The sequence below is a fragment of the Peromyscus leucopus genome, chromosome 3, assembly GCF_004664715.2.
Source record: "Peromyscus leucopus breed LL Stock chromosome 3, UCI_PerLeu_2.1, whole genome shotgun sequence".
Lineage (NCBI taxonomy): Eukaryota > Metazoa > Chordata > Mammalia > Rodentia > Cricetidae > Peromyscus > Peromyscus leucopus.
The window spans coordinates 106,189,668-106,331,324 of record NC_051065.1 but is presented as its reverse complement, the minus strand read 5'-3'; the positions used below and the strand labels follow the sequence as shown (position 1 = coordinate 106,331,324).

The 141,657-nt window shown below is 50.2% G+C and overlaps 4 protein-coding genes across 9 annotated transcripts in view; 1 reads left to right on the top strand and 3 right to left on the bottom strand.

The window, feature by feature from the left end:
• Positions 1-5,198, bottom strand: part of Klf15 (Kruppel like factor 15) — a 12,670-nt gene extending 7,472 nt beyond the window's left edge. The window contains exons 1-2 of one of the 4 annotated variants that reach the window (XM_028854541.2): positions 5,055-5,198; positions 320-1,423 (exon numbers count right to left, since the gene is read on the bottom strand). In XM_028854541.2, the coding sequence (XP_028710374.1) occupies positions 320-1,398 (1,079 nt within the window). In that variant the 5' untranslated portion in view covers positions 1,399-1,423; positions 5,055-5,198. Of the gene's footprint in view, positions 1-319; positions 1,424-2,400; positions 3,515-4,735; positions 4,998-5,054 lie in introns of those variants that run through there. The other 3 variants (XM_028854559.2, XM_028854534.2, XM_028854550.2) reach the window with 3 other exon arrangements.
• A 31,732-nt stretch (positions 5,199-36,930) lies between these two features.
• Positions 36,931-66,707, top strand: Cfap100 (cilia and flagella associated protein 100). The gene is made up of 17 exons (XM_028854520.2): positions 36,931-37,011; positions 37,825-37,930; positions 51,643-51,717; positions 53,111-53,211; positions 55,235-55,427; positions 56,269-56,336; positions 56,422-56,585; positions 56,832-56,912; positions 57,260-57,441; positions 57,761-57,799; positions 57,893-58,028; positions 59,826-59,874; positions 59,989-60,140; positions 62,278-62,413; positions 64,242-64,447; positions 64,999-65,092; positions 66,435-66,707. Exons 2-17 carry the CDS (start codon positions 37,879-37,881, stop codon positions 66,546-66,548), a joined length of 1,842 nt encoding a protein of 613 aa, XP_028710353.1. The 5' UTR covers positions 36,931-37,011; positions 37,825-37,878; the 3' UTR covers positions 66,549-66,707.
• A 234-nt stretch (positions 66,708-66,941) lies between these two features.
• On the bottom strand, positions 66,942-99,142 carry Zxdc (ZXD family zinc finger C). Of its 3 annotated transcripts, XM_028854502.2 has the most exons (11): positions 98,067-99,142; positions 95,897-96,049; positions 95,726-95,804; positions 94,704-94,834; positions 89,466-89,636; positions 86,140-86,828; positions 84,453-84,537; positions 71,510-71,679; positions 71,316-71,369; positions 69,592-69,693; positions 66,942-68,431 (listed from the first exon to the last, which is right to left on the bottom strand). In XM_028854502.2, the coding sequence occupies exons 1-11, from the start codon at positions 98,980-98,982 to the stop codon at positions 68,345-68,347; spliced, it is 2,637 nt and encodes an 878-aa protein (XP_028710335.1). In that variant the 5' UTR covers positions 98,983-99,142; the 3' UTR covers positions 66,942-68,344. The 3 variants fall into 3 exon arrangements, with proteins under 3 accessions (XP_028710335.1, XP_028710344.1, XP_037059806.1); XM_028854511.2 differs by lacking the exon at positions 71,316-71,369 and having other exon boundaries at positions 98,067-99,141; XM_037203911.1 differs by lacking the exons at positions 66,942-68,431; positions 69,592-69,693; positions 71,316-71,369; positions 84,453-84,537 and having other exon boundaries at positions 71,557-71,679.
• Positions 99,143-102,924: 3,782 nt separating this feature from the next.
• Positions 102,925-139,495, bottom strand: Uroc1 (urocanate hydratase 1). The gene is made up of 20 exons (XM_028854492.2): positions 139,281-139,495; positions 135,905-136,035; positions 134,835-134,928; positions 134,279-134,338; positions 133,865-133,993; positions 133,691-133,752; positions 128,548-128,614; positions 128,313-128,456; positions 127,168-127,256; positions 126,222-126,284; positions 125,772-125,951; positions 125,242-125,339; positions 124,620-124,692; positions 123,387-123,508; positions 121,198-121,268; positions 114,834-114,932; positions 110,369-110,468; positions 109,032-109,113; positions 106,531-106,630; positions 102,925-104,766 (listed from the first exon to the last, which is right to left on the bottom strand). Exons 1-20 carry the CDS (start codon positions 139,404-139,406, stop codon positions 104,626-104,628), a joined length of 2,031 nt encoding a protein of 676 aa, XP_028710325.1. The 5' UTR covers positions 139,407-139,495; the 3' UTR covers positions 102,925-104,625.
• Between the last annotated feature and the right edge of the window lie 2,162 nt (positions 139,496-141,657).

Sequence of the window (141,657 nt, the reverse complement as noted above, 5' to 3'; positions counted from 1 at the left end):
CTCAGCTGAGCTTCCTTCTGCTTCAGCCCAGCCCTTCATCTTCCATCCCAGCCTGAGACACCCCCACACAGCATAAGCCCAAGCGAGACTTACCTGGTCTTTAAAGACACCGGAGACCAGGTGGCTTCCGGCTTTAGTCACCACTGAGTGGGACAAGGAAGTCTCCAACAACTGGGTCAGCTCTGACTCTGCCCCTTGCCCATCCCTTGCTCCCTTCCTAATCCACCTTATCTAATGGAGAAAGGGGCCTCGGCAACACACCCAAGTGAGCAGAGATGCGCCTACTAGCTTGTTGCCCAGCCTGTCCATGGATACTGACCTCCAGCCGCAGCCTGGCCAGGTGCAGGCGAAGGGCTTCTCGCCTGTGTGCCTGCGCAGGTGGGCCTTGAGATGGCTGCTCTTGGTGTACATCTTGCTGCAGCCGGGGAAAGTGCATTTGTGCATTTTGAGAAGTTCTGCTGCTGGGTTCTTGGGGAACTTCTGGCCCACAAGGAGGCCAGCAGGGCCGGGCCCTAGGGATCCCGAACCAATAGGTTTGGCAGCGATGGGCACGGGTGCGATGCGCACAAACTTGGAGGGCAGGTTCAAGTTGGAGGATGGTACCACTTGAGGCAGGAGTGCAAAGGTCTGGCCCTGGATGTTGACCAGGAGCTGGGCGACCTTGACGCTCTCTGGGGCCTGCCCTGGGGAGGCTGGCCCCGCACCTGCCTCCTGTTTCACAGCAACAGGCTGGATCTGCAGCAGCACCGGCATGGGGCCATCACGTGCTGGCCCCTCACTAGCACTTTGGGCACCACCTCCGCTGGTGCCACCTGGTGGTGGGGTACAGCGCTCTCTCCCACCAGACTCTGGATGGAGGTGGCTCCGGTGCGGCCCGGCTGAGAGCTGGCCACACGCCTCCAGGTCCCTGCTGCAGCTCTCTGGAGCCTCCTTGACCTCAGCCTCCATGTTCTCTTCCAAGAATTCTTCAATCTCCTCCAGGGTAGGCTGGAAAGGCCTGGGGACGTCATCAGGGTCTCCCGACAGGAATTCAGGGAAGCAGAAATGTTCCCCCTTCACAGGCACAGAGGCTCTCCTCCATGACGCCCAGGTTACGGGGCCACTGCTATCTCCAACACCTCCACTGCCACCACCACTGCCCAGCGTGGCCTGGGACAGGAGGAAATCCAAGATGCTGTCCTGGGCCTCAGGGCCTGGACCTGCACTGTAGCAGGAACAGAAGGCTTGCGAGTCAGGGCTGGCGCAAGAGCAGGGACTGGAGACATCGCTGTCATCCTCAGAGATGGGAGAGGGCAACATGTGGTACGGCCGCCGGCTGGCCAGCCTGTCACCCAGGTACCCCACTGGGCATTTTGGTGACGAGAAGGTCTCGTCCACTGGAAGCAAGTGGTCCACCATGCTGGCTTGGCCGAGCCTGTGGTGGCTGCAAAGAGAACAAGGGGGGGGGGTCTGGTTAGAAGGACCGCATGCTCACCAGAGCCTTGCAGCCCTACCCTCAGCTGCCTGCCGAAGGCCTCCTGTGGCCCAATGTCCAGACCCTGCTTCCATCCCAAGGGAGAGTGGGGCCGGCGAGTGTGTTTTCAGAAATTGCATCACCCTGTTTGCAAAAGAGCCCTCTCCAGGCCCGTTGCACAACCCAGGGGCACTTCTGGTTTCAAACATTTTCCAGAATGATCCTGGAAAAGAATAAGACAAGGAATGCTCTTGTCTGTGAACAGCTGAGTCCCAGGAGGAGAGGAGGCCAGGGCAGGGAGGCCCTGCAAGTGGCAGGACCCTAAGCTCTGCTCCCTACCTGGAGTCAGGGGGGGGTGGGTGGGAAGGAAAACGGCCATTTGCACTCTGAGCCCATGCTCCTGGGGCTTCTGTAGGATTGCCAGATTAAGCAAATAAAAACACAGGCTGCTTGTTAGATGTTCACTTCAGATTTTCAAAAAACGAACTTCTGTGAATGCAAGCACAGTGTTCCCAGAACTGGATGGGACACACGTTTATCTGAGCTGCCTGAGCTTTAGCCTGGTGGTTATAGTTGTCGGGGGAAAAAAAGTCAAAGGCTATGAAGTGCCTGCCTGCCTGCCTTCATTGTGTTTGCCCACGAACTTCCAGTCTAGTTCCCAGACTGTCCAGAGCCCACTTTTCTCCTCCATGACCAAGAGAGGAAACACATATTTGAGCAGAGCACTCCCTCCATGGCGCCTAACACTTTCCCACCATGATGGACGAGGCCCAACCCTTGTTGGCCATGAGGCCACAGAAGGTCTGAGAGCCCAGCCCGTGGGTAACTTCCTGGGACCTCGCAACCTTTGGGCAGGATGAGGGGGTGACACTTGCCCTTGGCCAGTGTATGGGAACGGAGCCTCCTGTCCTGGCCCCGACCCCAGCTCTCCTGTCTGGGGCACTCACCGACTTGGGGAAGCTCAGCAGATGTCTGTGTCCCCTCTTGGCAGCACACTCTGCCCTGGCCCCAGCACTCAGCACCACACCAGGTACCCGAGAAGGGCGCACAGAGTGTGGGTAGGAAGGAGAGAGGAGAAAGCTGTGTCCTCTGAAGCAACACCCCATGCTAGGTCTGGTGTCCAAGGAGAGTCAACAGTATCTGGCTGTGATGGGGCCACCTCTCTGGACCTTTGTCCCCGCCCTGTGACCATGGCCGGCTGCGTGATTATCAAGACTAGCGAAGAATGCTCAGAGCCGTAGAGTACAGAGTCTCTGTACCCACATCCTGTCCATCTGTCTCCAGGTCCACGCCACATCCCGGCACCTGGTACTGCCCAGCTGCCAGGAGGCCAGAGTCATTTTGCTCTCCCGTGCCTCAGTTTCCCCAATTGTTCTATGCCTCAGTGCCCTCTAAGTTTCTCTCTTGCTCCAGGGAATAGAGGCAAGATCTGAGCCCAAGAGCAGTCTTACCAGGAGGCCATCTGGGTTTAAACATGAAGCTGAGGATTTAAAACTGGGAGTGTGCTTTAAAAACACACTCTTTACTAAAGCAGGTGCTGGGAAGAATAAAGTGACAGACGATGTGAAGGGCAAAGGAGCTGGGCACACACCTTGTCTGCAGCTGTCAGCTGCGTGACCTCAGGCACAACTTCTCGGTGCACATCTGGGTGTCGCCAGTGTGACCTGGCGCCTAGGCCGCGCACACACCCAAAGAGCTCATGTGTACTGAGCACTTCTTAGGGTTTGAATAGTCAAGCAAATGTACATGGTGTCCCAGGACCTAGAATAGGACCACCTAAAATCTCCTGAAATGAAACTACAACACTGAGCCCTCACACTGTTTTCAAGTGTGATGGTGGTCTCCAGGCTAGAAACCAAGGTCTGCTATAAAAATAAACAGTGGTGCTGGGTAGGCATAGTGGCTGATGCTTGTAATCTCAGCACCCGGGAGACAGCCAGGGGATCATGAGTTCAAGGGCAGCTCCATGAGATCCCACTGGAACATGGAAGGGAGGCAAGAAAGAGAGAACAGGTACAAATGGATGCTGGCAAAATGGAACTACACGGAAGAATCCCACCCCCCATTAAAATGTGTCCAGGGCCCAGAGCACCCGAACCCTCCCCGCCCACACGCTGCAACTACTCAGGCCTGGCCCACATGCTGCAACTACTCAGGCCTGGCTCACCTGCACTAACAGAGCCCGGACCTCTTTGGAAGTCCTGACTCTCCTAGCATTCCAGGTGAGGAGCTCATTATTTAGATCTCAACTCAGAAGTCACTTTCCCTTGGGCAAATCACCCAGGATGATATTCTTCACAGCAGGCACCACTGTGAGACCTGTCTATGCTTTGCGTCCTCACCAGAATACAAGCAGTTCTGACTTCAGTACAGGTCTAGATCTAGAGTCAAAACCAGCCCATGTCTTTGCTGAATGTTTCCAAAATCCAGGAGTGGAGTGGCCCCAGCCAGTCAACGGGATCTTAAAACAGAACTGAGCAACCACGGGACACTGAGGCACGGAGGACCCAGGGCTGAAAGCCTGAGTGCCAGCGCTCAAGCCGGTCCTGAAAAACAGCAGCACGTGGCGCAGCCAGAGGCGCAGGCTGCGTGCAGGGGGAGGGGGCACCCGGTTCTGGGCACGGTCCCTGGCCGGCCGCTGGACTCCGCCCCCTCTCTTAGCCGGCCAGGCCTGCTGTTTATCCTCCCGGGGACACAGCGGCTGTAGGAACAACATGTAATTGATAACAAGCCGAGAGCCGGCCAAGGGCTAGCCATTGGGTCAGCGTGCAAATCACGGGGGTGGCGAATGGGGGCTGCTCTTCAAAATAAGAGTCCCCTCCCTGAGCAGTCCGAAGGCCCCAAAGTTTCGGCCATTCTCGCACCTGTAGTGTGGTGGGGGCTCCTCACGGTCGGGGGGGAAACATCTGAAGGACTCAAACATTTGGGATTTCACCTTCACATACCGTGGGAGAAAACAGCCCCTGTACCCTGCTGGCGAGAGGGTTTCCAAGAGGGGTGGCCTGCCCTGCTCCGCAGCTGCTACCCTCAGCCATCTCACGGGTAATGTTTGGTCAAAGGGGCCTGGGGACTCTGCGTGGGGAATCGGAGCATAAGCGCAGGAACGCTGCGGGTGCGCGCAAATGGGTGTGAGTTTGTGTCGTGTGATTGCGTGTGCGGGGCGCAGTGCAGCCGTGCGGGTGTCCGCCAGGTGCCCGCGCGTGGGTGCCCACCCGTGGGCGTGAAGTACGCGGGGAAGGAGGTGGGCCAGATTCCTATGCACGGTTTCGGAGAGCACCTTACCTTCCGCCCAGTGCCCCCTCCGCGTCCCCTCTTAGGCCACTGCTGCTATGACCGACAGTAACCTCTCCACCCCTTGCTCGCCAGGCCCCGCCAGGCGCCGCCATATGGGAGCGCAGGTCCAGAAGTGCCATGGACGCGCGTGGGCTCCACGGGCAGGAGTTGCGCACATGGGGTTCGCCCTCCGCGGGCCCCGCGCTCTCACACGGGGGTTCCCGCATTCCTCGGGCCCCTGCGCGCCACTCGAACAGCGCGCGCCAGGGGACGGCCCCGATCTCCCGGGCGGACCCAAGGGGCCACGGTACCCCCGAGCGTCTCCCACCTGGACTCGGCGTCGCCTGGCGCGGCCTCGCGCGTGCGGCCTGGCTCCGTATGCGGCCGCGCGTTCAGCGCTCCTGGCCGCAGCCCGCGCTCCCTGCGGCCGAGCTGGGCGCTCGCCGCTCGCCGCTCGCCGCGCTCTCCGACCGCTCACGTGACGCCGCGGGCGCCGCGAAGGCTCGCAGGAGGCTCGGCCTCGGGCGCGCGCCCCATTGGCTAGCGCCGCGCGTCACGCGCCCCGCCCCGCCCCCGGCCGCGCCCTCCCGCTGCCCACGCGCTCCCGGGCCTCTGCGTGGACTCGCACTCCGTCCTCCGGTGCGCACGTGAGACGGGCCTAAGGACCCACGGAAAGCCCGCACAATCCTGAAATGCAGTCCACGTGGGGGCTCCGTCGTCCCCGCAGCCCCCTCCGCAGCCCGATCAAGGCCGGATCTAGCAGGGACCGTGTCTAAAGGGACCATTTGTAAAAATATATCTGGTCTTTTCTCCAGCGGTCATGGTTACTCACAGGAATGCGCGCTCGCTGCGCTGCCCCTCGGCTTCTGCGACTGACTGTCCGCGGAGGCTTGTGATAGTGAAAGCGCCTCCCCAAAGACTGCAGGGTGCTCCCGATCTGCAGAAGGAGCCCCAGACTTCAATCGCAAGCCATCCTGGGCTGCTTTTGCACCGGCTTAATGAGGAAAGTGAAGCCCTAGAAAACACGTGAGCGAGGGTGCTGGGTACCCTGCTGTGCCCTTTAACCCACACTATGCCTGGCTCCCCAGCCAGTGTGAAGAAACCCGCTGAAAGAGAGCATAAGCCTCCCTAGCCACACAGATAGGTGATCAGGCAAAGCTAGGTGTGTCTGCCCAGGGGGCTTCCTTACAGACACCTAGGACATTTGGACAGGCCTTCTTCGTGGCACTTCTTACCTGGCACTGGTAGGTGGCTAGCCGTTCCCTCTGCTTCTCCCAGCCGCCTGTCCGTGCTGGAGCCAGAATTTGTAGCTAGCGGGTCTGGGCCCCCTTAATGAAGGATCTGGGGCCCTCCAGATCAGTGCCCAGGACCCACCAGTTCAACTGAGTCTTAGCCAGAGCACTTGAGGGAGCCTGTACTCGTCACAAGACAGTCATCAACTTTCTGATCTTAGACTAGGTACTCCCTGTGGCTGGGGCATTCCGCAGCCAGGGCTAGCAAGCAAAGCAGGTGGAGTTGGCTAGTCTGTAAAGTTGATTGATCCCATCTTGTCAGCACAGGGCAGGGTCAGGCTGGGCCAGCACACTTCTCCGCAGCACTGCCTACGCTGGGCTCTGCATTCCTCACACTCTCTGCCCAATGTCTCGCACCCCCTAGGGAGAAGTGCAGTCAAAGGTCAGAAGCTCGACAGCAAAGGTGTAGCTGAGCAGCCTTGGCCCCAGAGAAGATGCCCCAGCTGTCCAGAAACCCATGACCAGCCTAGGGCATCCTGCCCAACTCCGAGTCAGATTAGGTCCCTTTGCTTCAGAACCTTCCGGAGGATCCCAATGCACTCCCAGGAAGTATGTATAACCCAAACTGTCTCGGTCTTCTTCAGTCTCTTTTGGGTCCCTTTCATTCCATCCCTGACCCCTTCTTGCTCATGTTACTCCCATCACATGGCCTCCAACTTAGCAGGCACAATTTCAGGACCTTTGCATACGCTGTTCCCTCTGCACTCAGCCTGGGTGTGCTCTTACACCAACACCCAACGCGGCTCGCTCCTTCAGGTTTTACTGAAGTGATACCTTCAAGGAGAGACTGCTTTTGCCCTGCCTCTCCTTCCCCCTGTTTTCCTATCCAGTTAAATGGTCCTGGATACTTACTATCTTCTAATTTATTAAAAATTTCATTTTTTTTTTCTGTGTGCTCTTGTCTCCTGCAGAGAATGTAAGCTGCAGAGACAGAGATTTCTATGTATTCAGAACCAGAGTTTGCATCCCCAGCACCATATAAAAGCCTGTGATTTCAGGACACAGGGAGCCGAGGCTGCGGGATTAGAATTGGTGAACTCCAGGTTCAGCGAGAGACCCTGCCTTGATGAATAAAGTGGAGAGAGCTGGAGAAAGACATCAAATGTCAGCTTCAGGCCTCTGTGTGCACACATACATATGTGATTTGTACCCCCTGCAACACATATACTCATATGAGAGAGAGAGAGAGAGAGAGAGAGAGAGAGAGAGAGAGAGAGAGAGAGAGAAAATAAATTAAAGGTTTCGGGGACTTACCCTAAACTGGGAATAATTGGTTTTTGGGGAAATCAGAACAATTTTCTTGTAAGATACAAAAAAAGACAAAAACAAAAACAAAACAAAACCTTGCACAGAACCTTCCAGAGTTTCCAGAGTGTGCCCTCCTGTCTGCTGTGCTCCCTACCCGCTTCCTTCCACAGCGGGGCCTGGCAATCCATTCATCTTCAGACAGCAGTCAAGTCCCATGCCAGCTTTAGCTCCCACCCGAGTCTAGATGTCTCTCCATGTGCATCACAGTGCATGGCCGGGGTCAGAGTCGGAACGCAAGGCATCCCTGTTGTTTGAGGGAAGAGAATGCAGGGATCCTGACCACCCAAAGGCCTCTGTGAGCTGCTGTACACTCTTCCCACCACCTAGACAGAAAAACTCCCCAACTACAGCAGGAAGGACTTATTGACTTATTATTTTCAGAGTTGGAGCCTGACACCAGGGCCTCAGGCTTGCTAGACAAGCTCTCCCTGCTTGAAGGAAAAGAACCAGGCAGTAGGAACTCTTCACGGGAGACCTGGGTAGGGCAGAGTTCTCACAGCAGCAGAAACATCCCATGTGCCCTCCATTCAAAGAAATGCCTCATAGAAAAGGCCAGAGGGGGTGCCAAGCTGGTAGTCTCTAGGAGTCTGTTAAACTTTGAGAACAATCTTTTGGCATTGGAATGACTTATATTTTTGCAAATTTGCAGGGTTTTGAGTTTTTGTTTGAAACAAGATATTGCTATGAATCCCAGGCTGGTCTTGGTAACCTCCTAGCTCAACCTCATTTTTAAAAGCTTAATTTAAAAAAAAAAAAAAAACATTATATATATTATGTGTGGTTTTTTTTGTTTTTGTTTTTTTGTTTTTTTGTTTTTTTGTTTGTTTTTTTTTGAGACAGGGCTTCTCTATGTATCTTTGGAGCCTTTCATGGAACTCACTCTGTAGGCCAGGCTGGCCTCGAACTCACAGAGATCCGCCTGGCTCTGCCTCCCTAGTGCTGGGATTAAAGGTGTGCGCCACCACTGCCCGGCTTGATTTACTTATATTTTGTGTGTATGATTGTTCTGTATGTGCACCAGAAGAGCGTGCCAGAGGCCTGGAACTGAAGTTGCAGATGGTTGTGAATCACCACATGGATGCTGGGAATCAAACCCAGGTCCTCTGCAAGCACAACCTAAGCTTTTAAACTCTGAACCATTTCTCTGGCATCATGTATTTTAATTTTAAATATCCCTTTAATAGAAAAACTTACATTGCCTTTTAAAAGAAATAAAATGGGTATAAAGTATGTTACTTGAGTATCATATGGCTTTGCCTGTAAAACTGCCTGGTATTGGGTCCTTTTTGGGGATGTTGATATTTTTCTTATCAGATTTCACATATTTTATCAAGGTATATTTGATTTTAGATCCTTTTTTTAAATTCCCACTTTAGAATTGCTACACTTTCCTCCCCTTAGTAGTTACTGTTGAATCTGGGGCATCATGCATTCAAGGTAAGTGCTCTACTACTGAGCCCCAGACTCAGAGGTATATCCTTTTAATAAGAAAACAGAAGTCTTTCTCCATGCCAGGGGCATATTCTTGTTTTATTTCCTTGTTTCCTGAGATATCTCCATGATTAGATCTCTCCTGTTCAGACCTCTACTCAAATGTCACTTTAGCCCATGACTTTCTTGGTCACCTGGTCTGAAACGGTGTCTGCGCTGCTCTCTGGCCTTGGTTCATCTTATTTCATAGTTCTGGTTTTCTGGTTTTTTGTTTTGTTTTGTTTTTTTACTTATACGTTATTGCCTATCTCTCCCACAAGCCCGGTGGTGGTGCACGCCTTTAATCCCAGCACTTGGGAGGCAGAGGCAGGCAGATCTCTGTGAGTTTGAGGCTAACCTGGTCTACAGAGTGAGTTCCAGGACAGGCTCCAAAGCTACTCAGAAAAACCCTGTCTCAAAAAACAAAAATAAAAACAAAAAAGATCATGAATTTGAACTAGAGATAAAGTTCTTGCCTAACTTGTAGGGCCTGGGTTTGATCTCCCAGCACACACATGCACAAATAATAAAATGAAGGACATATATCTTGGATTGACATTCTCCTGGTTAGCTTAACTTCAAATTCTCTCCCATGCGCATGTCCCCAGATCCAGCTGCACCCCAGGACCTGCAGCCCTCCCTCCCTTCCTCCAGCTGTTGACCACGGGGCACCCATCCTGCTGGCTTCTCAGCTGGCTTCTTCCTGCAGAGGCAGACCTCTGGAGCAATGTAGGTGGGCTCAGCAAGAGTCCCATGGGGTGCTGGCCAGGGCTTGCCTTGCGTGGGATGCCTGCTTCTCAGGCAGCTCACTCCGTCACAGCATGAAGAGGCATGAAGCTGCAAGTCTGGGGCAAGGTGTCACAGAGCAGGCGTCCCAAGACCTTCTTCCTTGGCTTGGAGACATAGCCCTCTTCCCGCCCAGTTCCTACATGACCTTCCCTGTGCTTGTCTATGTCTTGGTCTCTCCTAAGGATTTCACCCCAGTGGCTTTGTTTTGATTTAATTCCATCTTTAAAAGCCTTGCCTCCAGAACACAGGCTTTCTGAAGGTCTGGAGGTTAGCGCAATGACGTAAGCATTGGGAGAGACATCATTCAGCTCATGGTCCCTGGGTACCTTGAGTGAACAGCTCTCCTCGAGCAGCCTTGAGCCATTTTCAGTAACCCCAGTCCAGTAACCCAAGGGAGGATTAGGCCACATTGCACACTGCCTGCCCCAGCCCCCACATGGCCCACATGGGTCAGCAGCCCAAGGGTCCTTATGGCTGGGAGTTTTTAGCCTACAGCTACAAAACAAGCCCCTGCCTGAGTTACCCTGGTGTTCAAGGCTCTGTGCAGTTGCATCCTGGCCAATAGACCTCTTGCCCCACCTCAAGGAGGGAGCTAATATGGAGAGTGAAACAAGGGTCTGGGGAGTCTGTTCCTGAGACTTGGATGTGTGCTTCCAGGCAAGTTACATCCCTTCCATTCCTCCATTCCTGTCTGAAAATGAGGATGCCCCCGAGGTGTCCGGACCATGGAGGAAACTCATTCAGATCTCCTGTGCAGAGGGCTAAGGGGAATTGTCCATCAGAGCCTCTGGAGAGCCACCTATGGCTCCCACACCATCTCTCCTGGCTTCCCATCTGGGAACAGAGCCTGGGTGCTGCCCGGCTGTCCCCAGTGGGTGCAGGAATCCCACACAGCTGAAGGAGCTGCAGGGCCGGGGCTCCCTGCCCGGTACTGTCCAGGCCACGCTGCAGACAGAGGCCTCCTGTCTACCAGCCCTGCATCCTGGCTGGCTCTGTTCTGCTACAGTTCCTTGACACTGAGTCTCCCAGACATCGTACCTGTAAAGCCCCACAAGTCCTTCTCCCGGGGCATCTGCTTCTCTGAAGACAGAACTGATCCAGGGAGCCACTCTGTGGCTTGCTTAGGGATTAAGTGAATTACACACCAAACCTTAGAAAAGAAGTTTTTGAGTTGGGGCCACAGCTCCTTCCTGTAAGCCAGTCTCAGAGACTACAACTAGCCTGTGTATAGATGTCTGATAAACAGTAGGTGTCTGAGGCCATAGGCCACTCATCTGCACCCACCTGCTGACATCACTTTGTACTTGATACATGCCTGATTACCACCTAGTAAATAAAAGTAAAATATATACTAAAAAAGAAGATTACAACTAAGTTAATGAATCTACTTCTATAGGCAACTAGACCAATTTATTGTAAAGATTTATTTTTATTTTACATGCATGGGTGTTTTGCTTGCATGTATGTCTGTGCACCAGGTGCATGCAGTGCCCACGAGGCTGGACGTAGACATCCAATCCCCTGGAACTGGAGTTACAGATGGTTGTGAACATCCATGTGGGTGCTGGGAACTGAACCCAAAACCTCTGCAAAACTTCTTAAGGGTCTGGGGTGTGCGCCACTTCTGCTGACCACAGGCCCTTTGCATCTCTACTTCCTTTTCCCGGTTACCTCTACATTCCTTAGGTCAGAGTTCACATTTCCCCCACCTCCTTTATAGCCAGTACTTCTTTTTCTAAGCATTTCTCTGGGTTTGTAACGATCCATTAATTAGCGTGTTCCTTAATTAATCCTTGTCTCCCATAGTGGGCATTGCCAATCCAGCTTGTTCTCCTTTTCTCAGAACTTCTAGTTCTCAACAGAAGGACCCCCAAAGAAAGACTGGGTCTCCCTGTACCCCCATAGCGGGCAGAGGGCCCTGCAGAAGTGAGGGCAGGAGCTCTGGGTTAGCCTCTTCATGCTTCTTCGGAGGTAGGGACAAGGAGAACTCTCTGGCCATAGTCTGGGGAGGGGAGGCTGGGGTAGAAGACTCTAGACAGCTCCCCACAATGCATCTGCTTCAGCAGGCGGGCTCTCAGGAGAATGACAGAGACACTAACATGTTTAAGCTAACTTTGCTTTGAGTGTTTCAAATGGCTAATGGCTACCAGTAGTCTCTGACGCTTAAGGATTTGACTTCGGGTTCTTGGCTTGGGATGGCTTGAGTGTGGCACCTAACAGAGCTTTGACTTTGGACCTTTCCCCAGGCTACTGAACTGTAGACTGGTGTTCCCTTGGTATTGGGCAGCAGCAGTGACCACAGCTCCCAATCCACTGCTTGCCAGAGGCTGTGAGTGCAGCGGGGTAGGTTGTAGGGGTTGTGTACAGGGTGATTTATGCAAGGTGCTGTGTGCAGGGTGCTATGTGCAGGTTGATTTATGCAATGTGCTGTGTGCAGGCTGCTATGTGCAGGGTGATTCATGCAAGGTGCTGTGTGCAGGCTGCTATGTGCAGGGTGATTCATGCAAGGTGCTGTATGCAGGCTGCTATGTGCAGGGTACAGGAACTGTGTATAGGGTACTCAGGTGCAGATGCTGCAGGGTGTTGTGTAGAGTGTTGTGTGCAGGGTACTGGATACAGGCGCTGCGTATAGGGTGCCGCGCAATGCTGCTGAGTGAGGCTGCTTTCTGTATTAGGTGTATTCCATGCATTTTCGACTTTGGTGAGTTTGTCAGGGCGGGATCCTGTTGTGGCCGAGGAGGGTCGGCACATGAGTGGCCAAGCCTGTTTCCCAGTCATCGCACAGGAAGCCTCGTGGGGTGGGCCGCACATTGCAGAGCAGCAGTGCAATGAAGTGCCCTGCAGTAGTGAAAAACTTCTTTATCTTCCCCTCTGGAGAGGGTAGACGATGGAGCTGTGTGGGCAGGGGCAGGCAGGAGGCAGGAGGCAGGAAACACACCCGCAGGCCATCGACAGAGCCTCCGAGTTGTTCCTGAGGAGCTTGTATGATTTCCCAGCTGATATAGTCGGTCACTTTCCCGAGCGCTCATCGTATGCCAGGCACAGGCCCAAGAGCCAACACAGGTGTGTCCTATATGCCAGCTTGGTCCCAATGCTTGACGAATTCTGCCTCGCTTCTCCCACTCAGCATCCCTAGGAGGTTGGTGCTGTCCCACAGGCACGGGCGTAAGAGTCCACAGGAGGAGCTGGCACCACCAGGACGGAGTGAATTCCTGTCTGGGTCAAGTGTGATGGCGCCGTGAAAACTCAGCCCAAAGCCTGAATGGCAGGGTCTGCCTGAGGACTGGTACGGCAATGCCATGTAGGTGACAGGAGAAGATTCTTGAACCCAGACCTGCTTGACCTACTGGGAAGGAGCTGAAGGGTCAGAAGTGAAGATGGATCCAAATGCCACCTCCAGGCCCCAGCCTGCCCGCCCAGCCACATAGCATGGGCCTCACCTGGTGACAGTGAAGTGAGATTTGACATATGTCTGTCAGACCAAGCTCAGGCTGAACTTCCCACCCATCTCGTCTAGGCCACCGGTTCTGTGAGCCCAGCAGAGCCGAACTGCTACCATCTTCACCAAATCAGTCATGCTGGCTTGCAACAGATCACCACAGCTGGACTTGCTGACTGTTGATGCTGCCTCACAGAAGGAGAGTGGGGAGGGTCATGGGACCCTTGCCGGAGTAGCCAGCCACACCTCCCGGCTAGTTATATGCAATTCTGCCCTAATTGGTAAGTGGCCTGGGGAGGGGCTGGAGTATATATAGGTGGGGAAGGGTGGGGGTCGGGCCTCCGTCTACATCGTCCCTGGGGAATCATCATCCCTGATAGCTGCAGACCTTTAAAATTAGATACACCCAAGAGACACCTTTCAGGTGTGGCTGCTTTCAGGTCACCCTCGCTCTGCCGTGACCCCTCAGCCATACTCTGTAAGGAAGCCAAAGGTCATCGGTTCCCCAGAGTGAACTCTGGTCCCACCACTCCTCCGTTTGTTGCAGGGACCTTAAGAGGTACAGTAGATGTTTCCGTCTCCGGGGAAAGAATTTTAGCAACAGCAGTTCACTAGGAACTGAGGGGTGGCCTGGTGTGGTCGAGGTGGGGGGCCCTGGAGATCTGGAGATGGCAGCTCCCCGCCCCCCAGCCCTACACTAGCCGCCTCTCAGATCCTAGGGGGGCCTCCAGTGCTGGCCCAGGAGAGGAGGGACAGGGGGTGCAGGCTGCTTCTTGCTCAGGGAGATTTTAACCTCATTCCTGGTTGAAGAAACACAAAGCCAGAAATGCATCTTCTAAGGAACTCTTTTAAACTTGCAACACTGGAACCGGGTTAAACTGGCGTCTCCACAACCCACTCATGCTGTGAACGTAGCTGCCACAGGTCTACACTCAGGAACCAACTTGAAGAAGTGACCAGGTGTTCTGTCAGATTTCCAGCAAACATGTTTTTTTTCTGCCATTTGAGAAATATTAGAAGCTCATCAAAAAACAAAAAACAAAACAAATAACAAAACCCTGATCATTGACCATGGCCCATCTGGACAGCAGAATATTGCTTGTCACCTCAAACTGATTTTTTTTGTCTTGTTTTAAAGCACTGGGGATGGAATTCAGGGCTTCATCTCCAATCTTATGTGTCAACTTAATTTAAAATTTAAAAAGACGATTTTATGAAGCTTACAGTGGGGAAAAAAAAATGTGATCCTGGCCTGGGTGCTCATGCCTGTGATCTCAATAAGTAGGAGGCTGAGGCAGGAGGATTGCTATGAGCTCAAGGCCAGCCAGGGCTACTAACAAGATCTTGTCTCAAAAGAGAAAGAGAGAGGGGAGCAGGGAGAAAGAAGAGAAAGAAAAACCGTGACATAAAACTCTACATAGTCTAAAGAAAAAAAAAAGACAGAAAAAAATGAGAGGTTCAGCAACTTGAGCACCAGTGATGTTAACCAATACTCACACTGAGAACTCAGAGCGTGAGGCATCTCTCTAGCACATCCACTCACATTTCTGGATCCTCCTACAATGGACATGTAGTACTTAAAAATATAATCAAAATAAAACGGTTTTACTTTTTTTAAAAAAATTGTATAACAGTATGTTATTTTAAAATTGTCTTTTTTTTTATGAATGTAAAAGTAATATTGCCCTGCCTGGTGCCGCACACCTGAAATCATGTCGTCCAGAGGCTGATCAGTGAGAGGTCAGCCTGGGCTTTGTCAAAAAATGTACATGCAGGCAAAGCACCCATACATCAAAAATAAAAGTAAATCTTGACATAAATACTAGTCTAGTTCCTATGGAAGTAGATTCATTAACTTAGTTGTAGACCTATCTTTAAGTAGATGTTTTATTTTTATTTGCCATGTGATAATTATTCATTTATCAAGTGCAAGGTGATGTCAGCAGGTCTGTGCAGATGAGTGACATATGACCTTAGACACCTACTGTTTCTTTGGGCTGGGAGCATTCAAAATCCTCACCATTAGTAATTTGAAATGTGCAATGAACTACTGGAAGTTAAAAGTGGTTCCTTAAGTCCAATTTAGAAAATGCAATTTTACTATCACATATTCAATTGTAATAAAAAGCAGGCCTGGAGGCGTGGGCTTGTCGTCCCAACAGTGCAGAGGCTGAGGCCTGGGCTACAGAGTGAGTTCCGTGTCACCTTAGGTAACTTCGTGGGACCCTGTCTCAAAATGAAAAATACAGGAAGAGCTGAGGCCGGTACTGAATGTCAGGGCTGCTGCCCTACATGCGTGAACCCGTGTCCAGTGCCCAGCACAGCAAAGGCAACATCAATTGCAATAAATATGTTTCTGTAAGTTTATCTTACTTTGGGATAGGGGTGTACCAGGGATGGAATCCAGGGCTGCCTCACCTTAAGCATAAGTTCTGAGCTTCACCCTAGCGCCTTCCTGATCCTCTCTACTTCTTTCCTCTCATGGTGTAGCCAAGGATGACCTTGGGTGACCTCTACCACCTCAGTGCTGGGATTACAGGTGTGAACCATCATGCCCAGTTTATACAGTGCTGGGATGGAACCCAAGGCTTTCCACATAGTACGCTGGCAAACACTCTCAATCACATTCCCAGCCTCAATCCTATTTCTTAAAGGGGAATTTAAAGAACAGGATGGTGAACATTTGTGTCCCGATTATTCTCTGGGATTTCCAGTCCTGTGGGTCCCTGCCCCGGTGGGCTCCCAGGCCTCCTTCCTTGAGTCCATGTCAACTCTCAGGGTCATCACTTGATAAAAAGTGACAGCTGATTGCCAATCTGACAAGTGAAAACATGTCAATGTGTTACTCTGCAATCCTGTAATTGCTGGATGCTCACTTGCCCTTGACTAACATCGTGGGTCCCTAGAGAGCGGCTGTGTGCACCCCCTTGCAGATCTGGTATCCAAACCTTTCTCTTACCAAAGGGTAAGGGGTACAAATTAGTTGCTTGGGAAAGATACTTAAACCCAGTCTTATCTGTGTCCAACAAGCTTTTGAAATAGCAGAGTTTGTTTACATTTCTAAAGCTAAATACAGCCATGGATTCTGCCTTTGGCATCTGCTTAGGAAAAAAATCCCTCTGCATTAAGGTCCTGTGTGTGTTTGGTCTCATTGTCCTCCCTCAAGGTACCGGCCTCCCTCACTCCCCAGAGATGAGGTGATGAAACCTCTTCCGAGTAGTTGGAATTTTATCCCACCTCAGGCCAAAGTCAGGATCTCACCTGTACAGACTGGACATGCCTGTCTTGCCTGGCTTCCCCTCTGATATTGCCTTAGCATGTGTGGGACCTCTAGGTAGTTCCCACCCGCATGAAGGGAGGGGCCCTCTGCTGACCACACAGCCTGAGCCAGAGGCACTGAGGACTCAGTGTCCCAGGCCAGCATGAGATTGTGTGTGTGTGTGTGTGTGTGTGTGTGTGTGTGTGTGTGTGTGTGTTCAGTTCTCCACAGTCAGGGCAGTGAGCACCGGCCTCCCCAGAGAGAGGCTTTTCTCTCATGCTCTCAGGCTATTCCACATGCTACAGAGCAGGTGTGTCTCTTCCCAGGTCTCAGACAAGGGACTGGGAGGCTAAAGAGCACAGAGGAGCAGGGACATGTGCGGGGACACAGCCCAGACTGCAGACAGGGACAAGCGCCTCTGCTTCCAGGACAGACTTGTCACCCGGGGATGCCCAGCTGTAGCTGTCAGGTTGAAGGAGTTGTATCAGGCCTTGCAAGGTGATGGCGAAGACTGTTGAGGTTGGGAACAGGAATCAGCAACCAGAGAGGGGTACTTGGGTCGGCACCCCACTGATCAGTCTTTGGGCATGGGGGTTGGGGTGTTTCATAGAGACAAGTGGAGGAGACAGGCTTGATAGAACCACATGTAAAGGCCCTGCCCCAAAGCCTGGAAAGAGGACAGCCTAGCAGGCCAGCACAGCTCTCAAGTCCTGCCATATGCTTAGCCCTGTCTGTCAGGATGAGCATGGCTGGAAAATAGACAGGCAGACAGATTAGGACAGAACGTGACCGGTGTTTCCTAGAACGGACCTTGTGAAGAGCTCTAAAAGATGCAAGCGCCCAGCCAGGTGGAGGGTCCAGCAAGGAGTCCTGGCTAGGAGCCGAGGCTGCGCAAAGGTCCTTAGGCAAGGCTGGCTCAAAGGACGAAGCCTCCGCCAGTGTGGGCGGAGCCTGAGGAGGACACCAGGGAGCAGCAGCGGCTCACTGTGGCACCAGAGGACCCTGCCAGCGCTCCAGCTGCCAGGATGGTGACACACGAGCTGGCCTCCAGAGCAGGAATGGTTGTATGAGACTCAGAGTCACTCAGTCAGTCATGAGTGGGTACATAAGAAAAGCCCATCTCCTCTGCCCATACTGCTAAGGCTACCACAGGGGCTGTTCCCTAGAGATGCTGGGCCTAAAAGTATTTACCGTTGCCAGGTGGTGGTCTTCAGAGTGAATTTCAGGTCAGCCAAGGCTACACAGAGAAACCCTGTCTCAAAAAACACAAACTAAGCCAGGTGGTGGTGACACATGCCTTTAATCCCAGCACTAGGGAGGCAGAGGTAGGTGGGTCTCCGTGAGTTCGAGGCCAGCCTGGTCTATAGAGCGAGTTCTAGGACAGGCTCCAAAGCTACACAGAGAAACCCTGCCTCAAAAAACTAAACCAAACCAAACCAAACCAAACCCACAAACAAACAAACAAATTTACTGTTATTATTAAGGGGGAGGGTGCACAAGCATGCTATGATGCACAGGTGCAGGTGATGCACAGGTGCAGGTGATGCACAGGTGGAGGTGATGCACAGGTGGAGGTGATGCAGAGGTGGAGGCGATACAGAGGTGGAGGTGATGCACAGGTGCAGGTGATGCACAGGTGCAGGTGATGCACAGGTGGAGGTCAGAGGTCAGATAACTTTATGCAGCCAGCCCTCTACTTCCATCTTTACATGGATTCCAGGAATCAAACACAGATTTCCAGACCTGCATAGGCTGACCAATCTCCCCGGACCCCACGTGTATCCATTTTAAGACCCAGTGACTGTGACATGTCTTGCTTGTCCCCATTAGTGAGGCTCTCCTGCTTGGGTATTCAGGCCATTCCTGGGCAGCCCCCTTGTGGGAGGATCCACACCTACCTCACCAGTGCCTCCTGTTGGTGATGCTGCAAAGAGGCAGTGAGTGCCCCCTCTGAGAAGACCACACAGCAAGATTTGGATGCATCTGGCAGGAGTGGAGAGAGCGGAGACCAGGTCAGAGGGTTCCTACCTGTAATCCTAGAACTCAGGAGGCTGCAGCTGCAGGGTCTCTGTGAGTTGAAGGCCAGCTTTGTCTGCAGTATGGAACATGGAACCCTGTCTCCATTGATTCATGAGTCTTGATGTGAGGGTCCCTGAGACAGAAGTGGGTTAAACGGTTCCTGACCCTTCTGCCTGAGTAGTATCAGAATGTACTGGGTCCCCGCCAGCTCCCATTCCGCTCACAGTCCTGGTGATCACTGGCAGTCCTGGCACAGGACAGGGCTGGCCCCCACTCTTCAAGTGGTCACTAACTGCAAGCCTCCTTGGCCAACCTCAGCTATCTTCTATAGAACCCAGATGTCTGCAACCACCTGGAAATGGTCCTCACCGGGTCTCCGACTGACTTGGGCTCCCTTCCACGCCTCTGGCTGATTCAAGGTATTTCTTACACAGCCTTGGGCATTTTGCCACTTTAGAGAGATCAGAAGTATCTGGAGTCTTGAGCACCAAGAGATCTAAAGAAAGTGAGGTCTGTGACATGCAGTATCTTTGCTGGGGCATGTGTCTGCACCCCAACCCCCAAGCCCAAAGACTGATCAGCAAGTGTCTGGGGTGAGACTCCACCTCACCCCACTGTCTGTCAAATGTGGTCCTGTTTCAGGTACTCAACCCTACCCCCAAAGATGCTTTTAGGGGGCAGGGCATCTGCAGCACTGGGTGATGGCATAGGGTGCTCCCAATTCAGCCTGTGCCATGCCACAGGCTGTAGGGGCATCTGTACCATCAGGGAATGTAGCAGGCAACCATGTCTACCCTTGAGAGAGTTACACAAGAAGGTAAGAAGCAGGGTTACCTCCATGCATCTCAGACAGCCAGGGACACGTGATGTCAGGAGGGATGGAAGAGACAAGAGACAGTACTGGGGAACCGGGATAGGGGTGTGACGTGGACAATGACTCCAAACATGTTCACAGGAGAAGACTTGTCCGGAAGGTGGCAGAAGTCTTGAAGGAGCGGTTGAGAGGAGGCAATAGTCAGAGCAAAAGTTCTGGGGCACTGAGTCTGGTATGATTAAGAAGTAGAGGGTAGGCTAGTGTGGCCTCGAGTAGCCCAAGGTCAGCCAGAACAGAGCATGCTGAACCTTGTAGGCTCCCGGGAGGATGTGACTCAAGGTGCGCAGAGACTTCTGGGTAATGACGTGGTACAGCCTAGGTCTCCTGAAAATCTCTCAAGCTGACTCACCAGGAGAAGAACTTGGAAGAGGTGGGTAGATCCAGAAGGCCAGTGGCAGGGGTGTCTGTCATGTGCTAAGGACATTTGAGGGAGGGCATCCTCAAGGTGGCTCCTCACCAGCGTCCTTAGCAGGATCATTGCTCATTCCAGTGACTCTGCTCCAAGTGCTTAAGGAGCATCAACTCAAATTGCCAGGTAAAGAACTGTTCTCATCGATTGAAGAGATAGCACAGAAAGGTTAATTAACTCACCCTAGGCCACACAGGTAGAAGACTAGAGTCAAGATTTGAACCCATGTTGTTGGACACCAGAGCCCAGGCTCTTAAAAAGGAAAGTCATAATGCCTGCTCTATAAGAAACTATAAATAAAACAGAACCCGGGGCCTCTATCAGGAAGGTGAGCTGCCAGAGGTGAGTAGAGGTTTGTCTGACTATGGGCCGCCCCATAGCTCCCCCAGGGAAGAACGAGTTCAGGTGGGCCAGAGAAGCCCCGCTCCCATCTTCGCCTCATCTTCTGGGAATGTGGGGGAGGGAGGGTAGCTGTCCACACAGCACTGTCCAGTGGAACACTGGCTTGGGGGAACCTGGAGGAAGAAGCAAGGCTGCTCTGGAAATGGACCGGTCACTGGCAGGAGAGGTCAGTGGAGAGGGGAAGAATGTCCCTGGAGAACGGACATGGAGCCGTATTACAGGTCCCTAAGACACTGGGCATTTGGGACGTAGGGCAATTTAGGAACGTGTCTCCATTCACACGGACTCTGCGCAGAGATTGGTTACCGTGGAGAATTAACATTCGGCCTCTCTGGGCCCCAGTCTCTTCACTGGTGGAGTAGAGAAGAAAAACCCTGGCCCTCCGAGAAGGCATCCCGATCAAGGTCGTGGGACTGAGACCCGACAAGCTCTGAGCTAGGACGAAAACCTGCCGTGGTGGGTAATGTTGACAGGTCCACGGCTTGGACCATTGCAGCCGCGTCTGGACCCACAGGACCCTTCCACGGTAAAGTGAACTCCTGTTCCCCTGCGAGGAACCAGCACGCCTGGAGGAGCAAGAGCCCCACAGTGACTGACGGAGGGGGGGGGGGGCACGCTCCTTTGCCTGCCCTGTGAAAACCCACCAATCTCTCACCATTCCTTCGTCTAGGTCAGAGAAGTCCCTGCTGACTGGAGGCCCCTGCTCCCGCAGGAGGACTCTGTCTCCCAGGCTCGCCTGACCATTCATTGAAAACGAGCCCCAGCCCACCCCTCCCCCTCTAGGCAGCAGCTTCTCTGCAGGCCCCAGTCTCTCCGGCCTGGCCTGCTGCCCACTAGCGCGCTGCCACGCTGTCCCCTGGGCCTCCCTCCGTGAGAAAGTTCCTCTGGGAGGATTTGGCATCTTTTGTTCCCGGCTGCACTTGCTGTCGTGAGCTGAGTGCTCAAGCAGTCTTTCCCAGTGGTGACCAAGGCTAAGCCAGCCTGCTCAGTCTGGGACCCGCGGGGTCATGGTAGAGCAGGGTCTGCCTGGGAGACAGGCAGGCTGCAGCTCTGCCCTTGGAGACTAGGATGTCCCTCACCTCCTCTGCCCCGCCCCCCCAGTTGACTGTGCGCTGCCCAGTGACAAGTGTTTTGCTGAGGTCACCAGGCTGCCTGTGTCCTGGAGTCTGGAGTCCCCTATTGAATTGTGAGCCCTGACCACGAGATCCCAGGCTCTTGGCTCCCGGGTGAGCTCCGAAAACATTTGCGAAGCCCTTGCTTTGCTCCTGGCTCTGGAGGAAAGCAGTTCCTTGCCCGCAACCTCTGGGGCGGACCAATTCCACACGGGCACGGGTCAGGTGTGAGCAGGCCAGAGCACAAAGGTATTTCAGGCCACTGCTGTCACATCCTCGTCACCCTCATTTCACTAGCCATGTCCTCCTTCTTCAGCCAAGCTTCCCAGGGCTGTAAACCCACCAGAGTGCCCACTTTTCCGACAACCAGACAGCAAGCTGAGGGCTAGCTAAGTGTCCAGATGTCAGGACACTTGGAGAGGTGGGGGCTACTCATCCTTTGCTATATTTTATCAGCTGCTTATAGAGGTAGGCAAGAGCTCTACCACGGGGCTGCACTCCCAGCCTGAGATTATAGAAGCATTGACGTTACATAGGAATACACTGATTTCTTTAGGCGCCGGCGCGATCTAGCCACAGGTGTTCGCCCTGGGTCTACTTAGAAGCTGGTGTGAAGAGGGGCATCCCAAGCATGATCACTGCTTCACAAACATCCTGGAGCTTAGCAACTGTAACAGTGGCAACATCTACTGTGTTCTCAACTCTTCTGCTTGGTTAGGGTCTGTGTGAGGGGGAGCACATGACATCATCAGGGGTAATATGAAGGTTAGGCGCCGGAGTTACCTGAGAGACTGCTCATTCACCTATCTGGGAATTCACGCTGATTCCCAGTGAGCTGAGATCTCAGCTGGGGCACCCATACATAGGTCCTCTAGACAGTCAGACCTCCCCACTTCCTAGAGGCTGTTTTTCCAAGCACCCCAAGAGAGCACTGGGAAGAAGCTGTGTCAACTTTTATGGTCCAGCCTTGAGAATTAGGCCATATCCTGTTTATTGATCCAGGCAGCCTGGAAACCCACCCAGGATCAAGGGGCCAGAAACAAATAGTCTCTGCATCCTGACACAGAGCAGCAAGAGCCCAGGAAAGAATATGAGGCTGGACATACTGCTTTGGCTATTTTATTCTTTTACATTTATTTGTACACACACACACACACACACACACACACACACACACACACACACACACGTGAAGGCAAGACACTGACCTAGATATCTTCCTCAATCACTCTCCTAATAATATAATTATTATCATCATTATTATATAATTATATAATATTTATAATTATATTATAATTATAATAAAATTTAATATTTATATAATTTAATGATACAATAGATAATATAATTTATATAATTACATATTATATAAAATTATTATGGTCATTATTATTATTGTTGTTGTTGTTGTTTTTCTAGACAGGGTTTCTCTGTGTAACAGCTCTGGCTGCTATGGAACTCACTTTGTAGATCAAGCTGGCCTCGAACTCAGAGAGATCTGCCTGCCTCTGCCTCACCAGTGCTGGGGTTAAGGACATGTGCCACCACTGCTGGGCTCAACTTAGTTTTTCGAGACAGAGTTTCTCACTGAACCTGGAGCTCAACAGTTCAGCTATGCTGGCTGGCTGGCAAACTCCAAGGATCCACCTATCTTCACCTCCCCAGTGCCTGGCTTTTTATGTGGGTTCTGGAGACTCAAACCCAGGGTTTCACACTGGTACAGCAAGAACTTTAAAAATCCAAGCCATCTCTGCCCCTGATGGCAGACTTTTAAAATAATGATTGTGTGGCAATTAGTTATCTAGATAGAGAAGACAGAAAATTAAATTCCTACCTTGATTCGTGGAAAACTGCTTTCCAGGTGGGATAAGACAAAAACATGAAGGATGCATCTGCAAAGGTTCAGGGTAATGAAGGTACCTGACACAGAACGGATATCCACAAGGCATGGACTGCAGATAACCAGGGACAGGCAGAGGCAGGCGTGCAGGAAGGACACCCAGTGACATGTCACAGAAGAAAACTGAAAGCCATTCAGCACTTGAGAAGATATCAGTCCTCACTGTCCATGGTGGCAAGCGAGTTAAAGCCACACTGAAGCCATGGTGTCGGGGATGGCACACCGCGGCATCAGAGGCACAAGGGAGGCAGAGGCAGGAGGAGCAGGGTCTCAAGGCCACCCTCAGCTACATAATGAATTCCAGGCCAGCCTGGGCTCCACGAGACCCTGTCTCAAAACCACTCATACCAAAGTTTCATTCTACTTTAGTCTAGCTTGGTGGGCTGTGGTGGGTAGCCATTCCAGCTTTGATCTGGAAGTTCCAACCCCCACTGAGGCTTCAGTAACTGTCACGCCTACAAGGCGGGGCCAAGAGAGGACCCTGAAGACGGGAGATCTGGATGTGTGAGCTCTCTTGGTTCCTGGATGCTGGAGGTAGACCGAGCAGAGTTCTCCAGAGAACATCGCCAGACTGCGCCACACCTTTCCCAGACCCCGTTACCTATCCCTTCACTTGTAAATTACCTCACAAAATAAACCTCCCTTTTAACTACATGGAGTGGCCTTAATAATTTCACCAATAGTGGGCCAATGGGTTTATTGGGCTTATTTACAAGAGCGTGGGTGACCACCTCAAACAACTACATCATGGAAGAGTCCCGTTCCAGCCTTGGTGAGGATTTCCCGACCACTGCCTGCTAGGAGTCCCCTCATCAGTTAACCTTCCACCTCCATGCACGCAGTCCACCCAGAGGCCCAGATGCTGTGACTTGAACATCAGATGAAATGTGGCCACCTCTTCACTACTGCTCTTTACAGGGCAAGTCAGCCGGCCCCGTCCTGAGGGCCACTTGCCAATGGTCACAGCTGCTCCGAAGATGCTAATTGCTGTCATGCTTAGAGGACTGTGTTCCAAAGCATCAAGGAAATGCCTCAGAGGGACCTTAATTCGCCTGCTGGGGAGCGTAGTTGGCACAACAGATTGGGAAAGCAGCGTGACATAATCTAGAGACACGAACTCACGGACGTGCCACAAGCAACAGCTGTGGCAGTGAGCATGTGCAAGCAGCGGTTATCCGTGCATAGAGACCTGTGCTGCTCGTGAAAGGGAAAGTGGAGCAGAATAAATGTTCCCAGGGGTGAAATGGATGAATACCCTGTGCTGGCTTCCTACAGTCCCCCGGCAGCAGTGAAGCCACACAAGCCACATGCTCCCGCTGTGGCTGTGATTCACAATGCCCATCAAACAAAGTGGCCCCAGAACTAAACAAGGTACTGTTGAGGAATACTCAGCACCCTTGCGGCTGTGTCCTGGTGGGATGGATGGATGCAGGGCTCTTATTCTTCTGGGGAGTTCAGATGGAACCCAGGGCCCTGCTCTCATACCATGAGAGTGCTCTGCCACGGAGGCACACCCTAGCTGAAGCTAAGACATGAGAATTATTCTGAATCTCAACTGAGGTACTTGTTCTGTAAATAACAATAAAACAATAATAACATCAATTAATAAAATAATGACAACAACAACAATAATTATTATTATTATTATTGCTGGTACTGGAGAGGTGGTCCGGTGGGTGGAAGTATTGGCCATACCAGAGTGAGGACCTTAATTATGTTCAGTACCCATAGTGTAAGCTGGTGTGTGGCTGCTTGCACCTGTAATCTCCATTGGTGAAATTATTAAGGCCACTCCACGTAGTTAAAAGGGAGGTTTATTTAGTGACGTAACTTACAAATGAAGGGATAGGTAGGTTGCAGGGTCTGGGAAAGACGTAGCGCAGTCCGGAGGTGTTCTCTGGGGAACTCTGCTTGGTCTACCTCCAGCATCCAGGGTCCAGGAACCAATGGAGGCGGTGCATCTGGATCTCGGGTCTTCAGGCTCCTCACTTGGCCCCGCCTTGTAGGTGTGACAGTTACCGAAGCCTCAATGGGGATTGGAACTTCCAGATCAAAGCTGGAATGGTTACCCACTACAAAGCCCTACACTGGAGACAGGACTGTCACTGGGGCTTATTAGCCACCAGCCCAGCTTCAGGTTCAGTGGAAGACCCTGAATCAAGGCAGTGAATGAGAGAAAAGGACACCCTATGTGCCTCTGTCCTCGAGTGCACAGGCACACACATGTGCACACGCGCCACACACAAATCCCTATCCTTTCAAATGTATGTGTGTATATTTATATAGTCTATAGAACTGTATATTTCATAATAAAACTGGAAGAAAAACCTGAAGGAAGAAAAAAAAAAAACGTGGCAAGGGGAGTGTTTAACCTCAAGAGAAGCAAAAGGAAATTTCTCCAAGGACATTCCAGAAGGCTCCATGGCTGGTGAGGCGGTCAAGGCTGCACTCTACACCCTGTGTGGACGGTGCTGCGAGGCTGATGAGTAGAAACAGGGCTGACCAGAAGAGCTTTCCCCTTGTGTCCTGAGGCAGGAGCTAAACCAGATAAACCCAGGAACCAAAGGGTAAGCACCCTCCTTTGAAAAATAATGAAATATCTACTTCCCCTTTCTAGGGTGATCCACGTGTGTCCCTCTTAGGGTCCTCCTTGTTACCTAGTTTCTCTGGGGTTGTGGATTGTAGCCTGGTTATTCTTTGCTTTATATCTAATATCCACTTATGAGTGAGCACATATCATGTTTGTCTCTCTGGGTCTGGGTCACCTCACTCAGGATTTTTTTCTAGCTTCATCCATTTGCCTGCAAATTTCATGATGTCATTGTTTTTTACAGTTCAGTATTACTACATTGTGTAAGTGTACCACATTTTCTTTATCCAATCTTTGCTTGAGGGACATCTATGTTGTTTCTAGTTTCTGGCTATTGTGAATAATGCTGCTATGAACATAATTGAGCATGTGTCCTTGTGGTATGATTGAGCATCTTCTGGGTATATGCCCAAGAGTGGTATTGCTAGTTCTTGAGATAGATTGATTCTTAATTTTCTGAGAAGTCGCCATACTGATTCCCAAAGTGACTGTACAAGTTGGCACTCCCACCAGCAGTGGAGGAGTGTTCCCCTTATTTCACATTCTTTGCAACATAAGCTGTCATCAGTGGTTTTTATCTTAGCCATTCTGACAGGTGCAAGATCTCCTGGGTAAGCTGGGGTAAAGTTAGGGAAATTCCCAGGAATCCACAAGAATGACCCCAGGTTAGATTACTAGCAACAGCAAAGAGGGTGCCCAAACTGGTCTTCCCCTATAATCAGATTGGAGACTAATTGTCACCATAGAACCCTCATCCAGTATCTGATGGAAGCAGATGCAGAGATCCACAGCTAAGCACTGGGCTGAGCTCCTGGAGTCCAGTTGAAGAGAGGGAGGAGGGATATGAGAGCAAGGAGTGGGTCAAGATCATGATGGGGAAAACCATGGAGACAGCTGACCCGAGCTAGTGGGAGCTCATGGACTCTGGACTGACAGCTGGGGAACCTGCATGGGACCGAACTAAGCCCTCTGAATGGGGGTGACAGTTGTGTGGCTTGGGCAGTTTGTGGGGCCCCTGGCAGTGGGACTAGGATTTATCCTTGGTGCATGAACTGGCTTTTGGAGCCCATTCCCTATGGTGGAATACTTTGCTCAGCTTTGATTGGGGGGGGGGGGTGGGGATTGATCCTGTCTCAATTTGGTAAGCCAGACTTTGTTGACTCCTCAAGGGAGGCCTTATCCTCTCTGGGGGTGGGGGAGGAAGTGGGAGGGGGAGCAGGAGAAGGGGAAGGAGGGAGAACTGTGGTTGGTATGTAAAATGAAAAAAGTATTTAATTAAAAGAGACGGGGGGGGGGAGGCAGGGAGGGAGGGAGAAGGAGAGAGAAAGAGAGAAGCTGAAACAGGAGGATAGCTGTGAGTTTGAGGGCCAACCTGAACTCCAGGGATGTGGAATGGAATGTGTTCGAGGCTACAGGAGACTAAGCTCGGTGACCAAGGTCAGAACAGCACCTCACAGGAAGATGGCGGTGACGAAATCACCTGTGGGATCAAGTCTCCCCTCTGCTCAGGAGTGGGTTCTTAGAGGCTCTGGAGCAGAAATGGCAGCTGGTGAACATGGGTGGCCGGCAACTTGTACGACAATCACTTCTGTTCCACTGGGGCTTTTTATATTGTCATCCAAAACCCAGCCCTCACCTCATAGGAAGCAGATAGTTTATTCTAGAGCAAAACATGAGCGGCCATGGCCCAGGAATCCAGACTCATCAGGTTCCCCAAGTACCCGACCCCAGTGCAGTAAGAGTCACATTTATAGCAACAGCACAAAGGGAGTTGTAAGCCAAGGCACTGTTCAAATACTTTGGTAGTAGAAACATTAGGCGGGTGAGTTAGAGCAAAGGACTGCTCTAGGATGCAGATGTTGTCTGGAGACATTCTTGGCTTTTGGTCATTGGAAGCTAGCATGGTTTGTTAATATATCCAAAACGATTTAATATGGTACTCACAAGGAGGCTAGGTTAGACAGGAAATGGGCAAGGAATGACTTAAGGGGCCCAAAGACAGCCCAAAATAACTTGGCTCTGGACATCTCCACATCTATGCAATTCTAACCAGCCAGTCAGCCTTGTCGGATCTCTGAGGTGTGATGTTTTCCACCTGGAAATCTAGAGAAGTCTGGCCGTAAATGTGAGCCTGAATGGGATCTAGAATAAACTGGGGTCTGATGATGGCCAGGTGTGACTGGGCTGGGGTGACACTGGCTTCTGAGTTTAGAATTCCCTGAGAGTTTGGGATCAAGCAGGGTAGAAGAGGGTGTTTGGATGAGGGATGGGGTGGGGGAGGAGGGTTGGTGGGGGATGGGTGAGAGTAGCTCTGAGGCTCTCGACCTTGCCACACCTCTGCAGATTTCCACAGCTAACCAAAGAAGGTGCAGTCTGGACACTGTGGCCTGTGAACTTTGCTGCTGGCCCCACCTGTCCTCCTTCCCCCAGGGACGCCAGCGTGAGCCGAGCAAGGTCAATGCATGTTTGCATGGTCTCCCCTGACGTGGGTCTCCAGCTCCAGTCTCCGCAACTTGTTTACAAGTCTGCGTCACTGGGAACCTTTCACCTGGTGGGTACAAAAGGTTCCTTTTTTTGTAAATCCCTTTTGGGCAGGGAGTTTCATTCACGGGGCCCAGGACTCTAGCTAGCACAGGGCGACACCTGGTGGTGAGTTTAGACATTGCTCCATCTGTGGCTCTATTCCAAAGCCATCATTCTGCACACCAGCGTGCATGCCACACCTACCCACACAAGATAAATCCATCCACAGAGCCACTTACCCACCTTTCCATACTCCACTCACCCATCCACACACCATCCACCCACCTACTAGTGTGGATCTCTCTTCACACCCACCCATCCATTCATCCCTCCACCTGGATTTTCCTCTTTCATGTAAATATATATCTCCCTAGGGACTACCAGGGTGAGCAAGAAAAGGTGATAAGAAGGGTGCTTCATCCAAAGCCACATGTACACAGCCAGACATAGTGGTATACGGCTTCAATTCTAGACTGAGGCAGGAGGATTACAAGATTATGGGTTTGATCTACCCAAGAAGTTCCAGACCAGCCTGGGCTACATAGTAAAACTCTATCTGAAAATAATCAGAGAGAAAAATATTCAGCAATCCTCAGGAGCTTTGGCCATCTTGACAGAGTCCATCAGCCTGCAGCGTCCATGTCCTGGGTCCTATACCAAGACACACGTGGTTACCTGGTGGCTTCTGTCCTCATGAGACTCATCACAGAGGCCCTGGTGGAGGGTGACCACTGCTTTGGGGTTACGCTGAGGACATATTAACATGGACTTTGGAGTGAGGGATGGCCAGGCTGAGCCACCAACGTCTTAGGCTGGGAAGGAGCAGGGGACATGGTGTAGAAAGACAAAACTGAGCCTGGGGGACCTGACCCTCGGGATGCTGGTGAGGGGACCTGACCCTCAGGATGCTGGTGAGGGGACCTGACCCTCAGGATGCTGTGATGAGGGGACCTGACCCTCAGGATGCTGGTGAGGGGACCTGACCCTCAGGATGCTGTGATGAGGGGACCTGACCCTCGGGATGCTGGTGAGGGGACCTGACCCTCGGGATGCTGGTGAGGGGACCTGACCCTCGGGATGCTGGTGAGGGGACCTGACCCTCGGGATGCTGGTGAGGGGACCTGACCCTCGGGATGCTGTGATGAGGGGACCTGACCCTCAGGATGCTGGTGAGGGGACCTGACCCTCGGGATGCTGGTGAGGGGACCTGACCCTCGGGATGCTGGTGAGGGGCTGGGCACCCAAGTTCATGGTGAGAAGGAAGTGGGAGGTTTGATCAGCTGCACCGTGTCTGCTACACAGCAGACACAGAGTCTGTGAGCCCGGGGACAGGGTTCTTGTTCAAGGCTCACCCTAAGAGCAGCCCAGAGGAGCACAGCACAGGCTCTGCCTTGGGCAATGAAGGAACCACCCTGCACATGTACATACACCGGAACAGTATTTCTGCATGGTGGGATCATAGCCATTATCTCCCTCTAGTTGTATTTTCTTACAATGAAGCTGTAGAAATGCATTCTTCTGTCATAAAATAAGCAAGTAGCAGCAGTTCCTCAGTGACTCATTGCCTTGTGCTGTAGTGGCTGAGGCAGTCTCGAGGGTCTGGGTTGCCTGCCCTCAGCCCCTCCATACTCGGAGCCTACCAAGTATGAGGCTTTATCCAGCCCCCGAGTCCAGGCTCAGTTTTGTCTTTCTACACCATGTCCAGTCTGGACAGGCTGGAAATTTTATCATTATTTTTAGCTAAGGAAATGTGCTGGAAAGTGGTCTGCTGTGGTCCCCACCGTGTGAGGTGACATTTCCCTCTTATCAGAGTCATTGCTAGCAGAGACAGTTCTTAAATCAAAATGTTCAGGCACCCTCAGTGATGAGCCTGGTTGAGATTATGCCACCCTGCGCTGTGGAGGAGCCGTCAGGCACAGGGCCTGCCACCAATCTCCCACCCTTCTTCCTCTCATCAGATCCCCCATCTCGCCTTCCTCCTCCCTCTCCTCCTTCCTACACGTCCTCCCTTCTCTTCCTGAGTTAGTCTCATCTCCTTCCCCCACAGAGCACAGTCCATCCTCAAGCAGTCTCACCTCTGTTCAAGGCCACCACGTAACCTCCTTGATTCTCTGCCTCTGAAGTAGTCACTGGTTTGGCTTAGAGAACCCAGTCTGGTCCAGAGCTCAGGGAAGAACATATGACCCAGGTCCACCTCTGCCAGCAACACTCATAAGGCAGCAAAATGGTGCGTGCCATGGCCAAGACTGTTGAGATAGTGGTCACCATTCATCTCCTCCCCCATTGTTCCCCGCCCCGGGGGACCCCAAGACCACCCTCTGAGGTCTTCCCAGTGTCTCTCACTGTGTGCCTCAGCATCTGCAGACACAGTTTGCCTTTTTTTTCACATGCAAAGCCCTCGATGCCATGTGAGGTGCACTCTCTCTGTCTGGGAGTTGTGCAAGTCACCACCATCTATTTCCAGAACATTTTCATCACTCTAGAAATGATCCTATCTGCATTAACAAATAGAATATAATAAACACCATCCTTCCATGTTCAGGCATCATGGAGGGGTCAGCTCAGGGGGACTCCAGGCTCAGCCCCCACACGGCTGAGCTCTAGAGCCAGGGAGTCCACTACACTCCTCACCTCTGCACACTTCCACCAGTTCCCCTATGGCAGCAAGTCCAGCCAGGCACCATGCCTTCCCTGCCCCCAGCCCACCTGTCCTTCCAAATGAGTACCAAGCGCCCCTTTCCCTCCCACTTCATCTAAGTCACTAGTGTTTCCTGCTCAGCAGTGGCCATTGCTGTCCACCCTCTTCTCCACGCGTGTCCTGCCTTCTCCTCCAATCTTCCTGAAGCTGAAGGTGAAGTTGTATCTGACAGCGACCTTGTCAGCCTATGCTCTGTGGAGAGTGGGGAAAGCCCACCCTCTGGTTGCCTCTGGACTGCATCCACTGTGACCTGGTCAGCACCTGCCTCTCCATCGCCACTGCCCTCAGCACATGCTCCCCATTTTAGTTAGGGTTTCTGTTGCTGTGAAGAGACACCATGACCGTGGCCACTCTTTTTTTTTTTTTTTTTTTTTTTTCTTTCGCTTTTAAGACAGGGTTTCCTTGTGTAACAGTTCTGGCTGTTCTAGAACTTGCTCTGTAGACCAGGCTGGCCTTGAAAATACTGAGATCCACCTGCCTCTGCCTCCCAAGTGCTGGGATTAAAGGCGTATGCCAACAGTACCTGGTCAACCATAGTCATTCTTAAAGAAAACTTTTAACTGGGGTTGGCTTTCAGGTTCAGAGGTTTAGTCTATTACGATCATGGTGGGAAGCCTGGCTTGGGCTTCTGCTGTGGGATGTCTTTCTGTATGCTGTGAATATGTGTTGCTCCCATTGGCTAATAAATAAAGCTGCTTTGGCCTATGGCAAGGCAGCTTAGAGGCAGGCAGGAAATCCAAGCAGTGACAGAGGGAGAAGGGCAGAGTCAGGAGAGACGCTGAGAGCTGCCCAGGGAAGCAAGATGTAATGCAACACAGGCAAAGCCACGGAACCCATGGCGATACATAGATTAATAGGAATGGGTTGAATTAAGTTGAAAGAGCTAGCCAATATAAGCTGGGCCAAAGGCCAAACAGTTTGTAATTAATATTAAGTCTCTGAGTAATTATTTTTTAAGTGGCCATGGGACCGTGGCTGGTAGAGATTCGTCTGGACTGCTGAGCAAGGCAGGACCAGAGAAAATTGTCTACAAGCTTCTGAAACTCCAAGGCCACTCTCAGAGACCCACTTCCTTCCACAAGGCCACACCTACTCCCACAAGGCCACACCTCCTGATAGTACCACCCCTTGTGAGCCTATATGCTGACCATTTTCATTCAAACCACTTCCTTCCCCAACATCCAGCCAGCCCTCCCCAGGCATGTGTGTTCCTTGGACTTGGGCTTGCTCTTTTCTGCTCCTCATCCTCCTCAACTTCCCCATCTGCCTGTTTAGAGTCCATTTATCCTTAAACTGGCCACAATGATGCTACCCCAGCTACCCCATCCTGGAGCCCAAAGCCAGCAGAATCTCACTCTAGGTTCAGAGACCCACTTAGAGGTTGTAATTCCCATGAGCACAGCAGCTCTGTTGCTTGGGATGTGGATGGCAAAACTCAGCCTGTTTGTTTCCCAGAGTCTGATCGAACGATCTGTCTGAGCGGGCAGGAGAGCAACTCCATTAGTCAGTTTGCTTGGCATGGAAAGCAAGCAGGGTATGCATCCGAGGGCCATCCCAGCACTGGGGTCGGGACACGTGCTGGACGTGAGGTGGGGTGGCGTGGCCTCAGGTTCTTTCAGGCCCTGCACAGTTTTCCTCTGTGTGAGGCCTTCAGTCGAGCGCAGACGGCTCGGACAGTAGTCATGCCTCCCACGTGCAGCCCCAGTTTGCCACAAAGCACAGCCTTATCCCAAAGCATACAACCTCTGAGCAGGAAGAAACTCCACACGAGCTTTCTGGGACTTGACATTTGACCTTTGGGAGGTGGCACTCTGGTCCTGAAGTTGGGAAGTCCCGAGAATATTCTATTCTGTTCCATTAAGCTTCCAGACATCCAGGAGGTAGGCTGAGAAGAACAGCATATCTGGGTGCCAGAGTCACCGGGGTGCACAGGTCAGGCTGGAGAGGCTGACCACCATAGGCGGGGCAGGGGAGGAACGCTGTCTGAGCGATGAACAAGCTCATCTTCAACTGGAAGTCCCAAGGCTTTCCCCAACCCAGCTGCAAAGCCTGCCTCTCTTCGGCTTGGGGAAGAGACACAGGGCTCTCACTAACAAGCTGGGCTAGAGTCCCAGTCTGCCCCCTATCAGCTGTGTAGCCTTGGGCAAATGACTTCATGTCTCTGATTCTTAGCTTCCTCATTGAAATAACTGCGGCTAAGCTGGGATGCTCCACAGGTCAGGTCAGTCTATGCAGCAGGCTTTCACAGGGACCTCTTTTTTTTTTTTTTTTTTTTTGGTTTCTCGAGACAGAGTTTCTCTGTGTAGCTTTCCAGGAACTCACTTTGTAGACCAGGCTGGCCTCGAACTCATAGAGATCCTCCTATGAGTTCCGAGTGCTGGGATTAAAGGCGTGCACCACCACCGCCTGGCCACAGGGACCTCCTTTAACCAGACACAGCTCTCAGACCATGGCATCACATTGTATTGGCAGATAAGCTTTTCTTGAGGTCCTGTTAGATGATGTCTTTGTGCTAAAGACCCACCCTTTTTATTTATCCCCATTTTAGAGATGAGAAAACCGAGCCAGAACTTACCCCAGGTTGCACAGTCATATGCAGAACAGCTTAGAATGAGCCCTGATGAATGCCACAGTCTCCTCCTCTGGCCACCAACTATTCTGCCTCCATCCAATGGGTGTTGGGCTCCTGACTTGGAAACCAATCCCCTGGGAGTTTAACACAGGGCATCACTTTCACACTGGAGGGATCAGTGAAGACTGAAGAGGGGGTGACTGGGCTGTGGGAGACTCAGAGCAGCTGGTGCTGGAGAAGCCAGAGATGCCACAAGGTACAGAGTGACAGGACATGGCTGGCTCCCCTTCTCCTACCCACTGGACCTAGCAGGTCACCAAAAGGCAGGAAGGCCAAGGAAATATCTGATAGATGGAGGCAGGCAATGATGGGCCAGAGCAAGGTATGGGCCACTACCACCTGCTAGGAGGGTTAGTCTCCGTGTGAACCAAGGGAAATGGCATACTTATTTGGGCCACTCCAAAGTGGCCTCTGAGAACCAGGTAGGAACTTGCCAGCAGGGTAACATTCCCCTACCCCACCCTATCCTCCCATAGGAAGTCGCCAAGACATGCAATTTCTGAAATGTCTGTCTGCGACAAAACCAGGATCATAGAGAAGATGCAAAATCTGCCCTCCTTGGAGGTAGTGGGAGACTACCTGCCATTTTGGTAGACCTGTGAGACCTTTTCCATGTGGAGGTGTCCTGTGTCCCCTTCCCCAAGCCAAATCTCCTACCATGGAAGCCAGAGCCACCGGCAGGTCAGTGGTAGCCCTGACAGGATACATTTGTGGCCAGTTTTGGGCTCTCTCCTGATTCCCTCATCCTATGCCTGGTGTCCTGGCCCTCTTGGGGTGGGGTCTGGGAGTTCCCAATGCCTTCTCCTGCAGTTGCTTATAGGCCATTCCTCTTCTCTGTCCTCAAGACCACGGACTGGTACACCTTTCCAGGAGGGAAATAAGTCAGCTCCCCTTTAGGAAGAATGTTAGTTTTTCCAAAAACATTTCACTGTGAAAATTTTTCAAACTTTAGACATACACATCTTTGAAAAGAACTTTGTAGGGGCGTCCAGGCCCCCACAGAGAGGTCTGCAAGGACAGCTGCAGTGGCCTTACCACACATCTGCCCAGCCTTCCATCACCCCCTTAGTCCATCTAACTTTTGAAATAAGCTTTTTGTCGGCAAATGATGTTAGGCTAAGATTAAAAATTACAAACCAGGCCAGGTGGCAGTGGCACACATCTTTAATCCCAGCACTCGGAAGGCAGAGGCAGGCGGATCTCTGTGAGTTCAAGGCCAGCCTGGTCGACAGAGTGAGATCCAGGACAGGCACCAAAGCTACATGGAGAAACTGTGTCTTGAAAAAAAAAAAAAAATTCCAAATCAGGGATGGAGAGATATCTCAGCAGGCAAAGACACTTGTCACGAAGCCTGCTGACCTGAGTTTGAGCCCAGGAACCCACAGGGTAGGAGAAAACCCAGCTCCTGTAAGTTGTCCTCTACACGTGTGCCTCCCTGCACTAAGTAAAAACAAAAATTCGTTTTAAATTTCCATGTCAGGCCACATCTTCTAGGTGATTTTCTTTCTAACCTTTTGAACCACCAAGAGTCACAGCAGAGAACTTAGCATCATTACCAAACACACTTTCAGGCTTCTGGGATCTCTTACACAGTCATTGTTTTGAATAAGATCACAAAGGAAGCCGGTGGGAGTCAGGGTGTGTCTGGTTAACTGCCCTCCCGGGTGTTGATAGGAAACCAGTTCTGTCTCACAGGGAAAAAGAATTTACTCTGTAGCCAAATATGAGGGGCTACCCCAGAGGAACATAGACTCAGGTTACAACTAAGGGGATTGGGGGTCTGCTGTAGGCCTCAGATGCTATCTGATGGAAGGTAGGAGTCTGAACATTCCAAAAAGGATTATTTAAGTCACAAGAATGTTCCATCAATCACAGATGTGATCAATAAATGGCTGCTTCGCCGGGTGGTGGCGCACGCCTTTAATCCCAGCACTTGGGAGGCAGAGGCAGGCGGATCTCTGTGGGTTTGAGGCCAGCCTGGTCTACAGAGTGAGATCCAGGAGAGGCACCAAAACTACACCGAGAAACCCTGTCTCGAAAAAAAAAAAAACCATAACAACAAAAAATGGCTGTTTCCCTGGGCAGTGGGGGTGCATGCCTTTAATCCTAGCACTTGGGAAGCAGAGGCAAGCTGATCTCTGTGAGTTCAAGGCCAGCCTGGTCTACAAAGCCAGTTCCAGGACAGCCAGGACTATTACACAGGGAAACCCTGTCTCGAAAAACACAACAAAAAGATTTTGAGGGCTTATATTACCTAAGATAATCTGTCTGCAGCCCTGCAGCATTCCAACTCTCCACAATCCCTGAGTTTTTATCAATCACTTTGGCTTTGGAATGTTTAACACAGGTGTGGCTTTCTTCCAGGAACTGAGGTTCACCCTGGTTCCTCATGCTGAGGGGGTGGCGGTGGTTCAGAAGCAAACCTATCAATCCGCATGGCAGTGAGCACTAAATGGTGGATTTGTGTTAAGTGTATTGAGCAGTATCCGGTGTGTAGGAAACACCCTGTGAGGGTTCACGGGGGACTCCGGACAAGCGTGCTGACGCCAGGACCGGGAGCAGCCTCGTTTGTCTTCTTCTTTTTGGGTGGCTTGTTTTTCTAGATTCCTAAAAGCCTCGTGGTTTAAAAGACAAACCATTCCTGACATATTTGCTTGAATGGCTGAATTAATAAGTGCATCTCTTGGTTTGCTGAGCCTCAACTCTGGTGCAGTGTGTGTGTGTGTGTGTGTGTGTGTGTGTGTGTGTGTGTGTGTGTGAGTGATTTGTCCAGCTTTTCTGACAGAGTGAAAGGAAACTGAGGCCAGAAAGTTGGAGTTCTAGACCACGGTGCAAGGCTCTCCAGCACCAGGGTGCAGGGAGCCACTTGCTTCCAAGGGGTATTTAACACCAGCTGCACAAAAAAAACCCTCCTACGCACAAACCGCATGCAGGGCCCACAACACTCTGCCTGGCTCCCCCATGGCGGGACTGCCCTGCAGGATACTGTCCTCTTTGGTGATCCCCGACCCACCCAACTCCGGAAGCCACTTTCTGCCAAGGATCTATCTTTCCACCGGACGGGTGGCGCCAGCGACTCTGGGTAGAGCCAGGAACTAAGGGGGATTATCTTTGGCACATTCCTGGCCTGTTCTAGAGGACGACTCTAGACTCCCGCCCCAACTCCGAAGATCCCTAAATATTCCCCGAGGAGCCAGGCTGTTGGGTGTGCCCCAGCTGCAGCAAGCTCCTTAAGGGTGGGCAGGAGAATCTGGGGGTGGGAGGGGCTGCTGCGCTGGGCGGACACACCCTGTGTCCGGGCGGCACCGACGCGGACTTGGCTCCGCTCCTGGTCGTTGTTCCTTCCCGGTCTCGGTATCATTTGCCCTTTAGCTGCACCAGCCCTGCACAAGGACTCTGCGCCTGCCCGCCAAGTGTGCCCGGGCCCGCCTCCGGGGCTTTGTGACATCACAGCTCTTGTGAGAATGGTTGCCTTGGCGTTGTAAACGCAGTGCAGGACCAGAAGACTCGAGAACTGCGGACTGAGGCTTCGGAGCGAGCAGGGTGCGCGAGCAGGGTGCGCGCAGCTGGTGGGTGCTCCAGGCGGGGTGGCCATGGGGCGCGGGCCCGAGATCCAGCACCTTAGCTGGGCCCCTTGCAAGGCTCTGAGCCCCTCCTTGCTCCTTTCCACTTCTTTTATGACAGGCCTAATTTAAGCGCCCATCCTTTGCCTTGTTGCTGCATTCTTGCCCCAAGCCATGGCGTGGTAGGAGGAGTTCAGGGTGTTAGGAGGCTGGATTCCTGGGTGGCGTTTCCTCTTCCAAAGGGACTGAGGCAGGGATGGCTCAAACTGCAAGCAACCCTGGGCTCCACCGCCAGCCCTTCCTGGCGATGGTTTGGAACTCTGGCTGAGCCTCTGCAAACAGGAAAACTAACTCATTTCTATTTGAAGGATGCCCAAGACATGGTCAGGAACTCTGACAGGTGGAACACAGGCCTTGTTTTCATGCAGCTTGCATTCTGGGAGAAATGGGCAATAAAAGCCTTTTAAGTGGTAACCACTTGACCCCATAAAGAAGAAAATGAAAGGTCATTACATGCACTGGTGCAGGAAGGTCTCCCAGGATGACATCTGAGCCTGGATTTAAAGGGAGAAGACTCCACCCTCACCCTTACCCCATCCCCAACCTCAGCTAGGCAAGAGGCCCCAGGTAGACCAAAGCTGGTGTGTTCTAAACACAGGAGGATCCTGGCAGCTGAGCTTTACTCAGGAGGGGGACAGTGGATCCCACCAAACCTGGATAGGCCATGTAGTGGAAATGCAAGCTCTTGTCAGCCACACAGGGTGGAGGAGGGCTGTGGGTGTGGGAGACCACCCACTTAAGTACTGTGTCACTTCCCAGGCGAGAATCTCCTTCAGCTAAGGCCAAGCTTTGCACACCGGTTGGTTCTCAGCCATGATGTCCAAGGCACATTCCTCTTTGTTCCCTGTGAAAATGGTCACTGACAGTAAGTACTGAGCTGGGTGGGAACTTCCAGAGGTCAAAAGGAACCCTGGAGCCTGGGACAGTAAGGTGTGAGCTCCCTCGGGGGCTAAGTAGTTCTAAATCAACACCATGTATGAGTTTCTTACCGCTGCTGTGATGCCGAGCCTCCAGGGACTGCATGGTTTAAAGAGTAGCAGCCTGTTGCACAGCTTTGGCAGTCATGAGTGACAGGAAGGTGTACAGGGCTGGTGCCTTCTGATGTTCGGGGAGAGTCTGACCCATGCCCCTCTGCCTTTGGCTTTGAGGGTACCACCCACTTCTGACCTCACACTTCTGTAGTACTCCTCGCGTGTGTCTGTGTTCCAGTGTCCCTTTTATCAGCACAGTGGACGTGGGTTGATGTCAGAATGTCCTCAACTTTAATTTACAAACAAGGCCACATTCTGAGGTGCTGTGGAGATGTGGACTTCAGTGCAGACGGAAGCAGGTCAGGAGAGGTGGCACCACAAAACAAGCCTCTCTGCTTTTTTTCTGCTGTGGTTGCTAGGCTGAGCCTGGAGGAGGCGGGCTGGCTGGGCCCAGGATGGGTGAAATGTCCCTTCTCAGGCTAAAAGGCATGCATGCTTTGTGGTGCTCACACTGGGTGGCATCTAAGAAGGCTGTAAGGGGGACAACGTCATCATCCCCGCAGTCTCTGTTCCCTTCAGCTTTTAAACCCCAACTTACTGTGTTTTCAGGGCAAGCCAAACTTCAAAAGCATATTTTCACTCCCCCACACACCTACTTGAAAGTCTACCCCCAACCTCTCCCCAGACCCCGTGGGATGCGCAGAGACACCCCCAAGCAAGCTCTGTGCACATCCAAGCAGAAACGTGGGCCTACAGCATGTCCTTTCAAGCACACAATAAAAATGCCCATCTGCACCCTGCTTTTTCCATGACCCCCACATTGAGCATCCCCAGGAGCGGTGGTGCATACCTGTAAAACCAGCCCTGGGGCAAATCAGGCAAGAGGATTGTGAGTTTGGGCCAACCTGGGCTACATAGTGAGACCCTGTTGCAAAAAGCTATCTTAAGAACATTGGAGACATTTAATATTTTCTAGCGGATTCGAAATCCCACAGTGTGAGCGGAATGTGCTTTATCACCAGCTGCCAACAATAGACACGTTGTGTATTTCCCAAAAATGAACTAGTATACATTCTTGCTCCCACAAGGATACTTAGAGCCCCCCCACCTCCGTATTCACTATTTCTCTCTCCTTCTTTCTCTTGTCTGAGAACATTCAAAAAATAAAATAGATAATGTCACTTCTCAGCACAGGAAAGTACAAGAAAACTCTGCTACTACAAGAAGATGGGAGAGCGGTGATCAACCCCCTGTAGAGGGGCCTGGGGTTGGGGGTGTTTAGTTGGGGGCATCCAGTAGCACTGAGGCAAAACAGCAGGTGATCGTTTGAGAGACCTGAGGGTTGGTGAGTGTGTGGCAAAACCAGACCTGCCAGCCAGACCTGGGATTGGCTTGCCTAAGCCAGCTGGGAGGTCAGAGGGAGCCCAGATCAGGCTGTAGCTTCCTGTAGAGCGCAGGACCAGCCTACTGGCTCACAAGACCTCAGCAGCCAGCCTCAGTGTAGGTCCCATTCAGGGATACACGACTGAGGAAGATATCGAGCCCAGTACCTGACCGCCATGATAGAGACCGTTTGACTAAATGGTCAACTTCATTTTCCTGGAAGCCGGGTTGTGGTGCAGGCCCATATCTCTGTAAAGAGTCTCAGTCATGGACACCAGGTAGGTGTCAGATGGGCAGGCCTTCCCTTGGGGGCAGGGCTGGGGACAACAGCTTCCTGAGGCAGTTCAGAGGAACCTGGCCTTCAGAGAGCTCATTGCATCTTGGGAGCTGCAACCTGGCTGCATCGGTTAAAAGGTTTACTGCTGTGATAAGCACCATGACCAAAAGCAAGTTGTGGAGAATCTTACACTTCCGGGTACAGTCCATCACTGAGGTAAGTCAGGACAGGAACTCAAGCAGGGCAGGAACCTGGAGGCAGGAACTGATGCAGAGGCCGTGAAGGAGAGCTGCTTACTGGCTTGCTTTCTCTGGCTTGTTCAGCCTGCTTTCTTATAGCACCCAGGACCACCTTCCCAGAGTGGTATCACCCACCATGGGCTGGGCCCTCCCACATCAATAACTAATTAAGAAAATGCCATACAGGCTGTAAGCTAGATCTAATGGAAGCAATTTCTCAGTTGACATTCCCTCTTCTCAAGATGTTTCTAGCTTGTGTCAAGTTGACATAAAACTATCCAACTCACTAACCATCCAAAGCCAGCCCTACAGACAAAGCTGGCCATCCACACATATAGCTCACAATATCCTGTGCACGGGGGTGGGGGAGGTAGCTGTTTCACTCATCTGTACTAGGCACCTGCTGGTGTCAGCCACTGTGCTGGTGATATAGGGGAGATAAGACATTGGAGGTGCTTTTGAGTTTGGGGGAGGCAGCAGTAAGCAGCCCTCCCTCTTTGGGGACTCTAATCCTGCTCCACCAACTCTACTCTGCTCCTTAGATAGGACAGGAAGCCATTCTCCCAGTGTCTGGGCACTGATGGCCCTCGGCTGGTGTTTTTAAAAATAAACGTCAGGTGGTGGTGGCACATGCCTTTGATCCCAGTACTTTGGAGGCAAAGGCAGGTGGGTCTCTGTGAGTCTGAGGACAGCCTGGTCTACAGAGTGAGTTCCAGGACAGCCAGAGCAACATAGAAATCCTGTTCTGAAAAACGTGTGTGTGTGTGTGTGTGTGTGTGTGTGTGTTATGTGTATGTTTATTATATATATAATAATAATTTCCCTTCCTTTCTTCCTTTCAGGCCCTCCCATGTGTCCCCCATTTCCTCCACTAACAGTGACCTCTTTTTCTTTTACTGTTGTTTTACACACACACACACACACACACACACACACACACACACACACACACACCTTGCTCAATCTAGTGTTGCTTGTATATGAGTTCAGGGCTGATCACATGATTTTGACTAGCCAGTTAGGAGCTGGAGTATGGAGAAAGGTTCTGTGAGATTGTACATTCTAGAAATGACTTGTGATACCACGATAATATGGCTACCTAAACAAGACCTGAATAATGGAGCTCATTCCCGTGGAAGACTATTTCTCCTGCTCTCAGCCTTCCTTGGTTGCCTGTAGTTCTTTGTCTAGGGTTGAGGCCCTGTGAGATTCCCAGCCCTGCCACCTCTGTGTTAGCACATCCACTGGTGGTATCATCAGTCAGGTCTTGTTGAGGTAGCCATATTATTGTGGTATCACAAGTCATGTCTAGGATGTACAATCTCACAGAACCTTTCTCCATACTCCAGCCCTTACAATCCTTCTGGCCCTCTTCCTCCACGTTCCCTAAGCCTTACAAGTGCAGTGGTTGTGTTATAGGTGTGTTTAGAGCTGGACACTCCACAGCCACGTGTTCTCTGCATTGTGACTGGTTGTGGTTTTCTGTTGCGAAGAGAAATGACTTCGACGAGGGTGAAAGCTGTTTTTAGAGTGTGTCTAGACTTAGGAATGCCACCGTTTTAGTAAAGTATTGATGGAAGTATTACGGCAACTCCACGTAGTTAAAAGGGAGGTTTATTTTGTGGGGTAACTTACAAGCTAAGGGATAGGTTACAGGGTCCGGGAAAGGTGTAGTGCAGTCCAGTGGTGTTCTCTGGAGAACTCTGCTCGATCTACCTCCAGCGTCCAGGATCCAGGAACCAAGAGAGCTGGCCCATCCGGATCTCGGGTCTTAAGGGCTCCTCTCTGGGCCCCACCTCGTAGGCGTGACAGTTACAGGAAGCCTCAATGGGGATGGTACTTCCAGGGCAAAGCTGGAACAGCTCCCTCTACAGTGAAGTGTTGGTTGTAGGTTCTCCTCTAAGATCCGTTACCTCACATGCTGTTTTCGCTAGGGTCACTATTGCTGTGATGAAACTCCATGTCCAAAGAAACTTAGGAGGAAGGGGTTTAGTTCACTCACAGTTCCATTTAAAGTTCATCATCAAAAGTACTGAGGGCAGAAATTCATAAAGGGCAGGAACCTGGAGGCAGGAGCTGATGCAGAGGCCATGGGGGAGTGCTGCTTACTGCCTTGCTCCTCGTGGCTTGCTCAGCCTGCTTTCTTACAGAATCAAGGATCAGGAGTCCAGGGATAGCACCATCCACAATGTCTATCACTAATTAAGAAAATGCCCTATAGGTATGCCTACAGCCTGATCTATAAAGGTTTTTTCTCAATTGAGCCTTTCTCTTTTCTGATGATTCTAGCTTGTGTCAAGTTAATATAAAACTAACCACCACAGTTTGGAAGTTAACAAGAGTTGAGGATGAGTTGCAATAAAAGGTGATGAACTGGGATGCATGGACTTCAGAGGCAGGCCATGGATTTTTAAAAGAAATCACATGTAGTGTGTGTGTGTGTGTGTGTGTGTGTGTGTGTGTGTGTGTGTGTGTGTGTTTGTATGTATGAATCATGGTGTTTATGTATGAAGATCAGAGAACATTTTGGGTGCATCAGCTCTCTCCTTCCATTGTGTGGGTTCTGGGGATCAAACTCGGGTTATCAGGCCTCCTGGCCAGTGTCTAACCCACCCATCTCACCAGGTCTTTGGGATGCTCTTGTCCTGGTTTCCACTGTGGCACCTCCCTCCTTTGAGCCCTTGAGGAGTCTGATCATCTAGTCACTTTTTGAATGATGCCTCCCTGAACATCCCATTTTAAACTCCGGGCTCTAGTCAGATGTGTACAGCTTTCCAGGATATAGCTTGATGAAGAAGGCAGCTGGGCACTCAACCAGCATCTGGGAGGCAGGGACAGGTGAATCTCTGTGGGTTCAAGGTCAGCCTGGTCTACAGAGCCAGTTCCAGGACAGCCAAAGCTACACAGAGGAAACCCTGTGTTAATCCAACAGATTGAGAGTAAGACCACTACCATAATTTAAAGCCAAATCTGAAGCAAACTTTAAATACTGGCCAGGTGGGATGTGCTGGCAGGTCCATTCCCAGGTTCCCAGGAAATGGCCCTTGAGTCACAGTTTGCAATGGCTAAAGAAGGAAAACCCATAATTCATTGTATTTGCCACCAGGTCCAATCAGAGGTAAGCAAACATCCTGACATAGTTCCTGCCTGTGAACCTCCCACCCACATGTGACCAAGCACATCTGGTGCAGATGGATCAAACAAACTTGTTTAGGGGAGTGAAAACACGTGACTTGTTATCTCCATAAACAACAGCCTCCAGCATTTCAGGAACTGTCTGTCCTTGGGCAAGGGGCTTGCAGATCAGAGGCATTTTTGTTTCATGGATCACTAAGGCACAGTAATCAAAACTTAAAATGTAACTTTGGTGCTCACATTCCCTCCTTGAGTTGTATCTTGAGTCAAATCCTTGACTCTGTGATGGATACCTGTTTATATTGGGATCTAATAACCATCATCTTAATGGTACCCAGACAGGAATTATCATTTAGTTAAATCATCAATGATGCAAGAGCCAACAGCAATTAGCAGAAGCAGAATGGCCAAAGGCCCTGTGATGGCTGATAGAGTTACCATCTGGAAGGGACCTGGAAATGAGAATGGAGACCAGTTCATCTCAGGTCCCCCTTTTTTGCAATTTTTTTTCTGAGCACAGCCAGCTTATTTCTACTGATTCCTGAATGATTTATATAGAAATAACTATTTTCTCTTAAAGCTGTACAATAACCTCTCTGTTTTACATAGAGCGAGTTGAGTGCCCTATCATACTATAGAACTATTTCACCTAATGACTCTTCCAGTTGCTAGATCTGGGTCTACTTGGTTTTAAAGGTGTACCTTTCCTGGTATGCCAATAGGCACTATTTTGCCCCCTATGCCAGGGAGTTTTCTTTTGATCGGACATTCTAGCCTGCTGGGGGACAAGGGATGATGTACTCTCTTCTGTAACTACTTCTTGCTGAAACTAGGACATTGTTGTCAGGGCCTAGGAAGGTTCAAATGTCCCTGCAATATCAAAAATAAAGTACCCTTTTTTACTTCAAGAGGGAGAAAACAGGGCATAACCACATTCTGCATAAGGCAAAACCAAGTGCAAACAATCCAAAGCTCACTATCTGGAATTCATTCCAATCCTTTTGGGTTTCTTGAGAGGCTTGGATCACCTCTTTGGTCCCACCCTTGGCAGCAGAAACATAGCCTGCCTTCTAGATCCCAGCTGGCTCCACTGCACTGTGACTGATGCTGCTGGTGACTATTCTGTGGCACCAGCATTTCCAAAACTGCTAAGGTTCCACCATTGCAACTGGGCTGTCTTTGGGAACTCCAGCCTTGCCACATATTTGCAAGCCTCAGCTGTTCCCCATGATCCCTCCATGTCTTTAAAACCATTATCACCTGAGTGACTCTTAAATTACAAAGTTTAGCTGCCAGAGCAAGGTAAATTCTTGCATATAAAAGCATGGAGGTGCAGCTTTAATACCTTATTAAACAAGCGTTGTTTGTAAATCCTATTTTTTTTTTTTTTATAAATCTTGTTTTCAGGACAAGAATTACACTAAAATTTATCCTAATCCATATATCTTGGATACCTGTTATTGCCTCCTTGGTAGGCCCACCCCACATGATCACCTTTAATAAAGATGATTAAGTCACATGACATTCATCTTAACCAACCCAGCAAAGATGACTGCCAGCTATGTGGCTGCCCAGAGATGGTGAAGTCACATGACATCCAGTCTCTCCAACCCTAGCAAAGATGGCTGCCAGCCATGTGACTGCCTAAAGATGGTGGCAATCCAAAATGGAATCATGCCACATGGTTTCTTTAAAATTACCCTTCCATAGATTTTTAACTATCAACTCCCAGTAGTACTAGTTTTAACTTTTTTTCATAGATTTTACAGATTTTTAACCATATCTAACAAAGTAAACTTATAAATCTCCAGATACTGAATGTTCACATAAACAAAGTCTAATTCTTTTGGCTGTTCTGTGTGGTAATATATTGTGTACCTTAATAAAATTTGCCTTAAGATCAGAGAACAGAACAAGCCACTAGATTAAATATAGATGCCAGGTAGTGGTGACACATACCTTTAATCCTAGCACTCAGAAGGCAGAGATCTGTATCTCTGTGAGTTTAAAGCCACCCTGGACTACATGAAATTGACTCAGTCTAGGAGAGAAAACAGGGCCAGGCAGTGGTGGCACACACCTTCAATCCCAGTGCTGGGAAGCACACATGCCTTTAATCCCAGGAAGTGGTGGCTGGACAGAGAAAGGTGTGAGGACACAGGAATTAAATGCTTTTCAGCTGAAGCCTTTCAGTTAGAGGCTCTTTTGGCTGGAGCCTTTTGGGTGAGGAAGATTTTTGTCAGAAGATTTTTGGAGTTGGTGAGGTGAGCTGTGGCTTGTTCCTTTGTCTCTCTGATCTTCAGGCAAATTTTATTAGGATACATATTATATCACCACAGTTCTGCTTTGCTTTCTTTCCCCCGTCTCTCTGCTGGATGATTCAACAGACATAGTAACATAAAGAAAACTTTTAAATATGCCTGGGTCTAGTGAAGGGAGGGCTGTAATCCAACTCCAGAGCCAGTCCAATCACGAAAAACAGCATAAAACAACTTTAATGTTATCCACACCCAAAAGATATCTGAACTCCTACTAACCTGAATCTATTGACCCCAGAACTCAGAGATAAATTCTGAGCCCTAGTCATAAATGCATCCATGGCATCCATGAGTAGTGACTGGTTGCTGTTGGCAGCAGAGACAGCAAAAATATCCAACCCAGTTTTGTCTCAGCTCTTTGCTTGCAGCAAAACTTATGGACACACCAGAAAGCACAGAGAGACAAAACTTTAAAAAACAACAACAACAACAAAAAAAAAAAAACCAAGCATACTCAACTTTCTCGAGAAAGAGACAGACACACTTTCCCCAGGAAACAAAACTTTCCAACTGGAACCAGAACCAGATGGGTGGGTGACATCTTGCTATGGCCAGATAGGAGAATAGTGGGGGTCCAATCGAACTCCCTCCATGTCCCAGATATGGATCCCACAAAACAGAACCAGACTATGACTCACTGGTAGGCCTCCATAGATGCTTGTTGCATTTTTCAGCATGGCAGTTCACTAAGGTAGTCCAGAAGCTGAAGGCAGCCTTGGAGCCTTGGAACAAGGCAAGTGCCTCCTGAAGTTGCCCTTCAGGCCCAGAGTTCTGGAGTGAAGGTCTAGCTTCAGAATTTGGGTGGTGGTCTGAATCTCGCTGGGGCCTCTAGAAAATGTTAATCCCACCTATTGAGAATAAGACCACTATCACAGTTTAAAGCCAAATTTGAAGCAAGCTTTAATTAAATACTGAACAGGTGGATGGGCTCTGGCCAGGTCCATACCCAGGTTCCTGGGAAATGGCCCAAAATCAAGTATGGCTAAGAAAAACCCATAATCCATTGCATCTCCCATCAGGTCCAATCAGGGGCAAGCGTATATCCTGACATAGTTTCTGCCTGTGAACCTCCCACCCAGATTCGATCAAGCACATCTGTGCAGATGGGTCAAACAAACTTGTCTAGAGGAGTGAAAACATGTGGCTTGTTATCTCCCATAAATAATAGCCTCCAGCATTTCAGGAATTATCTGTCCTTGGGCAAGGGGCTTGCAGATCAGAGGCATTTTTGTTTCATGGCTCTCTAAGGCACAGTAATCAAAACTTAAAATGTAACTTTGGTTCTCACACATGTCACACACACACACACACACACACACACACATGATGGTCAGCCTCCACCCCTGGAGGGGTGGCTTAAGTTTCTGATGGAACTTCATGTGTCAGGGAGGCCAAAGTGACCTTATCTTCTAGAAACCTGGGCCAGGTTAATTGCTGATAGAACATCTGGTGGCTGAGGGCTGCACAGAGCGGGCCACTCTCTCAGCCTCACTGACTCTTGCTCTGTAACCTTCTCTGGGACAGTTAGACATTGATCTGACACTTGGAATTTTTTTTTTTTTATCCTGGCGTGACCAGACATTGGACGGCCTAGGAATTGAACCTGCGTCCTCTGGAATATCAGTCAGTGCTCTTAACCACTGAGCCATCTCTTTTTCCCTGAAGTCTTTGATAGGGTATTAAAAGCCATAATTTAGAAAGAACCCCTAAAGCTTAACCACAAACTGTAAAGAACCCATCCCCAAGTGGGCAAATAATAACCACTAAGACCTTCACAACAGGGAAGTTAAAGTCAAACCCCAGATGAGATGCCACTTCACAGGGATGAGGCCGCTTGTCAGAGAACGACAAATGCAGAAGACAGTTGGTGTTGCCAAGGACCGGGAGCAGTGAAGATACAGCTACCAAGAAAGCAGTCTGGCAGCGCTTCAAAGGAGCTCAGAACCAAATTAACATCTCAAAGCCATTCTAGTCCTAGATACATCACAAGGAAGATGTGTGAAGCGGGGCATGGAGTGGAGACAAAGACAGGGAGGCAGGGATCCTGGTGTGTTACCCCACCCTCACCCCATGTGCTCCGATGTCTCAGTATAGCTGGGTGTTGGAGAGCCGTTCTGTCTGCACACCTCTCCAGTAGGGGCTGTTTGCAGACACGTTCAGATGACACACCCAATCTGGGCACCAGGGGCTGGGGCAGAGCCCAGATTTTGCTGTTCCTTAGGGTACCATAGCATATCCTACGCATACACATTCATGCCCCACCCCCTGCCATGCATGTCCTCACACTCCTGGGATCAAACCAAACAGAAATTGCATGTCAAGGACCTGGCCATTATCTGATAGTATCTTGTTACTAAAGAGAGACATAAACAATGTCTACTCCCCCATCCCAAGGTCACCAACATCAAACTGAGGTATGATTCCACTAAAGTTCACCTGGAACCAATGAGTTTACAGGGCTTCCTTATAGAGCAGTGGTTCTCAACCTGTGGGTCTAGACCCCCTAGGGGGGTTGAATGACCCCTTTGCAATGGTTGCCTAAGACCATTGGAAAACACAGGTATTTACATTGCAGTTCATAACAGTAGCAAAATTACAGTTGTGAAGTAGCCACAAAAAATAATTTTATGGTTGGGTGTCACCACAACATGAGGAACGTATTAAAGTGTTGTAGCATTAGAGAGATTGAAAACCACTGTTATAAGTGAGGGATTATTTATAGGAGTGTGGGTGGTTTCCCCAAAGGCCACACTAGAAAGTCTTACTCAGCAGAGATGATGGCTTTCCTAGTCACATAGATAGAGGACTCCTCTCCCAAGACCCAAGACTACACGCCATTAGGGCAGAACTGTATAAAGCTGATTGGGAGGGGTGGCTGGATACTCTGGTGAGGGTCCCATGACCTTTCCCCTCCCCCAACAGGCCCAGCCATGATGGTCTTTTGTTGGCAAGCCCAGCAGAACTTCCCCAAATGGTTGTTTGTACACGCCAATAGTACTTACTAACCTTGGTGATCCAGAGAACCCATTACAAAGTTGTGAAATGGCAAAAGACTGAAAATACTCCCAGGGTCCAGTGAGGGGCTGGTTCAGCTAGGTGTGTGGGAGTCACGAGAATGAGCCATGGACTGATACTTTAAATGGCAGTAAAAGACACATAAAATAGACATTCTTAACCAATTAAATGCAAGTGCAACTACACAGTCAATCGTGTTATCCAACTCTACCCTTTATCCTTCAAAATGAAGCTGTCTCTCCAGTTCTAAGTACCAACATGAAATGCCTGTTTATGGAAGATGTGTAGGCAGACTCTTCTGCCCTGCCAGACAGTTCCCAAATAACCAAACTGAGGTTTATTAATTATAAATGCTCGGCCAATAGCTTAGGCTTGTTACTAGCTAACTCTTAAATTTTAAATTAACCCATTATTTCTTATCTATGCTCTGCCACATTGCTTATTACCTTTTTTCAGTACATCAAGTTCATCTCCTGTTTCCTCTACATCTCGTACTCCTGAGATTCCTCCTCTTTTTCATGCTCTCTTTTTGTCTGCCAGTCCTGCCTAATCTCTACCTGTCCAGCTATTGGCCAGTCAGCTATTTTATTAAACCAATCACAGTGACAAATATTCACACAGTATAAAGGAATATTCCACATTTCCCCCTTTTTGTCCAATTAAAAATGGAAGGTTTTAACTTTAACATAGTAAAACTATATATAACAAAAACAAAAACGGGAGTATAGTGTGGGCACGTGAGGAAGTCTGCCGTGGGCTTCAGCTGTCTTACAGGGTCCTTCACCTTAAACTGGTGGGTGCGAGAATGTTTCTTAGAAATAAAGCTTCAACAAAGGCCTGTTTATCACTGATGACAGTCCCAAAGCAGTTCTGGTGTCTGACCTGCATTCATCTCATCCATCATGGAGGCTGGCTGCATTTATGACAAGCTTTTCCACTTAGCATCAGGTCCTCAAGATCCAGCTATGCTATAGCATGTAGTCAGAAGAGATGTCTGTGTATGCACAAAATATATTTTGCTTTTAAAAATATCTATATTTATTTGTCACGTATGTGCAGGTGTCTGAGAGGCCAGAAGAGGGTTTCCCTTAGAGCTGGAGTTTCAGATGGCAAAGAGCAGGGATCACTCTTAACTCTCAAGCTATCTCTACAACCTTGAAAATTATATTTTTTTAAATGAGAATGTATTTTGATCGTATTCACCCTGATCCACCCCTTCCCTCCCTCCCTCCTCAAATTCAGGTACTCTGTGTGTTTGGGTGTTTTGCCTGCTTGTATGTACACATGTATGCCTGGTGCCCTCAGAGGACAGGAAAGGGTGTTAGATCCCTTGGGATTGTAGTTAGCCACCATGTGGGTGCTGAGAACTGAACCTGGGTCCTCTACAAGAGCAGCTGATGACCTTAACTGCTAAACCAACTCTCCAGCCCTCAAGTTTAGAGACATAGGGGATATATCTAGATAAACTAGAGATACAGGAAATATATTTAGATAAATTTGAGATACAAATTAGAGATACAGAAGCTATATCTAGAGAAACGAGTTACCTAGATATACAGGAGATATATCTAAATAAACTAGAGATGCAGCGCCTTCTGATGCCAGCCTAGGACACACAAGGAGACTCTGCTTAGCAGAAAGAATGGATAAGGATGCTTCTCACACTGCAACACTGAAAACTTTTGACAATGTATATGCCTTTCTTTTTCAATTCAGAATGGAGATTTGAAGTACAATTTTGACTTGGTTTTGGTTCACTTTGTTGTGTTTATGGTTAGTGTTTAGTTTTTAGTGTCTTAAATTTTACTACCAGAGGCTGGGCGGTGGTGGGGCACGCCTTTAATCCCAGCCCTCAGGAGGCAGAGCCAGGCGGATCTCTGTGAGTTCGAGGCCAGGCTGGTCTCCAAAGTGAGTTCCAGGAAAGGTGCAACGCTACACAGAGAAACCCTGTCTTGAGAAAAAAAAAATTACTACCAGGAAAGTTTCCCATAGACTCTAGGCAACAGGATAATCTGGCAGGAGGGAGCTCTGGGGAACCCAGAATGCCGCACTCCCCAGCTGCCCCTTCCTTAGCCTGCAGTGAGACTGTACTCTGAAATGTAATTCTAATTAATCTCAATCAATAAAAACCTGGAGTTGGATAGCAGCCAGTCACCAGAAAGTTCTTACAATCAATGAATCCTCTGACTGAATGGGTGAGGATCCTGTCTCATGAATCCTCAGACTGAATGGTTGAGATCCTGTCTGTACCCGCCTTATATTCCTGTCTCCACCTCCTGGGTGCTGGGATTAATGGTGTGTACTGCCACCACCACCTGGCTCTGTCTCTCTTTTAGACTGGTTCAATCTTGTGTAGCCCAGAGTGGCCTTGAACTCCTGATCTTCCTGCTCTCTCCCTCTCCCAAGTGCTGGGATTAAAGGTGTGCGCCACCACTGCCTGGCCTCTATGGTTAAGTAGTGCCTAGCTCTGCCCTCTAATCTCCAGGCAAGCTTTATTTGTTAGAGCACAAACAAAATACAGCAATCAATCCTTCAGGACCCCAGACTTCAGACTGAGTGTTCCTGCTGGTCAGACAGGCTTGGTGGCCCTCCTCACCCTTGTGTCTAGGACTGTTCAAGCCTGACTTCCTCCATCCCCGGGCACTGGGGACCACAGCTAACCCTGACTTACCCCACAGCTTAGTTCTGCTCTCTTCTGGTTCCTCTGGGAGGGTTTGGGGCTCCAGGCAGCTGTCTTGGGAGGTGCCACAAGGCTTTTTGCTGTGGGTGTCAGGTAAAGCAATGTCTGAAGTCACCTGAAGAAAGATATGAACCATCCTTAGGGACCAACCTGGACCTTCACCTTAGGTTTCTTGGTCACAGGGCCAGGTTAGCAGAACCCTTTTCAGGTGGAAGGGGGTGGGGCTTTCCAAGGAATGGGATATTGACATTTCCATTCTTCCATGGGAGGAGTCAGGGGCATGCTGTTCACAGGGAGATGTCAAGGGGGCTGACAGAAGGGAAGGCGTGAAGCAAACACCTCCCGCCAGTGTTCAGGGGAAGGATGCTCATGGCCACTTCTTCACAGTCTTAAGTCTCAGCAAAGTCAGCATCCTCATCTCCCTGTAGACCTGGAGGCCCAGAGAGATGGCTAGGCTGTGCCCTGTGCGTCTGGAAGCCAGCACCACCCTTGCTGTGTGTCCACAGCTCTCAGGGCCGGGTGGGTCATTGCTGTGGCTCTCACTTTTGTGTCTCACCAGAAGACAGCCTGGAGTTCATAAACAGCTCCTCTTCCTTCGTTGAAGACAAAAAGAAACCTTCAAAGAAAAGCAAAGGTAGTTTCCCTGAGCAGGGTAGGTGGAGGCGAGGCCTGACCCCTTGCCTAGGGTGCGTCAGGCTGGCCTCCAGGGTGCAGGGTGGAGGGGGGTACTTCTCTTCCTGTTGGACAGAACTCAACAGAAACACAAGGAGGGCTGGTAGTGGGGATAACTAGTGGGAAACGAGTCAGATCTGAACTTCAAAACCCTTGAGAAGGCATCTGGGTGACCAGGTCCTAAGTCTTTCTGTCTCACCAGAACTTTCCAATACAAGATTGTCTTATGGTCGTGGAAGGTCTGATGTGCTCAACTGTGTTTGACTCAAGGCAGGAAGAAAGGAACCTAATAAGAGAAAAACTTCCAGCCCTAGTTTTCTGTTGCTGTGATAAAATAACCTACTCCCCAAAGCAATGCTGGGCAGAGAGGGCTTATTTTAGCTCATAGCTCCAGGTCACAGTCCCTCATAGTAGGGAAGCCAAGGCGGCAGGAACTGAAAACTGCCAGCCAAGAGCAGAGAGGAATGAATGCAGGCATCCAAGCCTGGTGCTCAGCGCACCTTCTCCACGCTTGTTCAGTCCAGGTTCCCAAACCCAAGGAATGGAGCTGCCCATGGTGGGCCGAGTCTTCCCACATCAATCAACAAAACCAAACACTACCCTCTCATTACCTCAGCCTCAGAAGGAAAAGACCATCCCAGAAGCCCCCTCCAATGCTTCTGACTCACATCCCATTGTCCAAAACTCCATGTGGCCATGAGTGTGGATACAGAGGTCTTTTAAAGCAGACACATAGCTACTTTACATAGACCTCTCTCAGAGGTCTCTAACAGCCTTTACCATACTAGTACCCTTCTTGCCTTCCAGAGCTATCCTGGAGTTTCATGCTGATGGGGACCCAGGGGACCCTGTGTGTCATTCACCCCTCTGACTTCCTGGACCCTTAGCTCTCACACTAGGTGTCCACTGGTGTCCACAGTAGGATCTGAATCAGTGTAGAGGAGAAAAGCATGACCTGGGGTTCAGAAGTAGACCATCATGAGTCCCGACTCGGGCGGGACCTGCCTCTGGTTCCCTGGATGGATTTCTGATGGTCTCCCTGGGACCTCCCGGAGATGACCTGGCCTGCACCCCACTTGCCCTACCCATAGGACACCTGTCCAGTTCCATCACTTGGTGCAGGAGGCTCTGGCTTCCCTTCTCTGTGAAAGGGGCCTTGTTGGGATTTTCACAGCAGGATAAAGGCAGATGGGTGAGACAGATGCCAGGCAGGACCCCCCCTCCCCCCGATTAAACCACAGAGGAAAGTTAATGGGGCTTGGACTGAAGAGCACTCAGAGATGCTGTGTGTCTCATGGTGGGTAGAAGGTAACGGGGACCCCTGAGACACAGGCTGTTTTTTTTTCCTTTTGCAGGGAATGTGACTATATCTGACCCCTCAAGTAACCCTTTCCACATGTCAGGGGATGTGGATTTCTTCTTGTTCAGAGAGCAGGAGCGGGATAAAGCCATTGTAGTAAGTATCTGGGCCTGGGGTAGCCTCTTGAGAAGCGTCCCTGCTCTCCTTTCCTCTGTCTCAGGTAAATGCTTCCCTCCTCAGCTCACACACAGACCAGAGCAATCCTTGGCTCACTTTCCCTACAAAATCAAGTGCAGACGCTGCCCGGCTCTAACCTGTCCCATGACTCTGTCTTCACTGTCTCTGGGCCTTAGTCCGCTGGCTTCCTCGGCTGCTCACTCCCTCTTCCCCTTACCCTTGTGCAGAACGCCATTCTCTCCCAGCACTCTTCTTGTCCCTCCAGGCCCGACTCCCACCTCACAAGTCCCCTCCTCTGCACCTCTCCCCTGCTTGGAATCCCACAGGGAGTGCTCCAACCCCTGTCTTACCTGCATCCCAGCTTGTTGCCTCTTGTTTTAGCCAGGGCAGCTCTGGATCCCCCAGGCCCAGCACACAACAGCAGAACAAGCCCAGACAAAGCAAGCAGCCCACCTGTTGCTCCCCTCCTCCACCTGCTGCTCCCCTCCTCCACCTGTTGCTCCCCTCCTCCACTTGCTGCACCCCTCCTCCACCTGCTGCACCCCTCCTCCACCTGCTGCACCCCTCCTCCACCTGCTGCACCCCTCCTCCACCTGCTACACCCCTCCTCCCCCTGCTGCACCCCTCCTTTCTTCTGGCCTGACCCAACAGCCTGTGTCCCCTGATTCAGGCTCAGCACCTGCGGTTTTCAGGGTGGCAGGGCCCCGTGGCAGCATCAGTAGGGCACTGGGTGGAAGACATCCTTCAGCCTCTGTGTTGAAACTGGAACAAGCCTGTGACCCATGCCCAGCTCCAGAATGAGACCTGGCAGCTTGGGGCTCTGAAAGGTGGTACCCAGTTGACACTTGCTCAGGTACAGAGAAGGGATGGAAAACCCACAGCCAGGCCTCTCTCTGGCCTTCATCTGGAGCCTTCCTCTTCTTGAATGCAGGATTGGGTATTTCTGTTTCCAAGCCTGGCAGTGCCTTAGGGTACTACCTTCTGGAAAATGCCGTTTCACCCTTGAGGAATCTCCAACTTCCTCCTCTCAGATGTCTAATTTAGACCCTCACACCCAGCAACTCTTCCCTACCCAGAAAGTCCCCACACATACATTCCCCACTCAATGGCTCTCCAGTCTACACCCTCCTCACCTAGTACCCTAACCTTGTACCCAGCAGACCCTCAGCCCACTCTACCCCAAGCAGCTGCTCGGTGTCCTCCACGTCTGAGGACACCACTGTACTATCATGCTGAGGGGCCAGCTGGGGACTTCAGGCTGGGTATTGGATTATGGAGATTCTTCAGTGATATCAGATTGTGGCAGCTGGTGGGTGCCAGCAGAAAACAGACTGATGCTGAGGATCTGAGTGAGGAGATCCGCGCAAAGCTCACAATGCTCGACAACACCTGGGCTTGAGAGCCGCAATGGGCAGGGAGTGTCCCCTCCCCTGTCATCCTGGGAGGGATCACAATACCACCCTGTGGGCAGCACAGAGGTGCAGGGCAGTGGAGACAACCAGCCACCAGGACACCGGTCACCGGGTGACAGGACATCCTGCAGGGGACCCGCTAGTCTTTTGGAAACAGGTTTAAGTTTCCTAAACCTTTTGTCAGTTTTAGCAAATCAAATTCTTGGCCTCTGTTAAAGGGGACTTTGGACAAAGGGACAGATGATCGTCTTTTAGCCATGCTGGCATTGTTTGTTATCTGGCTGCACATTGAACTGATACCTGTGCTTGGTATAGCTGCCCCTCCCGGGTCCCTTCCTCAGGTGGTCATTGTCCTGTTCAACCCCAGAGGCTGTGGGCAAGAGCCTACAGCCTCTCTAAGAGTGCCAACAACAGAGTGCTTAGCACAGGTGTGTGTGTGTGTGTGTGTGTGTGTGTGTGTGTGTGCTTGTGTGTATATGTGTGTCCTCCCTATGTCTGGGCCCCTTCAGCCTCTAGCATTGGTCAGGAAGCACTGGACACATACATCTGACAAGAACTCGGGTCCCATTGACTGCCTGTCACCCCCACAGGAACGTGAACAAAAAAAGATGCTGAGGGTGCACCAGAAGATGACCTACTCATCCAAGGTGTCCGCCAAGCACATTAGCCTGCGCCGGGAGCTGCAGCTAGAAGGCGAGATGGAGGACCAGGAGCTGATTGCTGAGTCCCGGCAGCTGCACGCCTTCCGTAACAACACGGCCTGGAAGCTGGCCATGACCCAAGGTACAATACCCCTACCTTGTGCAGGAGCAGGAATCAGGGGTGATCAAGAAAGGCGCTCCCTCTGTCTGACACTGCATACCTTGAAGAGCTCTGCCTTGATGGTTCACAGTTCCAGAACATGCTGATCGCATGGAGACTGCATGGTGTGCAAGGGTGGAGGCAAGCTCAGCATGCAGAGGCTTAGGCCCATCCAACAACCAGCCAGTCACAGGCAATGGGCAGTCCAGCTCCAGCGAGGAGGCCTCATCTGAGATTTGCCTTCCAGGTCTCGGTCATCTTGGTGACACTGCAGCTTTTGATAGGACATGGCCAGCACTGGACTCCTCTAACTGTGCCAACCTCATGAGTTGTGGGGATGCTCTAGTAAGAGAGGCCCAAGCCAGACAGTCACCAACCATGTGGAGCCTAGCAGTCATCTCTCAGCATCCCAGGGGACAAGTTCCTGGAGCCCCCTCGGTATCAGAACCCACAGTGATGCTCAAGTTGTATTTATGCTCCCCTGAGTCATTCATAGATCTGCACATTGTGGGTCCGATATACATTCTACGTAGACCAGTGTTTGTAGGGACAAAGGAATTCATTCTGATAACCTGTAGTGCAAATGTGATTCTCTTCCATATGTTTCTGATCTGTCGGGTGACTCCAAGGAAACAGACCCCACAGATGTGGAGGGTTGGCTACGTGCTGAGGGAACCTTTTCTCCCCCTTTCAGACCCGTCACCCCTGTAACACCCTGGGTAGGCAGCAGGACCCCAGCCTCCTCTGTGGACTGTCTTGGGTGCCCAATTCCAGCCTGGGCTCCAGCTTCTCTCCCGTACTCACCTTCTGAGTCTTGTTGCAGAAAGGAACGGGATACCTGAAACATTGAATGACTACTTGGAACAGAAGCGAAACATGTTCCTCCTGCAGGTGGGAACGCCTATATCCAGTCAAGGGTCTGCAGCTCGGCTCTGGCCCAGCTGAGTCCCTTCATGCTTGCTCTGCTGGCCCACAGTACGCCCTGTCAATGAAGCGCAATGAAATCCAGCGGCTAGAAATGCTGGCGACCCGGGAGGAGAACAGGCTGGAGAGGGCGGAGAAGTTCCTGGAGAAGGACGCAAACTTGTTTGACGAATTCCTCAGGGAGAATGACCGCAGCTCAGTGCAGGCCATGAGACTGTGAGTCTTCAGGCCCTTGTGACCTTGCCAGTGAAAACCCATATCCCAGACCAGGTCCAGTCCAGTCTTACCTGGACCTGGAACCTTGAGCCCTAGCCAGGTCCTGATCTCAACCTACAGTCATGACCCCTGGCTGACCCCCTAGCCTCCTACCTGGCCCGTGCCTGAGGCCAAGGCCATGGCTTCATCCATTTCTGATTGGTCTTTAATGATCCATGATTGGCCTCCTGGTTCCCCCTCCCCCAGGGCTGAGAAAGAGACCAAGATCAAGGTGGAGAAGATCATTGAGATCCGGGAACTCACGGCCCAGATCATGAACATCAAAAGGTAGAGTACAGGGGACACCTTTCCCTGTCACTTCACTGGAGCCAAGGGCCGCTTAGGACCACAAAAGCCTCTGTAGGAGGCTGTGGCCTGTTCCATGGGTGTTGATGAAGCTGAGACTCAGTGACTGTCCTGAGGCCACATCATCAGGACACAGGACCGTTGTGGCTCAGGCTGAGAGCAGCAGGCAGGGTCCCCATACCTGAGGACCCTGTAGGTCACAGAGGGTTACAGCTCAGGAAATCCTGACTGTTCTCATCCCTGCAGGGCAGGGTCCCTTCCCAGCTGCTCCCAGCGAGGGCTCGGGGGGTGGACACTGCCTAACTTTCTGCGTCCCTTCCTGGACCTAGTGAAATCTCCAAATTCGAAGACACTTTGCAACATTACAAGATCTACAAGGATTTCCTGTACAAGCTGTCACCCAAAGAGTGGTTGGAAGAGCAGGAGGAGAAGCGCCTGGCTCTCAAAAAGGCCAAGGAGCCCGGGGAGTTGGTCAAGGACACCAGCACGGTCGCCTTATTAGGGGACAAAGGTGAGGAGGCAAAGAGAAGGGTGTCCTCCAGGGGTGGGCCCTGATGGTGGTGCAGAGAGCCTGCACCCAGCTTGAAGGAACCCTGTGTGTATAGGGCCCCATCTGGTCCTTTCTTCCGTGGCTGGGTCCACACATAGAAGTACTCACTTTGGACACCCAGGAGCTTAGCTCGAGCCTTCCCACAGGGACACAGGCTTTCCAGTCAAACCAAGGGCTCCCCTCCCAAGTGTTTCCTTTCCTCTCTTCCTCCTGGGCTGAGAGCCTCAATTACCATGGAGTCCAGCAGTGGTCACATGGGGTTCTCTTCTGCTTCCTGTAGGGTCTGGCATCAAGAGCAAGACAGCCTTGCTGTGGAAAGGTATGGCTGCCCCAGTCCAGAGGGGACCCACACTCCTGCCAGGGGCACACACAAACCTTTTCCTCTCCGCTTCCCCCCCCCCCCCCCCACCAGAGGTTCAGAGCTTGAAGAAGTCTTCAAAACTGATGCGATCTGGGCAGGCCCCATCCAGCACTCAGAGCTTCCCACGTGTTGGCCAGCCCAGCCAGGCCAGCCAGCCCAGCCTGTACAATGAACTGGACTCCCGACTGTGAGTGGTCTCCAGGGGCTTGCGGGCCACCCCACCCCCCATCCTCCCACCCCCGGGAAGCAGAGGTCACTCAAGGAGACAGCCAGGCTGGCAGGGTCACAGGGGAGGGGCAAGGAATCTCCTGTGGCCCTGGGGTAGGGGGAGGAGAGGGAAAACAGCTGAGGGTCACTCCACAGGGCTGCCCCAGGCATCTGGTTCTTGCCGTGGGGTGACTGAGGTAGTGAGTAGACCCAGTATGACAGCATAATAAAGAGGGGTGGGGTGGGGCTGGAGGGTTGTTCCTCGCTGGAAGACATGTGCTAGGGGTAACTTTTCCTGTCTGTAGGCTCTGCTGGGAGGGTAAGCAAGGCCCCATATGTCAGAGCCCCAGAACATTGGAAAGATACTACAGGGTCACTGTTGGGCCAAGTAGTGTCTGGATGCACAGTAAAAACCCTGCAGTTTTCAATGTAGTCTTGAGCCTGAGCCTCGGATCTGAACCAAGGTGTTCCAAGCAGCATTGTTGGTGGTGTATGGTGGAACAGCAAAGTGCACGTGTGTGCTCAGAACCAAGTCTGAGTGAATTCACAATGCAACATGGGTGAGCACTGTCCCAAACACCCCAGATTAGTTACACTTGCTTGACTTTTAATTAATTTCTGGCCATTGCAGGTTAGGAGACTTTTCACTGTTGCCCGTTTTTTTTTTTTCCCCTGTAATTCTCACATTGAGCTTCCCAAACCCATGTGGAGTTGGGACGCACAGTTGAAGAAGCTGGGAACCGGCTGGGGGGTAGTAGTGCATGCCTTTAATCCCAGCACTCAGGAGGCAGAGGCAGGCAGATCTCTGTGAATTTGAGGCCAGCTTGGTCTATAGAGCGAGTTCCAGGACAGCCAGGGCTACACAGAGAAACCCTGTCTCAAAAAAACAAAACAAAACAAAAAGCTGGGAGCTAGGTGAACACAACTGGACGGATTGCGAGCTGCACAAGGTCACAGCTGTGAAGACCATATCCCTTTGGAGATGCGGCAGGGCTCAGCAGTCTCCTGCAGTATCTTGAGCAGTGGCTGAGCTACCTCCACATTCCTCATCTGTAACACTGGCCCCGGAAGGTGCAGGGGTAGGGCACAGGCAACCTTCTTTGCTCCTGGAGTGCAGTGCACCTGGATATTTGCATCTCCACCTTAGATTCCTGGGCATCTGGCAGGAAGTTGACCTCACCTGTCCCCCAGATAACGCACAGCCCAGCTGGAGTGGGGAGGAGCCACTGGGAAGGGCTGGGAAGCATGTGGAGGTGGGAAGCACTCCATACAGTGCTGAGGCCATGCAGCCTCTCTGCACCCCCGGGAGCTGTCTCAGGACAGAGTCTGCCCTGTGTGGTGCTGCTTGGAGTCAGCTGGGAAGAGCTGGGTATGCCCAGTGGCTATGAGTGGGACAGATACCTAGATCCAATCCAGGCGGTCGGTCCCAGAGAGGGCACTCAGGAAATGAATGGTAAGTAGGAAGGTAGGTACAATGGAAGTGAGGATACAAGAGGCCCTGCACCTAGAGAGAGGGCTGAGAGATCCGGACAGCGTAACCTAGTGGACCAAGGGAAGGTAGTCTTGTTCTATTGGAGACTGAGGACTAACCACATTTTGAGTGTTTCTTGGCTGTGGGACCCCGACGGGGGCTGGTGCTACATCTCAGCAATGTGGGGGGAAGGGAGGGGTAGGGAACACACTCCATCCATGTCTTTAATCCTTTGACCCCCCCCACCCCCTTGCCACTTGTGTCCTAGACGGGTCCAGGAGCTCTGATCTCACTGTCTGTCCTCAGGTCAAGCTCTACGCTGCCATCACAAGAGGACACTGACAGCGATGGGGAGGTCTGTGACTGGGCTCTTGCCCCTCCTGTCCCGCCCCACCAAGTACCCTAGACTGCCCCCCCCCCCGGCCCGGGCCCTGTCCTGTACAGCACCCTCTCTGCCTACCCCTCACAGGAGCTGGCGCTGTACTTCACTGAGCCCCAGCAGCTCCTGGACGTCTTCACACAGCTAGAGGAACAGAACCTGTCGTTGATTCAGAACACACAGGAGATGGAGGAGACCTTGGATGATCTGAATGTCACTCTGAAAAACACCCAGATCCGCATGTAGGTTGCCATGGCGCCCCCCCCCCCACTCCTGCCCCCCACTGCACTATCAGTTATCCCCTTCCTTGTGCCTGGGTAGATACCTGGACCTGGGAGCCACCTTCAGAGAAGGTAGCACTGAGGACCTCCCATTCAGCTCTTCTGCCACTAACCCAGGCCCTGGGAAGCCGGCCCTGCCATGTGGAAGGCCACCACACCCTAGGGCCCGGAGGCCGGCGTGGTTGGGAAGGGGCTGGAAGCTGGTCTTCAAGACACTTGGGTTGTGGGGAAGTATCAGAGGTCCTCGCACCACACCTCCGGCCCCCAGGCTGGGAGGGAAGGAAGACTGCCTTGAGGGGGGCCTGCAGCATTCAGGTGGGCACCAGGCAGCAGAGGTGCAGCTGTGTGGGAAGGCATAAGGGCCCCCTGACAGGTTGGAGCCAGTCTGGGATGGGTGAGGCCTGGGAAGACAGGTCTGCCAAAGTCTGTCTAGCACAGCATGGGACCAGGACTCTGGAAAGATCCCAGGGAAACCCGAGGTGTAGGCAGCAAGGCGGCAAGGGAGGCAGGAGCTGGTCTCACCCCCACCTGCAGCTCACGGGACACTCAGACCCATAATCCCTGCTACAGGGTGTGGCCACCAGCCATCCCATGCCAGTTTCCTCTGCTGGCCCATTCCAGAGCCCAAGGGGGCAGAGTAGGGAAGGTTGGGCTGGGGTACTGGGTTGGGGGTATTGTTCAGGCTCATCTACCAAGTCCCCAAACTCTGAGCAACTTTTCTGGGAGGGCCCAAGGCCTGCAAGGGTCAGGCTGGGCCTGCCCACGGGAGCTTATGCTGGATGGCAGTGGACGGCAGACAGCCCCATACAGTGACTGGTAGGAAATGCACATGCTAGGAGGAAGACGAGGGGAGTGATGTGAGGGCGGGTGACATCAGCTGGGAGGGCAGGTAAGAAAGCAGTGTGTGGCCCAGGACTCTGCTGGGGAACACGGAGGAGCCAGTCACCCAGAGGCCCAGGAAAGACAGCTCAGGCAACAGAAACAGCCAGGGCCTAGGCCCCGACCCAGCTGAGACTTCAATGTCCAGACAGGGAGCCATGTTCCTCACAACTCCCCTTACCGGTCCAGCATGGCTACCTCCAGAATGAGGTAGAACTACCTGCTGTTAGGCAAAACTGTTTTCTGGAGCCCTGGCAAGGGCTGGAGGCACAAGGAGATATTCTGGAGAGAGGCCAGGAACCTCTCAGGGTCCCAGAGGCCCTGTTCTCCCTCAACACAGCTATCCATGCTCCCAGCAGGACAGAGGTGAAGGGCAGCAGCTACCCCAGGAACACCCACATGTGGTTTCTGAGTCACAGCCCATGAACTCAACCACCATTTCTTAGGGGAAAAAAAAATCAGAAAACAGCTTGTGAGAAAGAGAAAATGATTAAAGAAAGTGAATGGATAATAATTTATCCAAAGAGTCATAGAACCAGCTGTGGTAACAGATAACTCTACAGAACATTTAAAGGTTTAAGGGGGTGGCTGAGTCAGTCAAGTGTTTGCTTTGCAAGGAGGACCTGTGTTTGATTCCCAGAACTCTCTCTTTCTCTCTCTCTCTCTCTCTCTCTCTCTCTCTCTCTCTCTCTCTCTCTCTCTCTCTGTCCCAGGCATCATGGTATTCATTTATAACTATGGTTTGGGAAGGAAAGGACAGGGGATCCCTGGGATTTGCTGGCTAGCAAGCCTAGCTCATTAGTAAGCCCCAGGCAGTGAAGACCCCTGTCTCAAAACACACACACACACACACACACATACACACACACACACACACACACACACACACACCCCACATCCACACATTTAAGGGAGAAATGACGACAATCCCAACAGTGTGTTAAACAACACCATGGCTCACAAATTAGGAATAGAAAGGAATTTCAATTTAGTAAACATCACAAGATCCTACAAGCTAATGCTGTTAGAGGCAAGAGACTAGTGGCCTTTCCACTGACATCAGGTGCAAAGGGTGGGTAACACCTCTTTCTGCACTGTCCTGGAGTTCCACCCGGGTGGGCAGAACCTCCACTCTTCAAGGCCTATGGCCTCAGGACATGCCTGCTAGGTCATGCCTCGTGGGAGCCCTGGGTGCTGAGGGAACTGTCTGACCCTGCAGGGACAGGGAGGTCAACCTGCTGAAGCAGTGGATCACCACCATGATGATGTCAATCTCCAAGGAGGAGGAGTCAGCAGCAGAGCTACAGCTCAAAGCCCGAGTCTTCCACTTCGGGGAGTATAAGGGTGACCAGCAGGTAGGGACAGGAGTGTCTCAGGGCAGGGCCCAGGCCCAGCACCTCCGGCCCTGCCCGCTTCCTATGCTCTGGGGTGCTCGGTGTGGCATGTGCCCCAGGGGTCTGCTTACCCGTCCCTTCTCAGCTGCCGTGCGCACTGCTTCCCAGATGCTTGACTGTAGGGACCAGGGCCAGGAGCTCAGCATGCAAACACAGAAGTATTTACTCACTCAGGTTTTAGTTCTTTCCAGTACTGTCCCGGGCCTTGTGTGACAGACACCAGGCCAGGGGCCTGGCTCCTGCCTGGCCAAGAGCTGCTGGGTGCTGGCTGTGGCCAGGCCTGACCAAGCCTTTTTACCTGCTGCGGCTCATTAACACCCACTCAACACTCACAGGGCAGTTGCTACCTGCTTTCTGGATGTCAGACAGGCTCAGAGAGGGATGAGTTCATCTACCTTGGGCCTCACAGGATGTGGTCCTGTGGGGAGTTGGGGGTCAGTGCATCTCGTATAATATTAGAAGGACCAGCCTTCTCCCAGGGGCCCAGGAGAGAAAACTATGAATGGCGAGAACTATTTTCGGGAAATAGAATCTCAGCACACGGAGCTCTATAGTCCATTAGCTTTAATTCACCATTCAGTCTCTAGCTTTACAGTTATATACCTAAACAATCACAATCCTTCCCTCCAGTCAGGTCACCAGGCCTGAATTCCTGTAAGATCATAAAGGCAGGTAAGAGTTTCCTCAGGCAGTGATTGTCAGGCTTTCCTTTTTTTTTTTTTTTTTTTTTTTTTGTTTTGTTTTTTGTTTTTTGAGACAGGGTTTCTCTGTGTAGCTTTTGCGCCTTTCCTGGAACTTGCTTTGTAGACCAGGCTGGCTTCAAACTCACAGAGATCCGCCTGCCTCTGCCTCCCGAGTGCTGGGATTAAAGGTGTGCGCCACCATTGCCCGGCTGTTGTCAGGCTTTCTTTTATGACCTGAAAACGAAGTGGTTAAGGGAGGAGGTCAGCTGAGAGCTAATATCAGTTAGTATATCAAAAAGGGAATTTATGTGCTCAACCTATATTCCTAGGAGTGGTTAGGTAAGAAGTTAGGGGTCTATAAAGTTAGTAAGGCTGTAAGAAAGGAGGGTCCAAGCTAAGTTGTGTAAAACTATTACTTAGGGTCCACCTGACCTAGGTGGTGTCTCCTTGTGGAATTTACCTTAAATCAGGAGACTAGCATGTGGTGGTCTGGACTGTTATTTTGTTAGTCCTTGAATGTGGCTAAGGGAGATATCTGATTCCAGTGCTGAAAGGGGAGAAACGGATGGGCTGGGGGTAAGGAAGCCTTTCCTGAGGCTGTTCTCCAAATACCTCAAATGTATATGTCCAAAGCGTGATCAGTCCACACTGTTAGCAATTCTTGGGGAAAAATCAATTGGGAAAGCTATGAAGGCACACATGATTTTCATAACAGAAGACAGCTGATTATAACAAGCCAAGTATCACCAAAAGCTCCCTGGGATTTGGTTTCCTCTGAAGGAATTCCTTGATCCCTTCAGGTAGTGGCTTTGCTATAATCAACTGAGTTCTTATATTCCTGTGGCCTGTAGCAAGGGCCTCAATGGGCTTGCTAAGGAAGCTGGGGGAAGGGCTGGGGTGTGAGATGAGTCAGGTGTGACCAAAGGAACACCAGGGCTATTCTGGCTAAGGGAATCAGGTACCATTGTCCCACCCTTCTCTGTGAGCCCACAATGTGGCTGTTCCATCCTGGCTGACAAGCCATGACTGCTGGTGTAGGCAGGCTGTCAATGTGAGGGTGAGCAAGGGCTTGCAGCCATGCCACACCGCTGGCCGACTGTCCCCAGGACAAGCTGCTGGAGAGCCTCAACCTCAAGGTGATGGACGTGTACCGGAAATGTGTGGGCACACACCAGGAGGCCAACCTGGGCACCGTGCAGATGCTGACCGTGGTGGAGCATCAGCTAGATGAGCTGCTCGAGAATCTGGAGCGCATACCCCAGGTCAAGATCGAGCAGGCTGAGAAGGCCAAGGAGAGGGAGCGGCGCATGAGGTAAGCCACCGTGCCCAACCTTCTGTGACTGCAGCCCTGGCTTGAGTGCAGGGCGCTCTAGTCAGAGTCCACCCTTTTGAGTCTCCTGACCAGAGAGACAGGTTCAGGACTCTGTGGTGTGAAGCCAGGCCTCTGTGGGTCCCAGAGGGCAGAGTCATGGGACACAACTATCTGCCAAGTCTGTCTGTCTCTCCCAAGCATGGGGCCATCTCCTCTGGGGCCCCAGCACCTGCACTAAGACTAATGTCCTAGCTAGGTGCCAGGGTGTTGGACTGTGGGCACAGGGACTGAAGACCTAGATGTGGATCCAGGGAAACCTGCTTTTTGAGGGGTGTGCTCCGAACCTTAGGTCACCCTCAAGGTCAGCATGGCATCTACCTAGCCCTATCTGCCTTCCCCTACAAGCCTTGGCTGATTTGTCCAGGACTGACAGGAAGGGCAGAGGTGGCATTTTCTAGACGTGAGAGGGCATGGACTGACCTGGAGCCTGAGTGGGAAAAGGAGAGATCCCCCCCAGGCCCTGGTCCCTGTAAGGCACCTCTTGTCTTCAGGATGCGTGAGGAGAAGGCCAGGCTGCAGAAGGAGCTGCAGGAGGAGCGTCTACAGCGGGCTCGAGCCAGGGCCCAAGCGGAAGTCAAAAAGAAGGTGAGGGGTGGGGCCAGGGCTGGAGGGTACAGCTCCTGGGCTCTCCAGCCCGAGCTCCGAGGCTTCCCTGAAGGCAAATCACTGCTGAAGAAACAGTTTGCAGTGCCGAGCTGGAGTGGAGCCGTCTCCAAAGCCAGGCACTTCTAGTGCCCCCGCCCTAGAGCTGACCTCACCAGGACCAATCTCCCAGATGTACTAGTCATAACCTCTGCCAGGTGCAGATGCTCAGCCACAGAACTCATCACACCAACACCCAGTTTCAGGGGCCTGTTGCTCTGTCCACCCCCCAGACAGACCGTAGGTCAAGTGGCTGCCGGTTGAGAGAGGCCTGTGTCTTCTGGGTCTCAAGCTGTCGCCCTACAGAAAATGCACTGTGGTAGCCTTGTGCCTTTTGAATGTGAAAGCAGAAAGTCTGGCCCTGAAAGCAGGTCTGGAGTCAAGTATGGGCCCTGAGAGACAAAGGAGCTGGTGGGCATCCATAAAACATGGCTGCCCATTTCATTGCTTGGGAAAGATGAACACTGTTAATAGTAAGATGCTACTAAACATCCCTGTGCTTAGTCCAGAAAGAAAGTAGACACATAATTCCCTTCAGGAGATGCAGCTCATTAGGAGAAAGGGCTTCCAGGCCATGATCAGGACTCAGATGGCAAGGAGAGCCTTGGACAGAAACAGGACAATATATGGAGGTCTAAACCTAACAGGGCCTTAGTGGGGAGGGGAGGCTTCATTAAGAAGGGGTTGGGGGCAGAGGGGAAGAAGGAGCAAACACATGCTACCACCAGAGGGCTGGCAGGGCAGAGGAGCCTCTTTAGAGAGCAGCCTTCCGAGAACTTCCCCAAGCAAATCCAAGAACAAAGGAAATAGCTAAGTTTTGGGGGGCTGGCGGAAAGTGTCATATCACATGATTTAGTTCAACATAGTGTATGTGACAAACAGCATGGAGGAGCTGGCTTGGTTAGGAGCATCAGTCAAGGGCTGCTGTTGGACCCAGAACAGACAGCCTAAGAGAGCTGAAGGTTGTGGGACTGGGCCTTAAGAGTGATCCCTGACGTTTAGAGCCGACCTCTAAGGTTTTCTGTCACACTGCAGGTTCTCCTGTGGAAGCCCTGAGCTAGGAAATAACTTTAGCTCTTGCCCTTCAAAAAAGTGTGCTCCATGGAGCTGGCATGGCGACTGCTAGGCGGATCCGCACTCCAGGTCCCTTTAGTCAGTACCACCCCTGAATGGCGGGTCTGTATGACCAGGCTTTGCTGGCCACTTCCTGAACCTTAGCAGGGGACATGGGCAGCACGGCATCTCCACAGCCAGCACAGGCTCACCATATTTATTGCCCCTGCAGAGAGGCAGGAGATTGGTAAGCCGCTCCCGTCCACCAGTCATCAAAATCAAGGAGGTATCTGAGCACGTGACGATGGACAAGGACAAGGAGGAGATGCTCTTCTTCTTCACTTAGCAGCAGAGCTGGCTGAGGGCTCAGGAAGAGGTCAGTAGTTAGTGAAGGCAGGAACTGTGAGCCTGATGGGTCCCCAACTCCATCTTACGCTCTCCTGCCAGCCTCCTTACAAACAGGAAATAAAGTCACGTCTCTTGGGTGTCTGAATGGCCTGTTGAAGGAAGCCTCTGGGAAGCCCTCTTTTGTCATTTCACCCAAAGCATGTGTTTGAGGGACAGAACACCATCCGGGTTCCCATCAGAAACAGCTGCTTGGAGAGAAGCCCAAAACCTGTCCCTGAGGAGGGCAGGGCGTCGCTGGCCCTTGGAGACAAAAGAACGTGTGGCCTGCTGGGCAGAAGGGGCAAGAATCTCAGCACCATGCACAGTACCTTGAATGAAACCGGAGTCAAACTTTCGGTAGATGACATACAAACACTTTTATTCATTTGTACTAAGAGTTGGGCCCATGGCAGCAGGAAGCTCCAGTGCTTAGAACATGACAGCCCAGCCCATCACTTGGCAGACACACCCTGGAGGCTGTGGGAGAAGGGAGCTTCTCTGTGAGGTGAGCTCTTGAGGCAGGTGACAGTGGTACCAGGCTACCCATGGAGTGGGGTGGGCCCTGATGACAGGTGGGCATGTCCAACCCCTAAACTTTGGCCTGTGGTGCAGGAGAGACCTGTGGAAAGCAGGAGATCTTCTCAAGCAGGACTTATAATCCCCTTGTGGGGAGCAGCACCTAGACAGATGGCCCCACAGAGCCATCCAGAGAGGACGCATGCCCAAACTCAGGGCCCTCCCTGGACCCAAGAAACAAAGCAACTCAGACAGGGGAAGAACCAAACCAGTATCTGAATAAGCACACACTCCAAAAGGCCCAAGAAAAATGCATTTCTGAGTGACCCTGTGTCCAGTCTTAACTAACAAATAAATATGTGCAAGGCAACCGTCTCTTCTGGGAAGACAGAATCACTCTGAAAACACACAAGGCCAAGGCCACATAATATGCTTATCTTCAATCTCAACCATAAAACACACCTCTGTTCCAGCCCTATACATAACATACAGCAGTCAGAACCTCACTTTAGAGACTGAAGACAAGTTACTATTTACCAAGAATCCCAAATACAGAATTTAGAAAAATTACTTTAAAAGTCTGAACTCTTCATTCCCAAACTATGAGCCACACTGTCAGTCTAGGAAGAGGGCCTACTAGCAGGCCACTGGTGGGCGCCAGGCCACCCCAATCACCTTTCAGACTAGCTGCCCATGTAAACTGCTAAAGCTCAGCCCAAATTCGGCTTCACCATGGCATACAGTGTAGTGAAACCCACACACCCACTAACACCAGCCCAGTAGATGCGAAGCAGTCTGTCGCACAAGCTCTCAGAAAAGAACCAAACTTCTAGATGTCTCAGGCAGAATGCTAACACACTACAATTGAAGGCCCTGTCCAGACTAGGTACAGAGATGTACCTGAGCAGGGAGCCATGGTCCACCCACTTCCTGCAGGGGTCTTCTAATGCAACAAGTGCTACCCAGCTCAGGCCCAAGGGGACTGGGAAGGGCTGGAATGCACATGCATTGCATGGCCATGGTGCCTACCGCACTATGGAGGCAGTTTCAAAGAGTATAGCCCAGGCTGGATCTTGGTAGAACAGAAGGAAAGCACTTTCACTACATGTACCCCAAAGTCTCAAAGAATCGGGCTGGACTGCTGAGCACAAGTCAAGTGAGGTCTCCCTGCCCACACCATTGTCATCTGAGGTCTTGAAATGTAGCCTGGAACATGGTCCTTGTTTGCTCAGGCTGCTGTCACTGAAGGTCCTGCAGGTTGATGGTACTTCCTGGTGCCTGCATAGTCTCCAGCCCAGCAGAACCCCCAGATGCTGGAAGCACCTCCTGCAAAACCAAGCAGAAAGTTGAGGAGAGGTGGGGTGGAAAGAGAGGGGGAGGCACAGCAGAGACCTATTCCACACCTTTTGTCCCTTCAAAGAACAATGTGCTTCGTACGTTGGCACATTCTTTTAATCTCAGGAAGGCAGAGACAGGCAGATCTCTGTGAGTTCCAGGCCAGCCAGTCAGGGTGACCTAGTGATACCCTGTCTCAAAAAACAAAAACCAACCAACCAATCAACCAACCAACCAACCAACCACTCACAACACTAAAAACCATTACATTTTCCCAGATTTTTTTTTTTCTAGGCCCACTGATGGGTCCACATATATTCAAGCACCCATGTACTTTCCTGTAAAAAAAATTACCCAAAACCAAAAAACCAAGACCGTCTCTTCTTATATCCCACACGCAGTAGGCAGCTCACCTAGGGAGGGAGATGGCCATGGGTGGTACCCATCACTCTCCTGCTAGAACCCAGCACTCCTGCTTGGTATTGCAGACTCTAAGGTGCAGTGGGCAGGTCTGAGGTCGCCAGCAGTTTGTAACTCACCTTCCCTCTCTCATTGCCTCTTGCTCTCTTCCCCACCACCCCACATCTTCTTCCTCCCTTTCTGTGTCTGTCAGAGACAGGTTCTTGCTGTGTGGCCCAAGTGGCCTCAAATGTGCAGCTCTCCAGCCTTTGTCTCCTGATCACTGGGTGCCACCTATGGCTTTCTGGCTCAGATTTCCTTTCTTTAGGATAGTCTTCTGAGAGGCTTAGGACAGTAGAACTGACATTTCTGAGGTAGGCTGGCAGCCTGAAAAGTGACTTCCATTCAGACCTAGAGCTGCATTGGTGGCTACCTACTCAGCTTAACCACTCACTACATAGCTACTGAACTCCTGTGGGTGCAGCTCATTTACGGAGAATTTAGAAATGGAGTCACAGGCACACTAGGTTTCACCAGGTCTATAAGCAGACACTGTAGTGTCAACCAAGCCTTATCTAAAGCTGTGGTCCTGACTATCTTTTCACAAAAGTCCAAGGTGGCTGGCCTGACCACCAACCCAATGTGCTTCCAGGGCAGGCTCATGGCAGCTGCTAACCAATGCCACAGTCTCCTGACATGGGAAACCTGGGATGAGTTCTACTGAGAAGAAGAAGAACTGTAGGCACCCAGACCTGGAGGACGTAGACAGGCAGATCCACGGTGAAGTAGGGGTGGAAGGCAGAACGCTGTGGGCTGAGGGCTAGTGGCAAGCCTCCTTCACCTGAGGGGTCATCCTGGGGAGGCAACATCAAGAACCATCACACACTGGTAATCAGGAAGCAGGAGCACTGGCCTCTCCATCTCTCTCACTTTTAACCCAGCCCAAGGTTCAGTTTAGTCTGGGATCTTCAGATGCCAGACTCCCTATGTTTATTATTTCAACACTCAAAAACTGTCCCCAGTCCCCAAAGCACCCCTCCTCCTGAGGTCCTAAAGTCTGCATGGGTGCCCTAGTATTTTCTCAAGCTCATGGGGAGGTCTTCTCTCTGTTCCCTGTTCCCCATGGGCCAAACAGACCTGAGAGCAGAGGGCTCCCTGAGATGAGGAGGCTGCCAGGTCTCCAGAAGCAAGTTAGGAAAGAATGGTTTTGCTTTCTCATGTGCACATTCAGTTACAGCTGCACACCCACCCACCCCCAAACTGAGCACCCTCCATCCTCCCACTGCCCCAAGGACCTTCTAAGTACTACCGTTTCCATCTCAGGACAATACTGAGGCTGTGGGCTAGAGCCACTTGCCCAAGACAACATTAGCTGCCAAAGGCCAGGTAAAGATGTATACCCTGGTGCACGCTCTTCCCAGTGGGCTCTTTTTCTACCTGTGGTGGCAGCTTTTCTACGGTCTCTTCACCCTATACCCTTAGCCCTGGAGTGCCTTCTGCAAGCTGACCTGCGCGCTCTGGCTGTGCTCCTCCAGGACAAGCCTCCCACTCCTTTCGCTGTCCCTATCTCTAGCTGTTCCAAGCTGTTCCACCATTGGGTCAAACTGGGAGGGAGGAGCATGATTTTCAGTTCCTTTCTACTCATAAGTTTGAGTCTACCCACCAAGCCCTTACCTGCTTCTTTTTTGATCTAGAACCCTTTCATTGCCTATTTTTCCAGGTCAGTCTCTGCCACTGTCCCCCATTTATCTGAGTCCTGCAGGCCCCTCACAGTCTTCTACCCCTGGTCTCATCTTTCCTTCACGGTCCTCTCCCAGATGGACTTTGCCTGTCTCTAAGCCCTCTGAAGTAACAGGAACAGCTCCACCCTCAGTCTCTGACAGCTAGGTTTGCACTGGCCTGCTGAAGTTTCATCCGGAGCCCTAAGTACAAGTGTGCAACATGTAGGTGTGTGTGACTGGGCCAGAATCTCTCAGCTTCCAAACCCCTTCCTTCCCCATCCACCTCCTTAGAGGCCATCCTGGGACTGCAGGTATGTATGGGGCTGCTGAGTGACTTGGCTCACTCAGCTCATAGATGGCTGTCTGTCAAATACAGGTCTGCTGAGCCCCCAAAGAGGTGGCTGAACCTTATCTTCAGCGACCAACGAGAAAGCAGAGAATCAAAGAGACCCCACTGTTTTCACATGAAAGCCTGCACCAGCTCGTGTGCCAGGAGTGGTGCCCAGAAGCATGGCCAGAACAGTCTAAGGAGAGCTTATAGGCGAGTCCAGGGAGAGGTGGGGCAGCATAAATACCAGCAGCTGTGAAGCTTATACACGGCCAGCTTGGGCAGTCTCTGATGCCTCCAGCTTGCACACAGTGGTCCCAAGTAGGCCTTGGCAGGACAGAGGCACAAGCCATTGCACCTCCAAGGGATGTGGGGAAGATGGACCAGGTTGAGGGGACTAGACACAGGGTAACACAGTGCCACAAACCTGATACGTCAGTCCTAACAAAGGCAAGGGCTTGCACAGATGCAGTGAGACAGGCTGGGAAGAAGAGAGAGGCTGGGGTTATTAAGATGGCTGGGGCAGGACACAGGACTTAGGACAGTTTACTGAGAGGGCAGTGGCCACCCCTCCACCATCCTGCCCCTGCAGACCTTAACATCCACGTGGGTGGTTCCTACCTGCAGAATAGGGATCTGGACACACTGCAGGCCAGCCACAGGGGCTGACACTGGCAGACCTCCACTGGGTACCATGAGGTTTCCACAAAAGCAACTCTGCTGGCCTGAGTGGACAGGAGGAGGGTTGGCTGTGCGGCTTTTCATCTTCCCATGAGCAAACTCAGAGGTTCCTAAAACAAAGCAGATAAAAACAGCACATCTAACATAACACATGCTTCCCTGGCTGGGCTCTGGCCCTGACTGAGGACTTGTGAGGGAGAAGTTTCATGGTTCCCACCATCCTATATAGCTTCACTGACTTGAAAGTTGTTCCAAAGGACTTTCAGGAGGCAAGAGGTAAAACCGACAAACCTACCAGATTTTTGCCTGACAGAACCTGAATCAAGGTGCTCCTTCTCTGAGGGCCACATCCCTAAACTCCCACGGCTCGTGGCAGGCGGAAGACTCAAAAGGTTTGGTACTCTGCACACAAGGCAGCTGGCTCGCCACTCAGCCCAGCCTTTTAGTTGCAGCAAATTATTTATTATTTTTATTTTTATTTATTTTTCTAAAAACATGGAGACCCATCAGTGATGGCATACGCCTTTAGTCCCAGCACTTGGGAAGCAGAGACAGGTGGATCTCTGGTGAGTTTGGGGCCAGCCTGGTCTACAGAGCGAGATCCAGGACAACTGGAACTGTTACACAGAGAAACCCTGGCTTGAAAAACCAAACAAAATCAAACCAAAAAATCCCATGGCCCTCTGCAAGCCATGGCTCACTTCTGGAGGTCACCAGCACCTGTGAAGGTGGTGCTCTGAGTGTGCTGTGCTCATGTTTGTGACTGGTATGATACCTGGGGCCACAGGCACAGCGCTTCCCTTTGCTTCTCCCACAGCCTGCTTTCTTGGGTGGGGGTGATGGAAGGGCAGGCCAAGGAACCCTTTCTTAAAGTGCAAATATTAACCAGGTTGATGGACAAGGTGAGGAGAGTCCATGTTGGAAGCAGACACGGAGCTCTCTCTCATTGCAGGTGAGTTCTCATAGAGGTGGTTCCACTACAGTTTCAACTCATCTGCCAGGCTCTGTCCAAAATCCCTGATGGCTTATGCAGTTTTCCTGCTTAACTGCTCTCTCTGTTCTTAGCAGGTCAGGGGTGAGGCAAGAAGCTGCCTGTCACTTCTTCTTGAAAATGCACATCACCTCACTCAGCTCCAGAACTATACACACATGAACTTGTATGCTTTTAAGTTTCTTATTAACCCAGCATGCTTCCTTGGCATAAAAATATGGACATAGCTGAGTGTGTGTGTGTGTGTGTGTGTGTGTGTGTGTGTGTGTCCTAAGGTTTGCTGTTTTTCAGTGCAGTAGTTACAAGGAAAAAAGAGTAAGGAGTCCATGTTTCCAGAGAAGCCAACCCCAGTCACTCTTCAAAGCCAGGTGCTCACACTGGCTTTCTCTTTCCTTTGCCTACTTATATGACTTCCTTATTTATCCTTCCCAGTGAACTTAAAACTGACAGGCGGATTTTTAACTTTTTGGTTGTTGGAATTTGAGATTTTTAAAGGAACTGAGCAAAATATGCCAATCAACATGACTTGAATGTTTCCTGCCAAAAATCTGGCAGGCCTTACCCTGCCTGGACTTGTCACCAGTAACCCTGGAATGGCTCACTTTTGTTTTTATCATTACCATCTATTTTTTTTTCCACTATCTTCTTTCTGTTTAACAAAAAAGCAATGAGCTGAGTGACCCATCACAGTACCACTAGTTCCCACAGGCCTCTTCAGACTATTCATGCTTTGTGCTAAAGCCTATGGGCTTTCCAAGTTCATTGACAACATCACAATAAGTAATCACCATGTCCCTCTTCATCTACCTCTGCAAAACTCCCACCAGAGTCAAATACTGCCATGATGCTGGTTCAATGTCTTTCCTAGATTTTGAGGGGACTGATTTCACTGCTCTCTAATAAAAATGGTGATGGCACTATTATTAAGGGTACCTCTTGGATTCTCAGTTGATTAAGGCCTGAAAGACTGTGACTGTTACCAACCTCTTGTTTGTAGAGGCACCTTGGTTTTTTGGTCTTTGACATGGTCAATCATGCTGACAGGCAGCCTAACTAACCAGGAGCCCCTTGAAGCTCTAGGTGAGCCTTACCTATTCCCCACAGTCCACTTCACCTGAAGGAGGGCAGACATAGAACATGGCCTATAGGTTCAGGAAATCCTGGGGCCAGTCTGCCCTGGGTTCTAGTCCTTGTATTGATCCTCATTAGTGATTACTGCTCCATGTTCCAAGATTGTCATCCAGAAATGGGGATAACAGGACCTATACCTTTCAGAGTTTTAGAGAGGACTAGGGTTGGGTAATAGACACAACACAGTGGCTCAGAACCAGGCCAGGTGCACAGAAAGCCTTAGATATGACACCTCTATCAGGTTTTTATATGAGGGGTATTTTATATGTGCACTAAATGTAACTATTTGAAATGTGTTCCATGGCTACTGATCTCTGTGTGTTTTATTACTCATTTAGCAGGTATTTACTGCATCTTTATCATGTGGTACAGTGACACTTCTCCTAGAGCTCCCAATGTATGGCTTGCAAACCTATCATCAAAATGCAGTGGTAGCTGACAGTGCTTCATACCACTAGATCCAGCATCTGAGAGACAGGATAGTTTGGGACCAGCCTGGGCTACATAATGAGAGCCTTTACAACATACCCTGCTCCCACCACCCCAGCACTGTGGAGTCAACAATGGGGACAAAGACAGACTCTGAAGATGCTAACCACAGCTGAAGGTGGCATGGCAGGCAGCCACATGAGCACAGTGGCTCTAGTCACTGAGAAGCAAACACCCAGAGTGGCCATAGCAGCAAGGACTACCCCTACCAAAGGGAAGGGACCAGGAAAAACGGTGTCACCAGAGTCTAGAAGAGCAATAATGCAAAGAGACAGACAAGGGAGCTAGCTCCTGCCATACAATGGCAGCCAGGCCAGTTCCCCCACCTGAGCCTCCTATCTGTGACCTCAGAGTCAGCTTCCAGGTGCTACTGGGGGAGCCCGGGGAATAGTCTCTAAGGACACGAAGGCCGAAGGTCTTGACTACAAAGCAAGGCCTGAGCACAGGAGAGCACTCTATCCTGAAGGTCAGTGGCTGTTTGCTGCACCACACCCCAAGAGCCCTATTTTGCTCCAGCAAAAATGTTGAATGAATGGAAAATGGACGTGAACAGAATATACATTCTTCCAGCACCTTTCAGTCTATGCTCAACTGTTTTACAAGAATTCCTGCAGAAGCATCACACCCACCCTATGAACCCAGGCCTCCTCACACAGAAGGGGACTATGAGGTGAGATATTAGATGGTGCACCCAAGTCACACCTGCCTTTGGACCTACGCAGAATTGGCAAGGGGCACCCATCGGCTCTATCAATCATCTCCCTGATAATGTGTGTGATAAAGATGATGCTGTTTTTAGGGTAAGGTTGGGAACCTGCCATCAAGGGCTGCTTTCCTCCTCAATCCCCAAGAGCAACGAAGGGAGACAAGGATAAAATGATCCTGCAGGGGACAACTGAACTGGGGTACAGTCGACCATCCCAGCAGGGAAGCAGGCTAACACACTAGAAAAGCACAAATGTGAACAGAAATGAAAATGACAGAGGGAAATGAACAGACTCACGAGGCTAAAGGAGAGTCCTGAGGCTGGGACTATGGCCTCATCTCTAGCAGTGTGCCAGAGTTCAGTCTGTCTTTCCCTGCCTCAAATGATCTCCCATGAAGCCACTCGCCAAGTTGGCTCAGGAGAATGATAGAGTTCAGACTCAGAAGAGATGATCAGAGCCCACCCAAGACTGTTTACAGCCAGGGTCCTGTAGAGAGCCGCCATTCAACAGCCCTCAAAGGCCACACTGCCTGAAGGAGCTTTACCAACCCTGGACACACAAAGGAGACTAGGTACAGCTGAAGCAGACACCTGGGCTAATGGACAGACCATGTGGTGACAGTGTAAAGTCTACACTCCACTTTGATTCCCAAAAGCCACCTCAACCATAGGCCTGCAGGCTCTAGGTGTGTGTGTGGCCAGTAAGGTGGGACAAAACTCCTAAATGACATCCCCATGGAATCCAAACCCAACTAGTACTCTGTACCTAAACTTCCAGGGACTTGTAAGGATGCTACTAAATTCTCTCCTAGAAAGAGAAGTGACAGCAATGTGACTCCTGGGCTGACAGCAAACCTCTTCATTCAATGAGCCCCTTCTCCATTCTTGACGGCAGCCAGAGGAAGAGGGAAGGAAACCTGTCATACATGCCCAAAGGTATTTGTTTTAAAGTGAAAACATTACTATGAAGATAAGGTCACTGACTCAAGCCTCAACTCAGCCAGTAACTCACTCGAGCATTTCAGCTACATGTACATGGCACAGCCATAGCTCTCCGGCCACAGGCTAGGCTCTGCTAGGACCAATAGGTCACCCCAGGACTATCAGAGCAATGGAGTGGAAAGCACACGTCCACCCTGGCTTCTTTCTCCTGCCTCTCTGGGAAGGGAATCACGTATCTCCGTGTACTAGTGATACCACAGAGCCTGGGAAAGCTTCACAAAATCACAAAATTGATGTATTCTCAAATACAAAAAAGTAGAAATGACCACAGTATAATATTTACAATCTTCACAGCCGGGGGTGGGGTGGGGGTGGGGAGGCACTATCCATTCATGGGCATGTCTTACCTAACTTCTGTTTCTATGTAAGTATATACACAAATGTTGTCTATCCATACATCCATTGTTTCTTATAGACTGACTTACCAAAAGCATTCACAAAGTGTACAGCTTTGTTGACAGCCTTTTGAGTTGTAAATACTCTCTTATCAACAATTCTGGTAGAACAGTAGCTAGCAGATGGTTCCTTTACATCAACTCCTGGTATCTTCATAAGCTAGACAGTAAGGTGCAGCTGCACATGTAATCATTACTAGTTTTGTTTTCTCCCTCTTGGAATCATCGCCAACGACCCTGTAGACACACCAGGCCACCTTCCAGAGGGCCTCCCTGGATGCCTATGCAGCTGCTCTAGCAGTCTTCTGGAAACACTTGCTCATAGTGGCGCTCATCTACCTTGCCACCTTTAGTTCTCAGCAGACGTGGTTCTGGTCAAACCTGCTGACAAGATGTGCTTACCACACCTCTGTTCCTTGGGCTTCTTGCCACACATGTGTAACTTAAAGAACCGCCTCCCTGCCTAGCCTGTCAAAGTGATTGTGGGGACCAAACAGGTCCTTCTGTTACAGCAGATAGAGCAGAGTGCAGTAAGTCCTGGTTGGCTGTTGTTACAGCTTTTCAAAAGCCCTAAACCACCTGAAATCCACAAAGGGCAGCGTTCAGTTGGTGGAAGTACAGAGGGTCACCTCTGCCACGTGCAAGGATGGATCAGGCCCTCGCTGTGTCCTGTGCTCTGATTAGTGACTCTGCCCAGGACACACCAGCATTCTTTCCCTGCTGGGCTACCGTGGTGGACATGTGACAGACTTGAGCATCTATAGTATAGTCTCTAGACATTTCCCTTGCTTTCTTGAGCATTCTCACCTGGAGGTTCATTCGGTCCTCAAGCCTTTGTGGACTTTCAAGGGAAACAGTGTCACCACCCTGTGAGGTAAATGTTGGGCCTGTAACTCTCATTTCTTCACACCCAGTTCTAGGGGCTCCTACTTCAAGAAAGGCCCCAAATCCCTCTCACTGTTTGGCCATCATTGACCCCAGCCATTCTTGCTTCAGCTGGATGGCCAAAGAAGTCCCTAGCTGTTCTTGTTTCTTCCCATGCATGACATTTGTCAGTTTTTTGTCAAAAGAACAGGTTGGATGGCCTTTCAAGATATCATGTCCCTTTTCTAATGATCCTCTGTTTTCCCCTCTTGGTAAAGACCAGAGGTGTGACCACGGCTCACGAGGGGTGACAGTTAGGTCACCTTAGTGCCTCACATTCCAGTGAGGTCAGTCTGACTTCTCTTGGGACAGGCCAACCACACTGCAGCCTCAGGCCCTTCCTGGACTTTTTGCCACTTGTTCCCATCCCCATGGTTCCTTCTCATCTCCAGATTTTCTCTTTCCTGATGCCTTCCCATTTCCCTATTGAGAACTGCAGCCCTTCTCAGATCCCTTCCTGGATCTATCTTCGTTAATCTCAGCATTTGATTTACTCAGTCTTTGCTCATCAGGTACTTCCATTCCGCTCAATAGACTGCTCACCTTTCCATGGTGCATGGGAAGGAAGAGGCCACACCACCAGGGAGCAACCCAACTCTGCCTTGCAGCTAATTTCTGTTGTCTTCTCCATGTAAGAGAATACCTGCCTACTTGTGAAATTTCCTCCTGTGACCCTGGAACCGCATTTACTCACTGCCTACTGCTGCCCTTTAGAGAACTCCAGATGGCAGACACTTCTTTTTAACTGGACACTAAATATCTTTTACTGATTTTTTAGCTGAATCTCTTGGGCTTTTCAACTAATAGTGAAGTCATCTATAAATGATCCCATTTCCTCCAAAGAACCCACCTTAGTTCCATTTTTGGCTTATTTCCAAGGCAAGACGCACCAGAAGAACATGAACACTTATGGCAAGAACAGGAGTAGGAATGACTCCCAAATGACCTGGGCACGCCTGGAGGAATGCCCTTGGAGCACAGCACTGGGTGGGTGCTGGCTGCTAGGTGCAAATGCACCAGGTAGCTGAGGACAACTCTGAACCCCTGTCCTCACTTGAGTACTGGTAATGACAGGTGTGACACCACACTCGGCAGAAATCATTATGAAACTTCTATTTTCCCCAGTAATGCCTATTAATTTTTTAAGAAATACAACTTAAGATCTGTTGAGGGCTGGAGAGATGGCTCAGTGGCTAGAAGTGCTTGCTATAAAGTACTCAGGTCCAAGTTTACATCTCCAGAGCCAACATCAACAAGCTGGGCCTGCCTGAGCATGCCTGTAACCCTAGAAATGGTAGGAGAGGAAGGCACAGAAACAGAATAGCTGAGCCTAGCTAGAAGACAGAGGGCTAGCTCCAGGTTCAGTGAGAGGCCCTGTCTCAAGGAAATAAGGGAGTGACAAGTATGGGACAGCCGTGCACAGACATACTTGTTGAGAAAACAGTAGGGCTCTTCACTGGCCTCTGACTGTGACTGACTCATTAAAAGAGCTACTATTAGGTAGTCTCCAAGCCCTGTTTAGTCAGCATATAGTAAATAGAAGATGCTCAGGACGCTGTTTAGAACGTTGTATCTAGTATTTTAAAGGAAGCTTCTATGGCCATTCTGTGTGGTGACAGCCCTAGGTAGAGCAAGGTGTGTAGCCAATTGCACAAAAGACTGATGCATGTACTTTTTCCATGTTAGTGTTCACATTTGTCTTTCAGAATGATGTGCTGTTGCAAGTACTATAATGTATTATCACACTGTGTGTGATACATTTATTTCTGTTTCCACTGACAGTGCAACTTTCTTTTGCTGTTTTTCTTGGTTCAAGTGCAGAAATAGAAACAAATGGCTTGGATAGCAGTGCACATTTAAGAATATGCTTTGTTCCACCCAAGCCAAAAGTTTCAACCTGAACAGATGGTTACACAGGACTGGTGGTTAAGCGCCTTTTTTTTTTTTTTTTTTTTTTTTAACACCTAGTGCTTCCTTTTCTTAAGAGGAGGCTGCTTGTGCACACATTACTTATGTTTCAGCCACATCCCTGGTTCATTCACAGCAACAGTCATCATTAGCTTATACTCCAAGTGCCCTATAGTCTGATTTAATCTCCACAAGAGACCCAAGCAAGTGCTGCTACTGCTCAAGGGATCAAACCAGAAACTCCATGGCTATGCTATCACTTCCTGTTGCAATTAGGCATTTTTTCTTCTGCTACCCAGCTGCTCAGGCTTTATTTTGATTTTTAAGTGAATTTTACTTTGTAATTTATACAAATGGTTAGAAAACAAAGTCCTGCCAAGACTTTTTCCTTATGAAGAGGTTAGTTGTAATTTTCTTCATTCCTCATTTCATATATTATTTCTACAGATACTGGATATAGACTAGAATCTAGTAGATTAACTTCATTAATCCCATGGATAAACATCCTTCACAGCTTCACTGTTTCTGCTCAGTCTGCAAACAAGCTAAATGAGTCATTTTCAATACTGATAGGCCTTTACTCATCCTCTCCCCTAGGTTTCTATCAGATTTCATTTTGTGCTACTTGAGATCTGAGTTTTCAGAATAAATGTTCTTTAGCTCTGCTGTGGGCCACACATGGATAACAACCTCTCCATGCTAACGTTATCCCTGCTATGGGGTTTGTTCTGAGTCACTGCTTGCCTTCCCATACATTTCCCTAATGGTGTGCTTTGCTTAGATGTATTTAATATTCAATCTTTGTCTCCTGGCAATGCACTTAAGAGTTGTTTATGCTTTCACAGTGACACAGATGCCTTTGGGTTTTGGCCACACATGCCTTGTTGTTTACTGTTCCTTCTAATTAGCACCATGCCCGCTCCCCTTTCCCAGCCCTTAAAGCCACTGCTCACTGCTTACTATGTGCAAGGACCTATGTTCACTCTCTCGCAATGAGAATTCTTACGGGTGATTTTGTTAGAACAGCTAAGTGCTTGAGCTGAAGATACCAGCAGTGCTCTTGGATGTCTACTCTCAACAGCAGCATACTGGGAGCAGCCTTAGATTTCAGACTACATATTTCCTGAGAATGCACATGCAGTGTGGGCCCAACATCTACAGCAATGATGTCTTTCTGTTTGTTAAAGTCTGGACTCCACAATGGTGTAGTCATACTGGGACTTTTGTGCACAGACTTAAATATAATTCATAATCTTTCATCACAATGTCAAAATGCAGATACCTCAGAAACCTAAATTTCCCCCTCAGACTTGGTGCCAAGATACCAGCACAACCCTACCTGGTGTGAAGCCACTTAGTCTAAGCTGATCCATGTAGAGGAATGTTTTACTGATAAAAACCAATATAGTAACAAGGAATGTGAAATACTGTGTACATACCTTGAAAAAAAATCCTAACATTCTGCATAGAGAACACAGCTCAGATTGATTAAAATGATATTTACAAATATTTCCTAGCACTGGCCACTGAGAACCTAGTGCATATAGCTCACCAGCAGCCAGCACAGTCTTGGACCCACATCCTGGCAGTAAATATTAGTCTCCAGTAAAGGAACCAGGGGTCTCTGGAGAATCAGTTAACTGCAGGCTGGGACAAGTACTAGATAAGATTAGTTCAAGATAGTGTACATTGGAAGAGCACAAGAATCCACTTGCAGGAACTCCCAATGGCCACAGCCAGGACACTCAGAGCAACAAAGTCAATGCTAGTCATACTATAACCTGATATTGGGAATAACCTAAGGCACAGACAGACCTCTGAGTCTAGGCTGAAAGTGATGGAGTGTACCATGAGAGGGAAGGGAGAACTCATGTCTGTAAAGAACTCTACTTTTTAAACACCTACAGGAAATACAAATTACCTGCACATCAGGGTCAAATTATCATAGTCAAAACTCACTGTCTATTGCTATCTGTGGAAAACATGAGAAATGGTATCTGCAGCACATGGTAAACATTTAGGCTCACTGAGCTCCAGGAAGATGACCTAGGGGCCCTAGAATGTCCCATCTGTAAGTATGTTCTTGCTTCCTGAATAGAAAGATAGCTCTGTAGTTAAAAGCACAGGCTGCTCTTGCAGAGGACCATGGTTTGATTCCTAGTACCCATATGCCAGCTCATAACCACCTGTAACTCCAGTTCCAGGGCATCTAATGCCATCTTTTGGCCCCTGAGGGTACCAGGCACAGGCGTGGTACAGGAACATACGTACAAGCCAAGACACGCCCCCCTCCACACACACACATACATACACACACACAATTAAAAACAAAAAAGGAAGAATGTTCTTGTTTCCCTGGGGTCCTTAAACTTCAGAGAGTCAATGCTAACAATATGATGTATAGTATAGTCCTGGGTCACAAACTACCAGCCCTATCTCTGGAGGGGCTTGGTCTTACATAAGCGAGTCCCAATAAGCACTGTAGGTAGCATGCTTCAGGTGAGTTCTTCCGGTCACCAGCATTGGAAAAAGTTCACACTGTCCTCATCACATGGTTCCTGCTCTTGGTCTGACCTTGTCCTTTCATTGCACAACACTGACTGAGTACAAGAGCTTTCAGCAGGCTGTGAGCTCCAGAGAATGCCTGAAGCTAAGACTTGGGGGCACACAATTGCAAAATATCCATGTCAAATTAAATATTTACAACTACAAGGGGGAAAAAATAGGATGTTTATAGAAAGCAGAAAGCTGGTCAACAGCATCTTTGCTAGCAATCCATGTAAATATATATATATTTGTACCCAGCACAATGCACAAGGAGGGCACATTAACTCCAGCTCTAAAAGACCTGAACCTCAGTCTAATCAAAAGGCGGCTTCAGGAAATGCACATGGAGAGTCTGCAGGGCAAGGAACTATATTCTTCAAAAGCATCAAGATAGGCAAGGGAGGGCCGAGGGCCAAGGCCCTGACATGGCTGCAGACTAGGAAGACGTGATAACAGAGCCCAGGTGGGAGTCTGGTTTGGCCCAGGCAGAGAAGGGACCTGGTGAACACCTGCTGAGAGGGAACCTCCCATGACTGTGATAGCAGAAGCTGTCAGTGACAGACTCACCAGGGCTATGGAGAGGCTGCAAGGAGTGGCTGGGTGACATGTTACAGCTGTGGACACGATGGTGACAGGACGTACTGTCACAGCCACCTGAGGTAGAAAGGGTCTGATGGTCTGAAGTTACAGTACATGTTAGGAGAAGCACGGTTGGCTGCAAGGATGATTTAAAGGCAGGGACATTACATGGACTCCCTCCTGGCTGGTCACAGGATTTCAAGAGTGCTTTTTAAGAAAGACAAGTAGGTAGCAGAAGGTAATCCTTCACCCTGGCAGAGACATTTTCTTTCTTCTCACCCACAAAAGCCAGATACCTTGCAGATGCCACAATACTATTTCCCTTCAAAGTCTATAAAATATTTAAAATGAGGACATGCTGTGATCGTCACAGAAAGTGGCCAGAAACTACTCACAGAAACTTGATGCAGAATTAAGTACCCCAACTTTCTCCTACTGATTATATCTCAGAGTGAAGGACAAGAAACCACTCTTTAGATAAATGTCCTGGCTAATAAGAGGAAGGTAGAACTATTATCACTTTCTCTGCAGACCCCAGGAATCTAATGGTGCTAGGTGTTAGCCACTAAAGGTTGCTATGAAATAGTTCAGAGGACTCCACAAAGAACCCAGCACGACCTCAAAGAGTTTCACTAACTCTCCTCTCCCCCAAAGACTCAATCAGATCAAGCCTCAAGATGTAATAGTTAGGGCTAGAGAGATGGCTCAGAGGTTAAGAGCACTGGCTGCTCTTCCAGAGGTCCTGAGTTCAATTCCCAGCACCCACACGGTGGCTCACAGCCATCTGTAATGAGATCTGGCTCCCTCTTCTGGCCTGCAGAAATACATGCAAACAGAACACTGTATACATAATAAATAAATAAATCTTAAAAAAAATATGTAGTAACTAATTTAGGGAAACACGTAACAATGAGAGAAGTGCTCATCTATACCAGTGAGGCAAGCTGCAAAAGCCACCTGAGCACACAGGACAGACCAACCCATACAACACTCCACCAAACGTGGGAAAGAGTGGGAGAGAAAGTACTGTGGCTCTAAACCACAAGAGTAGCTGCCAAGAACAGCCTCTGCTCCTCTGTGGATTCTGATGCCAAAAGGTGTCAGGAGTAGGCATGACAGTTTAGACAACTAAAACCTCAACATTTGCCAAATACTGATATTAAGGACAAACCATCAGTTTTAAGAGACTTTTAAAGTGTCTTTAATTTTTAAAATGTCATATTACAAATGATAACCAAATAACTATCTCAGTAGACATTGCCCCAGTGTGGTGAGCGCAATAAACTCTGTACCTGAAGTCTGAAGCACCCCCTTTCCTCCAACACAACTGGCTCAATAAAGATATCTGACTTCCTTAATGAATTTGGCTTGCATATGGTAATTTTTTTCTACAGACCCTCACTTCTCCTTTCTTTTATTTTCCCTGCAAGTTTTACACTACAAGTTCCAGATTCTTGAGCCACAGAACTGTCCTTTCTAAGTCACAAGTGACACTGAGAGGCACAGAGGGAAACATCTGCTTGAAGAAAACTGTTACTTTAAATTGGAGGTACGACATAAGAGCAAAGACATAAAATTGCACCAAGTAAGTGTAAGTAAATGTAAAGATGAATGATGGATGCCTGAGATCACCAAAGAGCTCTGCTGACATTAAACAGGATTCACCAGTCTCCTTTCAGCACTGTACCTTCAACCCATGTGCAGAAGAGGCAGCATGCCAGACCAGACTTGACTGGCCCATGTGATACTGCTTTGTTTAGTTTTCCCATTCACACGAGCTGCTGCTCTGAAAGGTTCAGGCTGATTCAGAGACTGCTGTGCATAGGCTGCCTTCACACAGCTGCCCTAGAGTCAATCCCTTGGTTTCCACAAGACCAGGCCCAACTCAGCATCCAGCCACCCTCCTGCTTTCCTGATACCTGGCCAGCTTGGCTCATTTATTCAGTAGCCTTCCAGAACTGACACTGTGTTTGAACTCTTGACTTTCCCAGAGCCTCTTTAGACCTGTCAAGCATGTTCAGACATGCTGGGAATTTGGTTACTACCTGTTTTCTAAGTTTACATAAAGCTAAGGAATTGATAAAAGGGCATTTTGAACATAGAAGACAAAGAACACAGAAACAACTGTTCTGTGTGCTTTCTCTGCCTGTGACTGTGACACAAGAGACCTTAGTCGCTTGCCCACCAGCACTGCAGCACACTCGGCCTCACCTTCATCGCTCCCAGTTCCTTTCTGCTTTTTTTTCTTGACTAGTTGAATGGCTCGGTAATCAGTTCTTGCTGAGCCCCCACTTTCCTGGGACCAAAGAAAAGTGTGTCAGTTGCTTGATCTAAACAGCAGAGGGAGGGTAGCAAGGGGACTAGAGAACCATCCTAAGCCTGCCTTGGGAATGTATCAGAGCTCCAGGAATCAGTCACCAGCAAAGGCACGCGGGAAACCACACGCTCGACTGTTAGCACAGGAAAATGCACTTCATCATCTGGAACAGTGAAGGTCATTCCTCCAAGATCTAAATGCATTAAAATATTTTAGAGAGGCTGTTAAGAGCTGCACACTGCCCTGCTCCCTAAAACACGAGTCTTCCTGATGCCAGGGTTATATCATAGCAGCCCTGGGTAGTGTTGGCAGCAAGTGCCACACTGTCATATGCCAATATAGAAAGTGTCACTGAATTCAGCAAACTTACTGAGGTGCCACAGAAACAGTATTCAAATAGGATATTTAAAAATTTGTGAATATTTAGTAAGAAAAAGTTTCATTCTTAAAACTACAAGGAGCAAAGGAAACCAGGCCTCTACCAGCCCTCGACAGCTCATGGCATACAGAAACCCATTCATAACACCATTCCCACTCAGAGGCAAGGGAGCCCAATGAGTGCCACACAGCTAGCAAGAGAACAAACAAGGGGCAAGCCCAAGCTCTGCTGGCTTCTCCATCTCCACCCACAGCTAGGCTCTGAGACACAGGCGTCAGGGACAGGCTTCCCACACTCTGACCCGTGGTTCCCTCCAGTCCCTGTCAAGTCACCTGCTACTCTTAGCAACTACTGTGGCAGCCTAAGCAGATGCTGGCAAGTGTAGCTCTGCCACCAACAAGCCAGACACCAGACTGTGCTGCTCTCACATTGAGAGAAATGCAAATCAGCTCCAGCAGGTTGGTTACTAGGTACCCTCACACTCGTAGTAAGGTAAGATGCTCGTACTAAGGTAAGATGCATGAATCTTAACATGATCAATGTCAAAACGAAATTCAACCAGCATTACAAAGAAACTTATATGATCATTTCTATCATAGACTGAGGAAAGTCAGACTCTCTAGGAATCTTTAAGTTACTTTAAATTAGATTATATTAAAGGTATAATTGATATAAATATAGAATACAGTAACTGTCCAGCCTCAAAATTGGAGTATTGTTATAATCCTTCAAGAATGAAGGCTCAGGAACCATTGTTTACTTCTAATAAAAATATCCTGACGTAGCTTTTAAGTTCTCACTGAAGAACTTAAGAAGATTGATGCCAACATTGCTCTTCTAGGACTCGTCACTACATGAAAAGCATGAAGGTAAGAATAGTAGGAAATGCCTCAAGTTTTCTCAAGAAAACTATAAAATCACAGAACTGCAAAGAATCTTAGAAACAATGTAGCCCAAACCCCTTATTTTAGAAATAACTGAGGATTTAAGGCTCAGATAGGTTAAGTCATTTGTACAAAGCTGTAAGAATGTCAATTCCAGAATCAAGGTCAAAGTCAGACTTCCAGACTATTGCCCAGGTTCCATCTGTCCTTCTGCACACCAGAAAGAACCGTCTGCATAGACAGGATTCATCCCAAACATGATCCAAGGTGCATTAGGGGAGTGAGCTAGTGGTGGTGACGGAATAGAGTGCTTCATACCAAGTAGAGGCTGCCGGTGCCAGCACTGAGCTCTGAGTCCTTTTGAGCCCCTGGCCTCTCTGTAGAGCTGGACAGCATAGACTGAGATGGCTCGTGGCTTTCTTCCTGCCCTGGGACCACATCTGGGACAGGAGGTAAGTCTTGTTCCACTTTTATTGGAACCAGCAGATCTGGGACTCGGGCAGTTTCTTGGGCAGTGTCTGAAGAGGTTGGTGCGGTGTCAGGTGCTGTTAAGTTATTGCTGGGAGTCAAAGCTGGTGGGTCTTGACCCAAGTTCCTCACAGGCAGAGCCACCAGACAGCCTACTGCTCCTGTGCTCATGGCCTGAGAATCATCTGTACTGAAACTGCCTGGTTGAAGAACTGTGGCTGATGTCCCAAGAACAAGAGGACTGTCCAAACTCGGAGGCATATCACTGTGGGTCACCAGAACCAGGGGGTCCATGGGCCCTAAGGAGTTGTTATTAGAAGGGAGATTCCCTCCCAGAGAGGAGCTCACAGAAGAGACATCAATGGTGAGGATCCCGGAGTTCAGGGCTTCATCCGACCCAGCTGTCGAACTGCCACTGTTAGCAGGTGTATCAGAGAAAAGTGCTGCTAGATCTATGTTGGTGAGCTCACTTTGGCCCGGGCTACTCAGTTCACTGCTGGGTGTGAGAGAGCTTGGAGCTTCTAGCTGAGGTACAAGATCTGTAAAAGCAATGGATATTCCAGTTACTATCATATCAGATTGAGAAATCTTCTTTCTGTTTGAGATACTAGCAGGCACCCCTGAAGCAACACTGACTACCCTTTCACTAGACCTTGCCACCAGGGTAAAGAAAGACCTAATGCTGGCATACAGTGAACAGCAGACACCACAGGAGGGGCTGACTTGACAACATCTTCGAGGTGTCTTGTGTTCCAAAGCCTGCCCTTCCTCCTATACCACACTAGCTAACCAAGGTTTCAAACACCCCACAGCATGAAGCCTCCATAAGTCAGCTCTGAGACCAACTCTGGCTCTGGGGTATTTTTGAAATTAGCTTCAGTCATCTCCAGTCATGTCAAACTGTGTGCCCTGCTCCACATCTACTGTCATCCACAGATGGTCTGAGTCCTCTGTGGTCATCAAGGAGTAAAACTGGCTGTCTGGGCTGGGTTGAAAACTCCAGGGCTAGGCAGATACATGGAGCTCAGACAACAGAACCTCTCACCTGTCTCACTGCGGCTTCTGAACTGCCCCAGCGCCTGAAGCCAAGGAAGGAGCTCTCAGCTCTGCTTCTTCCACATCAAATACACATTAACCACAAATGCGAACTTTCTAACCATGAAGGCCAGGTCACAGTGCATACTGAACTTTTTTGCTGTTGTTGTTGTTTTTGTTTTTTCGAGATAGAATTCCTCTGTGTAGCATACCAGCCTGGCCTTGACTCAGGAGATCTGCCCGTTTCTGCCTCCCAAGTGCTAGGATTAAAGGCATTTGTCACCATGCATTTTTAAATCAAGCCCACAAAAGACATCTAGTTTAGACATAAGAACAGAAACCAAAGTCAGAATCTCTCTTCAGTTGTCATATCAGAAAGTTTCTTTAACAGTATCTTAGTACCAATACAACATTCTGAGAGGAAATGGGAGTGATTCTTTCTAGAAAGTGAACAGGAAACCCGTTTCTTTCTCAAAATTAAAAACAAGCAAACAAACATACATCTTGATGATTATGTTCTTTGTGGTAAGTGATTTTGATGGGAGAAAGATGCTAACTTACTCAAAAATCTCCTACCTAACATTTTATTAGTTCCACAAATGTCAACCACAGAATTGGTGTAAATGGATACACAAGAGAAAAATCACTGACTAAACACAAGCACATAGTGCTAATGGTTAGAATTGTGGCTTTGGGAGGTAGATAGATCCCAGCAAAGATCCTGGCTTGAGCACTTCCTTTTGGTGTGCCCTTAGCAAGTCTTTCTGCAGCAGCAGGACCATTGTGAGGTGAACTGAAACACAAGCTGGCAGTCATCAGGCAGTCTTGAATGCCTGGTCTTCTACTGTCAATGGGCAGGATGAATGATACATGAGTTAGTCAATGTGCACCATAAACATGGGCCTGCTAAGAGGGCCTCTCACTCATCCAGAGTTTAGGGAAAACTCCTGTGACGAACCATGAATTTGCTAGCTTAGGGAAAGAGAGATACAGCTGAAGAAGGAATTTCATGCTGAGGCTTGTGGGGTCACACAGCACCAGCTCAGAGCTGGAGAGAGGGATAATGGTTGAGAGCCTCTGGGAGGAAAGATGACGCCCTCTGACATTAAGTAGGAGACTAGCAGGAGAGCAACTGCTTTTCTAATGCAGAGTGGTCTAAGGTCACAGCGCCTGAGATCCAAAGGACAGAGTAAGCAACCGCCTCTCCCAAGAGGAGAGACCAGATAAAGAACACAAACCTTCGCCAGCTCCAGCTGCTCAGAGCTCTGCAGTAGATGTGCTAACCAAAAATGGCTCATAGTGTCACCTTCTTTCTTTTTAAAGCTCAGGGAAACATGGCTCAAAGATCTGTCCCTGTTTAGGATTCCAATTGGGAAAAAGCTAAATGCTATTGTCTGCTTCATAGGTCATAGTGAGGGTAGACTGGTCAAAAACATGTATGGCCTCCACCAATTACCTTACCAACAGCAGAACCTACCTCACCCCAGAGAAAATTGTCTCTGAGAATGCACTAGAGAGACACAGACACTGCTGTCTCTCCTACATTCTTGGTGTCCTGCCTACAATTGTACATAAGACCTAGAGGGGCAGGTTTCTAAGTGTGGTAGCCCAGACGTTGAATGTCAGGTCCTACATGCTCAGCATCCTGCCCTCCACATGCCCTTGACCACTATCATGATGCCTCTCTCATAGCCCAGCCCATTCCTGAGACACAACTCTGCTCTGGGCTTGAAGGGTTTCCTGCCTGCCTTTAGAACACAGTCCTCTGTGTAGGATCTGCTGTCTCCTAAGACCAGGAGGAAGAGATAGGATTCAGTGCTCAGGAACAGTGGATATTACAAAACAAACTCAGAGGATACAGGTGCAGGGCAAAGGGCCCAGTTGCAGAGAGGCTTAGAGCACATGTGTCAGGAGGCCTGCAAGGTGATGGCACATTTGAAGGGAAGAACTTCACAAAGGGGCTGTGGTAGATGCAAGCAGCAGCAGAGGAAAGAGCACAAAGGTCCCATGGCTGTGTGATAACCCACAGCTCCAACTTCATGGTTACACAGGACTGAGAGTGGAGAGGGAGACACATTGTGCCTTGTCTCTCATGCTCAGGCACATGCGTTCTCGCAGCTCTCAGGGCCACAGTCACAGACCTTGGCGACGGCTGTGCTGCCGCACCATGTGCGCCTTCATGCTGTGCTTAGAGGTGAAGAGTCGGTTGCAGCTGGACACTGGGCAGCGGCTTTTCGGAGCACCCACATCCTGCAGGTGTTTCTTAGAATGAATGTACAGACTGCTTCGAGCTGAGAACCTGGCACAGCACCCTGGAACACAGAGGGGAACCAGAGTTATACCTGAGGATGATCAACAACACTTCCTAAGTTCATCAGAAATGACATTATGGACTGGTAAGACAACTCAAAAAGGGAGGTGTTTGCCAGCCAAGTCTGGTGACCCGAGTTTGATTTCTGGAACTCACATAAAGGTGGAAGGAAGGAACCAATTCTACAAAGTTGTCCTCAGACCTCCACATATACACTGTGACCCACTGTGGCACAGGAAGCTCCCACCCCCCACAATAGTAATTAAGAATCATGTGCCAACTAGTTTTATGTCAACTTGATACAAGCTAGAATAATCTGAAAGGAGGGAATCACATGAGAAAATACCTCCATAAGATCAGGCTATAGGTAAGCCTATCAAGCATTCTCTTAATCAGTGATTGATGGGGGAGGGCCCAGACCATTGTGGGTAGTATCACTCTGGGTTGGTGGTCCTGGTTTGGTAGTGCTATATGAAAGCAGGTTAACAAGCTGTGAGGAGCAAGCCAGTAAGCAGAACTCCTCTATGGCCTCTTCATCAGTTCCTACCTCCAGGTTCCTGCCCAACTTGAGGTCTTTCCTTGTCTTTCTTCAACAGACTATGTAACATATTCAGGATATGTAAGCCAAATAAACGCTTTCACCCCCATGTTGCTATTGGTCATGGTGTTTCATCACAGCAATAGTAACCCCTAACTAAGACAGAAATTAAGTCAATGGGAAATTACAATCCAATCCATGCAGGATGACCAACGGTTCAGATCTTTCAAGAATAAAGGTCACTTAAGAATAAAAAAAAGAAAACAAAAACAATAAAACAACAAAAACAAAAACAATACCTAATGAGGTGCTTGTTGCGGGTGGAAGAAATACAAAATAGGTAGTAGAGGAAGGTAGCTATAACTACTAAGGCCACATGACCAGTTGCAAAACTGATCATAATTGACATGTGTTTCTGTCACATTTTGTTAAGAATATATTGTAAAGATATTTGTGTTTTCTTTCCTAGATTTATTTATCATGCTATATAATACCAACTGAGATGTCAGTGGTTATCATATGTAAGTTGCAAGATACTAAAAGAATGTACTTTTCTACTTATTGGCACTTATTCTAAGATATATAATGTGTTTGCAGTTTTAGTGGGATAGTTACATTATGTTAGTAGTAATTATGATCTGGCTATTGGTTTGATTTGGAAATGAAACATATCTTAATGACATAAGGAAATATGATTGTATATCAAGTTGACAAGGAGTGAATTTGTGATGGCTAACTTTGGTTGTCAACTTGACTACATCTGGAATTAACTAAATATTTCTGAGGGATATTTCTTGATTTAAGGTCAGAAGACTCACCCTAAATCTGGGCCACCCCTTCTGATGGCAGCCTATATAAAAGGACATGGAAGATGAAAGCTTTTGTTTTTTTGCCTGCTTGCCCTCACTCTTGCTGGAAAGCTTATCCATCCTGCTGCCAAGGCATCCCTTCACTGGCATTAGAGTCTTCTTTGAGATTCCACTGTATACTGATGACTAACTGAGTCATCCAGCCTTGTGGACTGAACAATTAGATTCTTGAATTTTCTACTACTGTTGAGACTAGCTGGTCTACAGCCTGTAAGCCACTCTAATAAGCCCCCCTTTAATATATATATATATATATTTTCATTCTGGCAGTTCTCTTCCTTTAGAGAACCCTGATGAACACAAAGCGTAACATTATGTTCCCAAGCACTGGCCACTGACAAGTGACATATAACAAATACCTAAGGAGGAATTATAAAGTATTATAATTATAAAGAATTATAAAGTAATACGAAGACCATGAGTTAGTCAGTCTAAGACATGTGACCTGATCAAGTTCACTCTGGCCTGTTTATTCTATCCACAGCTCCGAGTTAAGTCGAAGTTCAGTTGCAAAAATATATACTAATCACCTCTATTAAGCTATTAAAAAAAAAAAAAAAGCAATCCTACAGTTCTAAGGGTTGGAACTATCTCAACACATGACCATAGATAACCCCACCCATTTCACCTCTGTGCAGCCCAGAAACTGAGCAAATGTCTCTAAGTCACAGGTACAAGTGAGCCAGAGACAGCATTCCCCAGCTTATACACTCAACTCCCACATCAGATCTGGATTCAAGTGCTGGAGGAACACATATTTACAATTGCCTTCCCTTTATCTCTGCCTGCCTGTCATGTTGTTTTTCTGCCCTTCACAGACCCAGGAAGGAGAGGCAGAGTTGAGTCCAGAGGCTTGTGAGTTGACTGGCATGTAGGTAGTAAGTCAAAATAAATGGCAGAGCAAGATCAGTGCTGAAATAATGAATGCTGTAGAAACAGCTTTTGAGAAGACTGAGACACCAGTGCCTGAACAAGGGGCAGCGGGTGACTGCCCTGGTGAGTGATGGGGCCAGGCCTTGGAGCAGAAGGGTGTAAAAGTGCAGGTAGTTGCCCAGCTAAGGCTGTCTGCACGCAACCCTAGTTTGTTCCACGGCCACAGATAAACTTCTGGCCCTCTGCAGAGCAGCTTTTCCTTGTCTGTAAAATGAGATACATGGGGTCAAGATAAGGAACAGGCTTAGAGCTTGTCTAGAAACATGTTTGAAGTTTCATGTGAGAATGAAGTTAAGTCCCAAACTATACAGAGATGGCCAGGGCCCTTACTTATATGGCTCTATTTTTCCTTAAATAGCCCACTTGGAGGTCCTGGGCACTGGCACTGCCCACCACCCTGAGGATGTGCCTGATGTCACTCTCAACACAGGGCCTGGCTTCACTTAGTCCAGTAAGAAGGGGTTCTGGACTCTCTGTACCAGGCAGGCTCCACTGCCGTGTGCAGAGGCCTTGATTAAACCCTGTCACTCTTCTCTCTGCTGAGGCTCATTATCTTAATGGCTCAAAGCTCCTTGAGACTTTACAAACAAATGCCCTCTTTAACAGTGAACTTCTGCCCTTTCTTCTTCCCCCAATCACCTCCAGAAGAGCTGTGAAAATAAGCAGTTCCCTGCCTCCTGCTCAGCAGCTCTACCTGAGTTACTCTACCAAAATTTGCCCACCAACACCAAATGACACACTAGTGGGTCTCCATATTCTGAGCTGGCCCTCCACAGACATCCTTCTGGCTCAGCACCCTCCCTGCCTTTAAAGCTCCCACCAGGTCAGCCTTTCCAGTTTTACCACCATATGTGGCTCTCCACCTGGGCTTAAAAAATAGAAAACAAAAGTCCACCTAATAGCAATCACTACAATCATCAGAACTGACAAGTATCAATGCTTTTACGAGCTTTAAAAGTTTTAATTAGTTGAATCTTTACAAGAACCCTATGAGGGTTTATTTACTTTATGAATAAGAAAAAGAGACACAGAGCTTAAGCTGCTCATTCCAGGACTTCTCTGAGCCGTGCAAGTAGCAGACTCAGGACTTGAATCCAGAATTCACACTTTCAATTGCTTGAGAATTCCATCCACTTGCAGGGTCTAAGCAAGGACCTGCATGCCACCTGCTTCCTTTGTAGTCCAGCCTGTTCTTTAAGCCAGCAGCAGACACACAGTCTGCTTTCTGAGTACCTTAGGCCAAGCTGAAGGTACATTTTATCATTTTATATACCATATGACCAAACTCTTCTCCCATCCAAATCTCAGCTGAGACACTGATCTCAACTACTGTGCCTCCCTCATCCAGGTCCAAATCATTACAACATGCTCTGACTTCTGTCTTCGCTGTTGCTGGGATTCTCTTCCTTTGTGCTGCCAGCCCCCAGCCCAGGATGACTTCAGTGCCTCTCCAAAGACCAGACTGGGCTTTGGCTCCAAGTGAACTGCTCTTGCCCTGTGGATTCCTCCTGCTGGTTTTTCTGCTTCTAATAGCCACCCTTTAATGTCTGGCTAGCTCTTCTTCAAGCTGACCAGGACATTCACACTCCCCCAAGAGCAGTATGGATAAAGTTCGGACATCTCACAGCAGCTTTTATGTTCTTATTTACCTGTCCATCCTCACAGCTGTTAGGCTGATAAGAGGGAGAACTTGATCATACCATTTGTATTACATTCAGTATGTTGTAAGAACTGTTGTTGGCTTTAAGTGGCCTTTATCATCCTTCTCCAACTAAGATAACTAAAGTCCACAGATTTAGGTCAGGTCATCAATTAGGGCCCTTCTGACTCACCCTGGACTACTCCTTCCTTAGTGAACAGCAGGGCTGTCTTGAAAGGGCCATACAAATTTTTGGCAAATAAATTACACTTTCAACATTTAAAGAAAAAAGCCTGTGCGGGCTAATTTTATGTCAACTTGACACAAGCTAGAGTCTTTTTGAAAGAGGGAACTTGAATTGAGAAAAACATCTCTGTAAGATTGGTCTGTAGGCATATCAATGAGGCATTTTCTTGATTGATGATTGATGTGGCTGGGCTAAACTCACTGTGGGTGGTACTACTCCTGGGCCTAAGGTCCTGGGTGCTATGAGAAAGCCAGCTGAGCAAGCCATGGAAGCAAGCCAGTAACCAGAACTCCTCCATGGCCTCTACATCAGCTTCTGCCTCCAGGTCCTTTTTTTGAGTTCCTGCCCTGACTTTCTTTGATGATGGACTGTAACACAGAAGTATAAGCTGAAATACACTCTAAGTTGCTTTTGGTCACTGTGTTACATCACAGCAATAGAAACCCTAACTAAGACAAAGTCTCATGAATAGCCTTATAAAAAACCAGACAGACTTTATTTTGGTCCAGGTACAGTAAGACTAGTTATTTGTCATTTAGTGAACCCAAGCTATGTGCCAGACCACATATAAAGAAGCATTCTTCTCACTTCACCCATTCCTCATAATCATCAGTTAAACAGGTAGTGGAACTAGAGCCTCAGATTAAGCAGCAGGGCAGAAGGCAAACCTGTACTTCTTCCAATACACTCCTTAGACAGTGTACACGTACTTTCAACTGACCCAATAAACACAATGCTGTAACTGACAATTATCTTAGTGCTTCTGCAAATCAAACTTATAGCTCAACATGAGTGTTGGTGTGGCACTTTGTCTACAGCTAAAGCACCATTTTAAATGCTACCTTCCACAGGGCACTCGAATGGCTTTGTTCCCAGGTGGGTGATACTGTGGCCCTTTAGATGCTCTGCTCTAGTGAATGACTTGCCACAGCCTTCCACAGGGCAGGTGAACCTCCGGTCATCGTCATGTTTCCTGAAACGAAAGGGAGGAACAATTACTACTCACAGACTCACAAGTATGAGGCTTTAGACACAAAACCAGCATGCTCTCTCCATCCGAATAATCAATGCATTTCAGAATGTCCACAAAGGGTTTGTTTAGCTGCCCCACAGTAAGAAATTCTACTTTGATAATTAAGGTGGCCCCAAAGCCAGACACAGAACAATTAGTGCTACAACAATCTAGGAAAGGATGAGTCCCAAAGGAGTAAATGAAGCAATCTAAATTGTTTAGAAGTATCTATAGTCAATGTGCTTTCCAAGCCACAGATGGCCAGAAGATAGACAGACAGACAGACAGACACACACACACACACACACACACACACACACACACACACACACACAAACACACAGAGAGAGCTTGGCAGCAGTGGGAAAGAATCCTCTTAAGTCAATTTATAAAGTCCGTCTTTTTCTAAGTATTGTTTTCATTCTGAGCACCTCAGACCCCAGTTACGCAAATAGACACAGGTCATCCACCCCCTCAGTATGTGTAACATACCAATGTTGCAGCTGTGACCAAGATGGAATGAGACAACATATTAAACATTACGGGTACACAGACCCCAAGTTGTCATTATCACTACCAAAAGTTAGTAATAACATGAAGAAAAATATTTCCACAACATCTAACAGGAAACAAATGTAATTGTATTGACAGTATGCTTCAGTCAACCAAACCAAACCTAACAGGAAACAACTGTTGTCAAGTGAGGAGATCTTACTGCCTTTCTTACAATTTTCTAAAACATTGACACTGAGCTCCATTTTAAATAGCTTGAAATCTGTACATAACTCAAAGTGTTCTGTGACACACACTTCATGTGCTTTCAGAACATAAATAACAAAATGTAAGGTTTACCTTTTGTGCCTTAGAAGTTTGGACATACTAGTGAAGGTCCAGCCACAACTGTCTGAGTCACAAATAAATGGTCTTTCACCTTGTAAAAGAAAAAAAATGGCACAGCATGACTATGACACAACAGCTACCACAAAGTAAGGTCCACACTGTGGTGCACCCTCCAGCTCGTACCTGTGTGACTTCGCAGGTGAATTTTCAGTCGGCAGGCTTTGTCATATTGTTTATTGCATCCAGGAAAGGAGCAGGAAAAGAGCTCTTGTTCCCTGAAGTGGGCTCGGTTATGGGAAAACAGGGCACTCACTGTGATGAACGTCTTCTCACAGCCTGAATGAGGGAAGCAGAAACTTAGATCAGAGGACGACAAAGCACACAGTACAGCTTACATTGTCTACAGCCTGGGGCACATTCACAATGAGCAGACAAGGAAAGACACGACTCGCAAACCATTTCTGCAAAGCCCTGTCCACCAATATTTAGCCTTCTAGAAGCTACAGTAGGGCAGCACACACAGGCCACCTGCCCCAGTGTTATGTGGAGACGACACAGTGATTAAGAGGATGTCCTCCAAACATAGCCTTGGCCAGCCAGTTCTGTAGCCAAATCTGCGTAAACTAAGCGTGTCTTCCACAAACCCAGCTGGCAATGCTGTCTGAGTGAAACCCAAGAAATCAGCAGGACAAAAACACTAACGACCAAGAGTTTCTGTCCCACTGGAGGATACTGCATCCCCCACACTTTTCAGTTTCCTCCAGCCTCTGCAACTGGCAGCCCCACATTTATCATCTGGTCTCTTTTTCTTTTACTTATTTCCTCAGGTTCTTGTCAACTTCATTTCCATCCTCATAGTCCCACCCCACCCCATCAGCCCAAGCAACCTACACCTCAGCAATTCCTACATCAACACTTCTTTGACAAAAATGTGCGGTGCTCAAACAGGGTGGAAAATAAAAAGCTGGAAATGTTTAGGCACTATGTCTGTTACAGCTCTTCCTCAGAGTCCCTAAAATGCTATCACTAGACTCCGAAGCGCTGCACAACCCTGAATAAAAGTAGCAGCCTAGGGAATCTCTGCCCCATCCTCTCCCGTAGTTAGCTTCAATCTGTTCCCTTTGCTACTTAGGGTGTAACTGAACATTAGCACTCTCTGCCTTAGCAACAGCCCTCATCACCCCCAATCAATAGCCATGCTCTTTCTTCCTCCCTCTGCGATCTTTTTCCTGAAGCCCTCTACCATTCCCACCGCCACTTTCTGGCCCATGTTGTCAAAAGAATCCCTCCTTGACTGGACACTTAGTGGTGCTCCCCCAGTCCCTCTCCCAGCTTCTATGGAAGCCCAACTGATCAGCCAACACAAGCCGCTCAGGGGCACCTGATGCTTTGAAGTGGATCCCTGTCCTTCACACAGTACAACACACACACACACACACACACACACACACACACACACACACTCACACACACACAGAATGATGCTACCTTCACCAGGGTGAGGCCTGCAGACACCATTCTCACATCAGGAAATGACTGCAGAAGGTGTTCCATCAGACTGTATCAGATAGTCTGTGGGCATGTAAGAATACAATACTAGAATCTGTTGCTACCTATGAGCATACTCTATAATGCATGTTATTAAGAGAACAGGACGTGTATACATGCTAATGTGTATCCTAGATCCTGGCTAACAGTATAGAAGAGAAGAGATATGATCCCAGAAACTAAGAAGTCCGACAAAAATAAAGTATGAAAGACACACAAACAGATGTGCCACACACCTGGTGGTGGGGGCAGAGGCTCATTCTGGTGAAGGACCATCACCCTGGATAGTACTAGGAAGGACAGAGGTCTTATTTAAAGCATGAGGTATTCCTGGGGACTCTGTGTCCGCTAATCCGTAGGGCTTCCATAGAGGCTGGAGAAGGTCCAGAGAAGCACTGTGTAATTCCCTCAGTAATTTAAGGTGGCATATTTGGCCTTTATAGTCTTGGATCTCTGACTCATCTCATATACTTGAGTAGATTGAGAAAAATAAAGTCTCGACTCAACTCAACTCTGAGAAGAAGTGGTCACTTTCATAGGAAGCATCTTAACAAAGGGCTTGTGGCCTCCCCCAGGGGCAGCTGTGACTATGCACGCCACTTCACTGTAGGAACCCAAGGGTTCCCATCTAACTACCTGAAAGGAACGTGAACACAAACACGGGAGTGTTTTTATTTGCACGTTTCTCACTTAGATCCGGGCATCCCCCGGTACACCCTGCCCAAACAACAGCACAGAGCTTGACCCCCGATCCAGACACGGTCGGGTCCCGCCCGCCCCCGCAGCTCCGCGGCCTCCGGCTCACCGGGGAAATCACACTTGTAGGGGCGCTCGGGCTCGAAGTGGCTGCGCTGGTGGGAGTTGAGCTTGGCGTGCGTGGGGAAGCGCTCGGCGCACACCTCGCACTTGAACAGGCTCTCCTGCTCGTGGCCCTTCATGTGCGCCTTGAGGTTGTACACGGTGGTGAACTTCTTGCCGCAGCCGCCCACCGGGCAGCCGAAGGGCCGCAGCTTGTCGTGCGACTGCAGGTGTCGCTTGAGCTTGTAGGAGGTGGTGAAGGCCCAGCCGCAGCCCTCCAGCGGGCACTTGAAGGGCCGCCGGCCCTGGAGGCTGCCGTGCGTCAGCAGGTGCACCTTCAGCTGGTGCTTCTTGGCGAAGCTCAGCGCGCACTGCGGCTCGGGACAGCGGTAGGCGGGAGAGCCGGCGCTGGCGGCCGCCGGCCCGCGGCGGGACACACAGGCGCTCGAGGGCTCCGGGCCTGGGGTAGTGGCGGGAGGCAGGCTCGGGGCGGCGGGCGCGGGCGCGGCGGCCAGCGTGAAGACGCCGCGATCGAAGCGCACCAGGAGGTCCTGGTTGTGGATGGTGACGGTGCCCGCCAGAGCGGCGCCGGGGGCGGCGCCGGGGACCTGCTCCGGGGGGCTCGCGCAGGGGCCGGGTTCGGCCTCCTCCTCCTGTCCGGGGGCGTCGGCCGCGGCGCGCGGCACTTCCAGCAGTACCACGAAGGAGTCGCCGCCGTCCTCGGAGGGCGGCGGGCTCGGCCCCGGGGCCTCCTCCGGACGCGGCCCGGGCCCGCCATCTTCCGGGCCCCTGAGCAGCAGCAGGCGGCGGCGCCCGGGGCCCGCACCGAGGGATGGCCCCGCGCCGCGGCGAAGTCGGCTTGGGCCACCGCCATGTTGGTCTCCGCGCGCGACCGGGGCGGCGAGCACGGCCGGGAGGTCCATCTTAGGCCCAGCTGAGGCGTCCGGGCCGCAGCCTCAGGAGAAGAGCGGCCCGGCCCTGCCAAGCATGCGCGCGACACCAAGGGTCCGCCCCGCCACCCCTGAGGGAGTCTCTGTCAAAGCTCCGCGTAGAGTACGGCCCCCGAGCCGCACCTCCAGCTGCGCGTGCGCAGGAGCCGTGGGCGTGGCGCGCGAGGGCTGCCGGGACTGTAGTCACGAGGGCTCCGGGGGGTGGGGCGGGGGCGGGGCCTCCAACTTGGCTGTACTTTGGGGTGAGTCCCAGATTGAGAGGAAGAGGGTCTTCAGCCCCTCCTTTTGCATCTGGGTAGCGCAAAGGAATGGAAGCCAGTCGCACCTCGTCAGCGTTCCTCGAGCCTTCTGTGCTTTGAAAAGATGAGCTGATTCAATCTGTGCTTGCCAGGTGTCAGGAGACAGATGTCCGGTTTACCTGGGGCCATATGGCCTAGAACTTGCGGTCAGGCCTTGAACCTCTCCACTTCGCTTGACATCTTCTTTCTCCGTGACTTCGCTGAAGTGCACATCTACCTGGTACTGCTGGACCACAAACCTGACTTGCTCCGAGGCAGGTCCTGAATGGATCCCTGCCGATGCCACCAAGGGCATTCCCTTGTTGCCTTGACAGTGTGAGCCTACTACGTTGGTAGTTGTTCCCTGGACTTGGCTGCCCGACTTCTGCCATATGGGTTTATCTGGAGTCCTTCCGTTTCTGTCATCACCACCCAAATTCAAACCCATTTCACTCCCACATTCTCAAATAACTAAGGGGTCAGTCCTCAACCTCCCTTCACCCAACCGCCGCCCCCCGCCTGTTTTCTGCAGAGCAGGATTTAATCTTCTGAAAGTGCAAATACTATTAAAACCTCGCCAGCCGAGCGGTGGTGGCGCACGCCTTTAATCCCAGCACTTGGGAGGCAGAGGCAGGTGGATCTCTGTGAGTTCGAGGCCAGCCTGGGCTACCAAGTGAGTTCCAGGAGAGGCGCAAAGCTACATAGAGAAACCCTGTCTCGAAAAACCAAAAAAAAAAAAAAAAAAAAACCCTCGCCAACCTGCCCGTTGCTCCCACACCCGATTTACCCCATTTCCCACCAGCCTATCCCTTAATAGGCAAGACTATGCCCCTCCCCTTGTATCTACTCCAAGAGGGATGGAAATATGTCCACACATAAACCACATGAATATTCATAGTAGCCTTAGTTATCACAACTCCCCAGGGGAAACAACCCAATTTTCCATCATCAGATGAATATGTGTTCATACAGTGGAATATTTTTGAACTATAACAAAATATTGCAAATTTATCATGCCCAAACCTATGAAAGATTTATGAAAGATGTCTTATGATAATGACGTGTATATGAAATGTCCAGAAGAGCTAAGTCTGTTAGACAGTAGATTAGTGGCCACTGGTGGCTACAGGGAGATGGGGAATTAGGACTAGCTTATAATAGTGATGGCTTCTCTATGAACCAAAAAAATTTGCATTAGAGGTGCTGATTAAACAGCACTTCTGATATACAAAAACTACTAACAATAAACTTGACAGCAATGACTCATGAATGTTTCAGTTAAAAAACATTTAAAAGTCAACACAGAAATAGGAAGATCCCATTTGTTTGTATGGAAAGAGCATTGCATATCTGTGCATATGCATACATACTCTGAAAAAAAATTTCCAGAAAGACCCTGGATGCCACTTCTGTGGTGGGGTGGGGAGAAGGGCTTTGAGTATACCCTAGGTTCCCTTTGGCACTATTGGGTTTATTGTTAATTAGGTGTGTGTGTGTGTGTGTGTGTGTGTGTGTGTGTGTGTGTGTGTGTGTTATGGTATATGGGGGTCAGAGGACACAGCAGTCAGTTGAATCTTTCCATCATGTAGGTTTTGGGGGTTGAACTCAGTTCATCAGGCTTGGTAGCAGGTGCCTTTAGGCACTGATCTATCTCACTGGCCTTAGTTGATTTGTTTTAGATCACAAGCAAGTAGTTTAGAAATTAAATTCTAGATTAGACATTATTTTTCTGCTATGGAAAATGTTTTGATAGTTCCTTAAAAACATAGAATTATCATGTGATCCTATAGTTAGAGTTCTAGGTGCAAAAGAGCTGAAAGCAGGGCCTCATGTAGACACACGCACACCTGTGTCCACAGCAACATTCACAGCAGCCCGTGAGTCCTCCAGTGGCTGAACGGTTAAGCAAATGTGGTCCACTCTGCAGTGCAGTCTTACTCAGCCTTAGCATGGAAGGGCGTTCTGCTACATGCTGCCACGTGGATAGACCCTAGGACACAGAAGGGCACATGCTGTGTGAGTCTCCATCTGTGAGGCCTCTGGAGCACATAATAATAGGAAGACAGCAGGGAGGGGACAGTGTCAGCTTGGGGTGATGACAAGCTCCTAGACCTGGGTGGTGGGGACTGCTGCATTGCATCATGGAATGCTTCGGATCACTGTGATGCAGCCTGGAAAGTGGATGGGATAGTAAACTTTGTTGTGTTTTACTACAATAAAAGAAAGAAGAAGATGTACTGGAAAGCAGCAAATAGCATGTAGACGTTATTCTGTGTTCTCTGCTGTTTCAAGAGTGTCTCAGTAGCTTTTAGGACATCTACTATGGGGTGGATTCAGCCTCCTGGGTTTGCAAGGACTCATCTTGCCGACCCGCACTACTCATTCTCCTCTGGTTTCTCTAACCCTCCAGACCTGGGGTTCCTTCTACCTTCTGCTGGACTGTCTCTGAGGAATACTTTTTCTGTTAGCCCTTCCAGGTTGGGGTGCTCAAGTCCTGGCTCCAGCAAGGCTCAGAGAAGCCACCGTGGTGTTCAGGCAGAGGTATGACACGCTGTTGTTGCACTTTGCAAGGATCTCCCCAGGAGTACAGTTAGGCTGAGAATGGAGGCAGGGAACCTGGTGAGGAATCTGAGCAAAACTGACCTCACAGGCCACAGAGGTGGCCAGCCAGGACAGGGCCACTGCTCACCGCTGAGCCCTGACTGTCCATACTACCGTGATGGTAGGCACATTGCAGTATCTCATCACAAGATCGTGGCTTGTCGTTTTTGAATGCTACCATATGTATTTATCTGTTCAGCTAAATTTTACTTTATTTTAGTGTGTGTATATACTAGTGGTGTGTGTGTGTGTGTGTGTGTGTGTGTGTGTGTGTATACTAAGTATGTGTTCTACCACTGAGCCTCCCCCAATGTCTTATAAGGATTGCTTTTTTTTTTTTTTTTTTTTTTTTTTTGGTTTTTTTCGAGACAGGGTTTCTCTGTGTAGCTTTGTGCCTTTCCTGGAGCTCACTTGGTAGCCCAGGCTGGCCTCGAACTCACAGAGATCCGCCTGGCTCTGCCTCCCGAGTGCTGGGATTAAAGGCGTGCGCCACCACCGCCCGGCGGATTGCTTTTTTTTATAAATAAACATATTCCTGGCTTTTAGGGGGGAAAAACAGAATAGCCCCAGGCTATAATTATAATCTCATTATATTTCAGTTACTCTTATATGAACTAGAACGAAATTTACTTTTTAATGAATTAAAATGTCAAAATTTACAATTCAGCTTCCTGGTCACACTAACCACATCCGAATGCTGGGTATGCCACACGAGGTATCCATTCTATCGGAAGACAAGGGCCAGCGCTTGTGCTGACTGTTGCCAGCTGTACCCTTCACAGTGCAGGAGAGTTCCTCTACAGGAAAGGGCTGGGGCTCCACATGACAACAGCACACACATGGTATGGGTGTGGAGGGCTCTACTCCAGAGCCAGCCTCTGCCTGATTCCCTGCTGTGATACTACATAGAGAATAAAGGAAAACCAAGGGTACCTCTCAACAGAGATCCAGGCATCATGGCTGTGCAGGGCATATTTGGAAACTGAGGCTGAGAGGCCCTGGCCGCTCACTGAAGGATGTCTGGCTCCACACTTACTTTTTGATTTAGGAAAATTTTTATTTTATGCAAGAAACACAGACCAAGAGAACAGGAAGCGAGTGTTGACCTCTGCTATGGCTCGTCTTATTCAGAGGGGGTGTTGGGAAGTGGAGGAACTTTAGCGTCAGAGCTAGTGGGAGGTCTTTAGGTCATTGGAACAGGCCCTTGAGGGATTGTCGGGCTTGGGTCCAAACTTCCCTTCTTTGCTTCCTGGCTCGTAGGGTAAGCATTTTGTTCTGCCATGTGCCCCCTGCCCTTGCCATTTGGCACTGTTGCCAGAAGCCCAAAGCAATACAACTTCTTGATCTTTGGTGGGGACCTCCAGAACTGTCAGCCAAAAAACCCCGCTTTTCTCTTTGTTAATTGCCTTGCATATTCGATTATGGTAACATCATAATAAAACATCCTTTTGTGTTTTAAAGGACTTAATTACATTTTCCTAAGGCCCGGTGTCTCCTTAAGTCTAAATAAGACCATTGGTTCATGCCAGTGAAGTAGGACTATCCACACCCAAATCTCTCAGTCCTGCTCCCACAGCAGGGCATCATGGTCTATCCTGGATAGGGGTGCTGGAGGACCCTCATGTCTTTCCTATGGCACTCTAGGGAAGACAAAGGATTCCTTCTGTCTGGTCCTATGTCAGGATGAGCCAAACATGGCAGATATTGCCACAGCAGCACAACTTCTCTGGGGCCAGGCCAGTGGTCTCAGGGGTCTTTCTTTCTCTTCCTTTTCTCTCATCCACCTTTAGGATTTTCTTTAGCCCTGGCTCAGCGTAGGGGACAACAAGCCCATGGCAAACACATCGGGAGAGCTGGCCTGGGGAGGACTGAAGAGAGGGCACGGGGAACAGCATGGTGGGAGGGCCCTGAAGCTGGGGGTTGGGAGGTAGGTGGCACTATGAAGGAGTAGCAACTTCAGAGGCAGGCCAAGGAAGCACAGCTACCCAATTCTCTTTGCCAGGGCCCCTGCTCCAGAGGCAAGTCTGGTGTAGATCTGGTTGGTTGGTTTGGGAAGGGTGCAAGACCCCAGCTTTAGGCCAATGCAACTCCTGCAGGATTCCAGTTCCCAAACAGACCCCCAGGGACCTCAGGGAAGTGGTTGGTTCTGTTTTTCAGGTCCACACAGCTGACCTGGAAAGTGTCTTCTCTCCACATGGCCCAGCACCTGGCCATTTTGCCTCAGACACTGTGCTACCCACTCCCGCTAGCCCAGTTTACGCCATGTACTGGCCTCTCCTTTATTCTTTATTTCCTGTCTCTCTCCTTCCCATATTCCTCGGCATCAGGGACCTGGTGTGGGCACTTTGCGTACCCATCCCTGGTTCCCTGAGGAACCGGAAGTGATGGCACAGACAAGGGATGCGAGGATAGCTAGGAAGGCAGTGTGGGGACGGTGGTGGACAGGAGACTGAACATCACTTCGAGAAGGTCACAGAATGCTGGGAGACTGGTGCCAGCTTGGCCATCTAAGCTGGAGTCCACTCTACTGCAGTCTTAAGGACCTGCCCATAAACAAGATGTGTCCTACTGTTGTTGGAGTCAATCCACTGGTCAAAGACGAGGGCTTCCACCTTGATAGGCCTCTGTGGTTCACCGTGTGGGACATTAGGAGAGCTATGTAGGGGTGCAGTGCTGGGGGGTGATCTGAGAGGGGAGGGCAGTGGGAAGGAGGGGATCAAACAGACCCTGGCTCTTCTCAGGGCCGCAGGGCCTGCTGTAGCACTTGTTCATCTACCACCTCGTGGGGAAGGGTCACCGCCAGGCCGCTGTTCTCCTGCATTGTCTGGCAGATGATCTCATAGGCCTTGGGGTTCCCAGACCAGCAGCGCCGTGCCACCTGCAGAAGCCGAGCAGATAGCACTGGTGTCAGCATCCCTGGGCTGTCCACGTGGCATCCTGGCTCCCAAACTCCATGTCCTCTTCTACTTGGGGATTTCAGAGCCTCCCTTGTATCTGCCAGGCTTAGAATCCCTGCTCTCTTCCCTGGAACATGTAACTGACTTACCCTCTTTTCAATCTGAAACCAGTTATTTTTCTACCCAGCCCTATCCCCACCTCTAAGAATGCCCTGGCTTTTATAGAGGGCACTCCCTGGACAGAACAAGCTCATCCCCAGCATCCATCCTTTCCCCTTCAGAATCTTCATCATCAGCTATGCCACCCTCCCTAGCCTGCCTCCTCTCTTATGCCTGGTCTGTCCTAAATGGTGACCATGGCACCTCCCCATCTAGCTGCCACCCACCATCCCCAAGCCACCCCTGGCCTATATCCACACCACTGACAGTGAGGTCTCCTGGGAGGAAACCCCATCTTGGATCACTCCAACTCCTAGTGCCAGGATGTAGCTCCCCCCCTGCACCCCTTGTTGAAGTACTAAAATTTAGTGGTTCCAGGTGAGTGGCCCTACCAGAGTACCCTCCCTTCTCCCTGCTTCTGGGTGCAACCTCAGTCCTCCAGAGCTACTGTCTTCACTCTGGTCCTTTGCTCTGGAATCCCTCTTCGGTTTGTTCACACCCTGTATACCTTTCCTCATCATTACCTGACCTCTGACCTCAGGTCGACCCTTCTGGGCTGCCTGTGATATGGTTTGGGAGAGGAATCTGCGCCGCCCCTCCCCGCCAGGATGCTGCAAAGATGGGTCATAGCTGCAGGATGAAAGGCCCGTCTAGATTCTGAAATATGCTCTTTGGCTGCCTTTGAAGGTGGCAGTGAGGGCTGGTGTAGCTGGGGTATAGCACCTGCCTGGCATGGGCAAAGGCCACCCAGACAGCAAAAAGGAACAGCAACACGAAGCAGGGAACGATGAGCCTTAAAAGGGAGATCATGAGGCCAAGGCACAGCAAAATGACAGAGGTCACCATGTCTGAGGCCCTGGGTTCGACCCCAGCCCCCAAAGAGTAAGGCCTCAATACCAGCATAGGGGTGCTTCAGGAGGAAGGGCTGAGCCTGCCAGGGTCCAGCTGCATTTACAGAAGCTAGACTTCAGAGTGAGACCAGAAGCCGGGCGGTGGTGGTGCACGCTTTTAATCCCAGCACTCGGGAGGCAGAGGCAGGCGGATCTCTGTGAGTTCGAGGCCAGCCTGGGCTACAAAGTGAGTTCCAGGAAAGGTGCAAAGCTACACAGAGAAACCCTGCCACGAAAAACAAAACAAGAGTGAGACCAGAGACAAGGAGACCCAAAGGAAAGTGTGGAAATAGTTGGGAAGGGGCGGTGAAAAGGGAGCCCTGGGGCCTGGAGAGATGGCTCAGCAGTTAAGAGCACTGGCTACTCTTCCAGAGGACCTAGGTTCAGTTCCCAGCACCCACATGGTGGCTCACAACCATCAGTATCTCCAGTTCCAAGGGCTCTGATGCCTTCTTCTGACCTTTCTGGGTACCAGGCACACACAGAGTGTGTATACATGCTAGCAAAACACTCATCCACATAAAATCAAATAAAAATAAATACATCTTAAAAAAAAAGAGGGAGCGGGGAAGGGCTAGAAAGACAGTAGAGGCCCTTACTGGGAAGGGCCAGAACTGTAGCCCAGACTTCCAACCTGGAGGCAGAGCCATGGAGGAGGGGAGACAGGGAGAAGCTGAGGAGTTCTGGGGGACTTACACCATTGGAGACATCCCAGCTGAGCATCATCCTGGCTTTCTGCTCAGCCTGTGCCGACCCATCTAGCACAAGGCCAAATCCCCCATTGATCACCTCGCCCCTGCAAGAGACAAAGAGGTTCCCAGCTCACTATCTGTATTGGCTTTCTTGGAGCAGGCATCGTGCAAGGCTTCAGGCATTGGCTTGAGAAGATATCAGCACTGGGGGAGAGGGGGGGCTCGTTACACTGGACTCTACATCACAGAGCCACGTGGTCAGCAGCACAGAGTGGCGACATCCTGGCTTCTCAGCCAGTTATGCTTCTGAGCTGGTCTTGTCCACTTCATGTAAACCTCCGAGACCCTCTCTGTATCACCCTCTGTGTGATGCCTGCTTACCCACCAGAATGGGAAGCAGCCTTTCTCGTTGGACCCAGGGTTTTGTACATGCTAGACGAGTGCTCTGTTACTGAGCTACACTCTGGTCTGGGATGTGCTCTGAGAAGGGAGGGAGGTTGCTCTCAGGCCCCTCTGAAGCGGCCATGAAGAGTGAATGAGCACACTGGAAGGCTGGCTGGAAGCTGCCATGCCCATGTGGGCTGCTAATTGCCCAGATGCATTGACTGCCCGGAGGCTGCCTGAGTTGACTCACCTGGTCTCTGAAATGATTCTGCGACACATAAAGTCTACCCCCTTGCAATCCTTTCCTATAGAAATAGCCCAGAGAAGTCTTTGCTAAGGTACAATTTCTCCCACTCAGTGACTTTGCCAAATGGCCCTGCCCTGCAGCACAGCCTGGAGCACATGGAGCTGAAGCCAGCTGGTGCTCTCACTAAGCCTGGCCAGTGGACACACAAGCACAAAAGAAGTCATTAAGCAGCCACTCCAAAAGAGGGACCGTGGAGTACGCTAAAATGGAATGTACCCATGCACACAGCTGTGGATGATGACCTTGCACAGAGAAGAGCCATTCCCCAGGGCACCGGTAGACAGTCCAGGAAGTGAAGAAGTAAGTCAAGAAGCCTGAGGACAAACAGCTCAGAAACAGATTCCTGTCAAATGAGGAAGACACTAAAGCCACAGAACTGGGTGTGGCTTGTCCTTGGAGAAGCAACAGCGTGAGCCAGGTTCCTCAACCCTTTCTGCAATAATGCTAGAACCCAGGGCTTCCCAGATTCCCTCTACTGAATCCCTAGCCTGCCTGCTGCTTTTGTCTTGTGAGGCTTTGGACAAACTTCAGTCTCTTTTACAGTCACAGTCGTCCCCTCCCAGGCACCCCATACCCAGGGAACTCTTGTCTTGTTCTTCTCCAGCCAGGACATGCACTATGGTCACATTTTCCACTAATTAAAGCCACCTGACAGGGCTGCAGCTTGGAATGCCAGCCTTGGTGGGCATGAGGCCAAGCCAGCCATCTGAATGCCCTGGGAAGCCAGTTACGGAAGGACCTGGCTCGTCAAGGCAGAGGCTTGCTGGGATCCAGCCCATACTGGCTCAGAGGTCTTCTCCCTCTCTGAGACCATAGTGCCCTTAGCTGCTCAGAGCAGCCAGGGCCCCAGCTTTGGCCTACTCTGGGGATCCCAGACAGGAAACTCCCCAGCAGAGGCAAACTTCCTCTGTAAAGCCTATGTTCTGTCTGGTTCTATGAGAGGGGGATTGAAAGGGGTCAGCAAATGTTGCTGGATATTCCATGTCTGATGAATCTGAGTTCATACTCTTAGCCACAGAGGAATGCCCAATGCCAGTCAGAATGAAACCCCTATAGTTGGATCTTAAATGTTCCCTTGAGGGAGGCAGTGGAAATTTTAATGAGTGAGGCCTCATGGGAGGTCTTCAGATCATTGAGGAAGTGCCCTTGCAGGATCATAAGGGATCCTGGTTTCTTCTTATTTTCCCTGTCATGTATGAATGGTTCTGCCCCCATCCCTAGAGGCTCCTGTCATGCTGGGCTGCCTACAAACAGTGTGACCAACTGACTATGGACTGCGGCCTGTGATGCTGTGAACCAGATAAGCCTTTCCTCTGTACAAGCTAGAGGAATAGAAAGACGACTAATATAGAGGCCATCATGGAGGCCTTAATGACCCTGCCCTGGTGCTGACTGCAAAGTGACCTGTGTGAACATAGCTGTGAACTGGGGAGAGCGGGGAGCCTAGAACCTGCTGTCCTGGCAACCAGGGGCTCCCATTCTTTCAAGTGAGATCGTTATGGTGGGAATGGGAATGTGGAAACCAACATGGCCATTGCTCATGCTGGCCTTTGTGTCCTATATGGAAGGGATGGGCCAAACTGCTGGAATTGCTTTATGGAAGTGTCCCTCTCTGTTCCTCCATCCTCCACACCCCAACATACTGACCCTCTGGCTCCCAGTTCACATGAGGAATGCATTTGCATAAAGCCCTCAATAGAACAAATGGCCAGGGATCTAAGTCCAAGAACCCCGGGCCCCTGGACCCGTCCCTGTCCCAAGAGGTCCCCACGTCTCCACATCAGCACCCAGCCTGCTCTCTGGTGTCTTCTTACCAGCCTACACCCCCTCCATTGTGAAGTGCAACCCAGGTGGCCCCACGACAGGCATCTCCCACGAAGTTCTGCACGGCCATGTCTGCAGAAACAGGGCAAGCGTGAGCCATCCTTCCCAGGGGGTCTGAGGGCCAGACAGACACATAACTGCTTCTTGGGACTGAAGAACACTGTGACAGTGGGCAAGTGGGGAACAGAGACGGGGGTCTAGAAACAGAGGAAGTAAGGGAAACTGACGAAGCCCAGTTATGCCTATTAACCTTCCCTACAGCCACATTCTCTGGCACTGAATGCACATTCATGCCTAGGGCAGGGATTGCAGATGAAAGATGCTTCTTGCCTCCACCAGAGACGTGAGGTCCCATGTTGGCTGCTGGACAGGTATTTGAGAGGTGATCACCTCTGCACAGTGGGTGTGCTGTCCCTTTAAATACTGTTAGCCCTCCTCCAAGTAGTACTTTGGCTTCAGATAAGACTTTCCAGAGACTTTCCCAGAAGTCATTCTGACTCAACTCTTTTAGATGACTTAGAGAAAATTTTGCTTATTATCATACTCCTCTACCCAGGAGGCATTTTTGTCCAATAGTTTTTTTGAAGGGGCAATGTATGAAGCTGCATGGGCTCCCTCTGAGCATGTTCAGTTGTGAGGTGTCTTCCTATAGGAACACGTATGTGTTTTCCCGATTAAGAGCCTCTGGCTTCCTTTGTTGGGGGACAGTGCTTTGACTGCGGTGCCAGGCTTCTCCATTGGCTACAAGTAATTAGTCAGTCCTCACTATTTCAGGCCCAGTTCTGGCTCTCCTCAGCTGTTTTTGCTGCACCAGGGCAGAGCCCATCATTACAGGGCAGCCATCTATCCAACAAACTATGGAACCAGGCACCCGTGGGGAGGCAGAGCCCAGCTGGTTTTCTTCTAAGCCGCTAACATGTTGAGGGACAGGTGTGAGTAGGTCTGTGACTGTTGCTGCTTCTCCACCCTGGAGGCATAAGGCTGCAGCTTCCTCTTTGGCTCTTTATCCACCTCCATCCCCCCACCTCCCCACCCCCAGTTCTCACAGAGATCAGGGAACCTAGGCTTTCCCTGGTGCTGGGTGAGGAGGAGGAAGAGGAAGAGGAGGAGGGGAGGGAGGAGGAAGAAAGCCTGCAGCCCAGAATCTGGAAGACAGGGAATCTACTTCCTCCCTTTGAGATGAGGTCTCTCTGTGTTACCCAGGCTGCTTCTAATTCTTAAGCTCAAGCTCCCGGTCCCACTCAGCTGCCAGAGGTGCTGGGACTATGGATGTGCATCTCCTTAGCCGGTTAATATTAAGTGACAACAATCCTTTTGTTTTCCTCACCTGCGCAGAAGGCAGAACCGTCATAAATATTGGAAGTCTCCCTAAAGGGGCTGTCAGTGCCACTCACATCATGGTGATCACGGCTCAGGACCACTGGTGCCTGCCAGGGACAGGGAAGGGTATATCAGTCAGTAGTGTCTACCAGGCTTGCTGGCGTGAGGCAGAGGATAAAAGTGGGGCTACTCCAGGTACCGTTTGGATTCTTTCCCCTTCAAGATAGACCCACTCTTAGGAATGATAGGATAAAAGCATAGATTACTGCAATAATTTTTAAACTAAAAAGCAATTACTAGTCTCAAATATTTTACATTGGTATGGATTTTTGTATATTAATACAAATTTAAGGTTATTTTTTGTTATAACATATTGTATATATGTTTCTACTTTTGTTTAAGGTATTGTATCTATGCAACTCATTTAAAAATGTAAAGTTCTAGTCCTTGAAAGCTATTATTACAAATTATTTAGGATAATTAAGAAATTCAGGTTAGTAGTCATGACTTGTAGTCATGTTTGGTATGTTTTCAAAGTCATTACTTCCCTGTAAATATATTTATTTTTAAAGTCAAATAGATATATTTTAGGTAGATAGGTGGTCTTCAAACACTTCAGAGACCTACAGAATATGACATTTAAGATGTTTAATAACATAAGGCTTTTCATGACTGTGAGATACATCTGCTCCTGACAATACCAATCTATCTGAGAGAAGACAAAGGGCATTGAAAAACCTCTATATGGAGTTTGCTTTCATTTGTGGCAAAGTTTGCCACTGGGTAAGAAGCTGCCCTTGCCTCTACTGCTGACAGTATGACTGTCCAAATTGGACAAGCAAGACACAAAAGAAGATGACTTCCAAACTTTGCCAAGACAAGGTGGGACAGTCCTTCAAAATTCCTGCTTCATGGAAAAGTTGGTAGGATATTCTAGGTCTGTACATGGAAGATGGATGCCCCAACATTGCAGAGGAACACTGGGTGACTGTCCAGGCAGCCAGCTGTCCCTATCATTTCTATAGTTTTGCAAGTTGTTTGCTCTGTACTTCCTGTTTACTCAGGTAATATTTCATTCTTCTCAGGTCTCTGATGGGAGTTGAAGACTAGATAGTTATAGTTTTATGGTTTTCCTTTTTACCAAATTCAAAAAGAAACTTACAAAAGAGATGTAAAGCTTATAAAGATTGAGAGACATAAAAGCTTAAGTTGCTTATCTAAGAAAAAATTTTAAGGTCTAAAATGATATTTTTAGGTTGGTAATACAAGTTATGATAGAAAGTGGTTTAAGATAAGACTTTGGACTCACCAAGATAGGATAGATAATAAAATACTTTCTCCAAAGTTGTCAAATACAAATGGATTGGACATTGCGAATGTAATTTTTACCTGATAATTGTTCTTATTATTTATAGTTTTACTGTGTTAAAGTAAAAACCTTTCATTTTTATTTAGACAAAAAAGGAGGAAATGTTGTGGGATAATGTTTTTGTATATTGTGAAGATGTGTCTCTGCCAAGGCACCTTCTGATTAGTTTAACAAAGAGCTGAACAGCCAATAGCTAGGCTGGAGAGGATAGGTGGAACTTGTAGGCAAAGATAAGAACTCTGGGAAGAATCTGAGAGGCAGGGGATTTGCCAGCTAGACATGGAGGAAGTGGGATGCATGGTACAGAGCAGAGGTAACAAGCCACATGGCAGAATATAGATTAATATAAATGGGTTAATTTAAGTTTTAAGAGTTAGTTGGGGACAAGCCTAAGCTAAGGCCAAGCTTTTGTAATTAATAAGAAATCTCCATGTCATTTTTCAGGAGCTGGTGGTCCAAAGAAAGTCTTGCTAGACATTCTAGCAAGAAGCATCTGAAGCTGCTAGTAGGCTCCTGTGTATCAGGGAGCATTGGTGTGATACACTAGCCTGAGAGCATAGGTCTTCACCAAAACCCTATTCAGATAGCAGGACAGCTAACATGCTCACTTCATAGGCAAGACGACAGAGGCAAGGGAGGGCTAAGGGACTTGGCCTACACCAAAGAGCTTGAAAGCTGGTGAGCTGGGGTGTAAACCTATACATGCTATATAAAGTCTGGGCTCCACCCTTGGGAAGTTTGATTCTTGAGCCTTTGCAGTGAGGGAAGGGGCTAGAAGACAGCTTCAGGTGTGTGGGTGTAGGTGTGGGTAGGCACAACTAGGAAGTGCCTCTAGTGACCTGGGAAGCAGGGATATGGACAAAACTCCTTGTGTGATGGTAAGCAAGTCCCCTCCCTTCCCTGGGCCTTGGCTATCTGGACTAGGTAATTGCTGGGGTCCTTTGTGTGCTGCTAGTGTCTGTGAGGACAAAGATCACAGGGTGAAATCAGTCACACCTGTGCCAATAGTGCTCCTGCTAGTCTAGAGATTTCAGGACCCCTGGGGACCCAGTATGCACAGTGGGTGGCTTTCCTGCCTGTGCCCATGTGGTGGAGTGCCTCTAACCCTGGAGGTGCAGCAGGTGTGGCTGAGGGCAGGTGGGCTCAGGTCACTCGTGCTGTGACTAGCAGTCCCATCATGAAAGTAAGCTTTTCCCAGAGCCATATGAGGTCAGAGGGAAAGAAGTGGGTAGAGGGGACTCTGTGCTAGCAAGATGGCACCAGAGGAGATGTGGGCACCTGCACTGTCAAGTGTGATCCTTGGTTCCCACAGCCCATGGGGACTGCCACTTGGCTCCAGTGAGGTGATGCTGTTCCCAGCCCTGGCCCAGGCATCTTCTTCAAAGTGTACAATGAAGAAAATACAGCTAACCTTCTCAACTGTCCACAGCGGTTCTTGGAGTTTCAGAGGCTCACCAAATATGATGCAACCTGCTGGAAGGCTTGAGGACTCCGTGGCACTGCAGAACCCCCCAGCTGCTCTTGTCTTTCTTGAGCAGGCCGTGCTGGGCCTATGACTTCATCTCTGCAGTGAAATTACTCTCTGCTTATTCAGGGTTCCGTTAAATGCTAGAACTTCATGTCCTGACGGACCACGGATCTCTACCTCACCACTTGGCTCATATTTTCCTAGGGCTCACGACACCTGCAAACATCTCCTAAGAGTTATGTAGGAGCTATGCAGTTACGTATGTAGGAGTCACGTATGTAGGAGTTATATATCAGTCTGCCCTTCATTACACCAGCTCTAAAGATGGGACCTTGTCTACCCTGCCCTCTGCTGTGTCCCAGGAAAGGCATCAGCACAGCAGAACTCTATCAAACATTATCCGATGAACTGAAGAGGGAGAGTGCTGGCTTGGATGCAGCAGGGCTTCTCAGCAGCCCTCACACACAGTGGGATTCTGGGAAGCGCCCCAGAGAGCTCAGGCTGCTGTTATTGCTGCAGGTGCTACCCTGGGCTCTGACCCTGAACCCTGGGCTCTGACCCTGAACCCTGGGCTCTGACCCTAAACCCTGGGCTCTGACCCTGAACCCTGGGCTCTGACCCTGAACCCTGGGCTCTGACCCTGAACCCTGGGCTCTGACCCTGAACCCTGGGCTCTGACCCTGAACCCTGGGCTCTGACCCCGAACCCTGGGCTCTGACCCCGAACCCTGGGCTCCGACACCGAACCCTGGGCTCTGACCCTGAACCCTGGGCTCTGACCCCGAACCCTGGGCTCTGACCCTGAACCCTGGGCTCTGACCCTGAACCTTGGGCTCTGACCCCGAACTGTCTGCAGGGATGCCCTTCTACACCTCACACCTTTCTTAAGTTCACCCTCACCTCTGAGTATCGTTCCCAGTACTCCTAGCAGGGCAATGCCCCTAGGAACAGGACAAAAGTACCCAGAACAAGAAGGAAAGGAGCAACCGGCTTCTTCAAGGCTCAGGGTTCTGGGTCTCCAGAGGTGTGAGGAAAGTAATCGAACTTGGGGACCTTTGTCACAGTTTGAACAAGATAACTCGGAAAAGATGTGTGGCATTACTTCTGTGGACTGTGATTCATTTGATCCTCACACCTACACTGGGCATTTCAGCATGCATTCTTCCCACAGATTGAAAAACTCAAGGTCAGAGTGACCCAGGTCACAGCAAAAGAGACACCATCGGGACTTGTGCTTGGACAAGCCTGCTCAGTCTTTGTCTCTAGTTTCCCCACCAGTGACCTATGATCAGGGTCGGGGCTCTGGGAGGATGTTAGGCCCTCCACGCTCTCCTTCCCTCCCCATTGCCTCTCACGCAGGGCCTGGCTCCCAGAGCAGCTCTTCCCTAGGCCCCTCTGCTTATCTGCCCCACAGAGTCCAAGGCCTTCGGGGGAACCTCGTATCCCTACAGAGGAACTCAGTCAGGGGAGGGTGGGATCTCCCTGCTGCAAGGCCAGGGTGCTGATGGGAGCCGCTCTCAGAAGGTCGGAGAGGTGGGGAGGGCAGACTGGGGTGTGAGCAGGAAGTCCCCATTGGGAAGGGCCTGTGTGACAAGATGTTTATGAAGCCTCCCTGAAGCAACACAGGGTACCTCACCTTGATCTTCCCACTGGCGATGGCCTGGTTAATGGCCATGGCAATGGCCACACGTCCTTTCTGGTCTGAGTACAGGATCCTCGCCTGGGAGCCCACCACCTGCAGAGGAGAGAAAGAGAAAGCCTCTCAGCCAAAAGCGAGCATCCAAGAACTAGCAGTATGGGAGAGATGTGGGTGATACTACAGCCATGTTAGCTGGCAGAGGTACCGTTAGCTACCACACCGGTGGGCCATTGCATGCCCACAAATGGACTTCTCATGAGGTCTGAGCCATCTCATTCCCTTCTATGTCCTTTCCCTTAGGGTCCATCCCTGAAGGACCCCTCAGAGACCGACTCCATGTGAACCATGGACATTTCCTATTGTGGGCCCTGCCTCTCTGAGCCTTTTCCACATCGTCACAGTACCACCAGTGTGAGACTTGATCAAGCCTGGCTTGCTGAGAGTACTCTCCCCACAGTCTACAGCTGAGTCTCCAGGAAGATGCTGCGTTCTTGTCGTAAGCTTGATCACACAGATGAGGAGACTGAGGCCCAGACAGAAGGGTAACCTCCCTACAGGTTGGTGCTTGGATCTCATGCTCTTGTATTGCACCTCTGGAAGAGAATGCCAGTGAGCTTCCAGAAATGAAAATGAGTCATTTCTTAGCCCCATGGTTCTCAGCCAGGATGCTACTTGCAATGACTGCAGATCATTTTGGTGTGTGGACCAAATAGAGACTAATTCAGAATCCCCAGGGGTAGGTGTCTGCTTAGCCAAGAGTGTAGTGGCATCATTCACAAGAGCAAGAGGTGGAAATAGCACAGGTGTCCAGGAGCTGAAGCATGGACAGGCCAAAGGTGGTCTATTCCCGTGGCGGAATAGAGCCCGTACCTCCAGCTTCTGCCCCGGCAGATTCAACTAGCTACTGATCAAGAATGTTCAGGGAATCTGGGTGTGATGGCGCACACCTTTCATCCCAGCACTCAGGAAGCAGAGGCAAGTCGATGTCTGTGAGTTTGAGGTTAGTCTGGGCTATATAGTGAGTTCCAGGGCACCCAGGGCTACTTAGTAAGACCTCATCTTTAAAAAGTTCAAGAAAGGGACTAGGGGATACTTGAGTGCATAAAATGTTTTTCATGAAAGTATGAGGACTAGAGTTCAGATCCCCAGCACCCACGGAAAAGCTGGCCAGCCCACCTGTAATCGCAGTGCTCAGCAGGCTGAGACAGAATCCTTGGAACACCCTACCGAGCTAGATAGCGAGCCCTGGGTTCAACAAGAGACCCTGCCTCAGTAAATAAAAAGTGGAGAGTGATCAAGGAAGATACTCAGTGTCAACCTCTGGCCTCAAACACAGACATACACGTGCATGAATCAGCACACACAGGTGCCCCACACGAGCAAACATGTATACACTCATGCATACCACACATAAACATATGAAAGAAAAAAAGAACATTCCGGAAAAAAAAAACCCACTTGTATTGAATGTGCATGCGAATATTTCCCAAGTGACTCAATATTTAATGTTTACATTGCTTCTACCTTGTCTTAGGTCTAACAAGTCATCCAGAACCAATAAAAGGCATGTGGAGGGTCTGTGTCTGTTATGTGCCAACACGAGGTCAAATGTACTAAGGATCTGAGTGGGCTGTGGCATCCACCGGGATGTGGAAGCCAACCCCCCACCTCAGATAGAGAGGGCAAACTGTAACATTCCAGCCTTGGGAAGACAGAGGATTCTGACTCAAGCTGCACAGAAAGACCTTGAGACAGGCCAGCTGGAGCCAGCCAGTCGGGATAGACAAACACTGCCCCGCGCTCCGGGCGGCGGCAGTGGGGGGTGGGGTGTGTGTGTGGTGCCCTAGGGCACCCAGGGCTGGGGAGGGAGGGTAGTGTTTACTAGAAACAGAGTTTCAGATGGAAGATGAGAAAGTTCTAGAAATAGATGCCAAGGGCTGCCAGACAGTACCAAATGTGCTTCACACTCTAGAGCCGCACCCTGAAAATGCCTAGAAGGAGGATGGTAAGATTTATGCATATTTATGTGTATCTTGCTGCAATTTAAAAAATGCCTCCTTCCCAAATGTGGGTAGTGCCTGGGCTGAAAAATCACAGTTTCTTTAAAGAAAGTGCGTGTGTCTGCTCCTCCTACCTGAGGATCTGGCCCAAACTGCAGAAAGTGTCAAGGACAGGCGACAGGGTCACTCATGTCTTCCTGAGCTCAGAGCTGGCCTGGGCAATGGGGCCAGGATCCTCATTGTTTAGCAACGGCCCCTCAAACGGCCTTAGGAACTACAGGGGCCTCCGGTCTTTTTTTTTTTTTTTTAAATCTGCAAGTGTGAATCAGTGTTGTGAGGTGTTCAGATTTTGGGGGAGAGGAGGGAATGAAGCACGGATATAAAATGGCTTGTAGTAGTTAATCTTCACTGTGACTCTGACCAGATTTAGAATGGCCATGGAAACACATCTGTGGTACACTAGGAAGAGTTTTAGGAAAGGCCAACTGAAGAGGGGAGACCCCTAAGGTGGGCAGCACCATCTCCCGGGCTGGGCTCCGTGACTGTGAAAAGCAGAAAGCAAGCTGAAGGCCAGTGTTCATCTCCCTCTGCCTTCCGACTGGGCATGCAGTGTGACCAGCTGCCTCACACACCTGTCACTATACCTTCGCAGCTGGGATGGACTGCTCCCTCAAGCCATGTGTAATAAATGTCCTCCCCTCCAGTGAGTTCTCGTCAGGTATTTGGTCACAGCATGGAGAAAGGCAGCGAACACAAGTGCCAAGTTTGTCAAGAATGTCGTATATAAAAAGAATGGCTGGCCTTCATGAGAAAAGCATCTTGAAGTAGGGTGAGCGAGTGTTTGACCACTTCCACTCAAAGGTGGACAGCATGCCCTGCTTGCTGGACCTGTGGCATGTGCTGCTGGCTTTGAACCCACCCCTTGTAGCAGCCCCAGACAGCTGCATCTCTGCTGCCAGCTCTGCCCCCCCCCCGGCCTCTCAGGATGGCTGTGTATTCTGTCTACTGCACTCCCTCTGCCCTGTCCCCAGCCCCAGGGCCCCATAGAGACTGTGGCTGGCACATGGGGGTTTTATGGGGGCACACAAGCAAAATATGGCTCTAGGATGGGATGGGCCAAGATGGGGACAGTTCCCTCCTGGCCCTGAGACCTCTGGCCCGGGAGCTGCTGGCTAGCATAGTCATGTGTGGACCAAATGTTTCTTCTTTATTTAATTTCCCCCATCCTCCTGTTCTCCGGAACCAGGGCCTGGCAGCTGCTCTAGCATCAGGCACCTATTCAGACCAGCCCTCTGCTGGTCTGTCCTTCACTGTGTGCTCAGCTCTGGGCCCGGCAGAGCTGTGCCCAGGGAGGGTCACAGAGGCCACCGCAGGATCCAGCACCACTGCCTCCATGTCATAGATGGAGGCTGAGCCACTCGCCCAGGGCGTTCAGCTGAGACTGTCACAAAGCTAGCTCGGGTGTCTGAGCTCCCACCTCCCATGGGAACTCCAGAGACTGTCTGTGGACTGACTGGCTGAAAGATGACTTTGTTTGCTGCTTCAGAGTCCCAAGCCACCCTTCTTACCCTCATCATTTAAAAAAAAAATCAGTAAATACACGGTCCTGGCTATTTCTATGTCAACTTGACACAAGCTAGAAAGATCTGAAAGGGGGGAATCTCAACTGAGAAATGCCTCCATAAGATCCAGCTGTAAGGCATTTTCTTAGTGATTGATGGGGGTGCTATTTCTAGGCCGATGGTCCTGGGTTCTATGAGAGAGCAGGCCAAGCAAGCCATGAGGAGCAAGCCAGTCAGCAGCACCCCTCCATGGTCTCTGCATCAGCTCCTGCCTCCAGGTTCCTGCCCTGTTTGAGTTTCTGTCTCGACTTCTTTCAGTGATGGACTACAACACTAGTGGAAGTGGAAGCCCAATAAACCCTTTCTTCCCCAACCTGCGTTTGGTCATGGTGTTTCACTGCAGCAATAGAAACCCTAGCTAAGATATACACATAACACAAATTTGACTACCTTAATCAGGTCTCAGCATGCTGCTTGGTGGCATGAACCACTTTGCAGTGCTGTGCAGCAGGCCCCATCATCCAGCCCCAGGACCTTTTCATTTTCCCAAGCCAAAACTGGGTCTTCCAAAGGAGCCAAAACTATACAATGGAACAAAGAAAGTATCTTCAACAAATGGTGCTGGCATAACTGGATGTCAATATGTAAAAGATTACAAATAGATCCATATCTGTCACTATGCACAAAACTCAAGTCCAAGTGGATCAAAGACCTAAACATAAATCCAGTTACACTAAACTTAATAGAAAAGAAAATAGGAAGCACTCTTAAACGCATTGGCACCGGAGACCATTTCCTAAATAAAACACCAACAGCACAGACCCTGAGCACAACCATTAATAAATGGGACCTCTCGAAACTGAGAAGCTTTTGCAGGGCAAAAGACACAGTCAATAAGACAAAAAGACAGCCAACAGATTGGGAAAAGATCTTCACCAACCCCACATCTGACAGAGGATTGATCTCCACAATATATAAAGAACTCAAGAAACTAGACATCAAAGCACTGAACAGTCCAATTAAAAAATGGGCTAAAGAGCTAAACAGAGAATTCACAAAACAAGAACTACAAATGGCTGAAAGACATTTAAAGAAATGCTCAGCATCCTTAATCATCAGAGAAATGCAAATCAAAACGACTCTGAGATACCACCTTACACCTGTTAGAATGGCTACGATCAAAAACACCAATGACAACCAATGTTGGAGAGGATGTGGAGCAAAGGGAACACTCCTCTACTGTTGGTGGGAATGTAAACTTGTACAACCACTGTGGAAATCAGTATGGCGGTTTCTCAGAAAATTAGGAATCGAACTACCTCAAGACCCAGCCATCCCACTCTTGGGCATCTACCCAAGGAATGCTGATTTATACCATAAAGATACATGCTCAGCTATGTTCATAGCAGCACTATTTGTAATAGTCAGAACCTGGAAACAACCTAGATGCCCATCAACGGAAGAATGGATGAAAAAAATGTGGTACATATACACAATGGAGTACTACTCAGCAGAGAAAAACAATGAAAGCATGAAATTTGCAGGCAAATGGATGGAACTAGAAAAAATCATCCTGAGTGAGGTAACCCAAACCCAGAAAGACAGTTATGGTATGTACTCACTCATTGGTGGATTCTAGATATAAAATAAAGAACAATCAGACCACAACCCATAGAACCATAGAGGCTATATATATAGCATGGAGGTCCCTAGGACGACTGTGGCATATAATAAATTTCAGTTTTACTCAATTATTGAAAAAAAAATAGCCAAATGAATGGAAACACATGAACTATGAACCAAAGGCTGAGGGGCTCCCAGCTGGATCAGGCCCTCTGAATAGGTGAGACAGTTGATTGGCTTGATCAGTTTGGGAGGCATCTAGGCAGTGGGACCAAGTCCTGTGCTCATTGCATGAGTTGGCTGTCTGAAACCTGGAACTTATGCAGGGACACTTGGCTTAGTCTGGGAGGAAGGGACTGGACCTCCCTGGACTGAGTCTACCAAGTTGATCACAGTCCTCGGGGAGGACTTGTCCTGGAGGAGGTGGGAATGGAGGGTAGACTGGGGGTAAGGGGAGGGCGTGGGAGGGGGGAGAATAGGGGAACCCATGGCTGATATGTAGAACTGAATGATATTGTAAAATAAAAAATATATATCACAAAAAAAACCACTGGGTCTTCATGAAACACTGACTCCCCACACCCTCCCCAGCCCAGGAACACACCCTGCTACTTCCCTGTTTATGACTTGCCTACTCCAGGGGCTGCATGTGAGTGGCATCTGGCAAGGGTTTGTCCTTCTGTGACTGGCTCTTGACATCGTGTCCTTCTGTTTTACCCCGGTGTCAGTGACTGGCGGAATGCTGTTACTTGTTGCTTTGTAAGGAGGGACATTTTGTTGACCCATTTGTCTGCCAAGAGCCCTTTGGATTGCCTTGGCATTTTATCTACAGTACCTATAGCACCCTGAAATCGGTTCCAATCCTGTTGGGTGTATAGATAGCATAGAATGGCTAGATTACATTGCTTTATATCCCCACCAACACTGTCTAAGGCTTCCAGTTTCTCCATGTTGCTACCCAGACACCCCTTTAAAGCCCCTTTCCTGAATAAGGTGGCCACCATGGTGCTGCTGTCAGCAGTCACATGGATACAGGGTCTGCACCTTCTCAGGGCATGACAAGCTGCGACTGTGCTGAGACCTCTATGCCTGCATCTTGTTTCTGGGCAATTTCTTCACAGCTCAGCCTCCTTCATGACTCTGCAGTACCCATCTTCCCCCAAGCCAAGCTCTCACCAGCTGGTGCTTGGCAGCCTCCCGGATCCAGCGGATGTTATCCATATACTGTAGCTTAACAGATGCCTTCACTGTAGGGAGAAAGGGGAGGGGTATTTCAGGCCCTGGAAGCTGCTGCCAGGGGCCCCAACTCTTTTCTGCTGGATGTTTGCCACAGGTACCTGGAGACCTCAGGTGATCCCCCTTACACAAGCTGTCCTGAATCTGGGAACCAGTGCACCTAACGTATGGGCCTGTGCAGCCCATCTTTGATGTGTTCACCCCTCAAAGAACAACTATTGAGTATCTGTTGTATACCAGACACCAAGCCAGGCACAGGAACAAGAACCACAGTTGGCTATGAAGAGTGTGACCAGCTGGTTCCTGGGGTGATGCATCATGGGAATAAGGGCTCCCCAAGAAAGGGAGGGTCAGAGGTCTCCGTGCTGAGAAGCTCTGTGGGAACAGAATTCTAGAGGGAGTATCCAGCATGAAAGTTCGAAAGTGGGAGTGCAACCGGGGGGTGGTGGCACACGCCTTTAATTCCAGCACTCGGGAGGCAGAGGCAGGCGGATCTCTGTGAGTTCGAGGCCAGCCTGGACTACCAAGTGAGTTCCAGGAAAGGCGCAAAGCTACACAGAGAAACCCTGTCTCGGAAAAAGAAAGAAAGAAAGAAAGAAAGAAAGAAAGAAAGAAAGAAAGAAAGAAAGAAAGAAAGAAAGAAAGAAAGAAAGAGAGAAAGAAAGAAAGAGAGAAAGAAAGAGAGAAAGAAAGAGTGAGTGCTTGGCCTACCCGAGGAGGAGGCAAGAGGAGGAGGGAGGCCATGGTGACAGCAGGCCTGAGCAGCTCATGAGAGCAGACTGGTAAAGGTGAGAGCCGAGACTCAGTGGTATCTTACTTAAACAAACTGGCACTCTAAAAGTCATGTTTGGGATGGAGGTGCTCTTGAACCCATCACTGCTTGTTACTCTACGGCCCTGCACTGTGGTCTGTGCCCTGGAGGTCCTCAGCATCTGTCTGCTCTGCCTGATGGAAGCTCCTCAGGCTAGAGTGTCCCTGCTCGGTGAGAGCAGGTCATGCGGTAGCTGGACGCTGGCTGTGCTTGGGATTCTTAGCCATCACATCTGCAGGTGTGACAGCACTCGGCTTCTTGCGGAGCACTGGGTGGTAGCCACCCAGCTGACATCCAGCTGTCCTGCTTAGGGGCGGGCAGCTGTTCTGAGCTAGAGAAGCCGGGAAGACAGTGGACCAGATTTCCCTGTGTAAAACCCCAGCTACTTCCTTCAACTTGGTCTGGCCTCCTCTTTGCACTTGACTGACAATGCCAAGGCCATTAGAGAGGACAATGTGCTTCAAGAAGGTGGCAGGGACATGAAGACACAGGAAGACCACAGTCACCTAGCTAAGAGGCAGGACCAAACCTCTGCGTCTATGATCAAGATGAGCTCAAGGGCCCAGTGCTCAGAGAACTTGCGCCTTAGATAGGTGCCAGTGGGGCCTGGCATGGGGGTGGCATGCTCACAAAAGACAGCCGAAGTGAATGAGAAGTGTTCCTGAAACGCATCAAACAAGGCCAAGGCTCCAGTGACTCCCTCCCCCACTCGTGGAGAACGGGGTCTGCAGGAGAGCGGCTGGGTCAGAGAGGGCCAGCGGCTTATCAATACCCAGCGAACCCCAGGGATTGTGGGCCCGGTTGCCAGCCTGGGGCACTATTGGAGGACGATGGGACTTTTAAGAGGTGGAAGGAAGTGAGATCACTGGAGGTGTGGCCTTGAAGGAGATGTTGGGGCTACTCTTCTCTTTGGCTCCCAAGGGTGTTCCACTCCAAAACTGTGGAGCCAACTGACCAATGCTGAAGCCTTTCAAGCCAAGAGCCAAAAGAAAACCTCCTCAATTTAAGAAGAAGGTTGGCTCACACAGGTGTTTGTCACAGTGACAGATAGCCAACTGACTTAAAGTTCCTTGTGCCTTGTGGCCAGCAGGGACAGAGGCAGAGGGTTGGAGGGCAGAGCCCGATGTGTGTGTGGATGGGCTTCATGTGCTCAACAGTTTTGAGAAAGCAAGGCCTGAAAGTGCCCGAGGTCCCCTTGTGCAGCAACCTGTGGTCCTGAGATTCAGGGAGAATATGACACTAGCCACCAGGTATCCTACAGAAGCAGGAGATTTGGGAGACCAACCGCTCTTGAGTACCACCCACCCAGAAGAATCACCTCCGTCGTCAATGATTTTCTCCAGCACAGATGTGGCCAGATGATCGGTGACAGCCAGGTCCTGGGGGTCCCCTGATGTGCATACCCAACGGAAGGGCCCAAAGCCCTGGGAGAATATGTCCCTGCAAGGACAAATGTCTCTTTAGCCACCACCTCCTGGGCTGCCTGCACCTTCTTGCTGAGCAGGGGAGTGGCATGTAGGCATGCCTAGGGGAGATGGGCAGCATCCAGAATGAGCTCAACACTGCCGGCCTCTAAGCAAAGAGTCTTAGAGGACCTCCTTGCTCCTCTGCCTCCGCCTTAGCCTCTGGTCTTATCTCTAAACTTGTACTTCTCCAGCGTCAGAAGCAGGGAAACGGGACACAGACAAACAGACGTTTTTCTCAAACTACTCGTAGGAAGACTACATAAAAACCAGTCACCTAAGGTAAATAGTTGAGAAAAGTGGGTAAATGTGTAGACAGGGCCTGGCCTTCCCTGGTGACTCAGCTTCTGCAGCAGTTGAAGTGGGGCAGAGGGATGCTATAGCCTTGGGCCATGCTAGCTCCATACTTGCTAAGCACAGCTGAGTTTATCCCTGCTGCCTCTTTCCTGCTTCTCTTCCCTGGGGAAAATCCAGTCACTCTGGACTCCAGTGTCCCAGCCCACCCTTGGCTCTGCTCCCACCCACAGCAGTAAAGTTCAGAAGGCAACTTCTGCCTCTCTGGACTCCATCCAGAGATGTCTTACATCCTTCTCTGTGTACACTGAGACCTGTGAGTCTAGAAGTCCAGACTCCCTGATTGGTCTACCTTGGCTCTGCTTCTGGCAGGGTCCCCCTGCTTCCCCATTTCTCTTGGGGTGCTGGCCCTTCTCAGACTGGCCCTGAACAGCCGGATGGCACAAGGCCTTCAAGCCACAGTAGGTCCTGGTCTTCAGGATTGAATCATCATGCAAAGGACAGTTTCCTGGCCATACCATTTAGGAAAATGAGTGGGTACCTGGCAGGGTGGTGTGCCCAGGGAGTGACCTTGGCCACCAGGCTCCTTGGTTCCCTGTCCTCTCACTGAGGCCCTGCAGAAGCCACTTCTGCACTTGTGTGCTATGTGGAAATGCTGTGACCACTGCTTGGCTACTTCCCAGCTGGGTGAGGTCTCAGCACACAGCCCTGTGGTGATCAGTGTTGGAGGTCCTAAGTCCTGAGGGGGGCAGAAAAGGTACTAGACAGCCCAAAATGGAACCTCCATCACTCACCCCATAATGTGCTGGACATAGGAGGGGTAGCGGAACTCCATCTTGTTGGCTCCTTTCTTCTCTACATCTGCTCCTGTGGAGTCGTCCATCTGTGTGAGCATCCATGGCCACACAGACAGTGACTTAAACAAGGGGCACTGGGAAAGGCTGGGAACAGAGTCTCAAGATCTTTCCTTAGGCAAAATAAGCGGAGAAAAAGCAGAGTGCAGCCCTGGATGGTGCGCCGCCGTCTGTGTGGTCTAGGTGTAGGGTACAGACGTATGAGCCCACAGACTCGGTGTCAGCCCTAGAGGCACCGCCCACAGGACCTCGTCCCATTAGGTCCGCAAGTGGCCCGGCAAACGGCCATGAAAAAAGGCCTGGAAGGACTCAATCTTTTGTGGACTCTGGGCCTTTTATATTTTTAAAATGTAAGGAGAAGTTGAGGTCCAGGGAGGCCCAGCTGCCTGGCAGGACCCGCTTCAAGAAGGGAAAACTGGGTAAAGGCACAGCGAGATCTCTTGGGCACTCACTGGGTGACCATGTGGCTGAGCTATGGGTGTGAAATGAGGAGAAAAGAGTTCACCCAGGTATGCTCACACAGGCCCCAGGCACCACTTGGCCAGCCTCCCCCTCTGCCTACCTGCTCTCTGAGCCTCCAAGAGGAAGGCGTTACCGTAGTCCCAAAAGTAGAACTTCTCCTGGGCCAACCTGTTGATGGCTGAGACATGCCTCCTCAGGCTGTAACAAACAGGTGATCAGCCCCCGACCTGCCCTCCAGTTCCGCAGCCCCACCTCATCAAACTTCCCAAGGCCTTCTAAACCCAGGGCCAGAAAAGTCTCCTCTAGGACCAGCCTCCTTTAGCTCACTGTGACTCCTCCCAGAGCCACTAATTCCCATGTCTACCTAAAACCCTGAACCCTCAAAACCCCCTGTCTTGTAGTGCCCCTCTAAACCAGAATTCTCCATCGGACCCTGAGGTCCAATGTGCTGCGGGTGTCCTAGGGTGTACCCAGCACAGACATGCAAGCTGCCTTTGATTTGGCAAATATCAATTCAGATTGCCCCATCATTCCCAAAAGTACCGTGCCCACAATCCCCTCTGAAAGAAGGAAGCTGAGACTCAGAAAGGTTAGGATCCTGCAGGCTCTGCTGCCCTGCCCTGCACCCACCTTTCCTGCACCAGGTGCTTGAAGGCAGCTGGGTTGGAGGCCATGAGGCTCTGGGCCTCTGAGAAGCTCAGCTGCACAGGGTAGTAGCCACCGTTGAACGGGTTGTGACAGGATGTCTGGTCCGACCCGAGATCCACTAAGAGCTCCCCCGTGGTGTCCAGTTCATGGACCAGGCGCTCCCTGGGGAAGGGGCGGGGTGGTCAGCACAGGGCAGGCAAGCATGGGTTGGGGAGAGCCAGCCTGCAGGAGCTGCAGCCCACATCTCCTCCCCGGCCACACCTTGTAGGTAGTGGCTACGTTCTCCTTTGCGACATGCATGGACAGAAAGGCTGTGTGTCTGGGTGAGGAGGAGGACTTTCCCAGGAGTGACGGAGCTGAGGTTCAGAGCCTGTGGCATGGAAGCCCTTGGTTAGCGCCTCTGAGGTTCTCAAGCCACTGATTTCCACTCACCAAAGATCCACCACGTTGCCATGGTAGCCAAGGCTGAGCACCTCCTTCTTTTTCCTTGCTTCCCTAGAAGGACACAAGAAGAGCAGGTGACCCACACCTGTCCTCAGCCGCCCTGGATGTAGCTGCTGTGCCTATACACAGGGAGTTCAATGCTGGCCGAACGTGGCAGACGTGGGAGGTCGCCTAGGCCTGTGCGTAAGTGTGGGCTTGTGTGAGAGAGTGGGACCATGTGGGAGTGGGTTTATGTGAGTGTGTGACTGGTGGCGTGTGCGTGCGTGCGTGCGTGCGTGCGTGCGTGCGTGCGTGCGTGCGTGTGTGTGTGTGTGTGTGTGTGTGTGTGTATGGGCCTGTGTGCAACTGAGGGCCTACGTGTGAGTATGAGTCTGTTGTAAGCGTGGGCCTGCATGGGTCTGTGAGTGTGGGCCTGGAGGCATGTGCTAGGGTGAGGTATGTTCTCTCATACCCCATGATACAAGAAAAGGAAAAACCCATGCTGGGATGTCCCAGTTGGTTGAGCTGAGCTGCAGTGGTGACTGGAAAATGGGTGTCTCAACCCTAATAAGCTCTTCATAGAACTCACTTCTGGGGTAGGACATGGAAGTGGTAGGATTTGCTAATGATGATTCCAAAATTATTTGGAGAAATAGAAATAGATAGGAGGATGAATATAATTAAGCCAGGCATGGTACACACATCTCAATTCCAGTATTTTGGAGGGGAATGTAGGAGAGTCTCAAGTTCAGAGCCCCATGGCTGCCCACAAGCCAGCAGCAATAATCCCTGGGAAATGGACTCTCTAGAGATCCTTCTCATGATGCTTCCCCAGTGAAACCTTTAGATGGCACCTGTGGCTGGACATCAGGCACTGAACAGCCCCAGCCACGCTTCCTCCCCTGCCTCCAGTGCCCAGGGTCAAGTGCTCTGAGTCCTGTGCAGCCAACTGTACCTGAGTCTCACAATGCAGTGGTCCAAGCTGTCAGTCACCTCCATCAGCCAGCCTTGCCGGTGGCGTTTTACAAGTGCAGCTTTGTCAACCTGAGGTCACAGGACACAGGCCATCCGTTACACATCACTCCTGAACAACCTCTTGAGAGGTGCCGCCCCATGCATCCCCAGTCCACTTTCATGGATGCAGCCTCAGGGCAGTCACTACAGCCAATGGGAGCAAAGAAGGAGCTTACGAGACATGATTTTCCTACTGAGATAGTCAGCCAGACCGGACATGTCTCTGCCCTTCTTTCTGCTTTGCACGTGGATGGCATGACTGGCTGGTGCAGTGATTTTTATCTCCATGAGAGAGACCCAGCAGAATCTAGAGGAGCTAGCACTGACATCATTGAGCTGCTGAGCCCATACCAGCACTGTCAGTTACATGAAAGTTACATGAGAAAAAGAAAACTCCTATTTACGTAAGCTGCTACAGATGCTCTGTTAACAGCAGTCCAGCACAGTTCTAGCAAAGCTCAGACATGCAAGACACAGGTAGGGCCAACTGAGCCCAATTACATGGTGTGTCCCCAAGACTTAGCTCAAAGCTCCCTCCTTCTGCTGCCCCTGCTTCCCTCCTTGACCTTGGCATCTTCCGAACAGATGTGAGTCACTAGGGCAAGCCCCCTGTGCACACCTCCGTGGAGGAGTGGCTTGTCTGCCTCCTCCATCCATCCAATGTCAGCTGCTAAAGCTGGGGGAGGGGTACTCTCTACCAATTCAATTCACAAGTATTTGTTCTCTGTCATCTAGGTTCCTCATCTGAAGGGCCGGGCCCCAGAAGCAATGGCTGTACGTTCGCCAGTACAGCTTCGTGGGCTGGAAGTTAGTGGGCACAGAACACGGAGCGTGGGGGCACTGTGCAAGCAGGACCCTGTGTTGCCACAGGGCCCCCCAGTGAGGCAGTACAAGGCTTTGTGGAGGAGGTGAGGGGTTCAGTAAAAGAAATCAAGAAGAGAGTGGGGTGTGGGGAGAGTGGAAGGGTGTGGAGGGCAGAGATGGACAGGATAGAAGGGGGGGAGGGAGGAAAGCAAGCAAGCAAGCAGAGAAGCGAATGAATGAATCAGGGAGTTTGGAGGGACAGGCGGAGGCTCCCCAGATTACCTCTGCTATCACTCCAATGCATCCAACGATGGCTGCAGCCTTGGCTTGAGCCCCACTCATCCCACCGAGCCCGGAGGTGACAAAGACCTTCCCTGCCAAGTCCTCGATGCCCAGGTACCGCCGACCGGCATTCAGCACAGTGAGCTGGAGGCAGGGGAGGCAGGGTGCTTATCGTCCACTCCTGGCAGATCCACCCGCAGGGACCCGCCACTCATCACGAGTGCCTGTCTCTCACCACTGTGCCGTGGACAATGCCCTGGGGACCAATGTAGCAGTAGCTGCCTGCTGTCATCTGGCCATACCTGAGCGGAGAAGGAAAGGGCAGTGCTTAGGGCCTTTAGATGAAACCTTGAACCACCCTCAAATGTTCTCCCACATTCTCCTTGGTTAGAACTAGAGATCCTTGTGTTGACCAGAATAAGCCAGAGTCAGAGTCAGGAAGACAAACATTGTATATTTTCACTTATATGTAGTGTGTGTGTGTGTGTGTGTGTGTGTGTGTGTGTGTGTGTGTGTATGTGTGTGTGTATGTGTGTGTGTATGTGTGTGTGTGTGTGTATGTGTGTGTGTATGTGTGTGTGTGTATGTGTGTGTGTGTATGTGTGTATGTGTGTGTGTGTATGTGTGTGTGTGTGTGTGTGTGTGTGTGTGTGTGTGTGTGTGTGTGTGTCGTGAAAGCAGAAGGGGGCTGCTTAGGGAAGAAAGGGGTCTGGCAAGAGGGAGGGATGGGCATCAGGGAATAGTCAGGAAGATGAATAAGAAGTCACTATAAAGGGGCTGGAGAGAAAGCTCAGTGGTTGGGAGCACTGGCTGTTCTTGCAGAGGACCCAGGTTTGGTTCCCAGCACCCACATGGCAGCTCACAGTTATTCATAATTACAGTTTTAGGGGATTGAACATTCTCTTCTTGCCTCCCTGGACACTGCATTCATGTGGTGCACAGACAACCACACAGGCAAAACACTCATACACATAAAATAAAAATAAAACTTAAGAAAATTACATACACAATACATATTTATATGTGTATAAAAATGTCATAGTGAAACCTATGTCACTGTGTTCTAACCAGAATATTTAACAAGTTAGACTAAGAATAAAAAGCTAAGGATATAATAAACTAGAGCCTCCTGTGCCCTCCTGCCTCCTGGTATTTTACAAACAGATTTTATTTCCGTGAAATCTGTTATACAATTAATTTTTAAAAATCATCATGGGGATGACTGGGCTCGGCAGAGCAAAAACTGAACATGGGCCAGCATGCCCATGCTACATGCTAGTGTCTACTCAGCCACTCACAAAGACATTCACGGCAAATTTATCAACAGTGGCCAATATCTGAAGCCATTGAAATGTCCACACATGGAGGAAAGAGAGAAATGAACTATGATGTAAGAACAGCATGAGAAAAAAGGATAGGATGTGTTTCTGCACCACACGACCCAGGGAAGGCGTGAGTTGGGGCGTGAGAAAGCATGTTCTGCGAGATTCCATCCAGGTGACATCCAGTAGGCTTAACTGTGAGGCCTCTTCCTACTGCAGCTGAACCCTGGGTGTGGCGCTGGACACACAGCAAGGCGGTAGCAGCGAACACATGTCGGTGAGAATCCTTGTGTGGTGCACACCAGATCCACACCTGCCATGCTGAGAGATGCCTGCTGTTGAATTACGTGAGTATGGGGCTCCATTCCGAAGGTGTTGTTTTTGTAGCTTGCCCCCCACAGCCTGCCCTCGGGTCTTTTCCAGATCAGCACAGGCCATGGCTTCACGGCAGATGACATTCAAAGGAATGGTTCTCTCCACCCTTCTGGGAAGTCTGTCGGCTCTGATTTTCTATGTGAGTGCAGTGACGTGGCCTCCTATCCGCTCCCTCCACCGGAGGACTCTGTCCACAGGGCAGAAAGCAGGCAGGAAGGCTGCGAGGTCATCTAATATTAATAGATGCTGTCAAATTTCCAGTGATGTCACCGGGCGGCAGTGGTGCACGCCTTTAATCCCAGCACTTGGGAGGCAAAGCCAGGCGGATCTCTGTGAGTTCGAGGCCAGCCTAGTCTACAGAGAGAGGTCCAGGACAGGCACCAAAACTACACAGAGAAACCCTGTCTCAAAAAACCAAAAAAAAAAAAAAAATTCCAGTGATGTCATCAGTACTGCCTGAGTGAGGCCATTGCTGTCGCTGGATAATTAGCAAACAATTTTGGGCAGTGTAATGGGGACAGTAGCATCTGCTGCTAGCTTAATTGCACTCTTTGCTGAAGACTAGGAGACTCTCAAGGTCCCTCTGCTGCAAGTTTCTCAATGCCAGGGTCATCATTTCTTCTTTTAGATCCCTGCCTCTCAGTGGCTTTCCCCTTCCCCTTCTCTCCACTGGCTGGAGGGTGTGTTGTCACAGGCCTGTGAGTGAATATCAAGTCTGCCACACAACCACACAATACACCTGACCACTCAGAACCTCTGTTTCCTCTTCTAAAAATGGAGATATGCAGGCATGGTACACACTTATCATCTCAGCACTCAGATGAAGCAGAAAGATCATGGATTCCAGCAAGACCCTGTCTCAAAAAGATAAGCAAACACAAAGGAGGCCTTTCCCTTATCTCGAAAGACTGCATAAGTATCACAAATGTAAGAGGACAATGCTGGCGTAAAAGAACCCATCTGGAGATGGTGACACCCACTGTGAGCCCCATGGGGTCACCTTCCTATGGAGCTCTGGAGCTGAGATCCCAGGCATGATGGGAATATCCCAGTCCGGCAGACTGTGCCTCTGTCACTTGATGATTCTCACACAATCCACTGTGACAGGACCTATGAAATGTCCCCTCTGTCTAGACGAGGTCCAGACCCTAAGACTGCACAGGACACAGGCCCAGGGATGCGCAGGCTCTGGTCCTTGGGTCTCAGCTAAAAGGCTGCATGCCACACCCAACTTACAGCATAGAGCTGCTGGACCAAAAGCTTTCTGCAGCTGAAGCAGGAGCCTTTAGGGGCACCCCTGCCCCCGAGCCCAATGTGCCGACCACTTCAACCAACAGCCTAAACTTGCTCCCCATCCTCCCTCATGGGATGTTCCCTGTACGGCTCCTTGTGCCACCCTGATGGCAGGAAGGTTTTGGTGTCCAGATCTTCTCAGTTTCCTCATACAGTAAACCTTTTCCCATCTCTGCCACACTATGTACTTTTACTCTGTACTGAGGATTGAACCCAGGGCCTCATGCATGCCGGGCAAGAGCTCTACCACTGAGCTACAGCCTCAGTTTCTCTTTGAAAACATATTTTTTCCCTCACTAGCTAGCCCAGGCTAGCTTTGAACTTGCACTGTATCCCAGCCAGGCCTTAGCCTGCCTCAGCCTCCCAAGGGGCTGGGATGATAGGCATGTGCCGCCAGACCTAATTTCTATCCTTTTGCAATTGGCGCCCCACATCTCCCTGTGGCAAATGCTCAGAGTCACAGCCAGACAAGGTCTGACATCTATAGCTCTACCATTTTGTACGTTAGTCCCACCTGTGAAACAGAAGTGTGGGGACCATCCCAAGGCCATGGTGAGGGAGTAGTGGGCCAGGATGCGCTCCCTCAGCCCTCTGACCCCAGGCTGCTTCCACTGGAGCAGAAAAAAATGTCCAGGCCCAATAACATCAGCAAGACTCACAGAGGCTAGTTATAGCCAGCAACAGAGGGACTAGTTTTTCTGAGGCCCTGGTTTTCTCTCCCCTCTACTAAAGGGTTCTGTCTCAGAAGCCCGGTAAAGCCAGGGCACATCCTGGTGGTGGTAGTGGGTTGTGCTGCGGTCACCACTATGGACTGTCACCTGGAGGCTAAGTCCCTGGCTTCCCATTCTGCAGATTCCATTCTATGTGGTGTTTCCCTGAGTGACGATCCCAGAGGTCCACAAAGATGTGAGCATCAGAACACCCTCTGTACCGTGCTAAAGACTGGGTGCCTTGCAAGAAGGGTCGCAGTGCCACCGAATACCACAGAAGAGTGAATTGCCAGGTCTGTGCTCCACAGACTCCACACTGTATTGTCAATGGGAAAAGGCAAAGTGCAGAGGCTGCCACAATGGTGACCCCAGCCCAGGGCTCATGGGCATGAAGAATGTTTGGAAGGATACAGGAGACATTGTCCATGTGGGACAGGCTTTCCTTATTCAGTGGATTATTATTTATAATTCAGTGGATTATCAGCCTGAGTTAGCGTTACAGCACTTGGAAAGCTTTCACGCCCTATCAGTGTCCTGGAAGCTCTTCAGGTTGGCTACAGGGTCCTGTACCTGATGAGTCATGTCACGTGGCTGCATAGTTTGTCTGAGCACATTCCACGGGGCACAGGGATGAGTGTGTCTCGTGGGAGAATCATCCATCAAAATCCTTTCCAGGGGCAGGTTCCAAGGCACTGCCCGCAGAAGACACCTAAATCCTCTGACACGGAAATTCTGCATCTCAAACAGTCCACATCTGCACAGAACCTGCATAGTCCACTTCATGCAAGTGCTGTTGTAGGTAGCTATGGTAACCACACTTGCTGTTCAGTGGACAACAGCAAGAAAATGCCTGCATCTGGTCAGTGTGGAATTTGATTTCAAACATTTTCAATCAGCATTTGGATGACTGTACATATACTTTCAAAAGGAAAAGAGACCCAAAACAAAGATCAAATCCCAGCCAGCAATATCCACAATGGACTTTGAAGTTCATCCAAAGACAAGCTGGGTGGATGTATCAATGGCAGATAGACAGACATGCTAGAGCGAGAAGTTGTACTTGTTTTGGTTTGTTTGTTTGTTTTGACATAGGGTCTCTCTATTATGTAGCTCTGGCTATCCTGGAATTTGTTATTACAGACGAGGCTGGCCTTGAACTCACAGAGATCCATCTGCCTTTGCCTTTGTGAGTGCTGGGATTGAAGGTATGTGCCACCAAGCCTGGCCTCAGCAATTGTACTTTTACCACAGGATTTTGGTGGTATTCCCTGGAAATTGTTTTCAATTTTCTTTTTCATTAATAAAATCACCTTATTCTAACCATACAAAAGTTTTTTGAGCTGCACAGGGTCCAGACCTGGGCAAGTGTTTGTGTGTGTTTCTTAAATCAGCTGTGTGATGTTTTTATTTGTGAGCTAATTTTCTGTATGATTAGGATTACACCTAACAAAATCTTTGGTAACAATGGAATCCAAAATTGTATATTTCTTTGGCTCCGTGACTATAAAAAACAGTAAGCATTTACACAAGCTCCCAGGGTGCAGCTGTGTGAGAATGAAATGATTTTGTTACGGCGTGGTAAGAATCCCTGAAATCAGGCTTAACACAGTCAAGCCATCTTATCGTGGAATGCAGCTAAAGGCAGACACCACAGCAGTGAGCCGACCCTGGGACTTACATGGTCACCCCCAATGCAAACAGCTTCTCATACTCTGTCCTGGAGGAGTAGTTGGGAATGACCTAGAAAAGAGGAAGGAACTGAGTGTGAGCGGGCCAGTGTTGTCTGGGTCTCCTCCTCATCCACAACATCCCCTTTCCAAGCCCAGTCCTGGATAGGCCGCCTCAGACTCACCATCCCATTGGTTATGACCAGTCGTGGGGCACCAGGGCTGCTGGGGAAGAGGCCCAGTGGGTGTCCACTGTACATGACCAGAGTCTGTTCCTCAGTCATCTTCGACAAGTAGGACATGGTCAGCCAGAACTGGATGGACAACGCACATGCAGCACTCTGTAAGTGCCAACTGGCACCCACATGGACCTTGTACCCTACACCCAGACCCAGGGATCCCTGCAGGTCTCCGTTGGTCCATCCTAGTGGCCTTGCTTGCTTAGATCCTCTTTAATCTCCAGGGTCTCCTGGTACATCCCACAGTGCCACTCTACCCCTTCTTATAAGTGAAGCATCTCCAGGTGATTGCCAGCGCTGAAGCATCAGGCATCATCAGGCAGAGCCATGGACCACCGAGTGCCTTCCAGGCCACCATACCTGAGCCCAGTTGCTGAACACCTGCCCATTTCCTCCGTAGGTCACCAGCTCCTGTGGAAACTGGAGAAGATGTGGCATCATCTGAGATGGGGCTGTGGACGGAGAGAAGCAGGGCCCCTACCTGCAGCTAGACTCAAAGAAGCAATGACGTAGGGACAAAGCAAGAAGCCTGAAGGGACACTCAGCAGCCACCAGCCATGCTGGCTACGGAGCATGGCTGCCCAAGTGAAATACATCTTCCAAGTCAAGATTCCGGGTAAGAGGAGGAGCATAAGGGATCTCACTAATAATGTTAAGATACACTATGGTAACTATTATTTAATCCGTTTATTTTCAGGTGGCCATTAGAAAGCTAAAATTATGGGTGCATTTATATAAATATATTGCTATTTTATATTTGCTTCCTGCTTTTGCTTTTGCCCTATAGTTACAGAGAAAGGTCCAGGGGCTATCTTACGCCAGCTTTGTAAGTGCGTTGAAGGCTTACTAGCACTTCTCAGGATCTCAGGTCATGTTTTGCTGGACTATGCTGGCCCCTCTGTTTCCCTGCCATTACCTGGGCCACGGCGGGGTCCAGATTGTTCATAATCATGTGCATGATGGCTGCTGCTGCCCGTGTCCGGCATGGGTACTGATCAATTGGGTAGGCCCTGCAAGGGGAAGTCCGGCATCAGGGGACAAGGGAACCCTCAGGCCTCCCACCCCACGACCATGCTGCCCTGGCCGAGCTGACCAGGCACCTGAGGGCAGTCCTTAGAAACACAGAGGGAAATGGAGCCCCAGAGCCATCATGAGTTCCCACATGCCCACAGCGGGAAGTCCAGTCCACTCCAGTCACTGTCCCTCTCTACTTCACGCCTGGGAGGACTCTGACCCCAAAGAATGGCTGCTTTCCAGAGCTTTCTGCCCTTGGGCACTTAGTCGTTTGTTCTTTCATTCACTCATCAAATGCTCCTGGGCAGCAATTCCACGGAGGGGGCAGGGGGGCAGGGGGGCAGGGGGGCAGGGGGGTGCGGCGGCGGCGGCAGAAGGGCAGTGGCTCCTGTCTCAGGGGGACACAAGACTTCCTGGGCCATTTAGAACCAGTCTGGGTTTCTGGCAAGTTCAGAACAATGGTTCTCTCTGACACAAGCTGCAGCACCCAAAATGCAGATTCCTAGCTTTGCTTCGGGGCTGCTGAGCCTTATGTCCGGTGAGGCCCAGCACTCTGTACTGTCAGCAAGCTTCCCATGATGCCGTGCGGGCCACAGTGTAAGAACTTCAATGGAGAACGTGACAGATTTGAAGTCACCAGCAGCCACACCCCACCCCACCTCACTCTCGCCAGCTCTTCCCTACAGAGCAAGATACAGTGTCCCAGAGAGACTTTGTGCTCCAGAGTTAACAGGACTGAATGCAGGTTAGGGGCGCAGGCCAGAGACTTATCTGATAAGGACTCCATCCTCTGGCCAGGCAAGTCAGCTCTGATCCCCCCAAAGACACTTCACTACCTACTTTCTCACTATGCTACCTCCATAGGTACCTCCCCAGCTCAGATAGACTGACCTCCTCTTCAGCCATGGATTCCCTGAGGCTCCCCCTGACTTCTGTACAGCCTTATCTGAAGCGAAACCCACGAGGGCTCACCTCATCTCAATGCTGGGGCAGAACCGGTACATGTAGATGTGTCCAAACTGTCGTAGCTCCTGGGCAAACTCCTGGGCCAACAGCTTCTGGACAGTGGGTGGGAAGTAGCGCAGAGCATTCTTCAGAGCCAGCTGGGGAGGAGGGGGTGAGAGGTGGCTGGGTTAAGGGCCCTGAGGCCCTCTGTGTCGTCCATATTCCCTCCCCACCTGGATTGCCTCTGCTCCACTCAGAAACTGGTTGAGCCACTCTGAGAACACCTGCTCTGTCTTCTGGGAAGCCTTCCCTGGTGGCTGCTGGCCCCTTAGATGAAGGCAGACACCAAGCTCTCTCTTCTTGGTCCCATCTGCCCCTGGGGCTGCAGTCTCAGAGGAGGAAAGCAGAAGCCGCTGTAAGACCAGGGAGGTACCTAGCTTGGTAAATGGTACAGAGGCTGCGTTCTGGGACAGGCAGACTTGGGCAGTGTGGATAGCTGATATGGTTGCCACTCTCACGACCCCACCATGTCCACATTCGCATCCACCAACTTGCACATCGCCTTACAAGGTGAAAGGCACTTTTCACAAATAACTTGGTGAAGGATCTTGAGACGGTTCTAGAATATCCAAGTGAAAAGTCCCGTAATCATGAAGGCCCTTGTCAGAGGGCAAGGGACAGCTAGTATCAGAGGAGATGTGAGGACCAAGCTGAGTGTCGGTGTGGCGTGGTGTAGATTTGAGAAGGTAGTGTTGTTAGAGGTATAGCGGAATGCACAGAGGATTTTCCCAGCAGTACCTGTGTACCCTGCTTCCTCCTTTACTGTCTTTGTAAAGTGGGAGTGGCCTTAGAGCCCACCTCCTAGGTACTAATGAACTGGCATGGTTAGTATGGTGTTGGGCTCACCCATGGGCTCTGTGAGTGCTAGATCCCAGAACTGTCACCTGCCATGTTCATGGACCTCTGCCCTGCCCCATGCTGCCTGGGGTCCCTACAGAAATACTCATACAATCCCGGCATGGGAGGGCTTGTGTTAATGACCAAGCCATGCCCCTATTCAAAAACCTTCACGGGTCCCCACTGCCTGTCTGGCGACACCCACAGTGGCCTTGGCATTCTGGGTCTTCTCAGTCACACTGCATCTGACTCTCCCAGCTCTATTTGCATGGGGTCTCCTCCAATTCCCACATTTTGGAAGGTTCATCCCGCCTTCCCATGCACTGTTTCTCATATCTCCAAATGGGCCTCCTTTCCCTTCTAGAAACCATGTCCAAGTGCCACAGTCACCTCTGCCAAAAAGTCCTCCTAGGTCCCTTGTAGGATATGGGGTTGGCTTCTTAACAAATGTTCTTGTCCATGGATTCAATGCGCACATGCTGGTGTTGCTGGAACCTAGAGATCGTCCAAGGGAGTCCTGCACTCAAGCTCAGATGGCGTGTTGGCAAAGACAGACCCACCATGGCAGACCCACCATGGGAAAGGGCCCTCAGGATAGTGTGTTAATAGAGACAGGCATTCAGGTCCACCATAGTGAAGGGCTCAGCTGTGGCATTTAATGCCCAGCACAGTGCAGTGGATGAGGCCGGATCTTGGGGAGAAGGTCATTGAGAGAAACTGCACACAAGGTAAACGAGATGGTGCTTCTACCAGAACTGCTCGTGTTGAGACACACCGTGAAGGCTGAACAAGCCTGTGCTGAGTGTACACTGACTAAGTGTAACAGGCAGCACTCCTTACTTAAATAGAGAAGTGCCAAGGAAAAGCAGGACGAAGCCCCCAGTCCATCCAAACGATGAAAGAACGGAATAGTATGTAGTAGTGGAAACAAGGGGGAACTCAAAATATGCACACCTGAACACACATGGGCACACACAGGAACATACACACACGTGCAAGCACACACAGAGATGGGCAGACACACACACATGTCACACAGACACACACACAGACACAGAGACATGCACACACACACAAGACACATACACACAGACAGACAGACACACACACACAGTCACACAGACACACACACAGACATACACACAGCCACACAGACAGACATACACAGACACAGACACAGACACAGACACAGACACACACACACACACACACACACACACACACACACACACACACACACACCACATGGGAAGCAAGTCAATGAAAGAGAAGCTGTTACTGGCTTTGGGACTCCATTCCAGAGGGAAGATTTAACCTTCCCCAACTCTAACACCCCAGATCTGCAAGTCACCTTTCCTTTCAGGGTGCTGCACCCTTCAAACACACGGTGACACACAGGAGTGAAACTGAAGGGGCCCAGTCTCTCAGTTCCTGGCCGCCCTTCTGCCACCACAAAACACCATGGGGGCTGGTCACTGTCAGCCACAAGGGTGTCAGCGGAGGCCCGCAGGTGGCAGAGCCGTCCCAGATCTTGAGGCTGAGTGTCAAGGCACTGGTGTCAGCAGGGAGGCGACCAAGGGGGAGGAACATGTATGACAACAGAGACAGGAGCTCAGTAGAATCAGACAGGCCAAGCCAAAAGGCAGGGTGCCCCCCCCAACCTTGTCCTCCCTCTCTCCAGCACAGCCCTGACTTGCCTGGCGCCACCCCATTTTCTAAGACCCTCAGTTCCTTTCCTGCTCTCTCTCCCAGCTCCTGTCCACCAGTAACCTGCCCTAGCAGCTCCTAAGCATACTTCCTGCCTGTGGGCAGCTTGGAGAAAAGCCTGGGGGTGGTCTCCCCCAGGACAGCAGTCTCTGGGTGAGGGTGGGGATGGGGATCCTCATTCAGTCTTCTATACTTCTGTGTCCTTCAGAAAAGCACCCCCCCCCCCCCCCGCCATGGCTCAGGGACTTGTTTCCGCCTGACAGCTTGGAAAGTTCTTGGGCCTACATCCTTTGGGCAAAGAGAGCCATCAGGTGAGGCCCTGCCTGAACTGCAGTCCCTCCCGGCCCTGCTGTGTCCTTGATGGAGACCACACAGCTGCGGTCACTGGGAGCTTTAGGGGAGGGACAACGGAAAACTGGTACAGAGGACACGAGAGTTACTCAGTGTTTGCGGCTGGGCAAGGTTCATGAGAAGCTGCTGAGCTAGGGCCACTTCACACCCTGCCTCTTCCTCTTCCTCGCTAGAGGTGGCCACAGCACCACCACAGAGTGTCTGGGTGACCTTGAGCCCCAGTGACCTCATCCAGAAGTGGGGAGCCCAATTCCAAGCCGACGAAGGTAACTCCAGGGTGGCTTCACCGGAAGAATATCAGGTGACAGACCCTGACACATCCCCTCACTCTTCTCTGGGAGCTGGTGGGGACAGGGTGGGCAGCTGAGGTGCGGAGAGAAGACGCCTTGACCTTCTAGAAGACATCAAAGGGCCCCAGAGCCCCGGAGGACAGGGTAGCAGTTGTTACCTGCTCTTCTGCAGGGCTGAGGCCGGGAGTCCTGACCGGAGCGTGCGGCACCCCAGCCCAGCGCCCCCGGTTCTCAGGGAGGGGTTGTAAGGGCAGGCCAGAGCACAGTTCCTGGAGGCTGGACATGTCTGCAGACTGAGGTGGAGGCCAGCACGAAGTGACTGGGCAGTCAGGGGCAAGCAGGGTGGGAACAGACAGCCCCAGGGCCACCTCCTCCAGCCTCTCATTGGGTACAGAGAGGGCACAAAGGGCAGGTCATTTGGACCACTGGTTGGTAGGCAGGCTGCCTGAGTATTGCTGGGAGGAGAAGCTCCTTTAAGGGCAGGCTCAAGTTAGATGGAGTTTGGAGGGTTGGTGGGTTCTGAGGTTGAGGTTTTCTCAGTCTTAGAGGATGTCACATAGGTAGCAATGTTGGAATATGTGTCTTGATGACGGGGAGTCATGTGACATTGAACCTAGCTCAAACTCTACAGAATCGAGTCCCTTGTAACCCCCTCCCTGACATTTGAGCAGGAAGGGGTCAGATAACAGGTGTGGTAACGGCTCTCCACACCCCCAGCATCCCCTAATCATTAACAGTTCAGAGAGAAAGCCTTCCTCAGCATCCTGGCCTCGGACCAGAGGCCAAAGCTGGATGTCACTCCCCTCCTCCCAGCCAGGAAGGGCCCACCATCGAGTCTCAGTGGTCCTGGTAAGTGACCACTGCTGGCCAACCTTGTGGTCTTTGCCCTGTCCCTGTGTACACAGGTGGGTGGTGACCAACTCCTCCCTCTGCACAAAAAGGTCATGACCCAGCCTTAGGCAGAGTGGGAAGGTGACCCACTGGGTAGTTTGAGCAGTACACGAGATGGCTGAAGCCTTGCAGTGGTCCTCAGAGCTCAAGTCCCATTTCACTGATAAGGAAACTGAGGTCAGAGAGGCAAGGAGACTTCGCTCAAGTTCTGTAGTTGGTCATGAATGAAGTCCAGATTGGAGGCCCAGGACCCCACATTTGGATGGAGACACCTTTGAAGTGGCTCCTGCTCTTAAGAGTCCAGTGGACAAGACAGGGTGGGGTGAGATTTTAACAAGATGTGGTATAGCAATATGAGGAAAATAGATTGGTTTCTGAAGTCCTTGAGGCTGGGGACACCAGAGGACTCTTGCCTTTAGTGTTCTCCAACTTCCAGTTCACAAATCTTGTGGAATTCAGGGTGATGAGAGTATTTTTGATCTCAGTATTCTAGAGAGTTTGCCTTGTGGCTCCTGGACAGCCCCAGAAGTCACTTGTTTACCAGGGAAACTTTCTACTCCTGGACCCAGGGATGGGAGGGGGGAAGGTGTTGATTACTATTTGTCAATGCCATCAGTCATGACTGTGTAAAGAATCCCATGGGGTCCCTAAGGAAGGATTCAAAGGGCTCCTATCAAGACATCAGAGGCCCTTAGAGTCCCAAGAAGTCGGTGTGTGTGTGTGTGTGGGGGGGGGGGGCTGGAGGGTCTGCGCCTCTCACACCTCTCACACCTCTCACACCTCTCACACCTCTCACACCTCTCACACCTCTCACACCTCTCACACCTCTCCCCAAGCACCTTCTGCCCAGCTGACATGGGAATCCTTTGTGGTAACATGCTACCCTGATTTCAGCTGGTTCTTGACTAGTTTTCCTTCTTTTGGTGCTGGGGATGTGCTCGCCAGTCCATCTACCCTTGAGTTTCAATCTTAGGCCATTTTTAACAAATTAATTCAACCGGAGGAGTGGATCAGGCCATAGGAACCCCAATTTATAGCCAGTCAATCAAAAACCAGCTCACTGCCTTGCTGTGACTATGAGCTAAAGAGGGGCAGCTTTGGAGATGGAGCCCCCAGTGAGGTGGGGCATGTGCTCCCCGTAGACGGGGTCAGAATGCCTGTTGGTGTTTGCTGGGGAACTGGATGGTGGGGGGAGGAAACCTCACATTTGTTCCCATGTGAATGGTGTTATGCAAAGTCCGCGACTGAGAAAGGTCTTTTTCATACTGGGTCTCTAGTGCCTCCTGCTGGAGTCCTCAGCGCCCCCCTCAAGGAGGTCTCCTAGCTTCCACCTAGCGTCCTGATCTTACAGGCTCAGGTAGCTGAGCACCAACCACTTTGTGCCAGGTACAAGATGTACAAGGTACAAGATGTACCAGGTACAAGATGGCAGGGTAGGACCAAACTGAATGAGGTAGGACTCCCTTGGCAGCCTCAGCCTTGGTCCTCCCTTCTGCGAGCCTGAGCACCATGGGCCCCAACTCCAAAGCTGCACACTCTTCTCTTTGCTCATGGGTGCTGGTGCCTAGAGCCTCTTCTTCTCACATGGGTCAGCAGAAGGCTGCAGAGTTGGATAAACCCTAACTCCCTTGGCCCTTGGCCTGT

Coding starts and splice junctions, on each gene's coding strand:
- Cfap100 (XM_028854520.2), top strand. CDS start 37,879: ATGATGTCCAAGGCACATTCCTCTTTGTTCCCTGTGAAAATGGTCACT. Junction 56,913..57,259: donor CAGATCATGAACATCAAAAG/GTAGAGTACAGG, acceptor TCCTGGACCTAG/TGAAATCTCCAAATTCGAAG. Junction 60,141..62,277: donor AAAAACACCCAGATCCGCAT/GTAGGTTGCCAT, acceptor CTGACCCTGCAG/GGACAGGGAGGTCAACCTGC.
- Zxdc (XM_028854502.2), bottom strand. CDS start 98,982: ATGGACCTCCCGGCCGTGCTCGCCGCCCCGGTCGCGCGCGGAGACCAA. Junction 96,050..98,066: donor CTACAAGTGTGATTTCCCCG/GTGAGCCGGAGG, acceptor TCCCTCATTCAG/GCTGTGAGAAGACGTTCATC. Junction 89,637..94,703: donor ATTCGAGTGCCCTGTGGAAG/GTAGCATTTAAA, acceptor TCTGTGTTCCAG/GGTGCTGTGCCAGGTTCTCA.
- Uroc1 (XM_028854492.2), bottom strand. CDS start 139,406: ATGTCCAGCCTCCAGGAACTGTGCTCTGGCCTGCCCTTACAACCCCTC. Junction 125,340..125,771: donor AAGCACCTGGTGCAGGAAAG/GTGGGTGCAGGG, acceptor TGTTTGTTACAG/CCTGAGGAGGCATGTCTCAG. Junction 121,269..123,386: donor GAAAATCATTGACGACGGAG/GTGATTCTTCTG, acceptor TTCTCCCTACAG/TGAAGGCATCTGTTAAGCTA.